General features: G+C 44.3%; 3 protein-coding genes across 3 annotated transcripts; 1 reads left to right on the top strand and 2 right to left on the bottom strand.

The window, feature by feature from the left end:
- Positions 1 to 194: 194 nt before the first annotated feature.
- On the top strand, positions 195 to 33,513 carry Nsrp1 (nuclear speckle splicing regulatory protein 1). The gene is made up of 7 exons (XM_032912966.1): positions 195 to 248; positions 1,433 to 1,523; positions 23,676 to 23,732; positions 27,896 to 28,024; positions 28,978 to 29,185; positions 30,160 to 30,268; positions 32,175 to 33,513. The coding sequence occupies exons 1-7, from the start codon at positions 229 to 231 to the stop codon at positions 33,205 to 33,207; spliced, it is 1,647 nt and encodes a 548-aa protein (XP_032768857.1). The 5' UTR covers positions 195 to 228; the 3' UTR covers positions 33,208 to 33,513.
- A 19,138-nt stretch (positions 33,514 to 52,651) lies between these two features.
- Slc6a4 (solute carrier family 6 member 4) lies at positions 52,652 to 73,992 on the bottom strand. The gene is made up of 13 exons (XM_032913497.1): positions 73,451 to 73,992; positions 71,136 to 71,270; positions 70,780 to 70,999; positions 69,516 to 69,654; positions 68,311 to 68,445; positions 67,983 to 68,086; positions 66,614 to 66,741; positions 65,454 to 65,566; positions 64,736 to 64,867; positions 63,348 to 63,447; positions 61,783 to 61,883; positions 58,056 to 58,223; positions 52,652 to 53,378 (listed from the first exon to the last, which is right to left on the bottom strand). Exons 1-13 carry the CDS (start codon positions 73,791 to 73,793, stop codon positions 53,304 to 53,306), a joined length of 1,893 nt encoding a protein of 630 aa, XP_032769388.1. The 5' UTR covers positions 73,794 to 73,992; the 3' UTR covers positions 52,652 to 53,303.
- A 22,461-nt stretch (positions 73,993 to 96,453) lies between these two features.
- Blmh (bleomycin hydrolase) lies at positions 96,454 to 139,382 on the bottom strand. Its single transcript, XM_032912068.1, has 12 exons — positions 139,128 to 139,382; positions 138,629 to 138,826; positions 135,012 to 135,121; positions 134,105 to 134,246; positions 132,738 to 132,826; positions 130,892 to 130,984; positions 118,607 to 118,762; positions 117,656 to 117,814; positions 117,488 to 117,555; positions 115,794 to 115,911; positions 112,553 to 112,622; positions 96,454 to 97,354 (listed from the first exon to the last, which is right to left on the bottom strand). The coding sequence occupies exons 1-12, from the start codon at positions 139,138 to 139,140 to the stop codon at positions 97,203 to 97,205; spliced, it is 1,368 nt and encodes a 455-aa protein (XP_032767959.1). The 5' UTR covers positions 139,141 to 139,382; the 3' UTR covers positions 96,454 to 97,202.
- Positions 139,383 to 144,179: the final 4,797 nt, after the last annotated feature.

Here is a 144,179-nt window from a genome sequence, read left to right as displayed (position 1 = left end):
TGGATGTGATTCTAATACTATCTCCAGTGATGAGCCTCTGGCTCGAATTTGCACGTCCGCTCTCCGCGTCGACTACAAGATTACGAATAGGATCCTAATCAAAACACAGCGGTAGGTTCCAGGGCGAGACCCCAACCGCTAAGCGAGTTCCGGACCGGAAGTGTGCGTGTGCACGTCGGCGTTAGCGTCACGTCCGCGTCGACCACGTCCAGCGGAGACGGGAACAAGATGGCGATTCCGGGCAGGCAGTGAGTGATGTGGGAGTTAGGGTCAGGCTGGGGAATAAGAAGCCAGGGAGACCGAGTGTTTAGGCTGAGGCGTCCGAGGTCGCCGGCAGTGCAGGGCCATCCCCGCCAGGGTTAGAGGCGGGAGAAGGCAAGGAGTCCCGAGCCACATTGATTCCCCACCCCCGTCCTGTACATTTTTCCAGGATGCAAGCCCGAAGTTTGAGAAACTTGTGAGGAAATAAAGGAAGTTAGGCTGAGGGGCAGAGAGCGAGACTTTTCTATTTTCCAAAAGCTCGGTCTGAGGCCCCTCAGTCTTGCTTCCTACCCCGCGCTTGAGTTTCTCCCGTTTGGATGCGCTCTGGGGCACCGAGAAGAGAAACTCCAGGTTTCCTTAAAGGGCCTTGTTCCCCCTGGCAGAAGCTCAAGCAAGGCCTGCTTCCCGCCCTCCCTCCTGGTGTTAGGAGTGTGGTGCTGAGAAGCCACAAAAAGGGGCAGGCATATAGGAAACTGCTGTACGCTGCCGTGAAAGACACAAATATTGTTTACCTGCCTGGAAGTTTATTCTTGGGCGTGTAAACCTTGCGATGCCACGCCCCGTGGCCTCTGCATTTTAAAGCCAAAAAACTCAAGAAATGAAACGAGTTAAATCTAGTGATGCTTCTCAGAGGCGCTAAGACAAAGCAAATTGAGTTCAGTGGACGGTTATGGGAACTTTCCCCATGGTGACTTGCTCGCAGACAAAAGCAGTTGAGCCAAATAACCGAATGGGAACTTGCCCGGATCTCTACTTGGGTTTCTTAGTTAATTCTTTCAAGATCTTAGGAACTGTGTGAGTACAGAGAAGTGGGAAAGATCAGAGCACAGTTGAGAACATTTTTGGTTTTTAGCACATTTGCAAAGAGCATGACACTAGCCTGCTTAGGATTACTGTCACTTTACTATTTAAAACATTGCTGCAGTCTTCATTTTCTTCTTTAAAAATGTCTTGAGATTGGCCCAGGTAGACAAATAATTATAATAACAACTCTAAAATCATGACATCAGAATTTTAAGATTGCTGCAAAGCAGTCAGGCCATTATGTGTTCATAGGTTGTATGATATGTTTTGATTTGGGAAATTTCATCAGGAAGTAGTGGATGTGTTATGTTTTTAACATTTAAAGGTAATGGTGTGATTTCTATTTCAAAAAAAAAAAAATATGCAGGTATGGGCTTATTTTGCCAAAGAAAACACAGCCGTTGAACCGAGTTTTGCAAAAACCATCAGTGTTTGGAAATGATTCTGATGATGATGAGGTAAGGGAGCCTACGTTTTAACTCCTGGATTAGCAGAATATTTTAAAAACTGCTTGTGAATTTGTCTTCACCTTTGTCAGTACAGTGGTTTCGGAGTATCTTTATAGACCTTCAAAAGAACCGTTTTTAAAAGCACTGCTATTTTCTAGAGATGACCCCCTATAAACTTAGTTATTTTTTAGATAGTTTGGTACACTCTTTATAGACACTTAAATACCAGTGCCCTCACTTTAGACTCAAACTGGCTTTAGACTCAAAGCACCGCCCACTGCATCTGCCTCCTGAGTGCTGGGATTAAAGGCCTGTATTTCAATACCTAGCAGTATTAAATGTGTTTTTTTTTTTTTACTTAGGATACCAACTAGGCTTTAAGATCTAATTCTATTATAAACTGAAGGCCATCTGCATAACGCTGCTTTCAACTAGTTTAGAGTTCATTGATAAAGATGAATGCAAACACTGAGGCAGGCTGAAATGAGGATTTTTATTTGCCTACTATACTTTGATCTTCACAATTACAATCAATATATGCATTATTTTCATTTTACTGGTAAAGCTGAAATTCAGATAGGTTAGGGAATTTTAACATTACTAGTCCATGCAGCTAATAAGTAAATGGCAAGATCCGATTTGAACACAGGAGACAATCTTGGTGGAGGGAGAGAGCTGACTCTCAGTTTGTCCTCTGACCTCCATTGTACATCATGGCCCCCGTGTGGGACACACACACACACACACACACACACACACACACACACACACACACAGATGTAATGATAAGATTTGAGCACAGGTCTATTAGATTTTTTTCAAACCTACATTTTTTTCCCATTCTTTCTTGCTTTATTTTGATAGTAGAGCTTTAAAATGTTAGTGAAATATAGAGGACGAAATCATTCATTTTGCTGTAGAAATACCAGATGGGAATAGGCATGTAGACAGTTTTCAGAACTGGTTTAGGTTTGAGTGAAGAAAGGTGAGCTCATTTCAGTTGCGAGAGAACAGAGAACATAAAGCACAAGGCATTTTCGTGGAATGGTAAGTTTAGATACGAGAATGTTTAGAGCAAAGAAATGCTGCAGTGAGGTGTTAACAGGTTGGGGCCAGATTGTGGAATATCTTGCACTGTTTGTATGAAATGTCAACTTTACATACAGAAGTAGTTTCTGAGCACTGTGTTTATAGTTTACTTAGTGGTGCCATCCCAGTTTTATCTTGGGTTTATCTTGAGAGGATAACTCATGAATTGTGAAACCCAAAAGGAGAAAAGAATCAATAGCTCTAGGCCAGCATGGGCTAAAGGTATAATAAGACCTTGTCTTAAAGAAATGAGTTTGGGGAGGAGGTAAGAGTCAAGGTCTTGCAAGAAGCCTTATATGGTAGTTCAGATAAGAGATGAAGATCTAAGCTTTGGTTCCCAAGCTACTGGGAAGCAAAGGGAACAAACAGACTCTCAGTAGAAACAGGCAGCCCAGAGATATACGGGAAAGGAGGGAGATCGTGTTAAGGATTTATTTATTTTATATGTAGGCAGGTGTGTGCATGACAGTGACACACACAGAGGACACCTCAGGAGGGTCAGTTTTTCCCCTCATCAGACCCTAGACTGTTGCAGGTTGTCGGATGTGGCAGTAGGCACTGTCACCTGCTGAGGCAGCCCCTCTAGGATTATCTGTCTTAGGTAGTACCTATAGTTATGGTTAGCATGGCGTGTAGGAGAAGAGAGTTGACATATAACATGTAAGTTTTTCAGTACATTGGAAATACAGATTCATTTTTAGAATTCTTTATAGAATTTATTTATTTAGGCTTTTCAAGACAGGATTTCTCTGTGTAGCTGACCATCTTGGAACTCATGCTGTAGACCTGGCTGGCCATGAACTCAGATACCAGCCTGTCTCTGTCTCCCAAGTGCTGACATTAAAGGCGTGTGCCACCACCACCCAGCTTTTCCATAGAATTTTTGAAGTTCCCTTGCACTATATATATATATATATATATATATATACACACACACACACACACACACACACACACACATATACATACATACATACATACATACATACATACATACTTACTTGTTCTAGCCATGGCACATGTGTGCCATTCATGGGACAACTTTTGGGACAGTTGATTCTCCTGCTGGTTAACCCTAGGGATCAAACTCAGGTAGTCAGGCATAGTGACAATTGCCTTAACCCTCTAGGCCATCTCCTCCTGTCTACCTCTCCTTTGAGATTGATGTGTGTGTGAGCATTTCTGTGCCAGCTGCACATGTGCAGGTCAGAGGACAATTGTGGAGAGCTGGCTCTCTCCTTCTAGTCTGTGGAGCTGACCTGGACCATTCTCCTGTGTTTGTGTCTTATCTACCCATAAGAGGCTGGATCACAGACGTGCAACCCCCACATCCTATTTTTTTCAGGCTGTGTGGCAAGCACTTTTATCTGACAAGCACCTCATTGACCCAGTTTTCCCTTTTAAGAAAATACTGCGACACAGTCTACATGCCATATATGTCTGTTTTATTTATTGTATGTGTGTGTACATATGCATGTCTGTATGATTGCACCATGGTGCTTGTGTGGCAGTCAGGGGGCAACTTGTAGGAGAGGGTTCTCACCTTCCACATGTGGGTTTTGGGTCATCAGGTTTGGTAGCCCCAGACTGTTTTACCTTTTTACATTATATGGTTCATTGGTTTGTGTTTGTTTGTTTGTTTTAAAGATCTGTTTATTTTGTGTATATGAGTACACTATCACTGTCTTTAGACACCAGAAGATCAGATCCCATTACAAATGGTTGTGAGCCACTGTGTGGTTGCTGGGAATTGAACTCAGGACCTCTGGAAGAGCGGTCAGTGCTCTTAACTGCTGAGGCATCTCTCCAGCCCAGTTCATTGGTTTTTAAAGAACTGTACAATCATTACTATCTAATTTTATGATAGTTTTGTCATCCAACAAGAAAACGGTACCCGTTGTAGTCGTTCTCCAAACCCTGGCCACCTTTCACTTCTGATATTTCACATAAATGGAGTTTTGCAATTGGGTAGAGGGTGGGGAGCATCGTTTTGTCTGGTTTCTTATAAATTAGCATAAATATTTTTAAAGGTCTAATGCATCAGTGTTTCATACTCCTTTTCACTCCTTCCTTTAATTTTGAATGTTTTGGGGTTTTTTTTGGGGGGGGTTCTTTTTTTCGGAGCTGGGGACCGAACCCAGGGCCTTGCGCTTCCTAGATAAGCGCTCTACCACTGAGCTAAATCCCCAACCCCATTTTGAATGTTTTTTATCCTTTGCTATGCTGTAGATGGAACTTGGGACCTCACATATGACTACTTTAATTTTTTTAAAAATAACTGTAATTTGAATTCGTGTATGTGTGTTAATGTTGTGACTTAGGCACTTGTGCCCGCACATGCAGAGGCCAAACAAGAACGTCAGATGTTTTCCTATCATTGTCCTTCTTTCACACAGTTCTCTCATTGAACTGGAAGCTTGCCATTAGGGCTAGGCTGGCCAGCTTTTGAATTCCCAAGATCAACTTGTCGACATTCCCCAATGTTGGGGTTACAGGCTTTCTTGGTTTTTTATGGGTCCTGGGGATTCAAACTTGGGTCCTGCTGGTATATCAGGGTCTGTTAACAACTGAGCCACCCTTCCCAGCCTTTATTATTGAGTGGTGATTCATTGTTCTACATTTTATTCATCATCACTTGGTGGGATATGAGTTTCTGGCTACTGTAAGTAGTAGTTAGGAACACCTCTATGCATATAGGTTTTTGTATAGACGTGGATTTTTACTTATACTGGCTATATTCCTAGAAATGGTATTGCTAGCAGATTTATTTGATAATTATCTATTATAAACATTGGCAGAATTATCAGAAAGGCAGCACTACTTTGCTTTCCTGTCAGTGTTAATATAAAGGTTCCAACACCCCACCCCATCCCCATTGTTTTGAGACAGGGTCTCAGTGTGCAGCCTTACCTGCCTGGGCCTTGCTATGTAGATCTGACTGGCTTGAGACTCAGAGAGATCCACCTGCCTTGGCCCCCCGAATGCTGAGATTACAGGTGTGTGACACCTCACCCAGCTGCCTTTCTAAAGAGCTATCTAGTGGCACCTCATTGTGACTTGATTGTCATCTTCCTGATGGCCAGTGATGTTGAAGAAATGCCTGTGCCTTTGATTTACCTACTTTTTAAATCCTGGGTCATCCTTTATATGAGCTGTAATAGTTCTTTATGTATTCTCCTGTAATTGTCTACTCAGATGGATGATTTGTAAATATATTGTTTTCATTTATGGGTTATCTCCATTTTCTTGATAATGTGCATTGAAGGATGAAATTTCAATTCTGAGGATGGCATTTTCTCTTGCAGTAGTGGTTCATACCTCAGAAGAACATTGCCTAATTGAATGCCACAGGGCTTTCCATTTGTGTTTTCTGTTTGTGGTCTGAAGTAGTTATGGAATCTTTTGTATATGGCTAGGCAGTTCTTGCAAAACATCAGTGTTTCCCATTAGATTGTCTGGTGTTTCTATGGCTTATTTTAATATACAGATCATTCTTTAAAATATTTACCATGGAGCCTATACAAAGCTTGGGTAACTTGTCTTTTCTTTTCCTGTGAAACAACCTTGGCTTGCATGCTTTGTAAACAAAGCAACATAAGACTCCCCTGGTGCTATTGCTTGTCTTTTCTGTTGTGAACTGGGGTGGTGGGAGATGAACAATAGGCACCCTAGAGGCAGAGGAGATGTTCATCGACCATTTTGGTTCACCTACCTTCTTCCTTCCTTCCTTCCTTCCTTCCTTCCTTCCTTCCTTCCTCTCACCCATCCATCCATCCAATCCATCCATCCATCCATCCATCCATAAGAGTACTGTGGTCATGTAAGTGGAGGAAGACTTGGGGTAACCAGAGAGTAGCAGTAGGAAGACCCAAGCAAGCAAGAAATGCAGACATATGATGTACTTGAGGAGGGAACTAGGATTATCCAGATTCTAGGAGATTAAGAAGCCAGTATGAAGATTGAGTTTTAGATAGGGAGGAAGAGGAAGAAATAGCCCTGCACTCCTCTTAATCTTGGTCTTACCCTGGTGGACCTTCCCCTCCAGCCAAGGCAAGGGAAATACAGGTTAATTCTTTTTTTTTTTTTTTTTTTTAAGATTTATTTATTTATTTAATATATATGAGGAGTACACTGTAGAGATCCCATTACAGATGGTTGTGAGCCACCATGTGGTTGCTGGGAATTGAACTCAGGACCTCTGGAAGAGCAGTCAGTGCTCTTACCCGCTGAGCCATCTCTCCAGCCCATACAGGTTAATTCTTAATGAACAGGACATAAAGCTGTTCCTCACATAGTCTACTTGCCTGGAAAAACAGCTTATCGTTGTGCTGAGAAGTACATTTCTTAAATATTTGTGAAGTCTAAGTAATGTCAAACCCTCTTTTTTACTACCAGTTTAAACAGCTGTAGAATCAGGAGTGCTTTAGAGAATATGTACAGACTGTGGATTCCCTCTCGGAAGAGCACTGCCTACAGCAGGAGAGAAGCTGCTGCAAAGCAGACCTCTTACTCTTTAGCTTCCTTTTGTTTACTTGACAGCTCATCAGAAACAATTGAAGATCCCAAACTTTAGATCATACTTTATTATCTCCAGTGGTCCAGCAGAGGGGGCACTAGCACATGAGTTCTGATGTGACGAAATGCTTATATTCACGATTAGTTTTGTGTGCTTATCCGTGTGCGTGCGTGTGTGCGTGTGCGTGCGTGCCCAAGCAGCTCTGTGGAGGTCAGAGGACAAGTGAGCTGTGGGTCCTTGTTTGCCCCTTTATTTGAGGCAAGTTCTTTGTTCACATACATGTACTGCACTAGCGAGTTCTCTAGCTCCAAGGATTCTGTTTCTGCCGCCCACATTGCCATGGGAGCGCTGGAGTTACAGCGCTGTTCCATCTTTGAAAAGATTACAGGATTCGAAATCTACTGAGTCATCCCCCAGTCCCATGATTAACTTTGCATAGAAAAATAGTAGTCTAGAACTTGTATTTACATAGCTTTTTTAAACTATCAGAACTAATTAGGATTATGTATTGATCAGAGGAGAGAAGATAGTAGAGGCGGTGAAAAGTTCTAGCCCTAAGTGAGCGCATATTCTGATGTTCTGTCAGGTTGTCTGAGTGCTTCTGATCATTGCACTGTGTTTGCCATCTCCCCAGTGTATCCTCTCTCCAGTCCTGCGGCCACCCTTCTGTGCTCATCTTTTAGATCATTTTAATAGCTTTTAAAATAGTTTCCTTATTGCTTTCTTCTTGGATTCATTTAAAATACCAGTGTCAGTCGGTCTGATCTTCTCAAAGCATGGTTCTAATCATAGTATTACTCCTTAGTTCTCTAGTCTAATTATGTTTAATGTTTTGGCCTTCAAGTGCCTGTTAGCGTTTTTACCTAACTCTTCTTCCCTGCCAAGCACACTTGGCATTAGTCATTAGTTCTTACAGCCTTGTTTTTCTTCGTAATGTAAGTTTCTGCACACGTCCCCACATGTCCATACTACAGCTACCTTTCAGAATTGAAAGCAAGTGCTACTTCATGAGATGGTCTTTGATTTTTCCCAGTGTACACACCTCCATGTAGATAGAGGCCAGGAGAGGGCGTCTGGTGCCCTTTCTGTCACTAGCCATCCATTTCTTTTGAGATGGTCTCTGCCTGAACCTGGGATTTGGTCTTTCTCAGCTGGGCTAGAAGTCAGCAAGACGCAGCCATCTGTATCCACATCCCTAAGAGCTAGGCCTATGGAGTTTGTAGAGATGCCCAGTTTGCTCTGCGAGTGTTGAGATTTGATTTTAACTTCCGAGGCACCTCTTCAGTCACTAATACAGTTTTATTTACATAAACAGGTGGGCTGGACCTGGCCAGCAGACTTAGTTGCTGACTCTTCCCTGGTCTTCTTATTTTTCTGTGTCTCTCTCCTTCCTCTTTTTTCTTTCCCCTCTTCCTGCCCATTCTCTTCTGTTTTTGAGATAGGGTCTCATTTCGTACCCAAGGTAGACTTTGAACTTGATCCTCCTGCATCAGTCTTCTGAGTTCTGTGCAGTACTACCATGCCCAGCCTGTGTGGTTATTTTCAGAAGTACCCATGGTAACAAATATGTCATGTGTCATTACATAATCTGCAACTAATACAATAAAGCTGTATGTTAGAAGACAGATTAAACATGATTAAACTTCATTTTAGATGTTTATCCATGATAAGTGCTTGCTTGTTTTACTAACTCAGTGAAGTTTTCTCTCATCCTTACCAATTTAAATGCTTATTTCTAAGAAAAAAGTACATGTGAGATTTAGTTTTATAGCATAATCTAGTGTATACAGCTGAAAATTGTTAAGACCAAAACAAAACTCTTAAGTAATGTTAAACTAGAAAGCTAAAATTTATCATCTTATAGATATATACACATATGTATATGTTTACATAAAATTACTCAGAAACTATAGTATACTACTTTACGTGTTCAGCATTTTCATCCAGGAGTGAGGCACTGAATAAATACGATAGAGAAACACTAAAGCCCAGTGTGAGCTAAGAGAGGCATAGATAACAAGAATCAATTCTAAAAAAATCTAAGGAAGATTAAAGATACTTAGTTGTACTAGCATTAAGAAATGTGGCCAAGTATGATGGCCTGGGCCTGTAATTGCAACACTAGAGAAAGTTGAGGTAGAAGGATTAGAAGTTCAAAGCCAACCCTGGCTACATAGCAAAGTTAGATCAGCCTGGCCCATGTGAGATGTTGTACCAAGAGTAAAGAGAAGTAGAACAGAGAGCTGATGGGAGGCTGCCTGTAGCTTGGCGGTAGAGTACTTGCAGTCAGTCAGGAGACAAAAGCTAAATTTCTTTCTTTCTGTCTGTCTGTCTGTCTGTCTGTCTGTCTGTCTATCTATCTATTATAAGTACACTGTGGCTCTTCAGACACACCAGAAGAGGGCATCAGATCCCATTACAGATGGTTGTGAGCCACCATGTGGTTGCTGGGAATTGAACTCAGGACCTCTGGAAGAACAGTCAGTGCTCTTAACCACTGAGCCATCTCTCCAGCCCAAAAGCTAAATTTCTAAAATTCTTAAATTATCAAAAACCTGCATTTCTGACTTCTGATGAAAAACTAATTTCATTTTGATTTAAAGCCTGTTTGGCTGGTTAATGATAAGACAATATAAAAATTTTAATCTAGCAGAGCATTATAATGAAGTTGAATCAATGTTGTAACTTTGTCTTTCATCAATTATAATCAGATATATCATTACTCTGCATGTAGTCCGGTGTAGATCAAATAAATGACAGGTTTTTTTTTTTAATGCCAGGAAGTTTAGATTATTTTAATGACAACTAATAATGTTAACTTTTCTCATATGCTACCAAACCAAATCCCATGATACTGAATGTTTAAGTGCAACATACTGAGACGTTTAAAACAGTTCTGCAGCTTTACTGAAAACCATCCCTGTTGTCCAGCAGTGAGAAGAAAGCAAAGCAAAAAGAGAGAAAAGGATGAGATTTAAAAACAAAACAAAACAAACACAAGGCCGGGCAAGATGACAAGAGAATCCTAGCTGCAGGAAGTAGCTGAGTGTGCAGACATTGAAGGGGAAGGGAGAGGAATTCCTTCACCTAGGAAGAAAGCGATAGTAATCTTAGGTTCTCTAGATAAATACAATTACTTTGTGAATCTTGTTTGCATTTATGTCCCTTTGGCCAAATTGATTCATGTTGGCATGTTGGGCAGATTTTTTTTTTTTCTTTTTTTTTTCGGAGCTGGGGACTGAACCCAGGGCCTTGCGCTTGCTAGGCAAGCGCTCTACCACTGAGCCAAATCCCCAACCCCAAGGGCAGATTTTTTAAAATTCCTTTTTTCTCTCTCTCTTTTTTTTTTTTTTTTCGGAGCTGGGGACCGAACCCAGGGCCTTGCGCTTGCTAGGCAAGTGCTCTACCACTGAGCTAAATCCCCAACCCCCTTTTTTCTCTTCAGAAATAAAGCGACAATAGTGTTTATGTATTTCAACTCTAGGATTTACTCTCTCCATCTTTCTCATTTTCTTCCTTCCTTCTCTCCTTCCTTATAGTAATTTCTCTCTTACTGTCTTTGTTAATGAGACACTTTGCTTATACTTTCTTTAGTTCTTTAGAAATTATTTCTTTCAGTTTTTTGGACATAATCTTGTTCATTACATGTGTCATATGTTTTTGTCTGAAACTGGACGTTAAAATCATATAATGTAGCAGCACAAAAATCTCAGAATTTGTTTGCTTTTTAAATTTTACTTATTTTTATTTCATATGCATTGATGTCTTGCCTGTATGTCTGTGTGAAGGTGTCGGATCCCTCTGGAAATGGCTGGAGATACTCACAGATAGTTGTGACAGTGCTCTTGACTGCTGAGGTATCTCTCTGGTCCTATGGTCTTTAAAGATGTTTAATTATTATTCCGTGTGTGTGTGTGTGTGTGTGTGTGTGTGTGTGTGTTTGTGTACGCGTGTGTGTACGCGTGTGTGCTTTGCTGGTAACTTGCCCCAGAGCTGTGCATCACTGAGCTGCACCTTTTAACTGTTTTGTATGGTAACTCTTCTGAACTAATTCAGCAATGTTGATGTTCTTTGTGTTGCTCCTGAAGTCTGTTATCTTAGGTGACAGCTACTGATTTATCCTACTTAAACATTTGGAACTAGTTAAGTGTTCCAGACTTTATGACAAAGTGGATTAGTTCATGTTATATCAGGCCTGCAGTTTACAGTTACTCTTGTAGAGCTTCGAGGACAGTTCTAAAGACCTCTCTGGGCTCTTTATGATGCTGTGCCTCAGTTGTAAACTTACATGGCCTTCAAGATCCCTTGGAGTGTATTGGAACTTTGTTTTTATTTTCTGACAGGGTCTTACCATGCATGTTGGCTAACATCGAACTTGTGACTTTCCTGCTTCTGCCTTCCAAATACTAGAATTACAAGTCTGACTCTACGTTTGGCTTACTTTGGGACTTTCAAAACTGTCCCTTTTAGCGTGCTTTCTTGCTTGCTTGTTTTGAGATAAATTCTCAGGTTTTCCATTTATTGTCCAAACTGGTCTCAAACTCCTGGACTTGAATGATCCTTCTACCTCTTCCTCTTGGGTAGCTAAGAGTAGGCATTTCCCGGGGTTGGGGATTTGGCTCAGTGGTAGAGCGCTTACCTAGGAAGCTCAAGGTCCTGGGTTCGGTCCCCAACCCCGGGAAAAAAAAAAAAAAAAAAAAAAAAGAGTAGGCATTTCCCAACATGCCAGGCTGTGGTTAGCATATTATTTATTCCAGCCGTTGTGATAAATTAGCATTAGCCTTCTGAAAGTAACTCATTCTTGCTTTCCCCCGCTGTTCGTCACTAGTTCTTTTGCTCTTGCTTTCCATTTCTGAGCTCTTTGGCTTTCTGAGTTTTTAACAAGTGTTCTTAGGAACATTATTTCCTAAGTTTTAATGGTAGAGTAGTGCTTGCCTTTTGGTTTTATCATTGTAAAACCTACCCTCCAAAAATTGTATTAGATGTTAAAGTTATTTGCTGTTTTCTTTTTTCTTTCTAGTATCTGTTACTGTTTTGGATCGTACTAATAGATTTTCCTAAAGTGAGGCCACTTTTAAATACTAACATTTAGCTCACTTGGTCTTGATATATATGTGCAACTTTTAAATTGCAAAATGTAACATAAAATACATCTTTATTAATTTAAAAATTATTGTATTTTATGTGCACGTATGTCTACGCACTGTTTGCATGCCTAATTCCTGATGAGGAAGCCAGAAGAAGGCAACTGATTCCCCTGGAATTAGATTTATTGAGAGTTTTAAGCTACTATGTGGATGCTGGGAATTGAACCTGTATCCTCTGGAAGAGTACCCAGTGCTCTTAACTGTTAAGCCATCTTTCCAGCCCCCACTGGTTTTGTTTTTTGTAGCAGAATTTCATGAATAGTCCGGGTTGGCCTTGCACTTGCTATGTGACCAATAATGATTCTCTTGTCCCCACCTCATGGGTTCTTTGTCATCACACCTGCCTTCTTTCTCTTAAATACAAGCCTTTCTAAGGGGTTGAACACGCTCTCCTCTGACAGCATCTTGAGGAATACACAATCCTCCTGCCTCTTTCTTCTGTGTGCAGGGATTATAATTACATATAATCATACTCATCTCTTGTTAGTTTTAACTTAAAGTACATTTTAAAATTTTTAAATTTTACTTAGTGCATGCGCTTCCTATGGTACTTATGAGGAGGTCAGAGGACAACTTTCAAGTATTTGTTGGTTCTCTCTACCTGGATGGATTCTGGGGATTGAACTCTCAGACTTGACAGTAAAGCATCTGTACCCACTAAGTCATCTTGTCACCTTGTAGGTTTTGATTTCTAATATGGTAAACCTGTCCATATAGACAAAAGGTCTATATATAGCCCCAATAATTTAGGAATATAAAAAGGTCTTGGGGGAGAAATTACATTCTGTTGGAGCAATGTTTCTTAACCTTCCTAATACATCCATAAAATTATTTTTGTTGCTACTTCCATTAACTGTAATTTTGCTACTGTTGTGAATCATAATGTGAATAATTTTGAAGACAGATGTTTGCCATAGAAGTTGCGACCCACAGGTTGAGAACCACTGCCCTAGGGTGTGTCTAAGGCCATCATTTGGTAAACTTTTTACTTTAGAGGGTTTTTTGTTTGTTTGTTTGTTTGTTTGTTTGTTTTTAGGGGTGTGTGTGTGTGTGTGTCGGTCCTTCTCAAATTCATATTAGACATATTTTAGGCAAACATTCTATTATTGAGTTAGCCACTTGTACTGGGGTGGAAATTCCAGTCCCTCCTGTGTCCCCAAGATATCAATTTGTTCCTGTATTATTTCCAACCAAGGGCAGAAATGAAATATTTGCCTTTCCCAAGAAAAGGGCTATGTAAAAGTTTCCATCTACCTTGCTGCTTTTAATGTGAAGCCCCAGTTAATCTGTCTTCTGCTATTCATATTTCTTGCTTCAATACCAGCCGAAGGTTAGAGAGCTCCCATCTTTTCTTGCACACAGCCCCTGTGGGTAGGTCGATTCCTTGCCTTCTGTCTCTGAGTTTTGGGAATGGAGGGTAACTTTTACTCTCCAGCATGATGTAGATTTCCTGTGTCATTTCAAGGGATTAGGAGGAATATGAGGCTGCCGTGTATATTACTTTGTGGTGTGTAGCAGAGTTTGAACTTTGCTTTCCTACCTTTGGTATCTTGGATGATTGTTTCATTTCTCTTTGTCTCAGTCCCACTGCTCTGCACAGCTATAATTCCAGCACCTACTGAGACCAAGACAGGGGGAGCCTGAGTTAGAGGCCAGCCTGGCATGTATCTCGAAACCTTGCCTCAAAACAAAACAAGAATGCCTCACCCTGTGATACTATCTATTTAAAGTTTATTTTAAAGATAAAAATGGTTTATCTTAAGTGCCTAGTTGTGGTAGAAGTGCAGTAAGTTGAATCTGTTACTACACAATAAGACCTCCTCTGTTACAGTCATTACCAGCATTAATCACTAGTGACTGCAAGTTTCCTGGGCTGGCTCCATCCCACTTGGTGTTTGATGGTAATATTTAGTATCCTGGCTTTTTAATGTAATCTTAATTCCCAGTTTGGACTGTAGCTGTTAGCCCAGAGCCATTAGATTAGAAAATTTTCACAAATAAGGCACCAATATTATAGTTATTTTTTGGAATTATTACTGTTCTATTGGGCTCATATACAAACTCATTGCGAGTTTCTTGCTTATCCTATTTAACCAACAATGTTTAATTAGAAGCCAATAAAAATTTTACCTCCAAATTGCAGTTAAATAACAAAATTAGTTCATTCTATTTGTCCAAAACTGTATACATCTTCATATACTATACTGACAAGCTTTGATATTGCTTATTTCAGCTTTACCATAAAAATCATTTTTAAAAGCTTTTCCTTTATTTTTATGACATGTCTCAGTGTTTATTGTCTGACAAAAAGTAATAATCCCACATCTCACTCTTCGACTTATCAAGAGCTCAAAATAAAATAGATCAGATCACTTTCTGAAACAAAATTACTTTATTAGTTTAGTAATAATTTGAGGTTACTTTAAAGATAAGAAGCAGCATTTGGGAGGAGATTCATTTCCTGCCTCCCAGCCTTATCTGCAAGAACTACATCTTTGGTGTCAAGAGACTGTGTGTTTATAACAGAACTCTAATAAAGTCTGTCCCGGGCACACTGCACACCTGACTTGGTCATTGCCATTATCTAGGGGGTTCAAACTATTGCTTGTCTTTAAAAAGAGAAATACACTACCAAGTATATTTCATTAAAATTGGCCTTGCATAGGAAGGATAATAAGACCTTTGGCTCTTCCCCTGAGTGTGCCGGCTGTTGCCAGCACGATTTACAGAGTTGCTTTTGAAATGGGTTTGTGTTTCTAACTGAAAAAACATATAGAAATTTGTTTATTGATAAGTTAAAGTTGGAATAGATACACACACACACACACACACACACACTAGTGTTTTTCTATCACTAATTTTTGTTACTGTAACATGAGATATAGATAATATGTTTGAGGTTTTTTCCTTTACTCGGGATCTTACAAAATTACAAAATTCTACCATTTTCATTATGAGAAATTCAGAATTGACCTTATATGTGCCCTTTATGCTGCTCACACTTTGCTGTGGCTTTTTTATCTCAGAGAAATTATCACACAAAGCAGATAAGGTGGAATTTCAGACCTGCATCCTTCATTACACATGCCTATGCAGAAATACAAGAGCTGCTACACACAGCAGACTTCTGTTCTGAGTTGTCACTAACAACTGTCATTTCCAGGCACACCAAAGTCTTTACTCTGCATACAACCCATTCTGAGTTATCTCTTCGTTCCATTCCTCTTATCCTTTCTTTCATTCCTCTAATGATACCATGCTGTGATTGATAGGCAATATATTATTTTTATATACATAGTTCTTAAATTGTATTTTATTTGTTATATTATTGAATCCAGGACCTCATGCAAGTTAGGCAAATCTTCCACTTAGCCATATCCCAAATATCCTTGGGGTGTGTGAAAGTGTTTAAATTATAGATCTCATTATTTTCAGTTAAGATTGTATCTAACTTGAGCATACACAGTGACTTTTTCACCCAGCTGAGAGTAAAAACTTAAATTACTTGGAGTTTCTGCTGCTGCAGTGATGCTTTAAAAAAAAAAAATCTTGTACATGTTCAAGTGTAACACGTGTAAGAGTTTCTTTGGGGGTATATATCCAGGTGTAGGAGCTTCTAACGTTTTCTCATTAAGTTTGACATTTATTTTGTCTTTTGGTATATAAACTTTATCAAATTAAAGATTTTTAAATTAGAGTTTACTATTTTTTATATGTGTATGAATGTTCTGCTTGCATGTATGTCTGTGCACCATGTGCATGCAGTTCCTGCAGAATCCAGAAAAGGTGTTGGATCCCCTAGGATTGCAGTTAGAGGCCTTACCTCACCCCCCCCCCCGCCCCCCTGCAAAGGACTGAACCCAGGGCCTTGCCCTTGCTAGGCAAGTGCTCTACCACTGAGCTAAATCCCCAACCCCTAGAAACCATTTTAAGTCACCATGTGGATGCTGGGGATTGAATCTAGGTTTTCTAGGAGAGCAGCCATTGCTGTTAACTGCTTAGCCACCTCTCCGGCAAAACTTTTTAAAAGATTTTGTTTTTATTTTTTTATGTATATGAATGTTTGCCTATATAAGTGTATTATGTGCCTGGTGTCTGTGGAGGCCAGAAGAGAGTATCAGATACTTTTAGAATTGGAGTTAAAGATGGTTGTGAGCCACTGTGTGGACACTAGGAACTAAACCTAGGTCTTATGGAAGAGCTGCCAAGTGCCCTTAATTGCTGAGCCATTTCTCCACCCCTCTTATTAATTTATTACTGATTTATTTTGTTCTGTGTTTCTGAGTACATGCAATGCCATCGGTAAGAAGGTCAGAGAAAAACTTTTAGGAGTCAGTTCTCTTTTGCCTGTAGGTCCCAGGGTTTAAACTCAGATTGCCAAGCTTGGTAGCAAGTGCCTTATCCCATTGATCCATCTCACTATCACCACACATCTTTATCAATCAAATAGATACCAAGTACATTTATGAAGCCTATCGAAATAAGAATGGTGCTATTTTTCTTCTGTTCTTGTAATCTTATTACATATCTAAATATCGCACCACTCATATTTCTGCTGGATGTCCTTTTTTTTTTTTGGTTCTTTTTTTCGGAGCTGGGGACCGAACCCAGGGCCTTGCGCTTCCTAGGCAAGCGCCTACCACTGAGCTAAATCCCAACCCCTTTTTTTTTTTTTTTTTTTTTTTTTTTTTTTTTTTTTAGATTTATTTATTTATTATATAGAGGGCATCAGATCCCATTACAGATGGTTGTGAGCCACCATGTGGTTGCTGGGAATTGAACTCAGGACCTTGGGAAGAGCAGTCAGTGCTCTTAACCACTGAGCCATCTCTCCAGCCCTGGATGTCCTTTTTGAGTAAGACATTTTCAAATTAATTTTTACTTTTAGTTATCTGTGGCTGTTTGGGGGTATATGCAATGACTGCAGGTGTGCTTTATCCTCTGAGCTGGAGTTGCAGGTAGTTTCGAGTTGCCTACTGTAGGTCCTAGTGACTGAACTGAGTCCTTTTAGCAGTGCTGAGCCATCTATGGAGCTCACTGGTGACATGAAGTTGGTACTATTGATTGGTTAGTATTGATTATATTACTGGGGTTGGGGACCACTCCAATTGAGCTGCGTGTAGAAATACCAGAGCTAGGTTGGTTTTTTGAGACCGGGTTTCCTTATGTCATTGGTTCTCAACCTTCCTGTGCTGTGACCCTTTAATACAGTTCCTCTTGTTGTAATGATCCCAATCATAAAATTATTTTCATCGCTACTTCATACTATAATAAATCATAATGTAAAATCTGATATGTGACCATTGAGATCTACTGCTTTAGGTGGTTCAGTCTGACACTGAAACCAGTGATTTCCCCCTCCTGCATCTGGTTGAAACACCGGTTTTGATCTAGAGATAGAAAAAGGGAGGAGAAAGTATGGTCCAGAATCTCTCTCTTTTTCTTTGTTTGAGTCGGGCTTTACTATGTAGTAGCCTTTGCTGTTTTGGAAGAACAGGTAGACCAGACTGGCCTTGAAGTCACAGAGTCACCTGTACTCTGCCCTCACCGCTGGCTGTGTGCCATCACTGCCAGACAGTGGTCTCGAGTCTATTGTGCTTTACATGAGAATTGCAAGGCTGGGTGGTGTAGTCTCCTAACTGCAAATTTGAACAGTGTGGGCTCTGCCCTATGGCCTATCAGGTGGGTCATAGGCAGTTATCGCATCTTAGCATATGTGAGCCTGCTGGAGGAGGTGGGTCAGAGCTTGGGTTCCGATTTCATAGTTGACATGAAGGATGTGCTCCTGAAACAGTCCTTAAGAATTAGCTCGTCCTGAGAGGAGTATTCTCCCTACAACATCAGATATATGGAAAAGTAAGAGAATATAACTGGTGCCGTGGGTCCTGGGATGAAACAATGGCAAATAGGTCAACATAGACCATAAGAAAATACAGAGTAGTTATCTGTATTTTTAGAAAAATAATTTAGTCTTGCAAAAAGCTAGGTGTTCCAGTGCCCCTTGCTTTCTGTTATTTATAACAGTTTATAAAAAAAAAAAATAGGGCTGGGCTGGAAAGAGGCTTGGTGGTTCAGAACACTCACTGGCTGTTCTTCACAGGATTGGGGTTCAAACCCCAGCATCCACATGGTGGCTCACTGCTGTCTATAATTTTATTTCCAGTAGATCAGGGCACCAGGTACACACTTGGTACCCAGACAAACCTTTATTCAGACAAATACCTATACACATAAAATAAAAAATAAACAGAAGAAAAGTAGCGAGATCTGGGGACATGTCTCAGTAAAGTGTGAGCTTCAAGCCTGAGGCCACAAGTTCAGATGCCCAGGACCCTCATGGAAACACACGCCTATAGCCGGAGCTAGGGCATGGATTCCAGCAGATTCTGGAACTTGCCAATCAGTGAATGCCAGCTCCAGGGGACCCATCTCAAAAACTGAGGTGGAGACTGCTAGAGACCAGACACTGACAGAGGAGAGCATCAGAAATCAGTGTCTGGCCGGCCTCCATACATTTCCATACAGGTGTGTATACACGTGTGCATTTGCACACACACAAAATGGGGATTGTTTGGTCTTTGAAAATTTTTTTTTTTTTTTTGGTTCTTTTTTTCGGAGCTGGGGACCGAACCCAGGGCCTTGCGCTTCCTAGGCAAGCGCTCTACCACTGAGCTAAATCCCCAACCCCTGGTCTTTGAAAATTTAATAGGAATCTATAAAATTGCAAGGGTTTAGGGCTATAGAAAAAGAATGTTTTTTTTTTTTATTTTTGGTTATTAGCCTATTTGAGTTTTTAATTTATACTTCTAGATTTTCAGATTTGTTAACAAAACTATTCCTGATAGTGTTTTTAACACTCCCATCTATTGTCATTTGTATCTTCGAAGTTTTTCTGATTGATATTACCAGAATCTTACCTAACTTAATCTTTTCAAAAAGACCAGCTTTTGATTTGTTCATCTTTGTATTAGTTCTTTATTAATTTCTTCTCCAGACTTGTTCCTTTTCTCATAAGAACACCCTTTTGAGCACTGTTTTAGCTGGTTCCTTGGCAAATGAGTTTCAGGAATACTTGCAGAGTACTTTGTTTTTGTTTTTGTTTTTTTTTTTTTTCCAGAGCTGGGGACCGAACCCAGGGCCTTGTGCTTGCTAGGCAAGCGCTCTACCACCGAGCTAAATCCCCAACCCTTGAGAACTTTGTTTTGTAATAGTCATCCCTATGTCAGAGCAGTCCAGCTGAACAAGGCAGCCTCATAAGAAAGATATGCAGTCCTGTACTCCTCCTCCCAGTTATGTGAGCCAACTGTATAGGTTTGTTTGTTTTTTCTTTATATGTATGGCATGTATATGCATGCTAATTTGCTTGGTTGTAGGCATACATAGGTGTGGTTGCGTATGTGTGAGTGTTCATATAGAGGCCAAAGGTTGCCTTACTCATTCAGCTACTGTCCTCTGGGGACCCCTGCGTCTGCCTTCTAAGGCTGGGATTATGGGTGGGCCATCACATCTGAACTCCAGTACTGACTTTCGAACAATTGAGTCATTTCCCTTGCCCCCTTTATTTATTTTTAATGTGTGAGACTATGCTAGGCATGGCAGGTAGTACATGCCTGTAATTTCAGCTCTTAGGAGATTGAGACGAGAATAATAGAATAATAAGAATTTGAGGCCAGTCTGGGCTCCACAGTGAGCATCGATCCAAAAATAAAAATTAAAAGATGGAGGAATACATTAAAGTAGATAAAAAGTTTCAAGATGACTGTTCTAGCCTAAAGCGAGTTGTAGTTATCATTACTCAAGTGCAGGAGAGGTTGAACCAGTGGTAAAGCTGATAAACCAGTGCTTAGAAAAGTGCAGGGAAGCCTCGATTCTTCAGGATAGAATTACAGACATCATTCAGAAACACAAGTCAGCTAGAACATGTAAAGTCAGGTTGATAGGTTGATAGATCTGTAATCTACAAACAAAGGCGAATTTCAGTACAGCAGAGAGCAGACCCAAGCTAAACACTGAGTCTAAACATTGTAAGTAAATTAAACTGTGTCTAGAATGAAGACGTACTTGCAGTGTAAGACTGACTTTAAGGACAGAAAGCAGGTAACCAAAAATAGAATCCAGAGTATGTAGCAGAAATAGGTCAAAGTCAAGTATATATACTACAGGGTGAACAAAAGAAGCAGCTGTGCACAAAATAGGAGCGCAGACAAAATTTCTCTCAGAGAAAGCGAGGTAACTAGTTATCTTCTATTCTTGGTTGCTCACCGAGAAATGGCCTTAGTCCTATCAAAGCACTCCTAATATAGACTGGAAAATATACTTTTTTTTTTTTTTTTTTTTTTTTTTTTTTTTTTTTTGAGACAGGGTTTCCTATGTCGTTCTGTCTGGCCTGAGACTCACTATGCAGACTAGACTGGTCTTGAACACAGATCTGCCTGCCTCTGCCTTTCTACTGCTGGGGCAAGAATTAAAGGTGTATATCCTGACACCCAGATAGTTTCTGAAATTTTACTTCATGGAATATTCTCTCTCCCCAACCCCCTTGCATACACACTACTTTCATGGTCTATTTGAGCAGAGATGTCTTACTAGGATTCTATTTACTGGCAGTAGTGTCTTTACATAGCAAGATCCTCAAGTGATGGTTTAAAAGGGTTAAAAACAATAAGGCCATTTTAAAAATTAAGTTAAATCTTAATTCTCCACTTCTAAAATATAGTAGTTAATAAAAATAAATTTGTGTGCTTGACTTTCTCATGCACTCAAAAGCCTAAACATGGATAATTTTAAGTCCTGACAAGATACTAAGCCAAACTTCTCTGTAGGCATTTCCCAGATGAGGACGATTGCCTTTGTCCACAGTCTGAGTTCATAGGAAAAGTCCCACACCCTCATCACAACTCCTAAAGAGGTTTTGCATTGATAATGAGTATAAATATGAGTAAATTAAGCCCATAACAGATTGCCGTGTTTTAGGATCATTAAATGGTAAATTGCTAAGTTAAAAAAAAGAAGGGGTTCTCATCCCTTGAGTTCCCAACACAATAGATTGTAGCTTTGAGCCATTTAGAAGGAAGCATTGGTTCTTGAACTGTTTTTTATTTAGATCAGAACTATTTTGGATGTGGGTAGGCAAACTCTTTTTTCAGGAAAAAGGCAATAAATCGTGCAACCCCCACCCTCATACTTTATTAGGCACAGGACGACAGATTAATTTCTGTAAAAATGCAAATACAAAACTTTGGTTCAGCTAAAGAATATGACTGGTGCCAAGCAACCAGAGCTTCCAGGGACTAAGCCACTACCTAAAGACTATACATGGACTGACCCTGGACTCTGACCTCATAGGTAGCAATGAATATCCTAGTAAGAGCACCAGTGGAAGGGAAGCCCTGGGTCCTGCTAAGACTGAACCCCCAGTGAACTAGACTGTCGGGGGAGGGCGGCAAAGGGGGAGGGAGGGGGAACACCCATAAGGAAGGGGGAGGGAAGGGATGTTTGCCCGAAACCGGAAAGGGAATAACACTCAAAATGTATATAAGAAATATTCAAGTTAATAAAATAAAATAAAATAAAATAAAATAAAATAAAAGAATATGACTGGAAAAATCAGTGTGGTGGCCCCATGTCCGTGTGCTTCTCAGTATTGCACGGCCCCTTGGTGGGAGCGTACCAGCAGCATTTGCAAAACTGCCCAGGAGGCAGTTCAGCTAAATAGTGGCTAAAAGTCTCCCCTTTAGGCCAGATCTCACCACAGTTCAGTGTAGCAAACATTGGATTGGTTGGATCCATTTTATTCTTGCAGAGTATCGAAGAGTGCATAGACTAAGAAAATCAAATTGGAGTTTCTTCTCAATTGTGTAGTTCTAAGTGCCCATACCTGATGACATCTTTTATCTTTAACCCTTAGAATTATGTGCTAAGTAGAATAAATGCTAATTTTTCCTTATCTAAAACTAAAATAGGCAGAAGTCTACTTACTTTGGGGCTATCTAAGGTTGGTAAACTAAAACATTTGCTAAGGTTCAGGTTTTGTAGGCTTTTTTTCTTCAGGATTTTTGGTAGAAAAATGTAGTTTTTAAGTATTTGTATGGGTTTTGTTTTATTGGTCACTTTTAGGGTGGTTCAAATGTTTATATTTAATCTTATAAAATATAATCTTTAAAGGCTCTTAGAGAAAATTATTTTCGTCCTAAGTTAAAAAGGAATGGTTCAACAAAAAGGTACCATTAATGAATATTCTCTTTAAATTTACTCTGAACTGGTCTTAGGCAGAACTAGACTTGTTTATTTGCTAATGTTTTAGTAGTAACTAATGAGTGTATTTTGTAGCTTGAGTGTCTTTATCTTTGTGCCCCCTACTTTGAACCAGTCATATGTATGTTGTGAAGTAGGAGCTATTAAATGGTAGAGATGGCAAAGGAGGGATTTGACACATGTGAAAACAGGACTTGGATCTCTGAATCTCTTTGTGAATGTTATTTTGAACTTCTTCCTTATATTCTGTAGTCTAGAAACTCTAAACGCTCATTCAGTGTTGGCTGTAGATACATATATCATAGTTTCGTTTTATACACGTATGGAGTCCATTTTTTTCCATTCTTAGTTCACTGTTGCTTTCTCTGATGCGTGGAAGGAAGATAAAATCTTTGATTTGTACTAAATAGAATGATAGACATAAAATACATTGGAAATACATAGTATTCCTATGAATGTTTTAAATCGATCATCTGCCTAGACATAGTGATCCCAGCACTGAGAAGGCAGAAGCAGGCAGATCACTCCTGTAAGTTCAAGAGCAGCTTGTCTACATGGCAAGATCCAGGATAGACCAGCCTGTCTACACGGCAGGATCCAGGATAACGAGGGCTGTAGGAGTGAGACTGTCTCAAGAGACAAACGAAAGTTTTACTGAAAGTGTCACTTAACAAGGAGATTTGGGTTGATGACTAATCCATTTGACAATAGTGAAATTTCTCCAAATGACTGCTTGTAAAGACTCTTCCCACATCCTTGCAGGCTTGTCCTTTTGATAGTAGCTGTTTTAACTGGATTGAAGTGATATCTCGTATCTTGTAGCTTTGGTTTTGCACTTTTTTGCTCTGTGTAATACTGAGCACTTTCATATGCCTGTTAACCATTTAAGACATGTCTGTTTCTCTTCAGCTCGTTGTTCTGTCTTATCCATTTCAGCCACATAGTGTACAAGTAACAACCAGCTTTCTCAGCGTCTGTTCTGATGCATTATAATAGCGGTTAATTTGTCTCCTAACATTTAGGGGAAAGACCCCAATGTTAATTTAATTATTATTACCTTTCCACTTTTAAGTCTTAAGTAAGGAACCATTTGCCAACCAGAATACTGGAGAGGAATTTAAATTACATAAACAATGGCATTTTTCTGTCTTACAGACGTCTGTGAGCGAAAGCCTTCAGAGGGAAGCTGCTAAGAAGCAGGCCATGAGACAGGTGAGAGGGAAAGAAAGAAGTGCATGCAGCCAGGTTTTTAGTACCTGGTACAGATAAAGCAGAGTAAATGTATATAATGAAATCACTATATTTCTTAAACTGTGTAAAATGTTTCTCGGTTTATGTAGATTGCAAACTTCCTTCATAAATTTCAAAGGAAAATGTGATTGTGTCTGTACTGTGGGATGTAGATTAAAGCCAGCTTTGCTTTCTGACTCAGTAGTCTGTCAGTTGATTGTTTGAATCGTTAGGGTTTGCTTCTTTATTAAATTGTTCTTGGAACTCACTTATCAGAAGAAAAATGTTTATCCACAGCCACAGTGATTTCACAGTTATTTTAGAATTCATTTGCCAAGAAATGGGTGAGTGGTCGGGAATTTTTTTTTTTTTTTTTTTTTTTTTTCGGAGCTGGGGACCGAACCCAGGGCCTTGTGCTTGCTAGGCAAGCGCTCTACCACTGAGCTAAATCCCCAACCCTTTTTTTTTTTTTTTTTAGATTTATGTATGTATTTATTTATATAAGTACACTGTAGCTGTCTTCAGACACACCAGAAGAGGGCATCAGATCCCATTACAGATGGTTGTGAGTCACCATGTGGTTGCTGGGAATTGAACTCAGGACCTTTGGAAGAGCAGTCAGTGCTCTTAACCCCTGAGCCATGTCTCCAACCTCTGTCAGGTCATTTTTAACAGTTGTTCTGTTAGGAGCACACCAGTGATTTTGAGCATTTCTTCCCATACATCCATTATCTGAAAACTCAACAGTGCTTCTCGTGCTTTTACAATAGCGAGTCTCAGCTTTCACTGTCCTGAGAATAGCGCAGGGAACATAGTTGAGAGCTCTGCTCTAGAGCACCCTTCTCCCTGCCCTCTGCCACTTTCCCACCCTGACTGCTTCCTCCTGTTCCCAAACCAGTTTCTACCATGAAGTATTTACCAAATTGTAAGGAAATATGAACCAGGAAATGGATGGTACTTTAATAGTCTTTTTTCCCTTTTTCCTTTTGAATGTGAATTACACAGAACTAATGTTGACATTTTCATCTCTTACTTATTTCACTGGAAAAATACTGTTTGTAATGATTAAATATACCATTTTAGTGTAATATTCTAGAAAAAAAGTAATAATGCCAAGATTGTTAGCACTTAAAGAATGAGCTAGTAATGTTTAGACTTTGTATGTTTATTTCTACTTTAAAGATGTCAGGGGATTAAGGGGTGGAACATTGCATGTGTGAGGTCAGGAGCTGGTTCTCCTCATCCACCATGTTGGGCGGTCTTCCCAGTCTTTATTTCTTGTTTCTGCTGCTGTGCTCCTTTCTCTGGCTTTGTCCTATCTTCCTGTCTCTGTCTCCCATCCTGGGCAACAGTGCAGGGTTACAGGTTTATGCTACCACATCTGCATTTTGTTTAGTTTTTTCCTTTATTGTTTTGGCATGAGTTCTAGGGATTAAACACAGGTAGAGAGCACGTTTGCGTGCTGAGGCATTTCTCCTACCCTGAGTGTGTGTGTGGGGGGGTGTCAGTGCGTCAGTGCGTCAGGAGTATGTCCTCTTCTGTCCTGTGAGTTCGGGGTGTCAGGCTCAGTGTTGTGTGCTGAGCCATCTTGCCAGCTCCTTTTCAGAGTTCTTATTGGTGTTCTATTTACTGTAATAGTTTACATGAAAGAGTTGCATCAATTCTTAAAAGTTTAAATTCTTAGAGTTAGATACAGTGAAGTTTTAAATAAAGTCCTACAAGAATGCTTCCCAATGTTATAATATTGTAGTCATTTTCAGGAACCATAATGACTGTTGTCCTCAGGTCTTGAAATACGGCACTACTATTGCCAGCTTTTTAAAATGTATACAGAAACATTGTAAGAAACATTGTTTTATTTTTATTATTTTTAATTATATGTGAGGTGGAAGTCCGTGTATACATATCCTTGGCTAGAGTAAAAACCCAGGAGGCCCCAGGCATTGGATCCCCTGGAGTTACAGCTGGTTATGAGATGCCAAATGTAGGAGTTGGGAACCAAACTGGGGTCCTCTGCAAGAATAGTCAGCCTTAACCACTGAGCCCCTCCAGCCTCTCCTCCTCTTAAAGGTTTTTAGAGGAATGCATGAATCTGTTCTATAGTTGATTGCCTTGTCTGATATAATTCTTTAAAGCTGTGTATTTACCTCAAGCACTTCTATGATTTGGCTCTGTGTTTTGAGACAGGGAGTCATTACATAGCCCTGGCTGGTCTGGAGCCCACTGCGTAGCTGACCCTGTTCTTGAACTCCTAATCCCCTTAACTCCACCTCCCACGTGCTGTGATTAGGAGCCACCACTCCCAGCTGCCTTGTTGATGGTGTTTGGTGATGACTATATAATATTTCTCCTTTTGGATTCTCTGAGCTAGTTGTGGAGGGAGTGGCAATTCGCTATCACTCATTTTCTAAATATTGAGAAATTCAGAATGTGGGATTCTTGGTCATTTTAACAATGTTCCAGATATAATATATTCATTTATATATACATTATTTGAGATTCTGAGGATTTAGTGTAGAAATCTAGGACAAACCGTCATTGTAGCTTAGTGATAGTGGCCCCAGGTTCAATTCTTAGTACTGTAAATCTGAGGATACCAGGTTGATTGTTTTGAATGATTTTATCACCCTTTCTCTTAGAACCACTCATGGTCTGGAGAGATGGCTCAGTGGTTAAGAGCACAGACTGCCCTTCCAGAGGTCCTGAGTTCAATTCCCAGCAACCACATAGTGGCTCACAGCCATCTGTAATGAGATCTGATGCCCTCTTCTGGTGTGTCTGAAGACAGCTAGTGTACTCATGTACATAAAATAAATAAATCTTTTTTTAAAAAAATACTACTCTTAGCATCAGTAAAGAAGGCCACATAGCAATTAAAAAGTAAATGTGCACAGCTGTGCATTTCAGAAACTCATTAGCTCTAACGGAAGAGTATGATTTGTGGAGAGTAAAAGGGAAGTAGCATTGAACATCCTATTAGGAGTTGAGGGCTGGAGAGATGGGTTGGCAATTCAAAGTACTGGCTTCTCTAACGGAAGACCAGGATTCAGTTTCAGCATCCACTCGAGGCTCACAACCAAAGGTAACCCCTGCCTCTATCAGGGATCCCCCTCCCTCTTCTGGCATCCTTGGGCACTATGTTGCACAAACATGCAGGCAAAACACATAACATGAAATAAAATAAATCTAAAAAAGAAAAGAGTTGAAAACTACAGTGTTTTATTAGACTCAAAAGAAACACAATATTAGAAGTTAAATTTCTCAGAAATGGCTTCATTTAAGATAGAGTTGAGCTAGCTCTGAAATGCAAGGAAACTTATTTATTTTTATAAATGTGTAAGTGTTTTGTCTACATGTTTGAATGTATGTATGAGTCATGTGCCTGATGTCCTCAGAAACCAGAAAAAAAGCATCAGATCTCCCGGAACTGGAATTATGTCTAGTTTGAGCCAACATTTGGCATATGCTGGCAATTGAACCCAGATCCCCCGCAAGACCCCTGGGCCATCTTTCTAGCCTCTAGCTAAGATTTTGATATGCTGTAAGAGGAAGAACAAAATAGAAACATAATAAAAGCAGAGGACTCTATATGATTAATAATATGGTTCCCATTTAATTCTGTATTTGGATCTTTTTCTTTTCATGTTAGTAACTTTTAACCTGTTTCCTATGATCATACATTTGAAAACTAAACAGTACATTAGGAAACCTCATTTATTAAATGTGACATAAAACTTAAGCCAGGGCTACGTGCAGCTCACTCGTGCCTTTGACTTTTAGACTCCTGGTGTGGATTGTAATTGTAAGTAAAGATGTCGTCATTAGTGTCCAGTGAACACTTACTCTGCCAAACTGACCGTAGATGCTTCAAGTTTATTAAGTTATCACAACTTAGGGGAGAGAGTTGATCGTCACTCTTTTAGGTGAGGAAAATTAAAGCACACAAAGATTGAAGCAGACCTGCTCAGAGTAAGTGGAGTCAGGGTTCGCACCCAGATGGTTCTCTGTAGAGTTTTCATTCGTATTTCCTGCCTTGAAATGTGATGGTACAGGTTTTTAAGATAAGTTTCTAGTTTCTCAGTCTTTCTCAAAAAGACTTTTAATGTTGACTGACTCATATTTTTTAAACATTTACCTTTTTAAAGACCAAACTGGAGATTCAGAAAGCTCTTGCAGAAGATTCTACTGTGTATGAGTATGACAGCATTTATGATGAAATGCAGAAAAAAAAGGAAGAAAATAACCCCAAACTGCTTATGGGGAAAGATCGAAAGGTTAGTAGCCATAATCTGATCTTGACCTGGTTTTTTGGTTTTTTTTGTTGTTTTTTTGTTTTGTTTTTGTTTGTTTTTTAATTTTAGTTATTGAAGTGAGAAACAAGAGTTCTAAATTATTGATTTGATTATTAGAATCTAGATCCTGGCAGTGGTCAAGTGAATTAATTATCTAGTATTTTTTTAACCTTGAAACTTTTGCAAATAATTTTTTGAAAATTTTTCTTTAGCATTCAGTATAGTAGATTTATACTGCTCCTGATTTGTTTTCTGACCCATTCATTTGTTGAATTAAGACTATCAAATAGGCTGGCATAGTAGCATACACTTTAATTCCAGTACTTGGAGATAGGCAGGTGGATATGAGTTGAAGGCCAGCCAGGGCTGTATAGTGAGTGTGAGAGACCCTGTTTCAAAAATACCTTTTTCTAGAACAGGCCTGATGGCATATGCCTTTGGGAGACTGAGGCAGGAGGGTCAGAGAATGAGAAGAGCCATCCTTGGGTATATAGCAAATTAAAGAGGAACTTGGACTATGTCACGCATTATCTTAATAAACTAAAAAGAAAAGTAAGAACTAGACATGGTGGCTCCCAGCTATAATCCCAGCACTGAGGAGGCTGAGGCAAGAACATCACCATGAATCTGAGGCCAAGTCTGGTCTATACAGTCGGGGAGGAGGGTGTCTGTGGCCCTTACCTGCCGTGACCTGGACGATAGCCTGAGCCGACCTTGATCCTGCCTTTGACTCCCAAGGGCTGGGTCTACAAGTGTGCGCCTACCATCATTCTCTCTGCTACACTTAATTCTTAGTAGCAGCCATTTCAGTAGTAATTTTGCTAGCAAATTTATCTTGAGTTTTGAAAAGACAGACCTATTTACGTTAAACATTTCTATACTAATGGGTGTCCTTTTTTTCCCCCTTTTTCCTAAATAATTTTATTTTTCCCTAGCCCAAATATATTCACAACTTACTAAAAGCAGTCGAGATCAGGAAAAAGGAACAGGAAAAGAGAATGGAAAAGAAAATACAGAGAGAACGAGAGATGGAAAAGGGAGAATTTGATGATAAAGAGGCATTTGTGACATCTGCTTATAAAAAAAAACTTGAAGAGAGAGCTGAAGAGGAGGAAAGAGAAAAGAGGGCAGCTGCCCTGGAAGGTAAGGGAGGGGAGCGCTGCAGATCGCCGTCTGAGGCCCCTGCACAGTCTCCTGCCGGTCACACTGTTGTGAGCATGGCGTATGTATCAGGATGAGACACAAAGGCACAGCTGAACCCTTAAGGAACTTATTTTTATTACACATTTCATTTAGTTCTTATTTTATTAAACTATGATCATGATAAGCCACTGTATTAGAAATTCCAAATATAAAGGCATAACAACATTACATTCGCCAGAAACATATATAAACCTTAAATTCTAATTATATATTCTGGGATGAGAAAATGTTTAACATTAACTGGGCAGTTAGAAAAATAATCTGGGGGGCTGGAGAGATGGCTCAGTGGTTAAGAGCCCCACTGCTCTTCCAGAGGTCCTGAGTTCAATTCCCAGCAACCACATGGTGGCTCACAACCATCTGTAAAGAGATCTGATGCCCTCTTCTGGTGTGTCTGAAGACAGCTACAGTGTACTTATATATAATAAATGAATAAATCTTTAAAAAAAAAAAAAGAAAAGAAAAATAATCTGATTAATAATCAGAGCCAAGAATATTTAGCTGTTGAACTTAGTGCTCTTGTGGTCAGTTTCTCAAGATCAAACTATGTTGTGTACTTATCAGTAATTTAATTGTTAAATGCTACTCAACTTGAAGTGAAAGAAAGCTGGAACTGTGAGGTTGTATCTGGTCAGAGAGATGGCTCAGCAGATAACGAAGCTTACCACCAAGCCTGACAACTTGAGTTCGACCCCTGGCACCTACATGATGGCAAGGGAGGGCCAACTCCCACAGAGTATCCAGTGGTCTCCACATGCATGTAGACATACAAGTCAATTAAAAAACATGGAAAGGTTCTCCCTAACTCCTGATCTAGGAGTGTTTGCACATCCTTGTGTGATATATGCTCCACGTATATTGTATTGTGCTTCGCTGAATCCGTATTCTCAATTCGCCTTTGCGTTCCTTCTCAGCACGTTTGGATGTGACCAAGCAGAAAGACCTCAGTGGATTTTATCGGCATCTGTTAAATCAAGCAGTTGGTGAGGAGGCAGTTCCTAAATCCAGCTTTCGTGAAGCCAGGTGAGAGGTGGAGTATTCAGAAGACAGATACCTTGACAGTCTGAGGTTACATGACTTGGGACTCATTTTAAACTCTTGAAACAGAAGGGTACAGTGTTGTGTATTATATTGTTAGCTGACGTGGCGTGATTGGATGAAATGTGTGTTTCTTAACTTAAAAACCTGAGATTTTGTTCAAAATGGTTTTTATTCTATAGTTCACAAAAAATAAAATATTAGTTTACATCAGAACATTTAAGTGCATAAAATTTCTGAATATTTGTTTTATGAGTCTTACGTATGGCCTAAAAGAAGAAACAAAACAGGGCTGGAGACATGGCTCAGAGGTTAAGAGCACTGACTGCTTTCCAGAGGTCCTGAGTTCAATCCCCAGCAACCACATGGTGGCTCACAACCATCTGTAATGGGATCTGATGCCCTCTCCTGGTGTGCGTGGACAGCTCAGTGTATTCATATAAATAAAATAAATAAATTTTTAAAAAAAGGAAGAAACAAAACTAAACTTTTTAAACTAAAAACATTTTAAGGCCCAGGTGCTTTAAAACAATTACCATAAGAAGTAAGGAGAAGTTTGTAAAGAATTAAGTCATACAGCATGTAATTTTACATGATCATTAAATAGCTTATTATATGAAAGTGGCCTATTTTCATGATTAGAACCCAGTTTCCATATATAGGTCAAATTCACCAATTAGAGACTAAAACTGCCCTAATATCAGCAGTAATAACATATTGATATTCAGGTAATTTAGAAGTTAAATCTAAAATTTTCTTTTTTTTTTTTTTTTTTTTTTTTTTTTTCGGAGCTGGGGACCGAACCCAGGGCCTTTCGCTTGCTAGGCAAGTGCTCTACCACTGAGCTAAATCCCCAACCCAAATCTAAAATTTTAATCTTAGTTCTACATTTCAAGTGTTATGCTACCAATTTGGGCTAATAACTGCTCAAATGTAGATATTAGTAAATACTACCATGTCTGTAGGTAGACACTTCTGTTACCCATCTCTGATATGGAAAAGCAAAGGATTAGACTTTAGATAAAAGTTTAAGGTCTTACAGGAACAGTAAGATAGCTATACCGTGTGTGTACAGTATAGCGGGATGTAAAAGGAGAATTCGCAGAGGGCACACTTAACTGCATTCAGTCCACCTGCGCTGAGAAAAAGCAGTTACGTGTGAGCGTTAGCAATGAGTTAATTACACAGCTGGAAAAGTATAGTTGATACACAGTAATTTCAGACTTACTGACGGCAGCAGCCAGGAAGATTCACAAATTTCTTTTTTGTTGTAACGGGTACCAAGATACTATATCAGGGTGATGGTGCCTTTCTAATCTTGGAAAAGTCTAATTAGTGATATTTAAAATTAAATTTAGTACTGTTTTCTGTGGGGAATTATTCTCATGTATTTCTAGGACTTTTTAAAGAATAAAATGAGAAGCCAAACAACTACAACTTGAACTTCACGTTGTGAAAATAGACCTTAGATCCAGGGCAATCATTTCCCAATTACTCTTTGTCTAGAACTAGAAGGAAAGACAAGGCCATGGACAGACCCTTTCCTAACTGCTCTGCTGGCCTAAGAGAAGGGCTGGGGCTGGGGCTGGGGATTTAGCTCAGTAGTAGAGCGCTTGCCTAGCAAGGGCAAGGCCCTGGGTTCGGTCCCCAGCTCCGAAAAAAAGGAAAAAAAAAAAAAAAAGAGAGAGAGAGAGAAGGGCTATGTTCTTTATTTACTTCTGTCAGTGTTAGAACATGTCCACAGCTGTTTGGAAGTACTGATTTAAAGGTGAGTAGGTGACAATCAGACAGTACATATAACCAAATTGTATTGAAAATTTACACAAGCATTCCTTTTCTTTCTACAACTAATAAAGTAGCATTCACTCTGACTTTCTTTTTTCTTTTTTAGAACTGTAATAAAAGAAGAGAAGCTCAGGGGTTACGCTGATGAAACAAATTCAGAGAACAGACCACCACAGCAGAACTGCGCCTTGCAGAGTGGTGTAGAGGAAGCGGAGGAAAACCCAGATGCTGACAGTGATTCTGAGGAGAGCTGTGACGATGGTGAAAGGGGAGACCATAAAGTAAAGTCCAGAGGGGAAGAAGACACTGGTGCCTCCACAAAATACCTCAAGCATCACAAGAATCACACCCACTCACGATCATCTAGTGAGGAAAGGGGGCTCAGTACCAAGTACCACTCACGAAGTTCCCAGTCAAGAGGACATGAGCATAAGGGAGGTCAGCACCAGGACAGGCAGTCCAGAGACCAAGAGAGCTGTCACAAGGACCGCAGCCACCGGGAAGAAAAGAGTTCTCATAGGCACAGAGAGGCCAGTCATAAAGATCACCACTGGAAGAGGCATGAGCACGAGGACAAACCGAAGGGACGAGGACAGGGAGAAAGACAGGACAGAGAATGGAAGAGGGAGAAATATTCCTCAAGAGAACAAGAAAAAGACAGACAACGGAATGATCACGACCGATATAGTGAGAAAGAAAAGAAAGGCAAAGAAAAAGAAGAGCACAGGAAAGCAAGGAGGGAAAGATGTGAAGATGGTGCTAAGTACAGAGAGAGGGAGAAGCCAGAAGGAAGTGGGCAGTCTTCAGAAAGACATCGAGACAGAAGGGAGAGCAGCCCGAGGCCTAGACCGAAGGACGACCTTCTTGACCAAGAAAGATCCAGCAAAGCAAGAAACACGGAAAAGGACAAAGGGGAACAAGGGAAGCCCCCTCGTTCTGAAACATCACTAGCAACAAAACACAGACTGACAGAGGAAAGACCAGAGAAGGGCAGTCAGCCAGAGAGGCCCCCTGAGGCCGTGAGCAAGTTTGCAAAGCGGAGCAACGAGGAAACGGTGATGTCAGCTAGGGACAGGTATTTGGCCAGGCAGATGGCGCGGATAAATGCAAAGACGTATATTGAGAAAGAAGATGACTAAGGACTGCCCAGATCTGGAGTTCCTTGGAAGCACAGAGCATTGGGACCCTTGAACTTGCTTTAAGAAAGCATATGACTGTATGAACAGCGACTGGGGAGTATTTTTTAAAGTGTGTTTTCAAAATTTGTTAAGTCAAAAGTCAGTTCTGTGAGCTTTGGTGCTTCTCTGGAGTTGAGATATTCCCTGATCTATAGCACTTTCTTGATTGTATGCAAGAATCATAAGGTGTTAAATCTTACAAAATTTCTGTGAGGAAACTTGGCTTCATGTTATGTTTATACATTAAAAATAACTTGTAAAAATGTTGCTTTTGAGGGTTTTGTTTTGTGTTAAGTATTTATTACCTGGGTGGGTACATGTAAGTCAGTATACCAAGTAGCTGCCCAGTACCCACGGAGAAGGCCAGAAGAAAGCATTGTATCCCCTGGAACTGAAGTCAGAGATGGTCATGAACCGCCATGTAGGTGTTAGGAATTAAACCTGGGTCCTCTGGATGAAAATCCACTGGTCTTAACCATCGAGCCATTTCTCTGGCTCTGAAGGGTTTTGTTGTTTGTTTGTTTTTTGTTTTAAATTATGTTCTGTTTTTGCCTTGGGGGCGATTTGTTTTTGTTGTTGTTGTTGTTGTTGTTGTTGTTGTTGTTGTACTCTTGATGCCCAAGCTGTTCTGGAAATCCTGTGCTCAAGTGATCCTGTCTCAGCCACTCGAATTCGAGAACTATAGGCAGTGACCGACCCTAGGCCCAGTTTGTCTTTTTTTTTTTTTTTTAAAATTTATTTATTATGTATACAATGTTCTGCCTGCTTGTAGGCCTGCACACCAGAGTGGGCAGCAGACCTCATTACAGATGGTTGTGAGCCACCATATGGTTGCTGAGAATTGAACTCAGGACCTCTGGAAAAGCAGTCAATGCTCTTAACCACTGGGCCATCTCTCCAGTCCTCCAGTTTATCTCTTGTTGCAGAAACTATAAAGATAGTAATATGCTACTGCATTTAATTCACCTATTACTTAGCTGTAAAAGTCCTTTCCAGGATAGGGACAGAGCTCAGTAGTAGAGCTCTTGCCTGACATGCACAAGGTCTTGGAGTTGATGTCCAAGATTGAGAAAAAGCAGTAATTTTATTCATGTTCAATTCTTGGTTGTTTAGCAGACACCACTTTTTTGTAAGTTGTATTTTGCAGATTACTATATTGATGTGTAACTAAATCTGTCAGCTGAGAATGAAAAAATGTGTTTTATATATTCCAGTAAGGAGTCTGTTAAAACTCCATCCCTATGTTCAAATAAAACTAGGTTCTGAACTAAGTCATTGGAACCTGACATCCTGTAAATTTATTCATGGGTAAAGAAAGGATAACTACCAGGGAGAAAGTTGTTCTCTGGCAAGTTTTTCCATCACAAGAAGATAATTTATCTCATGATACTTTACCACGGAAAGTTTTTCATTTTAGATAAGCTTAGTTTCGTATGTTGAAGTAGATAAAAGCTATTTTATAAACTTTTATATTAAAAGTCATGCTTAATATGTTATTATATCCTTAAAGGTCCTGACAAAAACCACATGGAAACCATCTGTAAAGATCTGATGCCCTCTTCTGGTGTGTCTGAAGACAGCTATGTATCTAGATTCCTTTAAAAAAAAAAAAAAAAAGCTTGACTTAAATACAAAAGGAAACGAAATCTTTATGTTCCTGCTTGACAGGTCTTATGTTCTTACAGGGGAACCCCAAGAAAGCACTGACTACACAGGGGAAGTAGCATGGGTGTGGGGCAATGAGACTGGGGAGTAGGAGTGAGCTCAAACGAGAGAGAGAGAGAGAGAGAGAGAGAGAGAGAGAGAGAGAGAGAGAGAGAGAGAGAGAGAGAGAGAGAGAGAGAGAGCGCACTCTTCCTTAGGATTATTCCGTATGCTTGGAAAAGTTAATTTGATTATGTTGTGCAAGATAGTATAAGGAGGGAGAGATTATATCAAAGAGATCAGATAAACTCATTTCCCCTCTCCTAGAGGTTCAACTGCTTCCACAAAACAAGATTGGATGCATTGGACAGAAAAAGATGCTGGTTGCTTAGGACACATAGGTCTTCCCCTCTTAAGCAGAAGGTTTTTTTCTCTCTGCCAAGGTTTCCCTTAGGTACAGTGATTGTACTAGAAGTTCTACTTATCAGTCCCCCTGTAAGTCTGTTGAAGGTCATGCAGCTGCACAGTGAAGACAGCCTTCTCTGTCATCCTGCCTCAGTTTCGTGTAGATAAACCAGACTACATTTAAAAACCAGTGCAGTTATCACAACAACAGTAGAACAGTGGCCAGGGTAAGAAATCTATTGAGTTTCTGTAATTATTTTTGCCCTGAGCAAAATAGGCCTAATATTGGAAGCCAGGAGAGGGCATCAGATCCCAGGTGGCTCCCAGCCTGATACATACATTTATGTTTTATATTCCACTTAGACCTTTATAAACCGTCCTTAGCATGGCGAAGCAATAGCATGCTGTCTCCTATCCCAAGTGTGCCCTTTATTCCCGTGGACAAAAGGCATTTGCATTCTGCAGTAACAGGAATAACATGCAGTGCAGTCACTAAACATAACAGTGTCAGGGCTGGAGAGATGGCTCAGTGGTTAAGAGCACTCAACTGGCTTCTCTTCCAGAAGTCCCAGGTTCAATTCCCAGCACCCACAAGGCAGCTCACAACTGTCTATCTGAAACCCTCACACAGACACAGGCAAGCAAAAAACACACATGAAATAAAATTTTAAATATTTTTTAAAAAAAAAAATGTAACATCTTTGGGTTAGCCCTTGTTTTCCCAAAGTCTTAGCTTGATGAGTTAAAGTCCTGGTGTCTCCCCAAGTTATCAGCTTGGTCTCCCTCTTGGGATGTCTTTTAATGAGTTTGTCTTAAGCCTTCCGGTGTCTCATTTCTCCAGCAGTCTAAGATGTCCTGGTGGAGGCATCAGATCAGGAGCCACCTGAAAAGGCACAAGCACAACCTTGTCTCCATGTTAGAGTGCCAGGCCACTCCTGAAGACCTGGGTTCAGTTCCCATCACCCATATGGCCATATGTGACTCCAGTCCCAGAGGATCTGATGTCCTCTTCTGGCTACCAATGGCACTGCATGCACATGGTGCACAGACACGCATCCAGGTAGAACACCCTACACTCCAAAACTAATTCTAAAAGATGAACTGCAACTTTGATGAACGGAGTTTGTAGTCTCCAAAATCCCCCTTATGAATAATAAGACAAAAAGAACCTTTAGAAGTCATAGCAAACTAGAAAGCCTTAAGATTGAAGTTAGCATCAGGGGCTGGAGAGGTGGCTCAGCGGTTAAGAGCACTGACGGCTCTTCCAGAGGTCCTGAGTTCAATTCCCAGCAACCACATGGTGGCTCACAACCATCTGTAATGAGATCTGATGCCCTCTTCTGGTGTGTCTGCAGAGAGCTACAGTGTACTCATATACATATAAATAAATAAGTAACTTAGAAAAAGAAAAAAAAAGTCAGCATCGAATGTTGAGACAAATGAGGGGAAAACTCCAGTTCTGATAGTGTGTGACAAGAAGAATACACAAGTCCTGAGACATGCTAACACAGCTAGAACTGACTAATCAGGTCAACTCAGAGATCTAGGTGGTTATCCAAAGTAACCTTCATAATCTTTCAAAGCACCAAGGTCATGAAAGACAGGAACTTCTAGACTGGAAACGAGAACTGAAACGAGGTGAAAAGTGTTCTGGATGGATCTGTTTACACAAAGGACAGAAAGGAGATGAGGAGGAGATGGCAAAAAGGAAGGGTCCTGCTTTCTTCATCTGATAGTTAGGATTAAGAGAATGCCCTTGTTTATAGGAAGCACTTCCCTTGTCATTTTTTATGGTTAGGATCTATGTTTTAAGATCACACACACACACACACACACACACACACACACACACAGAGAGAGAGAGAGAGAGAGAGAGAGAGAGAGATCCGTTCAGACCTCAGCATTATTCTCTCCATTTCACACGTTGAAATTTTAGTTTATAAAAATTCTATAATTAGAAACAATACAGGTAGTCATTTAAGATCCTGAGAGATATTATTAGCGCTTGCTTCATGATATGTCTCAAAACCGGAGCTGAGGCTTCTAAAGAAAATCCTGCGGTTGAAGCGTCACACACTCCATGTTGGTGAGGCTGTGGCACACCAGTTGTGGACCATGACATGAGCCTCACTTGGAGAGCATTTTTGTCCTCACATCTGCCGTCCACCTGTTGCTTTCATTCTCCTTTACTCTGAGAACCGACCTGGCTAGTTTTACGTTAACTTGGCACAGGCTAGCGTCATCAAAGAGACTTGAGAAAATGACTCCATAAGATCTGGCTGCAGGCAAGCCTGTGGGGTATTTCCTTAATTAGTGATTGATGGGGAAGGCACAGCCCATTGTGGGTGGGGCCATCCCTGGGCTGGAGGTCCTGGGTTCTGTAGGAAAGCAGACAGAGCAAGTCATGAGGAGTAAGCCAGTAGGCAGGACTCTTCTGTGGCTTCAGCACAGGCTCCTAGCTCCAACTTCCTGCACTGAGTTCCTGCCCTGACTTCCTTCGATGAACAGTGGTGTGGAAGTGTAAGTCAAACCCTCTCCTCCCCAAGTTGTTTTGGCCACGTTGTTTCTTGTGAAGGGATCCCCGGACATCAGGGTACTCCCTCCTGGACCCAGGATTAGGCAAAAACCACACCCAAACACCTGTTTTCACAGAGGTATTGTTAAGTAGAAAAGTTAAGATGGTTGATTTCTGATTTAGGCAGAAAACAGCAGCAAATGACCCTGTAGGTGTGATTTTTTTTTTTTAAAAAAGGTAAAAAGGGGAGGTCGGTGTTAGAATGGGCCAGGATTCAGTGATATGTTTCCATTAGTGTGTTAATTAGGATAGCCAGAGGGGGGCTTTTGATTGCTGGACTCCAACACTTTGATAGCTGAACCTTCGTGATTAGCTTTAGGAACCAGTCTGGCATGAGAAAGCATCCGTGTGAGGGAACAGACCTTGGTGGCCAACCTTAGGGATGTAATCTACAGTTTAGCGAGGGACAGGGAATAGGGAAGAGCAAGGTCTGCTAGTGCCATGTTTGCTGTTCTTGGGCCTGCTAAAGCCCTTCAAATAGTAACACTCAGACAGTCGCATTGATACCAGGAGAGTGGGGGATGGCTATGACCGACTGACCGTTGTTCTGGGGAGGATTGTAGAGAGACTTTGGAACTTTGAGCTAGAAAAGCCACTGAGTATGGAGGGTTCAGCAAGCTATTCTACAGGAGCAGGCCTGGCTAAGGAAGTTTCAGAAGCAACAAAGACTCTACTGGGCCATTTAAGTTATGAATCTGTGGTTCTGGTTAGCTGGGACTGAAGAATCAGCTGTGATTAAGCAGTGATGGAAAAGTGGTGGCATACACCTTTAGTCCCAGCACTGGAAAGGCAGAGGCAGGCAGATCACTGTGAGTGAGTTCAAGGCCAGCCTGGTCGACATAGTAAGTTCCAGGACAGCCAGGACTATACACAGAGATCCTGTCTGAGAAAGGAAGGAGGGAAGGAAAAGGGGAGGGGCTAAGAGAGAGAGAGGGAGAGAGAGAGAGAGAGAGAGAGAGAGAGAGAGAGAGAGAGAGAGAGAGAGAGATGACATCTGGCATCTGGGAAATGTTTAAATGTTTTTCTTGGGGTCAGCACAGAGAAGCTGTATTGTTCTGGAAGTGGCTAAGTTGTACCTCCTGTTGGCAGCTGAACTTGATAGTGTAAGAGTCACCCAGGTGGTGTTGGTTTTGAAGGCATTAAGGGGTCATGAGCAGCTGAGGCGTGGCGCGGCTTGGCAGGGTTGGAGTCTCTGAAGAGAGGCTGAGAGAGGTTGTTGAAAGAGCAGCCCAGTTGCAGGAGAAGACCCCCACCCTTTCAGAGATGCCAATGCCATGAGACGACCACCAAGGACAACCACAGGTGTGGAGTGGAGCTGGCCGGAGCCTAGAAGACAACCTGTGTGTGCTGTGTGGGGCAGAGCCAGAGAAGGCCAGAAGACGGTAGGCGGATCCCAGATAATTCGACATTGAGTTTGTCACACTGTGGGAGTTCGCTTTGGCTTTGTTCAGATTGTGACAGTGTCCTGGTTCTTCCCTTTCGAAGAGAGGAAGTTCTTACTTTATTTTTGGTTTTACAGGAGCCCACATTCAAAAGATTTTTGGGGAGGTGAGGAATTGTTGAGACAGGGTTTCTCTGTGTATATCCCTGGCTGTCCTGGAACTCACTCTGTACACTACAATGGCCCTGAACTCTGAGATCTGCCTGCCTCTGCCTCCCAAATGCTAGGATTAAAGATGGTGTCACCACTGCCCAGGTGAGACTACATTTTTTAAAAAGGAGACAGACTTTTACAGAGAATTTGAATTTTGAAAGAATCTGGATATTTTTTTTTTTTTTTTGGTTCTTTTTTTTCGGAGCTGGGGCCCGAACCCAGGGCCTTGTGCTTCCTAGGCAAGCGCTCTACCACTGAGCTAAATCCCCAACCCGAATCTGGATTTTTTTAAAGATTGAATTTGTAAGGCTATGGAACTAAGTTAATAAGATGTTTTCTATTGTGATGTCTTTACTAATGTGTGATTCTGGGAATATACAAGAAAGGAAAGCTTGTGGCTTAACAGTGGCACATTTGTGTCTTGAGTTGACAAGAGAAACGTTGGCCAGTTCTGAGGCTTCCCAGCTGTGTGAACTTGAGGGAATCAACTTCCCCAGCCTGAGGATCTTCCTGCACAGACCTAGGAGCCAGCCTCTGCTGTCTAGACCAACGGTGACCAAATGAAATGACACATTAGGAACAAAAGCTCATCCAAGACTACACAGAACTGTAAAAACCTTTTTAGCTTTTCTGAAATGGATTATTCATAGTTCAAGGAGGTTTTCTGCTCTCTTCTTTTTTGTTGTTTTGTTTTGTCTGTTTCTTTGTGTAGCCCTGGCTATCCTGGAACTCATTCTAGCCCAGGCTAGCTTCAAACTCAAGAGTGCTAGAATTAAGGGTGTGTGCCATCACCGCCTACCTCAAGGTGATTTTTATATTAAATATTTGTAAATGATATACTTGAGGGGCTATATAAATGTTTAATAATTTACGCTTAAGAATTTTTTAAAGATTTATTTATTTTATGTATATGAGTACACTGTCACTGTCTTCAGACACACCAGAAGAGGGCATTAGATCCCATTAGAGATGGTTGTGAGCCACCATGTGGTTGCTGGGAATTGAACTCAGGACCTCTGGAAGAGCAGTCAGTGCTCTTAACTGCTGAGCCATCTCTCCAGCCCTATAGTTAAGATGTTTATCTTTACCTTAAGAATTTAAAAATTTTGAATGGAAGTTTTTATATAAAAAATCATGTCGTGATTAATGATAAAGTAATAAAAGTCTTGAGTCCGTCAACCTCTGCAGTTTTTCCTGTTCTGATTCGTCGTGCCGTTCCTGTCCTCTTCCATGGTTTCGGCTACCTTGCTATCTAAGATTGCGTTGACGGTTGCACTCTGAAGTCTATATGGTTACAGTTTCGAAACAGGCACTTTTTATTACTGACTTTTCTTGTTGCTCTAACCAAATACCTTACTAAGCACTGTAAGGAAGGTGGGTGTTTTTGTTTTTCAAGACAGGGTTTGGTTTCTCTGTGTATCCCTGGCTGCCCTGGAACTCACTTTGTAGACCAGGCTGGCCTTGAACTCAGAGATGCACCTGCCTCTGCCTCCTGAGTGCTGGGATTAAAGGTGCGTGCCACCATTGCTCATCTCACCTTAAGGAAGGGAGGGTTTATTTAGTTAATAGTGTGAGAGTGCAGCCCATCATACTGGGAGGCATTGGTGGGGAGAGCTTTGGATGTTGGAAGGTGCGTGAAGAAGCTGGTTTCACTGTATCCACAGTCAGGAGCAGAGAGAGAGAGAGAGAGATTCTCTCTCTCTCTTTCTTTTCTTTTCTTTCTTTCTTTTTTTTTTTTTTGGAGCTGGGGATTGAACCCAGAGCCTTGCACTTGCTTGGCAAGCGCTCTACCACTGAGCTAAATCCCCACCCCCCTCTAGTTTTTTTCTTTGGCACTCATGGCAGGGCCTTCTTTTCCCAGAGGAGAAGGGAAGAAGGGATAGGAGGGGTGAGGGTGGAGGAGAAGGAGGAGGCTGCAATTGGGATGTAAAAAGCAAATAAAGGGAAAGAATTTTTCCTTTTTATTCTTCTCTCATATATTACATCCTGACTGCAGTTTCTCCCTCCTCCCATTCCCCCAATCTCTCCCTCTCGCCTTTCCCCCAGATCTACCTGCCCCCCTTCACTTGCCCTCAGAAAAGTGCAGGCCTCTTAGGGATATCGACCAAATAAGGCATAACCAACTACATCAGGGCAGGCACATGTGCTCACATCAAGGCTGGATGAAGCAGCCCCGTAGGAAGAAAGGGCTCCCCGAGGCAGAAAGGTAGGCAAGAGTCACAGACAGTCCCCAGTCCCACTGTTAGGTTTCCCACAAGAACACCGAGCTACACAGCCTAATATAATACATGCATATGCAGAGGACCTTAGATCAGACCCACACAGGCTCCCTGATGTCTGTGGAGCCACTTAAGTCACAGTCAGTTGATTCTGTGGGGCCACGTTACCAGTGGAGGCATTGGGACACCAACCCAGTCACAAAACCTGCAACCTCCAGTTTGTCATGCCTGCAGGATGTGCTGGTACCAGAGCCCAGCATAATCATCATTAGACCAGAGAGACTTCATCCAGCAACTGACGGGAACAGATGCAGAGTCCCACTGCCAAACGTTAGAGCTCAGGGAGTCCTGAGGAGGCGGGGAGGAGCCCGAGGGATCAAGGGCATCACATGAACATGGCCCACGGCTTTCTCCTCTCTATTCTGACTCTTGAGCAAAAGGAATGGTACCGCCCATGTCGAGAGTGGGTCTTCCCAGTCAGTGAAGCCTCATGCTACTGCCAGGAGTTTGTCTCCTAGACAACTCTAAATCCCATCAAGTTGATGAAACGAGTGATTGAGCCTTTAACTTGACCGATGTGTAGGTACCATTTCCTTCTACACAGCTGCAAATGACCTGCCAGCCATCTATCCCTCTTAGGAGATGTGAGGTTCAGTTTCCAACTTTATTTTTTGAAATGGGAGCGTAGGGCGTGGTGAAAGAAATAAATTTCTGGAATTCTTAATATAAAATTTACCTCTGTGTTATTCACAAAATGAAATGCCAATTGGCTGGATCTAGGACTCAGAGCTGAAAGCCTTGCTGAGTTTCTCTTCCTCTTGTTCCATAGAACACTTGGCTTTGTTCGTGAGTGAGCTTTCGGGTCACTGTTATGGATCACTGGTGATTTTGAGAGAGAAGCCAAGTCCCCCGGTTAGACTGGGTTCTCAGTAGCCATTTTTTTCTTCTTTCTGGGTGTCACTTTGTCAACTTTTTCTTCTTAGGCTTCGAAACCAAATAACTAGAGGCAATTTCCTTTAAGTTTATGTAAAGTTTTCTTTTTCTTAGCCTGAAGGTAGCTTTTACCTTTCTACCTTTTCCCTATCCTCCCTCTCTCCTTCTCCTTCTCTGCCTCCTCCTCTTCCTTACTCTCTTTTTCTTCCTTCTTCCCCTTCCACCTCCTTCCACTTAGTCACAATTCACTACCAAGTCAATTAAACTAATCTCCAAGGTTACTTCCTCAGCTCCACGCTTTGTAATTTCCACTCTGAGAGGTGTAACAGGACCCCAGGCCTTAGCACAACTGACTCCATGATGGAAGTACCATTCTGGCTACAAAACTCAGCATGGAGACAGCACATCTGCCAAAACTAAAACAAAGGCATAATCCGTCCAAGTCCTTAGCTGTGGGAAAGACCCTAAATGTCCCCACCTTGCTTTTTGGCTTCTGTAGTTCTGCTTCTGGCTGCCTGCTCTTTTTAACTGAAGCATGTCAACCCAGGACATGGTGTTTGTGCTTAAAAGCTCATCCTGAGAAAGGCTCAGGGCTACCCTGGGATCTCAAACATCCAATGTAGTCGCTTGCTGGCTGATAAAGACTGGCTTAAACCCATGCCCAAGCAGTCTTCTCTGGTGGATACCCTACAGCAGAGGCTGAGAGGCTGAGTCCTGTTTCACAGGATACCGAGATCTCACCGTCCTCCTCTTTCTCCTCCCCATAGATCCCTCCCTCCTCCCTCTTGTTTTCCACTCCATCTTGAACTATCTGAGATTTCTTCTTCCTCCAGTTCTGAGTTCTCTTTTCCCTCATCATCTAGCTCTGAGGCCGCTTGGTCCTCTAACTTGTATGTCTCTCTTTCCTTCCACCTCAAAGATTACTTAATTCTCAGTCTCTAAGCTCTTCTCTTCCAGCCTAGCATTTCTTAACCTCTTTGATGAATAGGAAGCTCAAATCATGTTGGTGTTCCCCCAGCTTTATGTTCAAGTCTGAGTTTTACCTTCTTTTTCTCAAATCCCACTTTTTCTTCTGGCTTTATTTGTTCTCTCATTTTCTGGGAGCATATCTGAGTCAGTCTTTTTTTTATTTTTATTTATGCTTTATGTTCATGAGTGCTCTATCTGAATATACACTGTGTACCAAAAGAGGGCATCAGATCCCATTACAGATGGTTGTGAGCCACCATGTGCTTGTTGGGAATTGAACTCAGGACCTCTGGAAGAGCAACCAATGCTCTTAACCTCTGAGCCATCTCACCAGCCCTATTTTTTTTTTTAAGTACGTGAGTGTGCACACAATGGGGGAGGCTACACATGTAGCATGGGTCCCAGGGATTGAACTAAAGTCACTAGGCTTCTACACCAAGCGCCTTTACTGAGGAACTGTCCCACTGGCCTCTTCATAAGAAAGTTTTGGATGGAAAATTTACTGAGACTTTGAAAGTTTGAATTGTCTTAACTCCATCATCACACCTAAACTTAACATAGGACAAAAAGATTGCGTCTCAGATCATTTTCTCTCAGAACACGGAGAGTGTTAGCTGACCGTTGCTCCCTGATACCCAGTGCTGCTGAATGGTGTCTGAGTGTGGCTCCCTCATTGCGAGCTTGTTTCTCTGGAGGCTTAGAAAATTCTCTTAACTCCCTAAACTCTGACGGTTCACTTCCTTTTTGGTTTCATTAGCTAGTTTATCCTTTGCTTCCCTTTGTTCTTTTTCCAGAATTTCTATCTGGCTACTGCAGCTCCTGTGGCTGCCACCCTGGGACTCTGGGTCTTCCCATACTTCCGGGATTTGTTATTTTGTGATTTGTTCTGTGACAGTTTCTCTGCCCTGATTACTTTTACAAATTCTGCCAAACAAGTTCCTACTCAGATTATTCCTTTCAAGACTAACTCTGGGGTGGGGGAGGGGATGCTGGTTGACACACGGTCCTCTATGTAGCCCTGTCCTGGCACTCACTCTGTAGACCAGGCTGACCTAGAACTCAGAGATTCACCTGCTTCTGCCTTCCAAGTGCTAGGATCAAAGGCATGAGCCACTATGTCCAGCTATAATTAAGTTTTCAATATTGCCACCTGTTTTAGATTTTTTTTCCATCTTTATTAACTTGAGTATTTATTTACATTTCGATTGTTATTCCCTTTCCTGGATACCGGGCCAACATCCCCTTAACCCCTCCCTCTCCCCTTCTATATGGGTGTTCCCCTCCCCATCCTCCCCCCATTACCGCCCTCCCCCAACAATCGCGTTCACTGGGGTTTCAGTCTTGGCAGGACCAAGGGCTTCCCCTTCCACTGGTGCTCTTACTAGGCTATTCATTGCTACGTATGTAGTTGGAGTCCAGGGTCAGTCCATGTATAGTCTTTGGGTAGTGGCTTAGTCCCTGGAAGCTCTGGTTGGTTGGCATTGTTGTTCATATGGGGTCTCAAGCCCCTTCAAGCTCTTTCAGTCTTTTCTCTGATTCCTTCAACAGGGGTTCCATTCTCAGTTCAGTGGTTTGCTGCTGGCATTCGCCTATGTATTTGCTGTATTCTGGCCATGTCTCTCAGGAGAGATCTAGATCCGGTTCCTGTCAGCCTGCACTTTGCTTCATCCATCTTATCTAGTTTGGTGGCTGTATATGTATGGGCCACATGTGGGGCAGGCTCTGAATGGGCATTTCTTCAGCCTCTGTTCTAAACTTTACTTCCCTATTCCCTCCTAAGGGTATTCTTGTTCCCCTTTTAAAGAAGGAGTGAAGCATCCGCATTTTGATCATCCTTCTTGAATTTCATGTGTTCTGTGCGTCTAGGGTAATTCGAGCATTTGGGCTAATATCCACTTATCAATGAGTGCATACCATGTGTGTTTTTCTGTGATTGGGTTACCTCACTCAGGATGATATTTTCCAGTTCCTCCATTTGCCTATGAATTTCCATATAAAGTCATTGTTTTGATAGCTGAGTAGTATTCCATTGTGTAGATGTATCACATTTTCTGTATCCATTCCTCTGTTGAAGGACATCTGGGTTCTTTCCAGCTTCTGGCTACTATAAATAAGGCTGCTATGAACATAGTGGAGCACGTGTCTTTGTTATATGTTGGGGCATCTTTTGGATATATGCCCAAGAGAGGTATAGCTGGGTCCTCAGGTAGTTCAATGTCCAATTTTCTGAGGAACCTCCAGACTGATTTCCAGAATGGTTGTACCAGTCTGAAATCCCACCAACAATGGAGGAGTGTTCCTCTTTCTCCACATCCTCACCAGCATCTGCTGTCACCTGAGTTTTTTGATCTTAGCCATTCTCACTGGTGTGAGGTGGAATCTCAGGGTTGTTTTGATTTGCATTTCCCTTATGACTAAAGATGTTGAACATTTCTTTAGGTGTTTGTCAAACATTCAGCATTCCTCTGCTGTGAATTCTTTGTTTAGCTCTGAACCCCATTTTTTAAATAGGGTTATTTGTCTCTCTGCAGTCTAACTTCTTGACTTTGTATATTTTGGATATAAGCCCTCTATCAGTTGTAGGATTGGTAAAGATCTTTTCCCAATCTGTTGGTTGCTGTTTTGTCCTAACAACAGTGTCCTTTGCCTTACAGAAGCTTTGCAGTTTTATGAGATCCCATTTGTTGATTCTTGATCTTAGAGCATAAGTCATTGGTGTTTTGTTCAGGAAATTTTCTCCAGTGCCCATGTGTTTGAGATGCTTCCCCACTTTTTCTTCTATTAGTTTGAGTGTGTCTGGTTTGATGTGGAGGTCCTTGATCCACTTGGACTTAAGCTTTGTACAGGGTGATAAGCATGGATCGATCTGCATTCTTCTACATGCTGACCTCCAGTTGAACCAGCACCATTTGCTGAAAATGTTATCTTTTTTCCATTGGATGGTTTTGGCTCCTTTGTCAAAAATCAAGTGCCCATAGGTGTGTGGGTTCATTTCTGGGTCTTCAGTTCTATTCCACTGGTCTATCTGTCTGTATCTGTACCAATACCATGCAGTTTTTATCACTATTGCTCTGTAATACTGCTTGAGTTCAGGGATAGTGATTCCCCCTGAGGTCCTTTTATTGTTGAGGATAGTTTTAGCTATCCTGGGTTTTTTGTTATTCCAGATGAATTTGCAAATTGTTCTGTCTAATTGTTCTTCTTTGAAGAATTGGATTGGTATTTTGATGGGGATTGCATTGAATCTGTAGATCACTTTTGGTAAAATGGCCATTTTTACTATATTAATCCTGCCAATCCATGAGCATGGGAGATCTTTCCATCTTCTGAGATCTTCAATTTCTTTCTTCAGAGGCTTGAAATTCATACAGATCTTTCACTTGCTTGGTTAGAGTCACACCGAGGTATTTTATATTATTTGGGACTATTATGAAGGGAGTTGTTTCCCTAATTTCTTTCTCGGCTTGTTTCTCTTTTGTGTAGAGGAAGGCTACTGATTTATTTGAGTTAATTTTATACCCAGCCACTTTGCTGAAAGTGTTTATCAGGTTTAGTAGTTCTCTGGTGGAACTTTTGGGTAGTAAATATACTATCATATCATCTGCAAATAGTGATATTTTGACTTCTTCCTTTCCAATCTGTATCCCTTTGATCTCCTTTTGTTATCTGATTGCTCTGGCTAGAACTTCGAGAACTATATTGAATAAGTAGGAAGAGAGTGGGCAGCCTTGTCTAGTCCCTGATTTTAGTGGGATTGCTTCAAGTTTCTCTCCATTTAGTTTAATATTAGCTACTGGTTTGCTGTATATGGCTTTTACTATGTTTAGGTATGGGCCTTGAATTCCTATTCTTTCCAAGACTTTTATCATGAAGGGGTGTTGAATTTTGTTAAATGCTTTCTTAGCATCTAATGAAATGATCATGTGGTTTTTATCTTTCAGTTTGTTTATATAGTGGATTATGTTGATGGTTATCTGTATATTAAACCATCCCTGCATGCCTGGGATGAAGCCTACTTGATCATGATGGATGACTGTTTTGATGTGCTCTTGGATTCAGTTTGCAAAAATTTTATTGAGTATTTTTGTGTCGATATTCATAAGGGAAATTGGTCTGAAGTTCTCTTTATTGGGTCTTTGTGTGGTTTAGGTATAAGAGTAATTGTGGCTTCATAGAAGGAATTCGGTAGCACTCCATCTGTTTCAATTTGTGGAATAGTTTGGATAGTATTGGTATGAGGTCTTCTATGAAGGTTTGATAGAATTCTGCACTGAACCCATCTGGACCTGGGCTCTTTTTGGTTGGGAGACTTTTAATGACTGCTTCTATTTCTTTAGGAGTTATGAGGTTGTTTAAATGGTTTATCTGTTCCTGATTTAACTTTGGTACCTGTTATCTGTCTAGGAAATTGTCCATTTCCTCCAGATTTTCAAGTTTTGTTGAATATAGGCTTTTGTAGTAGGATCTGATGATTTTTTTTTAATTTCCTCTGATTCTGTAGTTATGTCTCCCTTTTCATTGCTGATTTTGTTAATTTGGACACACACTCTATGTCCTCTGGTTAGTCTGGCTAAGGGTTCATCTATTTCGTTGATTTTTCTCAAAGAACCAACTTTTGGTTCTGTTGATTCTTTGTATAATCCTTTTTGTTTCTACTTGGTTGATTTCAGCTCTGAGTTTGATTATTTCCTGCCTTCTACTCCTCCTGGGTGTATTTGCTTCTTTTTGTTCTAGAGCTTTTAGGTGTGCTGTCAAGCTGCCGATATATGCTCTCTCCTGTTTCTTTCTGCAGGCACTCAGAGCTATGAATTTTTCTCTTAGCACAGCTTTCATTGTGTCCCATAAGTTTGGGTATGTTGTACCTTCATTTTCATTAAATTCTAAGAAGTTTTTAATTTCTTTCTTTATTTCTTCCTTGACCAGGTTATCATTGAATAGAGCATTGTTCAACTCCATGTATATGTGGGCGTTCTTTCCTTATTGTTATTGAAGACCAGTTTTAGCCTGTGGTGGTCTGATAGGACGCATGGGATTATTTCTATCTTTCTGTATCTGTTGAGGCCTGTTTTATGACCAATTATATAGTCAATTTTGGAGAAAGTACCATGAGGTGATGAGAAGAAGGTATGTCCTTGGGGTTGGGGATTTAGCTCAGTGGTAGAGCGCTTGCCTAGCAAGTACAAGGCCCTGGGTTCGGTCCCCAGCTCCAGAAAAAAAAAAAAAAGGTATGTCCTTTTGTTTTAGGGTAGAATGTTCTATAAATATCTGTTAAGTCCATTTGGTTCATGATTTCTCTTAGTCTGTCTATGTCTCTGTTTAATTTCTGTTTCCATGATCTGTCCATTGATGAGAGTGGGGTTTTGAAATCTCCTATTATTGTGTGAGGTGCAATGTGTGCTTTGAACTTTAGTAAGGTTTCTTTTATGTATGTAAGTGCCCTTGTATTTGGAGCATAGATATTTAGGATTGAGAGTTCATCTTGGTGGATTTTTCCTTTGATGAATATGAAGTGTCCTTCCTTATCTTTTTTGATGACTTTTTTGTTGAAAATCAATTTTATTCGATATTAGAATGGCTACTCCAGCTTGCTTCTTCAGACCATTTGCTTGGGAAGTTGTTTTCTAGCCTTTGACTCTGAGGTAGTGTCTGTCTTTATTCTGAGGTGTGTTTCCTGTAGGCAACAGAATGCAGGGTCCTCATTGCGTATCCAGTTTGTTATTCTGTGTCTTTTTTTTTTTTTTTCCAGAGCTGGACACCGAACCCAGGGCCTTGTGCTTGCTAGGCAAGCGCTCTACCACTGAGCTAAATCCCCAACCCCTATTCTGTGTCTTTTTATTAGGGAATTGAGTCTATTGATGTTGAGAGATATTAAGGAATAGTGATTGTTGATTCCTGTTATATTCGTATTTGGATGTGAGATTATGTTTGTGTGCTTTTCTTCTCTTTGTTTTGTTGCAAGACGATTAGTTTCTTGCTTTTTCTAGGGTGTAGCTTGCCTCCTTATATTGGGCTTTACCATTTATTATCCTTTGTTGGGCTAGATTTGTAGAAAGATATTGTGTAAATTTGGTTTTGTCATGGAATATCTTGGTTTCTCCATCTATGTTAATTGAGAGTTTTGCAGGATACAGTAACCTGGGCTGGCATTTGTGTTCTCTTAGGGTCTGTATGACATCTGTCCAGGATCTTCTGGCTTTCATAGTCTCTGGTGAGAAGTCTGGTGTAATTCTGATAGGTCTGCCTTTATATGTTACTTGACCTTTTTCCCTTACTGCTTTTAATATTCTTTCTTTGTTTTGTGCATTTGGTGTTTTCACTATTATGTGACGGAAGGAGTTTCTTTTCTGGTCCAATCTATTTGGAGTTCTGTAGGCTTCTTGTATGCTTATGGGTATCTCTTTCTTTAGGTTAGGAAAGTTTTCTATGATTTTGTTGAAGATATTTACTGGTCCTTTGAGCTGGGAGTCTTCACTCTCTTCTATACCTATTATCCTTAGGTTTGATCTTCTCATTGTGTCCTGGATTTCCTGTATGTTTTGGACCAGTAGCTTTTTCCGTTTTACATTATCTTTAACAGTTGTGTTGATAATTTCTATGGAGTCTTCTGCTCTTGAGATTCTCTCTTCTATCTCTTGAATTCTGTTGGTGATGTAGTCTCTTCTGGCTTAGCTCTCCCTCCCACAGGATTTGGGTGCAGGGAGCTGTTGACCGGGTCCCTTCAGATCCGGGCAGTGTCTGGACCGCAGGGGACCTGCCGCTTGAGTGCCCCATCTTCCTGTTCCCAGAGGCCCTATACAGTTTCCTCTTGGGCCAGGGATGTGGGCAAGGGTGGGCAGTGTTGGCCGTCTCCTTCACCCTGCAGTCTCAGGAGTGCCCACCTGTCTGGGTGATGAGCTCTCTCTCCCACGGGGTTTGGGAGCAGGGAGCTGTCTTTTTTAGAATTTTTATCCTTCATTTTTCTCTACCAACTTTGGCTTTCGCGAGGCTCAAAGTGTGTGTGTGTGTGTGTGTGTGTGTGTGTGTGTGTGTGTGTGTGTGTGTGTGTTGCCACAGGTGCACATGTATCCGAATGTGTTTGGACACCAGGGGTCAACCTTGGCTGTCATTCCTCAGGTGCCATTGCCTTGTTTTTCTTCTTTAAAAAAAATTTTGTTTATGTGTCTGGGTATTTTGCTGGTATGTATGTATGTATGTATGTCTGTGTACCATGTTTGGTCCTGGTGGCTGAGAAGGTCCAAAGAGGGCATCAGACTCCCTGGAACTAGAGTTATGGATACTTGTGAGCCACCATATTGGCCTGGGAACCAAACCTGGGTCATCTGCAAGGGCAACAAGCACTTTTAACCCTGTGATTAGGGTGTGTGTGTGTGTGTGTGTGTGTGTGTGTGTGTGTGTGTGTGTGTGTGTGTGTGTGGTATATGTGTGGTTTAATGTGTATGTACATGGAAGCATGCATGGCGGCCAGACTAGGATTTCCCGTCTCCCACATTATTACTCTCCACTGTGTTCCATTGAGACAGGATCTGTCACTAAATGCCAGCAAGCCCCAGTGACCTTCCTGTGTCCATCCTGCTCTGGTGTTATAGCCATCTCTTCACACCAGATCCTTCTTGCTTTTTGAGGCAGTGCACTCCCTGTAGGCTAGGCAAACTGGCCAGTGGGCCTCCAGGATCTGCCTCTTCCCCCTCCCCATGCATCTTGACATCCGGAATGTCTTTACCTTTGATCCCTTGTCCTTCTGCAGGAAGCCCAACACTGAGTTGTCTCCCTAGGCCATGGGGTAGAATTCGTTTGTGGGTCCTTTGGATTTTTTACTTCAGGTATTGCACCTTTTACTACCATTTCCTTTAGACAACTTGTACTCTCCGATTTTCTCAAACAACAGGTCTTGCAGGTCCATGAAGATGTTGAACTTTTTCATCATACCCCTGATGCCTTTGTATTTTAAACAAATATTATTGATTCTCCTGTTAGTGTCTATTAACTGCTTTCCTTCAGTATGGATAGTGTTTTTCCTGTCCCTTCCCAAGCCTGGCCATTTTTAAAAATTATAATGGGACATTGTGGTTATTCTGTCAACAACAGATTTTAACTCTTCCTTCTGAAGAGTAATTTTCTTCTTAACACTGGCTAGACTTAGTTATGTTATTCAAATCTGTCCCTTTGCCAGGAAGAGTGCTAGCTTTCTACAGAGCATGATTTGGTCTGTCCACTGTGCGGCACCTTGGCACGTAGGCAAGATGAGACCCATTTTGAAAGACAACGATAGAGTAGCAGACAGAAGGAGGAAATGTTTCAGAGATGCGAAAGGCCTGGATGCAGGTAACAGAACCACTTATGAAAGAGGATAGAAAGTTAATTGTTGCTCTCGTTCTAACTTTGTCACGGGGTTTTCAGCTTTGGTGGTGATGAAGTACACAAAGATGTCATCAATGATTGCTGTGTGTGGTGGCGAATGCCTGTAATCCCAGCACTCAGGAGGCAGAGGCAGGTGGATCTCTGAGTACAAGGCCAGCCTGGTCAACAGAGTGAGTTCCAGAAAGTCAGGACTACACAGAGAAACTGTCTTGAAAAACAAAGGAAAAATATTTGGTTTCTTGTTTTTTTGTTTTTTTTAAACCTATTTTTTCTTTAAAGATTTATTTCATGTATGTGGGTACACTGTCCCTGACTTCATATACACCAGAAGAGGGCATCAGATCCCATTACAGATGGTCGTGAGCCACCATGTGGTTGCTGGGATTTGAACTCAGGACCTCTGGAAGAGCAGTCAGTGCTCTTAACCACTGAGCCATCTCTCCAGCCTGGAAAAAATGGTTAAAGAGTAAAGTCCAGTGTGGAGTCCCAGAACTTTAGAAATAGAGCTTACACTGGGGGTATCCAGCTGACTGGGGAAGTGGCATTGGGCCACAACCATCTGGAAAGCAGCGGCCACGGTGACTGATAGAATAGGCCAGGTTTACCCACGGACCTTTCTCCTGAATGCTTAACAGGGAGGTGGGTGGTGGAGGAGACTGTGGAAAAGGAGAGGGTAACACTGCCTGGCTTCTAATAACACGAACACAATTGAGTAGGTAGAATCTGTTTAATGTAAGAAAAATTAGAGGCCATTTATACAGTTTGAAATGGACCTGGAGTATTGGGATCGAGGGCTCACAGACAATAATGGACAGACACAATAGCTCACACGTATACACCATTTTTTCAGTGTAGCATCCTTATACCTTCCCTCCTTAACCTCACAGCAGCACGTGGGTTACAGGGTTCTAGGAGATTCCAGCTATAGAATTCTATGCTACCGAGAAAATATATATATGGCTAGCAAGACATCTCTGTTTTCTCTTAGGTGGTTTATGTATTCATGAACATTGAAGGCTTTAGAAGCTAACAGATGCGGGGTAATATGATCTTACCAAAAACATGATACAGACTCTCACAGACCTAATTCTAAACCTGAAGCTAGCTGATGACTGGGTGGCGTTCATCCCCTCCTTCCACTCCCTCACGTGTCCAAGAGGCCAGCTCAGCGGTGTCACCATCTAATGTGGTAGCATGTCTGAGAGTCCACGGAAAGAAGTGGTTGGAATCCACAAGAGTCTGGGCACCATAGTGGTTAGGACCGTGTCTTCATCAGGCTTGGCTTAGAGGGGAGGAATCCAGTGGGGCTTTTCAGAGCTGAGAGAGGTGGCTGGGAAGCCGTGTCCTCTCCCTGGGTGTGTTACACAGCATTCATGCGGATGTCCCCACATGGGATTTCTGTGGGTGTTTCAGGAGTGATACTTTTAATAATGCGCTGTTGGGAAGAAAACGCAGTGTTACAAAGTCTCGTTTGAAAAGATATTTCAACATTGATATTAAAGCGTTGAAGAATATTTCAATGATACTTCACAGTAAGTTGAAATAGCCTCACTGGCCTTTAAAAAAAGAAATTCCCAACTTCTAATATGGATAAAAATGGCAGAGAGGATAAGGACAAGCATCTGGTACAGGAAGAACATGATTATGACACGGACTGAGGGAATGATCCTTTGGCGGACCTTGCTGGCCACAGCATGACTGACTAAACAGACAGGCGTCCCAGAGCCACAGTGAGTTTGGGGAGCAGACAGACAGGATTTCAATCCTGCCTCTCGGCCATGGTACCTGCCAGGTCCAAGCGCCACCGAAAGCCATCCCTCGCCACAGTGTAAACTATCAGTAATTAGAAATATGACTTGAGGGCTGGAGAGATGGCTCAGCGGTTAAGAGCACCCGACTGCTCTTCAAGAGGTCATGAGTTCAATTCCCAGCAACCACATGGTGGCTCACAACCATCTGTAAAGGGATCCGATGCCCTCTTCTGGTGTATCTGAAGACAGCTACAGTGTACTCAATATATAATAAATAAATAAAAAAAAAAAAAAAAAAGCTCCGGAAAAAAAGAACCAGAAAAAAAAAAAAGAAATATGACTTGCAATTGGAACTAATCTTAAGTGGAGTTAGGATACACAGTAAGGCGCTCATCACAGTGTGTGGGAGGGGCAAGCGCAGTAAATGACATTGTACAGAAGAGTGTTTGGCTTTGAAGCCCCAACCTCCTCCTATGTGTCCTGCTGCCCATGTGGATGTGGATTCCCAGGTTACCAGGATTAGACCTTATTTAATTTTGGGTGTACATATGTGTGGGTACGTGTGAGCCAGTGCTTATGTGGACTTTTAGGGGTCTGTTTTCTACTGTGTAAGTTCCAACGATTTAACTCCTATAGCTTAGTGGTTTAGAGCCTTTTGCCTGCTGAAACATTTTTGCCAGCCCCCTAGGCTATTGAGCTAAGACTTTGCCATGGCCTTCGACAAGGCTATTTCTAATCTAAGCCACAGCTAATCTAAGATCGGAGCATCGCGGATGCCTTCGTAAGCCTGTGTTCATTAGAGACCATCTTCCATGACCTTTGTGTGGGTCACTAAGGCTTTCTGCAATGGTGACTTCAGCCAGCAACTGACCCCAACCTTGAGACTTCTAGGCTGTTAGCACACGGTATCTTCCCAAACTGAAGCAGTAAATAGAGCGTATTCTATATGCTGCAGACTTATACACGCAGTCCCCAGCGTACAGCGGGCTATTATGACCTCTTTTCCTTTATGGCAAACCAGAAGTGATAATCCACTCAGTGGGTCAGTGTCATTTCCCTTGCTAGGGCCATTGCTCTCTCCTGATGCTGGGTAGTAGTGGTACAAGCCAAGGCTCCCTGCCGGCCGAGCGGCCATGAGAATGACAGCACTGTCCTGTGTTGCTGTGCGGGCTATGATGTTCAGGAAGCTACGCGTATCCACTAGATTTTTTTTACTTAATGACATTTTCAGCTCATAATGGGTTTATCAGGATCTAATCGCATTATAAATCCAGGAGCATCTGGATATGGCCAATTCCCAGCAGAGTTTAGACATTTACTTTGATATTTACCTCTTCTTTTAGTCTTTGTTTTTGATTTTATATATAGAGCCTCCCCTCCCCCCAGTATGCCTCTGAATGTCACATCGGGTGATTAACAAGTATAACAAGTAACTACTGTAAAACTCCGAGTGAGGTAGGCACGGTGGCACATATCTTATACTGCCAGCATCGGGGTGGGGGACAAGAGGATCGCTGAAAGTCTAAGGCTGGTCTGGGCTACATAGGGAGACTTTGTTTTAGAATACCCCCGCCAACCAAACCAAATGTCTGTTCTCTCAGGGAGCTGGGCGGGAAAGCATGACAGGCTTCACTGGTTGCATTGACAGGTACACACAAACAGTAAAGGCCTCTCTCAGAAGTCTTACGTAAAGAACGGTGTTGGATTTTCCTTAACCCAGCATTCTCTAGGACCTCTACCCAGCAGTGTGTGCCACTGTCCCTGCTCATGGGACCATCGATCCTGGGAACACGCTACTGCCCAAGGAGCACGTTCTACTGATGGGGAAGCCAAGGTCCGAGACGAGTCTCCCACAGCGGACTGGGGCCTCTCCTTAACATTCCTTGAGCTTTATCAACGGCTTCCTGGAAACCTACTGTCTCCCAGCCGGTAGCCTACGGTAAAGACGCCTTTTGATTCTCCTCTACTGCAGAGGGTCTGAGCTCAGTTACTTTACATCCTTCTGGGTGTCCTTTTCCTGAAAATCTGCAAGAAAGACAACTAGGTTTTGAGGTACAGCCTGTGACATAATACCCATGTCCGTTAATCTAGAGTTCCCACCCTGACCCAAGCCTCTGGGTTTGAAGCAACAGAGAGGTGGTTGGATTTTTTTCAGCCACCATTGAAGGATAGTCCGGAGGAATGAATTTAGTGACTCTGGGCCTAAGAACGCGTTACAGTAAAGCAATCGTCCGGTCCTCTTTGGGAGGAAAGGTTGTGATAGGGTTGGCTTGGTTACGGTAGTTTGCAAGAGCTGAGTTTTCTTTACCATGAGTTTAGTTTTCCCACTTAAAAACAGAAGTGAATCCAGCTGTTCTCAGAAAAGGGCGTCTAACCGTCTCGTGTCCTCTTGTGAAATGTCTGAGTGTGAAGCTGTGTTTACTAGCGTCACAGTCTTGTCCACCTGGGTTCTCAAAGGCCTCCTGGCTCTCTCCTGATCCCACCCTTTGAGCTCTTCCCCACCACACGGCAGTGGGAGAGCTGAGGCTCCTCGTGTGCGGTAAATACTCACTACGGTGGCAGACACACCACTGAGCAGGTAACATTTAAAATGTTTCCATGCTACAGATCTGAAGAGACACTGCCGTGAATCCTAGCTGCAGAACCGCTAACCAACCACTACCGCAGCATGGCATAAAAATTGCGCCTCTTGGGGTTGGGGATTTAGCTCAGTGGTAGAGCACTTGCCTAGAGCGCTTGCCTAGCAAGCTCAAGGCCCTGGGTTTGGACCCCAGATCCGGGAAAAAAAAAAAAAAAAAAGAAAGAAAGAAAGAAAAAAAGAGAAAAAATTGTGCCTCTTCTGTCCCTAACCTTTGACACTGATTTCCACACTAGCCAACGGTCAGCTCAGAAGAGGGAGCCTGCACCTAAAAACAGTAAGAATACTTTAGCACCAAAAGATCCAAAGAGTCCCTGTACTTGTCACCGAACTAATGACCTTGTGAGGAGCCCCATTCCCCATCCACCTAGGGTTCTTCTCTGTGAGAACTATCTTCCATCTACATCTCTCTGTATACAGCACTGCCCACCTGAGGCTCTGGGTAGCAAGCTGAGATGATCTATAGGCAGATGCTTAGCAAGATGTTTGGCAATTTTTTCAAATTGTAATTGTCTTAGGGTTTCTATTTCTGCACAAACATCAGGACCAAGAAACAAGCTGGGGAGGAAAGGGTTTATTCAGCTTACACTTTCACATTGCTGTTCATCACCAAAGGAAGCCAGGACTGGAACTCAAGCAGGTCAGGAAGCAGGAGCTGATGCAGAGGCCATGGAGGGATGTTACTTATTGGCTTGCTTCCCCTGGCTTGCTCAGCTTGCTCTTTTATACCTGTCCAGGGACAGCACCACCCACAGTGGGCTGGGTCCTCCCACCTTGATCACTAGTTGAGAAAATGCCCTACAGCTGGGTCTCACAGAGGCATTTCCTCAAGGAAGGCTTCTTTTCTGTGATAACTCCAGCTTGTGTCAAGTTGACACACAAAACCAGCCAGTACAGTAAGGTAGGTACTTAAAAACCTATAATATTCAGGCAGGAATAATCATTTATTCAGGCAGGAATAATCATTTCTTCTACTATGGGAGGAAATGGCTCTGATGGCATGAGCTACAACTTTGATATTCCAACTTTTGGGTGAATGACAGTTTTTGAATTTTTAGCTCAAAATATATTATGACATCCTGATCGTGTGATGCTGTTTAAAACGCACTTGACACATTGATGTTAGAAGAATGACCATGACACTAGACATGGGGGCCACACCTCTAATCCTAGCGCTCAAGGCAGAGGCAGATGAATCTTGGAGGTGAAGGCCAGAATGGCCTTCAAAGCGAGTTCTGGTCCCACAGGATGGCATAATGGGTCCCTTTCTCAAAAAACAACTGGCCATAAATCTTCTGAATGCTAGCCTTCATTTATCCATGCCCGAGATGTGCAGAATGTGGCCTGTGCCCAGGCGAGCAGCAGGTAAAGCTTAGGAAACTGCAGACAGCCCAGGCGGAGCACTGCAGCGCACCCAATCACTGAGACAGGGTCTCAGATAACCCAGGCTGGCCCCAGTCACAGTTCAGCAGAAATCCTGTATTTCCCATGTGCTGTGACACCAGGCTCAGCTCACCCTTGTCACTGTGCTTGTGAGTTAACCTTGTGATAAAGGGAGCCATTCACTGTCTCCACCTTCAGTAAGATAGAACCATTATGAATATATAAGAAGGGCCTTGTGGTGGATTTTATAAATACTTAAATCTTTTTAATAACACACGATAAGAATTATTTTCTTCCCAATTATCCTACTAAAGACACACACTTATTAGCTGGCACGTACCTCCTTAAGTGTCCCCGGAGTGCTGATCAGCCGATAAATGATATAGGTAGGGATGCAGATGACGGACGATGTCCCTATGCAGTAGCCCAAGACGATACTCCAGTGGGGATAGTTGTATTGGAAAAGCCGTAGCTGGGGTGGGCTCATCAGAAAACTGCAAATGATGAACTAAGACAAATTCCAAGAAACATTGAAAATCTTCAGAAGATCCATGTAGATTGAGAACAAACCCCAAAGACCAAATCTAAGAATCCACTGGGGTCTCACCCCACATCATGGAGCCCACTGTGGGAATTACAACATCTCTACAAATACCCCCAAAGTCAGGGAGGTGCAGCATCCGGCTCTGCCAAGAAGAGACTGGTACCCACTGGGACGAGTAGCAGAGAGACAGCATGGGCGGTCTCTCTGTTTATCTCTTTGTTACCGTCCCTGAATTCAGTGGCTGCTTAAGATGAGATGGAAGGTGCCCTCGTTCTGGCAGAGACAAACTGGGGAGATCTCTGCTCTTAGGAATGTTCCTCCCCAACTTTGCTCTGTCCTGGGCTCTGCAGCCAGGGGTTTCAATAAAAAAGGCTGTGTGGATGGCTCTCCACAGCGACAGTCTGCTGGCTACAGACCCGCTCTCAGGAAGAGCGGGAGAAAAGCAGCTTAACACACTTCACTTGAAAACCAATGAAATTTTTTTTTCCAGAGCTGGGGACCGAACCCAGGGCCTTGCGCTTCCTAGGCAAGCGCTCTACCACTGAGCTAAATCCCCAACCCCCAATGAAATTTTTGATAAAAAAAATTCCCAATCTCTTAACACCCCACTCAGCATTTTCTTATTTTCAGTTTAGTTTCCAGAGTGAACGTAATGTGGAGTTTTGCCTAGGAACCACTGTGGAAATCAGTAATTGCCCTTAATTTTTGGTTAGTGCTTCATGGTCATAAAGAAGATACTAATGTAAATTATTCATGTAGTTAAACATCTATTTATATATCTGTTTTTCCTTTGTCCACAGGTAATTAAATGGGGAATTGTTAACCACACATTCCTCTTCGGTAGCCCATGTCCAGGAGGAGGACTTCAAAACAGGAGTCCCATCAATCACAGGCCTTTCTCCTAATGCAGGCGCCTCGTGAGGCTCCAGACCTGGCTGCTGAGGGAGGGGACTTGGAACAGAAGCAGAGAAGAACTGGTCGGGAGCTGTCCTTGCCAGAACTGGGCTATCATTGCTGTCAGGTAAGCGAACTCGAGCTTGTCAGGGCCCAAGCTCTCTTATTCAACGGCTCCCTCCTGAACCAAGCCTCACTCTCTCTTCTGGAGTATATTCTTTCCTTTCCTCCCGTGTGTGTGTGTGTGTGTGTGTGTGTGTGTGTGTGTGTGTAGTTCAGTTGGAGGAGGGCAGTAAACTGAGCACAGCTGGATCGTGAGTGATGTAGCAGGCTCTACAAGAGTGTTGCTAGGTAAGAAAAGGAACTCATTGACCATGAGCCTCCAGAAATAAAAAACCCCAGGGCCTCAGGGTCCTGACAAGAATGAGGCAAACACCTTGTAAAAGGAAGTCAAAATATTTTAGTGTGGTCTGTCAGAGAAAGGAGCTGACAGAGCCAGATGAGGGTAAGGGAGTCACAGGTTCAGGGATCAAGTCCATTGTCTGATAAAACGTTATGTATATAGATGTTTTGAATTAATTTAAGCATTGCATTAAAATAGTTCTTATCTTAAGAACTGTCGTGCTTGGCCATCCTTAGGTTTATGTCCCTAGTGACTGGGTCACTTGCCTCACCCCTGTCTGGGCCTGGACACCTAGCTTCCTTGCTGGGTGGGGACTATTTAAGCACATAAGGCAGTAATCTAACATGCCTTCTTCCTCTGGAAAACAAATGAAAGGGTTTAAGTGGATTATCAAGAAGCATAGGTATTAATACAAGTTAATAACCTATTTATGTCAGGACCTTGACTTCTGGTCATGGTGAAACGAGAGACTCAGTCCAAACCTCTTAAAGTGAAACTTCGCGAGGTGTATGAGCGCTTGCCTTCAATCCCAGCACCCCAGAGGCAGGGGATCAAAGTGAGCTTGGGCTAGCTCAGGTCTACATACTGAGTTCCGGGCCAGCCAGGGCTACAGAGTGAGACCCCGCATAAACAAGGGGGGAAAAAAACGAAAGGAAAGAAGCCTTTGGATTTAAAGGAAACCAACAGACAGCATGTGGCACATACCTGTGGTCCCCACTACTTGAGAAGCTGGGGAGAGAGGAGCTCTTGGGCTAAGTTCAAAAAAAATAGTTTAGATTTGGGCTGAAAGCATCAAGCGAGGGATGAGTCACAAAGCAATACGAAACTATGGACCGGAACCTAAGAAAGTAAACAAGCCAGGGCCTACACCAGTCACCATGGCTAGAGTTCGTGCCCTCACAGGAGCCACCAGGCCCACTAGAGTCACTGGGCTGGGGTGTTAGCTGCTCAGGGCAAATGTTGGTGAAAATTTCTGGAGTCTAAAGCAGTCTGGAAGGGCTCCTGGGAACAGAGACACATGTAATATCACAGAAGCAAACGTAAGCAATTAGGCCATCATATAAAACTTAGTCCTGGGGAATTGGGGAGCTGGGCGGGGTGGCTGGAGGGAAGGTTCTGCCTCAAGGAAGTCAGAACACACACAAGGTTTGGAAAAGAAGGGTCACCGTGTGCTAACGGCCTGAGACATCTGGGATGGCCCAGATACCCAATACGCTGAGAGAAGGATTGATGGAATGGTCTAACCTGCGTTTTTGGCTTTAAGGGGGGAAAAAAAACACTTCCTGATACTCAGCTTTCTTTTTCTTTTGGTTTTTTGAAGCTGGGTTTTTCTGTGTAACCCTGGTTTCCTGGAACTTGATCTATAAACCAGGCTGACCCCAAACTCAGAGCGCCTGCCTCTGCTTCCCGAGTGAGTGCTGAGATTAAAGGCATGGGCCACCACTGCCTACTTGGCACTCAACTTTGCTATCCAGGTTCTTTGACAATAAATGAATTCTACTTGGACCTAAACTTGGGGACCTTTGTGTGTGCCCCCTTCAGGGTGAACATAAAATATAATTGTAGGACCCCTCTCAGGGCCTTCCTGGGCAATACATACAGTATGTTCTTCCTTGGTCTTGAATAGTTGTGTTACTTGATTTTAATGATCCTAAGCCTTAATGACAATAATGCCTGTGATACCAGCACTTGAGAGGCCAGCCTGGGCTACATATAGAGTTCCAGGCCAACTCAATCAACTTATGAAGACTATCTTAAAAAAAAAAAATCCCTCCCCACCACCTTGCAGAATTATAAAGATTAAGAGATTGATAGGTGGGGTTGGGGATTTAGCTCAGTGGTAGAGCGCTTGCCTAGGAAGCGCAAGGCCCTGGGTTCAGTCCCCAGCTCCGAAAAAAAGAACCAAAAAAAAAAAAAAAAAGAGATTGATAGGTGTAAGTTTGGCATAAAGTCAGCTGTGGCATTTGCCGCTCTGTAAATGATCATTAGCATTGAGATTAGTAGGGAATACTACACAGTCAGAGACAGGTGAGCAGAGGTGGGCACAGTGCTGGGAGGCCCCCCACACAGGGGCTTCTTGGAGTACTGGTTTATTGTTGTCTCTTGGCATGATTTTGTCCGAATAGTCGTGCTGGGTTTGTGGAGCTCTCTGAGACGCACACCTCCTGACAGCACTCTTTTCTTATAAACAGCTCGAGCAACAAGGCAGGCATGACAGCTACTCACCAGGAGAAACAGAGGGCTGATGGCCACCCAGCAGATCCTCCAAAACCATCCCGGGCTGAAGCCCAGCATCTCCTTCACGTCGCTGCAGAACTGAGTGATTCCTGGAATCACCCAAAGGACAAATTGACAGGGCAGGGTCAACACTGGCGATGGCATGACCAGAGTGGGGGCTCCTTCCTGAGCTGGTGAGGGTCACTTAGGTACTTCTCTACTTGAGGGGCTCAAGCAGTGGGGCATCCCAAAACTGAATTTTTATAGCAAGCAAAGCTCTTTCTACACAGCAGGAAAGTTGGTAAGTGGCTAGGGACCAAGTCCTCGATTGGTTTAAGATTTTTATGTTTGAGTGTTTTACCTACAGAAGAAGGTGTTGGGTCCCCTGGAACTGGCATCATAGCCATTTGTTACCCACTGTGTGGGTGCTGGGAATCAAACCCAGGCCCTCGGGGATAGCAGACGGGGCTCTTAACCGCTGAGCTGTCTTTCTCAGCCCTTGAGGGAAAATGTTTAACCACAGCATTGCTCGTCAGTGGGCCAGGGCAAGATCTCGGTCCTTCTGTAAAAGGTTACTGGCACTAACGTGAGGACGCCCACTGACAGGTGAGAACTGAGAGTACGCCCAGCTGCTTCTTCAGAGCTCTGTGGTTCCTGGGGCTGGGTTACAGGGACTTTGAACTCTGTCCTCTGAATTGCTGGGGAAGTAAAGATAATGTCTTTTTCTTTTTTTAATTGGCTTCTGAATTCAGTTCCCAGAACCCACAAGAGGCGACTCACAATCTCCTATATGTGCAGCTTCAGGGAATCAGTGCTTTCTCCTCTGGCCTCTGCAGGTGGCTACACACACACACACACACACACACACACACACACACGGTTAAACTCTTTAGTTCATGTACTCTCCCCTCTTCCTTCCCAGCATACATAATGGTTGCCATGGCAAAGCAATCGATCGTAGAAATTGGGAAGCAATTGCATTTCCAAGTGAGATCTTTGCTTCTTCAGTGTACAGATGCATCTCTCAGGGGCCTGCCTGTGGCCTCTGCTCTGCTACCCCAAGTCAGGGCCCATGGAACTCCTGCCAAGAGCTCTCCACTCACTTCCTGTACCTCCTCTCCCCCTTGTCAGAGTCCATCCCAGGACAGGAGGGGAGGGTCTGGGGACTCACCACTGCAGAGACAGAACCGTCTTGCTTGTAGAAGAGAGGAGCCTAAGCTCTGTCTTGGTGCTCTGGAAAGGGGTCTCTCTTGAGAAATGTGAATCTGGGGTGCCCTCACACTAATGCAACCAACAGCAGGTGAACTGGCTGACTTCAGCCTGTCTCCTCTGGGGAAATATTACAAACATAAAATAATTGGACTAGAAATGATGCTTTCCCTGGTGGGCGTGGCATCTGTGGTACAGTGCAGAGGAAAGGGTGGTGCATGGCTACAGAAGGCCCTCAGCTGAGATTATCTTCCAGACCTGGCAGGAGATCACACTTGGTCAACTGCCCCTTCCTGTCCGCTGATGAAATTAGTGCCCGTCTCCCACGTAGACAGAGGGCAAGGTAGAAAGAAGGGACTTCTTACCGTAGAACCAAGACACGGCGATGGCCTCGATGAGGGCCACGGTGAGCACTGCTGGCCCCGTGGCATACTCCTCCAGCAGGGTCACCACGTATGCCCCTCCCTGGGAACAAGGGCACAGTTGTGGTAACGGTCTTCTGAGGTGAAGCCTCATTACAGAGACCTGCAGAAGCCCCTGACTATGGGGTCAGACTGGGTAGTCCTCACTCTGGACTCTGAGCACTCCAGGGCCTGTCTTGTGGAGCGGCCTTTGAATGTGTACCCGTCTGACCACCCCACCCTGTGGAGCACATTTTCTTGTAGATGGTGCTGAGAACAGAACCTGCAGCCTGGGGCATATCCCGGCCCCGTCACTTGCCCTTGTTTTCTCCACTACACTGTAAGAGACAAACTCTAAGCAGCCTCTATACCCACTATGAGTTTACTGAATACTTCCTGTCTATTCAATCTTGGAGAACACAGAACTGTAAAGACTGAATCTGGAAGCTGGGCATAGTGGCACCTTTAATCCCAGCACTCAGGAGGCAGAGGCAGCCTGATCTCCGTAAATTCCAAGCTAGCCTAACCTAGTCCACATAGTGAAAGCCTGTCTCAAAAAGGGGGTGGGGCACCGGACACCCCAGCACTTTAGTCACTGTTCTGTTCCTGCCACTCTAACCCTGACCTCTGGCACCTACACAGCCCCAACCCACTGTGGTAAAGCACTGGAATCATTGAGGCCATAGCTTGAAGAGGTGTCCCTATCGGTAAAATCTGTCTTGAGCCAGGAGGACACAAGCCCGCCATGTGACCCTATCTGTCACCCTATCTGATATACACTTTACTGTATTTGCCTTGGCTACTAACTGAAGAGACAGGGAGGGGAGGAGGGAGTTCGCAGGAGAGGGTCTGGCTTCTTTACACCTCAAGCTCTGAAGGAGACAACGTGGCATAGAAGTTACACATAAGACACCAGCCCATGTAGATCAGGACATGAAGGCAAAGTACCCATAAAAGCACCTCTCAAAGGTGCAAATGGCTGGAAATGCAAATCCCAACTTCTCTCCAGGTACTTTTGCCAAGCCTGAAATACAGTTGGATCTGTTGTAAAATGCTAAGCCTCCTGATGTCATGCACAGATTCCCCAGCAGACACTGCCAGAAATATCTCTTCTCCTTGGTGGCAAACTTTTTAATGCTGAAAATTAAACCCAGGGCCTCACCTAAGAGAGGCAAACAACCTCACATACTGGCCCCCACTACACCACGTCCTCAGCCCATAAGCTTTTTATCAGTGCCTGCAACACTTGTAGGCCCCTAAGTGAGGGAGGACACTGTGGAAGGAAAGGACCCACTCTGTGGAGCACTAGTGACTAGCGGAGGCCACTTGGAGCCAAAGGCCCTGGTACTCACTGACGTCAGTGTGAGCAGGGATCCCAAGACGCACGTGATGACCACGATGAGCACGAACCATTCCCTGCGCTTGGCCCAGATGTGAGGGAACTCATCCAGCACAGCTGTGATCACACCTTCCAGGCCTGCAAACTGAAAGATGCATGCAGACAGTCACAGTGTTGTCTTGGGACAGGCCCGTGCCTTAAGGACTGGGAACAGGAAGAGAGATAAGGTTACCCAGTGAGCCCTCAAGCTGATTAAGACCAGCTCGCCCACTCCCTGGCCCAGGGACAGGGCTAGAAGCAAATTTCCATCTGATAGCATTATCAGAACCCATCACTTACAACGTGCAGGCAAGAAAACACAGCTTCGGCTCTTGGATATTGGTTGCCCCAAGGCCAGTTAAATGCCAATACCCTCCCTACACCAATAAGGTAAGTCTCCGAGCTGGCAATCGTGGCGTTGGAAGGAGAACATAAGGACTTTAAATATACTGAGCCTTTGTGCCAGGCACTTTCCCTACCTTGTGCACTGGTAACTCTGTAGTGTGCCCAGTGCAAAGGTGCCATTGCTGAGGACTCAACAGGGGGACAGAATGGGGAGGAAGAATAGGAGAGGAGAGGGAATTACCTGGGGGTAGCAACCAGTTCCATGGGAGGGTTTGGTGGGGAAGTGAATCTCCTCACACCTTCCCCTTTCCTCTCTCCCTCCCAGACCCTCTTCCACCTCCACTCACCGTGCTGTCCAATCCCAGCGTGATTAACATGAGGAAGAAGATGATGGCAAAGAACGTGGATGCTGGCATGTTGGCTATTGCCTCTGCATACGTGATGAAGAGGAGGCTGGGGCCTGAAACACGGGGAGAGAGGAGGCCGCTGAGACCCATCCCACAGCAGACTGGATCTCAGTCAGTTCACAGTTCGCATCGCCTCAGGTCAGGCTCTGTCAGCGCCAAATGCTGCTTCATCCACCATATCGCACATTCCGCAAAGCCAGAGGGGAGATTATCCACCTTGAAAATGGCGTCTTCAGCTTGGGGGCACAGGGTAGACGTAAGACAGCAACTACACAGGCCCAGGGGCTCCACTTGAAGCGATGCTGTGTGGCCGTCAGGGTCAGGCCTGCTGTTTCTAAGGTGCCCAGTGACATCCTCAGCTCAGATTAGCAGCAAGTGTAGTAAGAACAGCCTGCTATTTTTTATGTCACATTTGGGGTCCTATGGACAGATCTCCAGCACCTGAACACCAAGTGCTCTACCACTGACCTACATCCCCGGCCCTGAAGGTCCTTTTGACAGTGTGACAAGTCCTCAGTCCCTCGCTGGCTGACATAGGGATGCTGTCATTTGGACAAAGCGCTACATCAGGCCAAAATAAAAATACTTCTCTAGACAGCGGGACTCTATGTACTTGGTCTCATTGTCTAATATCTGTTACATGATTTCCCATGAAAACCCCAAGCAACATGACATCAGTAGTTATCTGCCTACTAGACGGAATCCCACCACAAGTGCCTAACCCTACCACACCCTTCATATTTTTAAGCCATGTATTGAGGGCCCCAGCACTGGGCACCAAGACAACCAAATGCATGGGTGGATTGAACTTACCAAAGCCTTCAAATCTTTGAAAACTTAAAAGAACAGTTGAAAAGTTTAGCTATTCAAGAGCTGGAGAGATGGCTCAGTGGTTAAGGGCACTGACTGCTCTTCCAGAGGTCCTGAGTTCAAATCCCAGCAACCACATGGTGGCTCACGACCATCTGTAATGGGATCTGATGCCCTCTTCTGGTGTGTCTGAAAACAGCTACAGTGTACCTCTCATATACATAAAGTAAATAAATCTTTTTAAAAAAGAGTCAAAGCCCCAGTCCTGTGAGCAGATCTCCTGGTCCTACCTGCGTCTTTGGCCACCTCAGACACATCTTCATTCCTCATCTCCGCCATGTAGCCAAGCACCGTGAAGATGACGAAGCCAGAGATGAAGCTTGTCATGCAGTTCACCACACTGGTCACCAGGGCATCTCTGCAGCGGGAACCCAGACACGGCATAAGCCAGTTACAGGAGCACATTCCTATAATCCCATCCCGTGGAAGGCTGAGTGAGGCAGGAGGATTGTGAGTTCAAGGCTCAGGATGAACTGTAGAGCTAGGTGGGAGAGGGGACCTGAACACACACACACACACACACACACACACACACACCCCACTCTGAAGCAGAGAGGCACTGCCCTGGAGCCTGGTCTTAACTGGAAGGCTCCAGGAAGGGGCTTTGACCTCACATCTGTAAAACTGAAAGTTTAATATTATCTTTAAATAAAACCATAAGTCTGCCAAGGAGAAACATTGATGGTTTTAAACCTTCCTTAGATAGCTTTAGCTGGTATCCCAGCACAAGGCCACATTCCTTGGGGTGGGGGTGGACTCACCCCCATCTTTAGAAATAATTTCAGTTATCTTTTTTTTTTTTTTCCTTTTCTTTTTTTCGGAGCTGGGGACCGAACCCAGGGCCTTGTGCTTGCTAGGCAAGCGCTCTACCACTGAGCTAAATCCCCAACCCCCATAGTTATCTTTCTAATAGTACAAACAGACCACTGGGCCTTGCCACCGGTACAGGAAGATTTACCGTCTAAAGCTGCAAGTGACACCCAAGCCATCATGGGAGCGATGCTACTGTTTGGTTGAAATATCGAAGCATGACTCTGCCACAATCGTGGCATTTTTTTGTAAGTTAAAATAGTTCAGTCCATAGACTTTTTGTGCATACATAAATAATCTGTTTAGTTTTTCACTGTGAAGTAACTAGTGTATGCTGCATTTTTTGTAACCTTGCTATAACATGCCCTTGTCTTGTTTGCCTGTTTGTTTTGTTGTCTTGTTTGAAGCAGGATCTCATATGACCTGTTCAAGGCAACGGTGAACTCAGTATGTAGTTGAGAGTGGCCTTGAATGCCTCACTCTTCAGTCTCCACCTCCCAAGTGCTGGGACTATGGGGATGTCCCCCCCAACCCCAAGTAAGAATATACATAATATATATCACAAAACGGAAGTGTCTTGGAGACTTCCTTAACCTCTGAGTAGCCCAGGTAAAGTTAGTTCCTGAATGGGCACTATGTCATGGATGAATGGCCGGGAGTTTGTGACACCCCTTTCGGGGCAGTACTCTGGTGGTGTGGGGACAGACAGGTTTGAGATCATCGTCTTCCTTGAATGGTCTTGTCTGTCCATCCATTCCTGATCTTTGCTCGGCAACCTCACATACTCACTGGTAACAGTTGTTGTTGAACTTGTTGTAGCTAGCAAAAGCCAGGAGAACCCCAAAGCCCGGGCCAAGAGAGAAGAAGATCTGAGCGGCGGCATCTACCCACACCTGGAACAGAGCAGGGGAGGGCACCGGGTGAGGATGGGACGCGGCTGCTGCCAGCACAGCATCGGCGGCGTTCAGTGGCTTCAAGATGCTGCATTCTTCATACTTTTATTTCTGATCAGAAGGATCGTTACGCACTCGTACATTAAATTTGAGTTGGCCCTAGTGTACCATTTGAAAGAATTGGCTTTAACTAGTAAAAGTCAAACAAGTCTCTCATATCTCACCCCTGTCTCCAAGAGTTTCTGCCAGTTGGGTTTCAAGTAGAAGACGACCCCTCTCCAGGCTCCAGGAAGGGTGGCCCCCCTCACCAGCAGGACAGAGAGGACAATGTATGGGAAGGTGGCTGTCACCCACACCACCTGGAATGAAGGAGAACAGAAGCACACGTTACTGCCATACTGTCCCAGGAACAGCAAAGAAAGGAGACAGGCGGTGGCGGTGGTGCAGTGTCTTTTACTACTGAAGACCTCTGAGAACAGGGGTCCACTTCTTGTCACTTTAGGAGGCAACAGAGCCTGGTTTTCAAGCTCGAGGCTGAGTGTGACATAATTCTGCCACTTGAAAAGCTGAGGCAGGAGGATTCCTATGAGTTCATGGCCAGCATGGGCTGCATAGGGAGTTGCTGTTTGATTAGCCAGTGTAGAAAAGTTTTGGCTATGGCTCATGACTAGTTTTCAGTAAATAGTAAATTATGGCCAATATTAGCAACCGTAAGTATACTACTAGGTAAAAGAATTTTGAAAAAGATATATAATGTATGTAAATGCATATATCACATAGTATATAATATAGAGAGAACATATATAATATAGAGAACATATATATAATATACAGAGGGAACATATTTTATATACATGTGTGTATGCATATATATATATATATATCACTTGTATGTCTGCATGCATTTATGTGCAGAATGTGCAAACCAGAGGTTGACACTGGAGATCTTCCTCAGTTGGTCTCCGCCTGGCTTTCTGAGCTCTCCCTGACTTAGAGGGACAGACCAGCAAGCCTAGGCATCCTCCTATCTCTGCCTCCCGCCCCTGGTGCTGAGACTGCAGCCATACACTCATGCTAAGCTGCCCTCAGCCTTTTACATGAGTAGAGGTGATCCGCACCCGTCTGTGGCAAGAACCTCACCTACTGAACCACCTCTCCAACCCCTCTACATTTTTAAATAGAATTATAAAAGGCTGCACACTGTTCCTTCATTTACTTAGATCCACTTACATGGAAATGATACTGGTTAATTTCTAGAACCTTCTAACAGATGTGATGAAGAAAAGTGTCACAGGATGAACATGCTTGGTGTTAGGGAAGCTGATGTTTTTCTGCTCAGAAGCCGTCCAGGGTAATGGTCTTGAGTTTTTCGACACTGTGGGGCTCTGGGACTGTAGGGTACAGGACAAGCTGCCGAGTCCTCGCTCACCTTGCCAGATGTTTTGACGCCTTTCCAGATGCTAAAGTAGATTACGGTGAAGATGAGCACGATGCAGAGAGTCAGCTGCCAGCTGATGGTGCCCAGGTCCTGGAGTCCCTTAGACTGGTGGATCTGCAGGACATGGCGCCTGGAGTGACAGAGAAGGGCCTCTGAGAGAGTCACCTGAGCACGAAATTGGGATACCTCTAGAGAATAATGGACACCACCAGGAGGGGCTGGAATGGGCCTCGCTCATCCTGAAAGAAGGAGGGGCGCATTGACCGGACAGCCTCGGAGGAGCATCCAGTCCAAAGCCAGACCTGTTGCCTCTCCCCTTCCACCGTCTAGAACAGGAACCTCTCATCCAACATGACCAGCTTCCCGGTACATGGAAATTTTTGTATAGGCAATGAGTCCTTCTACACTCTAAATTAACTCTGTATTTGGGCTACTATTGTCTACCATTCACACACTAGAAGAACAACTGCCTAGCACGTGAGGACCCCAGAATGAATCCTTAACGCCCTAAGAAAAAAAGGACCCCACATTCCTCATGCAACTTCCGAAGGACAGACCCCGCTTATAAAACCAATACACCAAATCGGAAATAAGTTTTGAACAACTGAAGCAATCGGGTGTTTTGCCTCCATGGCAACTGTCTGGAGGAGGAGACACCAGCAGGAAGGCTATTCCCTCCGATGCAGGGATGTTTTGACTCCGTTTGGGTCAGTGTGGACATGGTAGAGCAGTTTGGCCTGTCGAGTTGGGAGAACAGAGACAAAGGCCAGATAATGGAGCACTTGGGATAGAGTTCCAACTCCAAATCCTGCGGGGAGTGAGGCCGCCATCCCCATATTCACATTTGCTCCCCAATCTTTGACAGTTTCACCTCTCAGAAATCTGCCAGGAGGCAGGGAAGGGCTCACAAGATCCCTCCCATCCCTGAAGATCCATCAGCAGTCAATGTTTTCTCATCGGTGTAGCACTGGGTGCTACCTGTGATCCTGAAAGCCCTCTTTAAATGCGTGTGTCTCGAAAAAGAATAAAGGAAAACATGGCCATAGAGGGGGAGCTGGTCAGGAAGAGTAAGGGAGGATGGGTGAGAGACTCCAAGCTGAAAACATGACCTATATCAATGAGTGTTATTATGGAGCCTGGTGTGTACAATTCATGTATGCTAATGAAACACGTTTTTAAAACCTGCCAAGAGAGAGCTGAAGAGGTTTTGGCCTCTAAGGTGCCAGGCTGCCCCGCCTCCTTCGCATGTACTTACAAGTAGAACTCCTCAGCGGGCGACGTGGAATGCAGCGTCCAGGTGATGTTGTCCTGGGCGAAGTAGTTGGTGCAGTTGCCAGTGTTCCAGGAGTTCGTGCAGCTGGTCCAGGGCAGCCGGTCCGTGAGGGAGGAGATGAGGTAGTAGAGCGCCCAGGCTATGATGGTGTTGTAGTAGGAGGCGATGTAAAAGGCGATGATGCAGATGGCGTAACCAATGCCTGGACAGAGATGAGAAAGGCCGAGTTCGCACCCGAAGGCTGCTCAGACCCGTAAAGCCCAAGAGGTTAAAGTCCCAGGTCCCAGCCATTTATGGAAGTGTCTTGTCCAGCAAACTCCCTCCCACCCTCCAGTTACCTTTGAAAATCGGGCAGATCTTCCTCCATATGGAAATGCACCCGTTTCGGTGGTACTGGCCCAGTGCGAGCTCCATGTAAAAGAGCGGGATCCCCCCGAAAATGGCCATGATGGTATAAGGGAGGAGGAAGGCCCCTGCGGCAGAAGGGAGACAGTTTTACCTCCTGCCCACATCTGTCCGCAAACGGCCCATGGATGTGGAGCTCACAGTAGGCTGCCCTGGTCTCAGTGCTTTGTGAGAGTGGACCGTAGACAAAAATTCCATGGTACTACCAAGTGTTGACCCACTGTCTAAGCTGGTCAGCAGGATCATTGAGAACGTGGAATCCCCCTGGAAGGGCGTCTCCATGAGGAACTCTCGATAGGATTGGCCTGTGAGAGGCTACGAAGCCCTGCCCTGAATGTGGGCAGCACTACTTCATGGGTTGAGCCCTGGACTGAATGAAAAGGAGGTGCTTAGCTGAGTCACCATGCACGCATGCGCGCGATTAGCTGCTTCAAGTTCTTGCCTTCTAGAACTTTCCGCAGTGAAGGACTGAAACCTGGCACCGTGAGCCAAATAAACTCTCTCTCTTTAAGCAGTTTTTCACTGAAGCAAAAAGAAACCAGACTAAGATACCATCTTGGGAGCAGAGCAAAGCAAAAAAGACAAGCTAAGCTTGCGATACAGAAAAGAGCAGCCTGAGACAGTAACAGAAACAGGCCAGGCTGAGAGTCAACAGACAGTCATAGCCCACAGTCACTGGTTTCCCTAAGAACTGACCTCCAGATCCAAGGGTCCACCCCCGGCCTCATGAAGATGTTCCAGTGTGGAACAATGTTGACCCGTCTGAGGATGCACACAGATGGAATCTCTAACTCAAGGAATCGGATCCTCCCTCATCAGTTTTACCTATGACTCCAGACCCTTGACCACTGATATTTTTGACCTGCCTGTCTGTAATTCCACTGGGCCAGAGTAGTTCCTCACAAACCATTGTTCTTTGAGAGTAAGACTGAAGACGATAATTTCCACAGGACATGACTGCTTGCTTACCTGCTGCTTAAGTTTTAGCCCAAAGGATGAGTCAGCTGTGAGATCCCCCTGGTAACTTTCCTGCCTTTAGAATGTTGCATCCCTAAAAACCCGAGACCAGTGCGACTCAGAAACGTCGGTGTAATTAGTCACGTTGAACAAATCTGGCTAGAGAATCAAACCAGTGCTGGGTTTTAATGATGGACCTCAACTCATGAAAAGGATTTACCTGACTGGCCATATGGTAGGAAATGACACCAATGACCCTCACAGGGTTAAAGGTCCTGACAAGCAGGAAATAAGGAGAATGTGACTTCCAGTCCTAGGCAAGGGATCTTCCATGGCCCGAGGAACTTCCCTTTCCCTTTGTAGCTACAGAGCAGCCATTAGGAGAAGAAACTTTGTGTTAGGTCAGGAAAGTCTGGCTGACATAAATGAATTACCACCCAGACCTCACTGTAGTTACCGCTCAAACAGCTTGTGGAAATAAACTTCCACTGATTTGATACCCATCTCTTCTTGCCCAGTGTCCACACAGTACCAGCTTCACCTGTGTCCCCTCATCTGCTGTCTGTTCTTTCCCAGGCTCTCCAGCTCCCACCTACGATCAACAAGGTAACTACTGTAAAACAGCCAGGGTGCTGTCATGCACGAGCATGCAGCTTGGATGCACGAGACAAGGCAGCTACAACACCAGAGAGAGATTTGAATGTATCTGTACACACTTTGGGGTTGGCAATAATGTTACACTGGGCCTGGGCTCAGCTCTGATCTCATCAAGTCTGATAACCTAAGACTTTGGACCCAGACTAGTGCCATTCTCTGCCCTTACATAGGTTCAAAGGCCTAGCAGGGTCTGGAGCCTTACAGCCACCTCCCAATGTTTCCTCCCACAGGCAGGCCCGATAACTCCAGACTCTTCTGCCCAGCAAGAGGGGAAGACTTCAGCACAGTGTGGCAAGTGTCCTCTTGCTTCTAACTCACAAACAGAAGCTTGAGTACACACAGCAAGAAGGAAAGCCCTCCAACAAAGGAAGCACAAACAATGCTAACCCGAGGGCACGCGTGGGAGAGCTCAGGTCCAGCTTCACAACCTTTACAGCCTGAAAGCCTCACTACAGGCTACCTTAGGCGTTTTGCTGACTGGAGATTTCTGGAGATTTGGCTAGCATGAAAGCTTAGTTTCCCTGGTTAGACTCCCGTCAGTTACACAGGACAGTGAAGATATGACTTGTAGCCTCCCACAAGGGTCTAGCCCACCCCTGGGTCCCAGGCTTTGCTGGTGGCCAGTGGCACTAACCTCCGCCATTCTGGTAGCATATGTAAGGAAACCGCCAGATGTTGCCCAGGTCCACGGCATAGCCAATGACGGACAGGAGGAAATCCATCTTCTTGCCCCAGGTCTCCCGCTCCCCTTGGCGAATCTCAGCCACCAGGGTGGTGGTGGCAGCTGGGATCGAGTGTGAAGCTTCGTCCCCTGCACTTGTGCTGGGGACTGCAGAGTACCCATTGGATATTTGGCTAGGCTCTGCCCTGTCCGCTGTGGTGGGGACACCCTTCTGTAGAACACCATTTTCTTGACAGTCCTCTCTGTCCTTACACTCTGACAGCACTTTCTGAGAATTCAAGGGTGTGTTCTCCATGCTGCTGGTCAGTAAGTGATGCGGATGCCCATCTGCCGAGGACCCAGGCTAGCTCTTGGTTCTTGGTTTGAATCTCCTCTCGGTGTTATGGGGACAAGACGGAGAGCTCTGTTGAGAAAAGCGTACAGAGAAGGGGGAGGGGAAAGGAGATGAGAGACATTTGTGGCATTCATCATTCAGGTTTTTATTTTGTGTTTGTTTTAAGACGAGGTCTTGATCTGTAGCCCAGGTTGGCCTTGAATTTTTCAGCAGGCCTCCTCTCTGGGCTTCCTGGGTGCTGGGATTCCAGGCACAAAAGCATCCCAACAGCTCCATCATATAGTTTAAACGACCCTAGATGACAGGATTACAAATGCTCTAATCTATAAACCAGCCCATTTGCTCAGAGTCAATAAAATTAACTAAACTTTTCAACAAATGGAGGGGGCCAAATCACCACCAAGTAATCTGAAAAGGAAACAAAACAAAAATAGCAAATCACCAAGACTGCGCACAGCCTTTACTTAAGGACCAGCACTTGCGTCATTTAGAGGACGCAAATGCCCCCTGTAGTTTATCAGTAACCCAGAGGAATGTCAGGAGAGCTTCCCTGCAGAGCCAGCGAGTCCTAGATATCATGCCTGCAAATAGCAACACGGCCATGCCTTCTGCCTCCCAGCCAGAAGAGACAGTCCCTTCCATCACTTAAAAGGAGCACTGAGGTGGCCTAAAGAGGAACAGAGAGGCAAACGCCACCTTTGGGAGGCACCTGAGGCCCCTTATCTGGGTCCTTTCTCATCCTTCCAGGCTGGCTCCAAGAAGATCCCAGCTGCCTGAAGCTGTGTCCCCCTGCCCCACCCCCCACCCCACCCTGGATCCACCTGTCAGCCTTCTTCCCATGGGGCCTCTGCAGGTCCCAGGGGGCCATATCTGTCACCGATTCTCACCATTCAACGTACTTCTGGGGCCAAGGCAATTATCACCCCAGCCGTGAACACACCCTTGTGTGAACACGCCCATGTGCTCTTCCAAGGGGTCAATATGGAGAGTGTGCAGGCCACTGGCCCCAGGCATATGCCTGGTGGCCCTGTTCTCTTATGCCCCCCACCCCACCCCCGTGGAAGGCTGTACCTTCATTTTACTGCCATGACAGGGTGCGGGGAAGGAGCTGGGCTCTCTTCTGGACTGAGATTTCTGAACGTGGAGTAGAAATCTGAGCCCTTTTGGACTTTAAACCTCCTGCCTGCTATAAACTTAGTATGAGCCAAGACCTTCCAAGTTTCTTTCTTTCAAGCTCTTGACAGTTTAGCAGCTATGCTACGCCTCTGCTTTAAGATGTGAGGCCTTTCTAGAAATGGACTTCTCAGCATTGCTCACAATGGCAGAGATCCCATGCCAGCCTCAAAGGCCCACTGCGGGATGAGTGCTCAATGCTCAGCTCTTACCTGCTAGCGTTTTCAGGATTTTACTCTTTCCTTTTGGACAAGGGATCAAGAAACTCAGGCCGGCCTCAAACTTACCATGAAGGTAAGGAAGACCCTGAACTTGTCTGACCTCTCTGCTTCTACCTCTGATTGCTAGAATCGTGTGTGTGAGCCTGTTTTATGCCACAATGGGGATTGAATACTGGACTCTGCACACTGGGCAAGTTCTCTCGCCCAACTGAGCTACACTGTAACTTTCTGTACAGCCGTAACTCACTATACAGATAGATGTGAAGACAAAACTGTGGGGGGAGGGGGACTAGGTACGTATCTAAATCATAAAGCATTTGCTTAGCATGCACGGAGGTTTACACAGATACACACACACTGAAAAAAAACCTACAAACATACTGTGGATATAAATGTTGCCAAAGATTAGATACAAATACCAGGAGGTGAGAGTAATTAGTTTTGTGTTCAATATTTTTTTTCTTCTTTTTTTTAACAGCAAAGTAGAAAAATCTAGGGTTTTTTCTTTCTTTTTTTCTTTTCTCTCTTTCTCTTTTTTTCTTTTTTCTTTTTTCTTTTTTTTTTTTTTTAAGGCAGGGTTTCACTGTGTAGTCCTGACTATCCTGGAACTCTATAGACCAGGCTGTCCTCCAACTCAGAGATCGCCTGCTTCTGCCTCCCCAGTAAGGGGATTAAAGGCGTACGCTACCATCACCCAGCTAAAAATTTAGGTTTTAAAAGGATTGATTGTTGCCAAAAATATGGAACAAGGGATAATTTAGTTCCATGTAGATAGGGTATACATGCACAATATGTATGTATATGTAAGCACACGCACACATGTATGTACATGTAAGAACATGGTTTTGGGTCTACCTTGCTTGGTTCTTTGGCTTTCACCCTACCCCAAACCCCAAGGGTGCAAACGCCACTAGGGAAAGCAGGGTTTCTAACCCATCGGTGCAGACAGAACTCAACCTGCTCACATGTGCCAGCGTCTGGCCTCCACCAGCTCTGCTTGTCACCTTAACCAGACTTAGTAAAGACTTTTCTCTTTGTGGGGCTGGAGGTCAAACCATAACCTTACACACACACACACACACACACACTTTACCACTGTGCTCAAGTCCCAGCCTGGACAACTTCAAACATAAGCACGCATTCCCTCATCTGCCATATGCATCTACTCATCAGGCCTTTAATGCAGGGGTGTGGGGGTGGGGGAGAATGCTGAGATACCAATATAAAAACAAAACTATGCTGAACTTAAACTTGGTTTTCCACAGAAAAACCTCGAAGACCAAACCGTGGGTGTAGAAACCAGGCGTGATGATGACAGGAGCTGACAGCACCTGCTCACCCTTGGCCCCTTACTCCTGTGTCTTGCCTGGAACAACGGCTCTGGATCACCAACACCAGAACTATCCCCTCACATTTAACCTCAGGATGGAGGACAGACCCTGGGAAAGCAGCCATAGCTTCAAGAGCCAAACAGTATGTGCTAGGTTCCCTTTTTGGGTTTTCCTGTGGACTTCTTGGAGCAAGGATGGTAACGTGTGGGTCCGTGCTCTCAGGGGCAATGTGTATTTCCCAGGATGCCATGGGCTCAGCCCCTAAGACACGGTCTTCCTTTTTTGGCAGCTATGATGAACAACAACTGGAAGGACAATATCCGAGTCTCTATTTTTATCTCAGCCATCAGAAAGTTCTAGTTTCCTGAAATATCTGCCCAGTGCTTTCTAACTTGATAAAAATAAAATAAACCTGATCTGAGCATCCCTCGGGTTCAACAGGAGCAGGCAGGTTGCTTCTCCCCAGGGGTTCGTCTCTCGGCTTTACTTTCTAGGGTTTACACCCCCACTTTTGATCACAGCACCTGAGATACAAAGTAACAGCCCCTTGAAGCCACAAAACAAGCTCTCTTCAATTCATTCCTGCTGTCTTTCCCAGCCAGAGGAAAACTCCTTCCCGTTACCAGCCCGGGAGGAGAAGGTACCCAGCCCTGGCTCCTTTGGGCTGGGACGCATGCTGCTGCTGTTGGCACCCTGACTCTCCTCCTGCCTTACTGATTGTCCAGAGCCCCACTCTGGCTCTCCCAGCACCTGCCCTGCCTCCCATTACAATGGTCGAGAGCATGCTGGTTCAGGGTGGAGAAAGTAGAAGTCGTTAGGAAGGTTGGTTTCTAAGAATGCTCTCCTGAAAGCTTTTCTAAAGATATTTTTATCCTGCGGGGTAGGGAGATGGCAAAGGAGGTCAGTGTTACAGCGCAGACCTCCTTCTGGCAGGTTTTAAATTCATCCCTGGACAGAAAATGCCCTAGAAGCTGCTCTCAGCACATAAGTACTGTTATCCCGGCTGAGCAGGTAGCAGGCTGTGTGTGGTACCCCAGCACCCAACTGTGCTAGGAGGCGCCACCCGACACCCTCCCCACACCTCCCACCCCAGGCGAGGCTGACTGACTGGCTGATACTTCACTGTTCAAACTCTCCTTTCCAGATAATTCTCTCAATGTTTCCCTAGTTAGTTAAAAAGTGTTTCTGGGCTGGGGTGATGTTCAGAACCTTGAGGTCTGGTTCTCTCTCCAGAACTGAAAGAAGCTGGGGGGGGGGGTTGGGTAGGGGGTGGTGAGGGCGGGAGGGAGAGAGAAAACCTGTTTCTATTTAAACTACTGGTCAAATCTCCATTTTTTCTTTTTCACAAACTGTCTCTGTAGCCAGGGGAACCAGTGTCTGAATAAGCAAGTAATTATAACATTAGTCATAAAGTACCCGACCCTCTGGAAATGGCTGTGGCTCCTACGTTTACTAGCCATCAGCACATTCTAAGCAAAAAAGTATTCTGGGAATTTTATACTTCGACTTTACCTGTCAAGATTAAAGCGAATTCACGTCTCAGGATGCTCCACTTCCATTTTCAAAACCAAAACAAACCTCCAGCATGAATTATGGGCTGAACACTGAGATAACATTAATCACAGGTCATCAAGCCAAGTGGCAATTTGCTCTCTTCGTGCAGGAGGAGGGAGTTTCCAAGGCACCTATCAGGGTTGGCAGAACTCTGTGGCCCTGGCGGCACTGAACATAGGACCTGCTCCGGAGAGGCACGGACTCTGCCCAGCAGTACCATCCTTTTGCATGGCCAAATGCAGGACCAGGCTGGGAGGCGAGCCTGGCACTTCTGGGAGAAGCCAAGGAGTACGGGATTCCTGCCCAGAGCCACACACGCATGCGGAGAGCCCTCTTACTAACTCCAGAGTCACACAGGAGTTTGTGCTGTAGGACTCTGGAGTTGCTTTGATTTCTCCTCTACTACACGGTGTAAAGAGCCAGCTTGCATTTGTGTCCACGGGGGTGGGGGGCTGTGGAATGTGCAGAGGGGGGTAGCATCATAGGTGGAGGCTGTGAGGACCCCAGCTTCCCCCACAAGTGAAAGAGAGATGTTCAGTATAAACAAGCTCTAGTGTAGATGTGGTCGGCCACAGCCGTGCCCTTATGCAAAGGAGTGCTGGCCTGAGACGTGGGTTTGTTTGCTGGAACGGAAGGAGCAGGCTACATTGCTCAGGGTGGCTTGGGCCAGTTACTTTGCACAAGAAAAAGTCTCTGTCCTGGCAACAGAAAGGGGCATTCCGACTTCTCCACACAGTGTATATTCTAGAGGGGATGAGACATCAGGACCGATCCAGACGTGCCCAAGGACAGCCAAAATATAATGGGTTTATTATTTTTATATATAAAAAAGGAGATGGGTCTGGCACAAAGAGGTGGGAATGGTTTCCTTCAGCGGACGGAAGCAGCCACACCCAGACAGCCTCCATCTCTAGTCCCTGAACAGTTCTGTGGCCCAGGCTGTTCCTTTATGGGTCACAGCTACACTGACTACCCACATCCACCATTTACTGGCTGAGTGACTTTGACCAGGGTGCTTAACATCTCTGAACCTCTTATTTTCTCCAGTGTAGAAACCGATTAAATTTAAAGTTGCATGTGGGGATTACAGAATGACCAATGCTGGACTTAGCACTAACAGCATTCTGGCAACCGTGGATGACAGTGGACATTTCCAAGCCCCCCACACATGTGAGACCAGTTCTGCTTCCTACTTCACGTTCTAGGTAGAAGAATGAAAGGCTGGTGGACGGGAGGCTTACAGCTGGAGCCTCACTTGCTCTGGCCTTCTTAGTCCAGACTCATGGTCATCCGGGAACTTGTAAACAGAGATGTGTGTTGGAAGGCACACTAATGAGCCCCCCAGATTATTCCAGGGTGAGCCCTGGAACATGCCTGTATATCTTCATACCATAACATTGGGGACGTGGCAAGAGACGCCCTGCCTCCTCCATGAAGCTTCCTCTCTGCATCCTAGCCCAAGATGAGCCCTGAATAATCACTCACTTGTCACACACATCCTTAATGACTCATGTTTGCTTCAGGTCCCTCTGGAAGCAGGGCCTGAGGCCTGAGGCCTCTGCTCCGGCACTTGCTTACTGGAGCGAGACTTCTCCAGCTCTCCACATGGAGGGCCTGCCTCAGGTTCCTGGTTGTCCTGCAGCCCACTGGGGCCCAGAGGAGGCAAGTGACCTTCCCCTGAGGTAACTCACACAGGCCCAGGGTCCCATCCTAAGTGCCAAGTCCTTCTCACCCACCCCCACCTCCTATAGGGTAGACCCACTGTGCATCCCTAGGTGGAAGAAGGGGTATCACAGGGACAGCTCCAAGTTTCTAACAGATCAGGGCTGAAAAGCAAGGACTAAAGTTGAGCCTGGAGGCTGACTTTGGGACAAGCACAGGCAGGTGTGTCCTCCACTGCCTACCCTCGGAATGTTCTCCTGCCAGTTGGCTGGCTGCTTGGGACTGGGAGTGTATTTCCTACACACAGAAGTAAACGTTCTCAAAACAACCCTGTAAAACACAGCAGGCAGCTGCTAGAAACCACCAGAAATCATCTGCTTATTCAACCCTCTTTCTGGTTCTCAAAGGAAACTTAAGCAAACCCGTGAAGGCAGCTGACTCCCATGCAGCCTGGGGAGGTATCTTCTAGTGCCTTCCTGGCCCTTGAAGGGCTTTCTCAATTGCCAGTTGGAACTCTTCATTTCATCTAAGTCCCAGCACCTCAGGGCTAGCCTGGGCTAAGGTGAGACTTAGCTTATAACTTGTTGCTGTCACCTATTTAAGTGTGGACAAGGAAAAAGAAAGGCCAGTAGGGTATGAGGGGCAGGAACCAGGTTTGTTTTACAGTGCTGGGGATGGACTGAGGCCTCACATGCCAGCCGACCGCTCTATCACCGAGCTGCATCCTGCCCAGAAACCTAGATAAGACAGGGATCTCCCTTCCATCATATTAAACACACTGTGGTGTGACACAGATGATTAAACTCGTGACAAGCAAGGGGAGGGAGACAGGAGGCATGCTCAGTGGGTGACATGCTTGCTACAGAGGCCTGGGGTCCCCAGCATATACGCAGAAGTGGGGTGAGGTAGCGGAGTTGGAAACTCCAGCACTGAATTGGTGGTAGGTTTGGGGTGGGCGGACAGTGGATAGAGGAAAATCTCAGAGACCCCCTGGCCAGTCAATCTGAGAGCTTTAGGTTCAGTGAGAGACGATCTGAGAACATATAGTGATTGTGGAGGACACTGGCAGTCAACCTCTGGCCACGTGTGCCCACACAAGCAAGTACATACACCCCCACGCACTCGTGCACACACACCCGTGCACAGGGCAGAGAAAGAGGAGAGACAAGACAAAACAAGATGCGTCCGACAGGCCTCTCCCCAAGTAGCTTACAAGTCAAAAGCTAACCCCGCCCACTAAAGGAGGAATCACTGAGACAGGCAAGTCAATACCAGCCAGACACTGGATGGCGGACAGACGGCACTGTGCGGAGACTGCGCCTACCGCAGGAGAGCCAAGTGTGCTCGTGGGGATTGTCCTCATTCTTCGGAAAAGCACCCTGAAATATTTAGGGGTGAGGCATTTGGGCTTCTGCAGACTCTCAGAGGTTCAGCCAAACTCCTTTCCTATTATTACATAACTTGTTTTTATTGTGATTTATTAAAATTTATTATTTACTATCATTATTGTATTACCATTTTATTATCTCCAACATTCTATCTGTTATGTGTGATTAAAGCAAGCGAATCCTTCAGCAAGTGCGGAAGGCACATACTTGGCAAAGTGGATGATTTTTTGACCGTTTTGGTTTTGGTTTAAGATTGGGCCTTCTTATGAAACCCAGGCTTGCCTTAAATTCCCAATCCTCCTGCCTCTGCTTCCCTAGTCCTGGAATTGCAGCTGTGAGTCACCAAACCCTACTTTATTTGAAATCTGGGAGGAGAAAACTTAATTCCAGCTCCTTACCCAGGGTTGGGGACAGCTTAGCACAGCTCCCTCCCTCCCCTCAGGTCTCCCCCCTCCTCCTCCTCTTCTTCTTCTTCCTCCTCCTCCCCCTCTTCTTCCTCTTCCTTCTCCTCTTTCTCTTCTTCCTCCTCCTCTTCCTCCCCCTCCTCTTCCTCCTCCTCTTCCTCCTCAGTCCAGCTCTGCTCCTCAGAAACAAGGAATATGATCACTGTGACATTCAGCTAAGGGACAAGTTCTAGGCTTGGCTGGATCTTGGGAGCCATGGCACAGGTGGCTTTTCCTCTGTGGTCATTCTGGCCCCTCCACTCCCTCATTTTAGGACCCTTGTTTAAGGGGATGTGGTGGAATGCATTCAACTGAATAACTTGGCTAACTCTTTTTAGTCCATGAGTCAGAAACAAAGGAAACAAATTGTTTGGGCTTATCCCCCTAGAACATGTCCCAGAAGGCCACACAAAATGGTAAGATGACAGTCCCAGACTCCATCCTTCTAGTGACTGACCTGGGCTCCAGAGTCTGTCAGAGCACTCAGCTGTTTCCTGAGCTAGCCCAAAAGCACCTTCAGGCCATGCCCTGACCCAGGCAGCCTCTCTCACCTCTGTCCTCGGTTCTGCAAATGCTGTCATGGAAAACCAGGCCTTGGGACCCAAGGAGACCTTCCTCAGTGCCTGGGAAACTGAGATATATCCTTCACAAATCACGGGCCCGGGGTGTTTCTCTGGCTTTTCAAAGTCACAGAATTAGTCCAGTTGTGGAGTTCAGCAGCGTATGACTTCATACGTACCTAGTATGACCCTTAAGTCCAGCAGGGTTGGGTGGGAACTGCTGCCAGCTTCTATGGGAAGCCAAGCAAAGGAGGCAATGAGAAGGAGGCATTCAGAACCCTCCCAGCAGGGGTGGGGATTTAGCTCAGTGGTAGAGCGCTTGCCTAGAAAGCGCAAGGCCCTGGGTTCTGTCCCCAGCTCTGAAAAAAAAAAAAAAAAAAAAAAAAAAAAAAAAAGAACCCTCCCAGCAGCCTCTTCTCTACTGGTTTTGTGGCCCTGTTAGACTGGGAAAAGACACTTGCTAGTTTGTGTTGTTAACGTTCAGTAAACACATATATCTAACTTCTCAGTCAGGAGAGGAAACACTCACTCACACACCAGGCTTGAAGAGCCATCCAGGCAAAGCTGTTACTCACAGATTGGCACTTTCTGAATGTGGACCAAAGTCACTGCCCAGGGGTCAGCCTGGAAATAAGGTGACTGTGTTGGCCACGGTGAGTCTCATGCCTGCCCCAACGACGTGCTGCCCCTTCTGTGCTCTGGGACCCTCAGGGATGCCAGGTTTCTTTTTAAAAATTAATCTGATCTATTTTCTACCTGCGTCTCTCCTTGGAAAGATTTTTTTTTTCTCTTTTAAATGAGGCTGTTTTGTCTAAGGAAGCATTTTCCTTGGAAGTGACTCCTGGAAGACAAACTTCAGATGTACCTTTTCCTCAGGTAGGAATAAGCAGGTGTTTTGTCCAATGTGAGTTTCCTTCACACACACACACACACACCTCAGAAGGAGGGGCCAGCCTGAAGAGTAGCAGAGAAATCAGTAAGTGTGTGCACTTGGAGCTCAGCCCGCAGGATCACTCAGCAAGTCCAGAACTCCACCCACTGGCTGGGCACAGAATTTAAAGGAATCTGAGTTTGAAGAGCCTCCGCCCTCGGCTGAAACACACAGAGATCCCCAGGAGGACTCCATCTTGTAACAGTGGTCCTGGCCTGTAGGTTTTTTTGACACAATTACAGTTTGTGTTTGGGTCCGGTTTTTATTTTTCAAAGAGGGTTAGGACCTCAGCCACGAGAGCTTGAACATTGTGTTTCCCTGGGTCCTTCTATTTCCTCTTACTGAAAGCCTTGGTTCACGAGCCCCAAAGGGCCTCCAGTGTTACTGAAAACAGCTGAAGCCCATTTGCCTCCCAACATGAAATGACTGTACAGTGTCTCATCTGGCCATTGGCACTTTAAGCGTTAAGTCATAACCATATCCGGTTAAAGCAGTAATCTAAAGTAAAACTCAGCTTCTTCAGACTGCCCCGAGGGTCCAAACGATACCACTCAACAGATACAACCAAGAGATGGCTATGAACTGGCTTTATTTCCAGAATTACCTGTGTTACTCTTGGGCGCGGGCACAGAGCCCAACCCATATCCCTAAGCCCCACTGCTCACTCAGAACCCTCACTCGAAGTCGCCACCCGTGGGGAAATTCTTTCACATGCACCCCCCCACTGCGTCCCCACCAAGTTTCATCAAAATGCTCATATGATTCCAAAATTCCCTGAAGAGGAATTTCTAAAATCTTGGGTTCCATTAAGGAGTTAACAGTCTGTCTCCCCTTCTTCACCCTGGGGCTATGTGTTTGATATATATATAAATGTATCCTGTCCCGCCCAGCCCTGCGCCCTGGCTGGTGTGTACACAGGAATGTGTGCCCCCACCAAGTTTCATCAAAATGCTGGGGCTGGGAATTCCCACTCTGACATGTGGCCAACAGTGTAGTGGCCCAGGTGTATTGGGGAGGACTTCAGTTTGCTTTTGTTCAGACTTAGTAAGAAAATCTCCATACTCAATGGAACAAGCTGCTCCAAGTGGGTGGTTTTGTTTTGCTTTTGAAGTGGGTCTTGTGTAAGCAAAGCTAGTCTCGAGTTAGCTAAGAGGCGGAAGATGACCTTGAACTCCCGAATGCTACTACAAATATGCCTCACCACACTGGACAGACTCAGTCTTTCTTTTTCTTTTTACCATGTAAAGTCCCTACAGCGCTCCAACCTAGGACATTTCAGAGCTTAATTGCCAGGCTAGGTATGCAAATCCCCTTCTTTTCATGTAGCTTAGTGCTAGAATGCCTGCTCAGGGTGCAAAAGACCCTGGGTTCAAGCCTCACAGCTGCCCAAAATAAGTGAGGCCGCCCGCACTGCAGAGGAACCTGCCTGCCCATCAGCCCTCTCTGGAGCAGTTGCTCCTGCTGGGGGCCAGGGTGGGAGAAGGAAGGTGTCCTCAGCTCCACAAAGTGAAGGGCCATAGAGCTGTTTCTCCTTCCACATCCACCCACCAGCCCCTAATGCTGTCTCCGCTCTCTATTACTTTTAAACAAACCCCACGGTTGCTTTCTTAGACATGTTTCCCATGTAACTGAAAACACATTAAATATTTGATCTCTCCCCTTACTACGAGAGCTAGCAGGTCCATAAATAATCCATTGACCTGGTTCATTTTTCTGGACAAAAATTGATCATAAAAATACAAACACACAGGCGCTTGTGTTGTCTGCCCCTTACTTAGAAAGTCTACCTTTCAAATTCTTGAGCACGCTCAACTAAAAAGAATAATTCAATACACACACACACACACACACACACACACACACACACACACACACACACACGCAAAAGGAAATCTTCAGGGCCACCAGCTTTTAGAAACAATTTGAATTTACACACACACACACACACACACACACACCCTCTGCCTCCAGCAACTGTTGGTTACACACTTCGCTAGTGTAGCACAGTCCACTGGCATTTCCATAAATTCTGAATGGCCTGTGAGCTGTCTAAGTCGGCCCGCGCTCCCCAGCGAGACCATCCGAGCGCACAGAGAGACTTGACCCTCTTTAGTGTCTCTCAAAAGGTTTCTTTGGTTATTTGGGCATTTGTGTCTGCCAGCGTCTTTGCATAAAGCCGCCAACCAGCCCTTGTCCCAAAAGTAAAGCCCAAGCACGAACCACGGCTGGAAACTACAGCAACTTTTGCCAAAAAGCGAGGCTGCGCTAGGCCAGCGCTGGGTCTCCAGGGTTTCCATCGGGTCCCTCGAAAGGACCCTGCGCGGTGCAGACAAAGGCACCCTAAATCCAGGCAGTCAAGCGCGGGGACTCAGGGCTTCTAAAAAGAAGCGTGGGTTAGAGACCAAAAAAGAAAAGAAAAAGAAAAAAAGGATAAGAAGAAAGGGAAAACGACCCACCTGCGGGCGGCGCGGCGGCGGGTCCCGGGCTGCGGAGGCGGCGCGACCCTCGCGCCCTCGAGGCACCGGCGCGGCCGCTGGAGTGGCGCCGCCCGCCGCGCTATTTGTACTCGCGGCCCCTCACATGGTCTGATCTCTAGATAGCCGCCGCCAAAGAGCTCCGCAAGAATTTTTGCGTCACTTTGAGACCAAAGAACTTTGTTTCCCCGCGGCCGCAGCTCAGCTCTAGCCGGAGGGGAGGGGCAGGGGTCCACACTCCTGACCGGTGGGAGGGGACAGAGCCCCCACTCACCCCCCCACACATTGCTGCCTACACACCAGCCAGGGCGCAGGGCCGGGCGGGACAGGACGAAGGATCTGACTCTTCTGCTTTTGGACTAAGTGTGGCTGGAGGATGCTGCACAAAACGAGCTTCACTTCTTCCCTTACCAAATCTGCACCCAAATTATGTTAAGGTGTTGCTCTGTGTCACTCTTTTTTTAATCACAGCCAGGCACCACCCGATGGCGGTTGCAGACTGTCTTTCCAAGGACCCCTGACATTGTTCTGGGTTCTCTAGATGGGATGTTGAGCTCAGTCCGGGAACCTCCCCATCCCGGGAGCCGCCCGCAGCTGCCTACAATAAGTACCCCCGTGAGGCTCCGGGAGTGCTGCGGCGTTGCTACCAAGCCACAGATGGAAACATTTTGCAGAGAGCACGGGTTGGTCCGCGGACCCGCCTGTGCCCGTGGGGTTGGGCACTAGACAACTACCGCTCGGTATTTCAACGGGAGCACACTGTTTTCAAGTCTATATAGATTATAGATTGTTTTGTTCACACACACAAACACGCGCGCGCACCCGCCTTAAAAATGGATTTAATGTTATCACATTTTTTTCCCACCAAAATTACGAGGACTTTTTTTTTTTTAAAGAGCAGATGTGTTACTTATTTTGGACTGAGTCTGAGGCAGAGAAGTCAGGACTTGCCTGTCTCTCCTCATCCGGCGGGGGGAGCGAGGGAAAGCTAGGAAAGAGGTAGTAATGGCGAATCTGGCTGCGAGAAAGCCCTGGCCCCTTTGTTCCAGAGGGGCTTGAGCCCAGACACCAGAAGCCGCAGCTGGGCTGAGCTGGCACCAGGAAGGGCTGGATGGTTCACTGTCCGCAGGTGTGGGCGGCTCCCGGCCGCAGGGATCACCAGTACGAGGCTTTGGTGCCACCTAGGCGCCAGGGTCGGGGACTGCAAGGAGAGGCCCTAGCGCTGTGGGGAGCGGACTGGCTTGGGAGAGCAGACCTTAGGCAGGCCTGGTCATTCCATGACCTGAACAACCCCAGGGTCCCAGGGTCCCAGGGCCCTCACAGGGCTCCTCCCTTTCAATGAACACACGCGTCTGTCTGCTGTCCGCCTTCAGTGCCTGTAACTCCTGTGCAGACACAAGGCTACCCAAGAATGAGGTGGTTCCGAGCAGGGGTCCTGGCAGACAGATGAGCAGGAGCGACTTGAACATCAGCTAAGACTCCTGTTTCCACTCTGACCGTCCCCATGTGGATTCAGTCTTACCAGCTCACTGCTGACCAGCCCGGGCCTTGTTCCTCCTGCCTGGTTGTCTCCTCCTTTCTTAGTACTGCCACATTGTCAGTGTTGGGTGTTGGTGACATTTCTCTGAACAGGATGAGATAGATACAGGCTCAAACCCTCTGTCTGTGGGTTGGACGAGACTCTTAACCACAGAGTCCTCGGCCTCGTCTTGGAGAATGATAGCGGTGGTCCAGTCAGGCTGTGGGGGCATGGAGAGGCTCTCTACGCTTCACTTCAGCTGGGACTAACTCCAGGTGGCCTCATCTCTTACTCCTGCTGAGGGCCTTAAAGAGGTAGCAGCTGCCCAGACGGTGCCCACACCTCATTCCCACAACCCCCTGGCCAGAGTGCGCATTTAGCATCTCTCCAAGTGTTTCCTTTCCTCTTACCCCGGAGGCAACTCTGCAGGAGCAACTTAGCCCAGTCTGTCCTACAGTCCCTTAGCAGACCTGGTCCTGCAGAGCTCTGTTTGGCTAGGCTGCCCTGCCTTCCCACACATCCTGCCTTCCCCCCTCCCAACCCCCACCCCCGTTCCTGACACAGGGAGGAAATGCAAGTCAGACACCACTAAGGCATTGCACTGGGTTAGGGAGCACTACAGACATGGCAGAAGGGCTGAGGAGACTGATGGCGGGGAGGAATGCCAGGCATTACTCTTTGCTCACCAGCTCCATCCCGGAGACACGGAAGCTAGCTGCTGCAGGCAGCCAGCCTCCGCAGCAACAGATTAAATGCACACACACATGCCACCACCGCCACCACCGCCATCACCGAGAAGACTAGCTGGATTCCCAAAGCCCAGTGTCGGCCAGGACAAAGCCTTGTGAATGCCAGCTGCTCCCTGCGGAAGCTCTCAATGCCATCTGTCTGTCTGCCTGCGTTCTGTTTACGCGGTGACAGAAGAGGAAGCCCTCCCTTCCTTGTGGGCTTCTTCTCAGGCTCAGGAAATGGCTACCACACCCCTCAGGGAATCTTTTGCTTCGGAGGTCCTCCACCATAGGCCTGGGAGGGAGAGGTCTCCACAGCAGCCACTTGAGGCTGACGTAGCTAATCAAGATGGAGCCAAAAGAAGGTGTCCAGGGAAGGCTCAGTTAATGTTAGTGGGCTGACCATGCTTGCAGGAGAGAGCTGGGGGAGGGCTAGGCACAGCTCTGAAAATGGCAGGAAACACGTAGGTGGACTTTGTCTTGGTCATTCTTTTCTGGTCTCTTCTCAGCCTTTGAGAAGCAGCCTCGTGCAAATGCCACACCTCCCTGACTCCCCCCCTCTTGCAGGTCCTCACCAGGCTGCCTTCTCACTGGAGTGGTCATCATTTTAATTCCTCCCAGAGCCCCTTACGGTCCTTCCCCTGCAGCCCAGGGGGCTGCACCCCGCCCTCCCAGGAGCATTCGAGGGGCCAACCGTGGTAAAGATTGGTCTCCACAGAGCATCTGCCGGGCACCTGAACAATGCACTCCTACCACCCGGCCTCATGAGCAAGTTGGAAAGGATGAAATAAAATACTTGTTGCTTTAGTGATGTGAGTGGCACTTGCTGTTCATGCTTAATGGCTACTTGGGCTTTTCTAAAAGGTGGAGGGCTGGGAGCAGCTGAAGTGGAGACTAGCGAGGGGTTTATACACAAGGATATGACCTTCAGTGAGAAGGCGGCCTGGTGAGGCACCTGCAAGAGGGGGAAGCCAGGGGGATGTGACTTCCGGGGCTTTCTAGAACATCTCCCTGTGTAGTCCAGGCTGACCTTGACTTTGAAAACTTACTGGCGGGCTGAGGCAGCCTCCCTCCCTAGTGCTGGGGTTAGGCATGCATCAGGCTTTGGATCAGTTTTGCTTTTTTTTTTTTTTTTTTTATGTGGGGGGTCAGTCAGTAGGAGGCCAGAGGTTGATCTTGGTGCCTTTCTCAATTGCTGTGCAGAGGCTTTTGAGACAGAATCTCTCGCCTATTTGGCTAACTGGTACTCTGGGAAATCCTGTCTTTCTAGAACTGGAACTGGAAGCATGTGTGTCTTTGGCTTCTTTCTTTCTTTCTCTTCATTCATTTAAGTAGACGCTGGGGATTGAACAGGAAGCATTCTGCTGACTGAGCCATCTCTCCATGTCCTGGGCCAAGGCTTTGGTCTTTGTACCCATCCTACTAGATCCCCGCCCCTACCTGTAAGCACCCTTAGGGTCACATCTGGCGGCAGCTGATTCCCTACTCCACCTTGATGGAGAAGCCAGAGGCAGGACTCCAGGAAGGCCCAACACTCTGTGCATAGATGTGCACCCATGTCTGACTCTACGTCTCTGACCCCCACAAAGCTCGGAGTTCTCTCTCTCACTGCATCTTAGCACCTCCATGACCGCAGGCCGAGGAGACCCAGTGTACAGGATTGCCGCAGTTATGAGGCAGCTGCTTGGAAGTCTGATGTGGTAATCAAAACAAGCCTTTAGGGATGGAAGGGAGACCGTGACATATCAACAGGCAGCCTGGGGTGAGGTGCAAGCCTTTAAACCCAAGGAGTCTGAGGCAAGGGGGTGCAAACTTTGTGTTCTATAAGGAATGGGAAGAAGAAAAGTGGGGAGAAAGTCCCATACGGTGGTTAATTTAAAGCAGTCTGACATGGGAGTACCCCAAGATTTACTGATAAGTGGGGGGGATGGGTACACACTCACTCAGAGCTAGACTTCTGTAGAGATACAGAAGAATCGGGGCCGATGAAGCCTTGGTAAGAAAAAGCACTGGATGCGGAAAGAGCTCACTGCTCATGGTACGTCTTTTTTGTTTTGGTTTTCGAGACCGAGTTTCTCTGCACAGCCCTGTTTGTCCTAGAACTCACTCTGTAGACTAGGCTGGCCTCGAACTCAGAGATCCACCTACCTCTGCCTCCTGAGTGCCGGGATTAAAGGTATGCGCCACCACCACATGGTTTCATCTTTTTTTTTTTTTTTTTTTGGTTCTTTTTTTTTCGAGCTGGGGACCCGGTGGGCCTGCTTCCTAGGTAAGCCACCACTGACAGCCCTGGTTTCATCTTTTTTTAAAAAGATTTATATATGTGTATATATATAGAAACATATTTTGTATACACACACACACACAGATTTATATGTGTCCAAGTGAACAAGTGTGTGGCCCCTACCCACCACAGAGGCCAGAGCAGCACATCAGATTCCCTAGAGTTGGAATTGTAGGTGGTTGAGAGTTACCTGATGTGGACACTGGGAACCCACACTTGTAGACGAGCTCTTAACTACAGAGCCATCTCTCTAGCCCACTGTGCACATTTCTTACTATTAAGAACCTGCGGTCAGGGCTGGAGAGATGGCTCGGTGGTTAACCACCTCTGCTGCTTCAGAGGACCCAGGGGGTCCCCAGCATCCACATGGCAGCTCACTGTAACTGCAGTTCTTAGTTCTAGGGGATCCAGTGTCCTCCTGGCCTCTGTAGGCACCAGGCACATGTGTAGTGCATACACATACATGCAGGCAATACACTCATACACATAAAATGAAAATAAATATTTTTTTAAAAAGAATTTGCAGCAACGCTTTTATGATTTTTTTCCCAGAAAAGCAGGTTTTACACCTAAGCAAGCCTTCTACCAGCATACCATGGCCCCGCCCCTCAAACCAGCATTATTTTAAATAATAATAATAATACATAAAATAATACATAAATCAATATGAAAAATGAGGAGAGAAAGACATTCTCAGAGCCCAAGCTTCTTGCAAAGCTGGCAAACCCTGGGGAACTACTGGATCCCCTTGGCACCACAGACAATGGCCTTCACGTGGGCAGTGATGCCCCACCAGCAATGTCGTTGTGTGTGTGGCTGAGAAGATGCTGTGAGCCTAGAGGCGAAGACCAATGCTCCGAGCTGGGTTCAGGACTGCAGAAGTGAGCAGAAGCCATTTCCTTGTGTCTGTCTCCCTTCCCCTTCCCTCTCCTGCGTGATCGCTCTTGGGCTCGTCTCTCCCTGCCCCCACGTCAGTGATAACAAGGGCTTTTGCATCTGGGGAGTTTCCCATAGGCTCTTCTTGCTAAGCTGGTTACCCTCCCCCCTGAGGTCTGCGGTCTCTGTGGTCCAAAGTGGATAGACTGTTCCTCTGCAGCTTCTGGCTGTCACAGCCCCCATGGTGCTGCGTGGAAGCCTCCCATACTGTCTCCTTCCTATTTAACAGCCTATTTCCTACCTCAGTGACAGACTGGGCATCAGGGAATTGTCTTAACTCCCCAGGGAGCCTTACTGCCACTGCTGGAGAAACTTGGGGAAAGGTTTAATAAAAAAGTTTGTTGAGTATCTTAAATACATGCACACTGTTCTATATTCTTCCTATCGGACAGGTTAAATGCTGAATTATTAAAAATAAATGTGTTCCTCATGTTCAAGCAGAGCTTCCATACTTAATGAATTTTAAGGTAACCTTTTAATATGAGTAATATGGAAACCAAGGCTCGGAGAATGTCAGTGGCTTCTCCAGGCTTGTGCCACCTCCAAGCCAAATTGCCAGGCCAGATTCTCTGTCTTCTTTCTGCTATTCCTTCGGGCTTGGGCTAACTAGAAACAGGAAAGGTTCAAGCCAGAAGAAAGCTGAGCAGGCCTTTGCTCATTTCTCTGCCTCTTCTCCCACATATGCGGTCCTAGTCACCTAAGAAGGAATCCAGAGTCACAGGGGCTTTGCTCCTATTCAACATGTCCCCACCAGGGAAGCAGGCTTCGGATCTCTGCATAAACTTTTAACTGATCACTGCCATCAGATTGTGGGGCACGTTCAATCAGTCAGCCTCTGAGAGTAACTTGGAGCCAGGCACCAAGAATACACAGGGGCTGGCAGGGAGACAGTTCCTGCCCTTGGGAAGCTGGCAGGGGTGGGGAAGCCAGACAATAAAACATATAAATACATTCAGAAGGCCTAAAGTGCTGCGGTGAAAATAGACTCTAGGAACGGGACAGACTGACAGGTGCCCAAGGGAAGAGGAACAGGAGGGAAACTGGCCCCTCGGATGAAGTGAACTGATGGCCGTTGGCATTGTCTATGACCTAAGAAGCCAGCCATACAAAGACCCAAAAGAAGAGCAATAGGAAGAAGGACAGCGGGCAGACAGAACTGGAGATGAGTGTTTGAGAGATAAACTGGAGCCAGGTATAAGAACATTGGGTTTGGAGAGGTGAGCTGGGTGTGACTGTGTCCCGGTCATCAAACATGTCCTAGTAGGAGTTAAGGACTCCTGTGGATTCTGGAGATGTTTAGGTCAGGTGAGCTATAGGGATCCCTCTAGGTGAGACTCAGAGATGACACAGGTTTCTGCACATGACAGCACAGCAGATGAAACTCAGAGCCCTGCATGCTAGGGAGTCACACCCAGCCCAGGGAAGTCACCACAGTCCTTCTGTCCTAACATTTGACAGACAGGTTGACTCAGAAAACCAACTGTCATGAGGCAGCTGGAAGGAGACCAGAGTTCACACTGCTCACTTCCAGCTGTGCACAAGAGGTCCCTCCAGGGTAGGCAAAGGAGGGCATCTACATCCCCCCTCAGGCTGGTATGAGCCGAATGCCCGCTCCCTCCCCTCTTCCTTTCCCCCTGTAGGAGTGTGGAAAGGACTGAAAGAGAACACAGAAAACTCTGGCCAGTTCATTCCTCGTTTCAACACCTGTGTCCCACAAACCCGAGACTAAGAGGCGTCTCCATGAAAAGCATGTGGGTTCTGAACATGTCCTAAATATGAGAGCTCATCTGGAGCCACTTTAAAAACAAAATCCACAAATGACTAACTGTAGCCATGGCGAACCAGGCACTCCCCTCCCACAGGAGGCACTTGAGGAGAGTGCCTAGTACCCACAGATGTCACAACCACATGGGAAGTCATGTCCCATTATCAGGCCTTGGTTTCTGACAGTCAGCATGACTCACAGGCAAATTCAGCACTGAGGGCCTTCCAGAGTCACCAACTTTGCCATCCGATGATACAGTAGGGCAAACCCTCACCTTCCGTTCCGGACGCCCAAAGACACGGCTGACATTCTTTGCTTCTTTCTAGATCTTGTCGGTTTGTTTTGTTTTGTTTTTGAAGTTCCTGGCTAGCCTGGAACTCACTATGTAAACCAGGCTGGCCTTGAACTCAGAGATCTGCTGGCCTCCTCTTCAAGTGTGCTGGCATGGGATTACACGGTCTCACTGTAGCCCAGGCTAACCTTGAACTCTCAACAATCCTCTTGCCAACTCCCAACTGCTGGGAATATAGGTGTGCACTTACCTCCACAAGGCTCATCTGGATCCTGTTTTTGTTAGGGTGGGGAGGCCTTTATTGTTTAAGGACTTGTTACATCCATGTGTGTGGGTGAAATTTACATGGCCTTTGTTCTTTTATTATCAGTTATACCAGACTAAAAGAATTATTTAGGTCATAAGACATGTGCCTAAATTTACGGTATCATGTGCACGTGTGTGCATGTGCTTGTGGAGGTCAACGGCAGATGTCTGCCTGTCACTTCCGTGGTAGTTTTTGGGAGTGTCGCTGAGCTGCTCTTGCTGGACTGGCTGGGCAGTAGCCCTCAGGACTGGCCTGTCTCCTGTAGCACACTATCTGGCCTCAAACTTGCTACATAGCCACAGAGGACCTCAACCATGAATTCCTGATCCTGCTACCTCTACCTCCTCCCAAGATTTCGGGGGATTAGGCATCAGCTACCACAACCATCCAGGTATCCTTTTAATCTTTTCTTTTTTTTTTTTAACCTGATGAGTCTTACAAACATTTGTTAATGTCCTTTCTTTTAAAATGAACTCTTGGCTTTGTGGATCCGCTTAGCCTCTGCAGGTATTTCTTCCTTTAGGTATAATCCATCTGATCCCTTTTGATATGTACTTGTATAACTATGCAATTATGATTCAGGTTAAATTTTCTGTGTGACCTCTTCGTGGGCTCATGAGTTAGTTTAACCCAGGATCAGTTAGACTGCTCTAACTGTGGTTTCTCACCTAAGTGCTCCATGGTTGGAGTGTGGGCCACGAAAGCAACCCTGTGACGTTTGAGATCGACTACACTAGAAAATGGTTACATTTTAAGAAAGTCCTCCGTGTGCTCAAACGCATGTGCAGCTCTGAGCTGCTGGAGCCACAGATGGCCCTGGGGAGGCAAACCAAATACTCCGTCTTCACACTCACCAGCTTTCTGCTGTTTGATCTCTTGGTTAAACTCCTGTTATGATGTGGACCGCTTGTCTGTTTCACAATTTTCAGTTTTTTGAGATGTTAATTCGGAGCCCAGTAACTTACGGCCTTCTGGAAATTAGAGTAAAGCCACGCAGAAAGCCCATCTCTATTGACATTCCAGCACCTTTCCAGAGCTGCTATGTTGCCCGGCTCCAGGGATACAGTCAAACTGCAGCTTGTCTGAGTTATACCCTCTGGAGTTGGACGGCCTCATTTCACAGCTTGTAGCTTCCCTGACTTGCTCTGGGTAGTAAACCACCTGATGAAGAGCGTTGGGGAAAGGGCCTCCTAGAGCCCCCGCTTCTCTTACACTTAACATACGGCTCACTTTCCTTCAAAAATGCAATTAGACACTCCTTAAAGGACCGCTTCATCCACTTATGCAAACTATAACTTACGGACACGGTCAGATGAACTTCTCTTTCTGTTGTTTTTTAAAATAGGTCTCACAAGTAGCCCTGGCTGCTCTGGAAATTGATTTATAGACCAGTCCTTGAACTCACAGAGATCCTCCTGCCTCCACCTCCCAGGTGCTGAGGTTAAAGTCATAAGCCACCAGCATACCGGGTCATGTACTTTATCTTATTTTGATATTTGATTTGCCTGGTCCTTTTCTCCCTATTCTGCCCTTTTTAATATTTAACCAGGTAAAAACAGTTTTTACTGTGCGGTGTGTGTAGGACTGCTGTGTGGTACGCACAGGTAAACAGGCATGCCCCTGTCATCCTGACCTTCCGTTGGTCCTCTCCTTCCACCTTGAGTCCTGGGGACTGAACTCAGGTGTCAGACTTGCCCGGTAAGCACCATTCTCAGCTGTGCCATTTCGCATCTCACCGGCCTTCTCCTATCTTCTGGGGACTGTTTTGTGATTTCTTACGCTGTATATCCTTGTCTGGGAACTGCCTTACGTTTACTTCCTAGGAGTCTGGGCCGTTTTAGCATAGGTGCCAGTACATCAGTGTCTGAAGTTAACACATTTATCTTCTGCCCCAATGGTAAGACTTCCAATAGCTCAATTCCAATGCCCCGCCCCCACCCCATCCAGCTACTTTCTTCTATGGTTTTCTGTTTGGTTGGGGGGGGTGTTTGTTGTTTAGAGACAGGGTTTTCTATGTAGCTGTGTAAAAAAAGCTGGTCTCAAACCCATAGTGATACACCCACCTCTGGGTTTTCTTCTGAACTGAGCTGGCAGTCATGCTTTGTGTAGATGGCCAGTGTATTTACCACAGGCTTTGTTCTGTGTTTGCTTATTCATTTTCAACCTCTCCCACGCTGGATCACTTCCTTCTTTCAGGGAAAACACAAGTTTTCTTTTTTCTAAAAATGCCCTTTATGTTATCTCCTTGAAAGGCAGTTTTATTGAGTACAGAATTCTAGCTATTTTTTTTTCTTACCATCTCTCTCTCTCTCTTTTTTTTGTTTTGTTTGAAACAGGCTCTTGTTCTCAGTCTGGGCTGGAACTTACTATGTATCCTAGGCTGACCTTGAACTCTTGGCAGTCCTGGCTTAGCCCTGTAGTGCTAGAGCCACTGTACCTCTCACAGTACCCGAACTCTTTCTGCTAAATGCAGTTACAAATGAGAAGTTAGTATTGGTTCCCTTGGCTTCAGTTTGGAGGTGACCCATATTTTCAGGTCTGTGCCCCACGTGTGTAGAGGAATGGGATGGCCTGCACACTGTGAACATGCTGGCTAAGTTGAGTCTTTATCTAATTTAACCTTGGGAAGTGCCATGACAAACAACACCTCCTGTGAGGGCTGAGAATTTTGGGGAGCCAGAAAAATCGGGTGTAGACACTGGTAGAAATGCTAAATGGGAGCTCTGCTCTGTTCAACAAAACACCCATGCTCCTTAGCCCCCTTCTACGGCAAGACCACCAGAGACAATGGGTCTGGGTGAGGCCATGAAGCAATGTTGAATGGCAGGGACATGGCCCTCAGAGTTGGAGCATGAGGGGCCTCTGCAGAAGCTACGAGGATGGGGAGGGTGGGGAGGCTCAGGCTGGGATCATGCCCTGCAGAGCAGCTGAAGGAGGAAACCCCTGAGCTCTGCTCCTTTTTCTTCACGTTGAAGAGCCTCAACTACTTGGCTGCTCCCATTTGTAGCTAAATAAACACTTCTTAGAGTTTACAGACCAAATACGAGGGCTTATTCTCATTTAGCAAAGTCTTTTATTCAAAAGCTTCTCAGCACCATCAAGTTATCAGAAAGAATGAGCATCACTTTTTCTCCCCACCCAACCCCCAACGCAGAGACAGATGTTAAAGCATTCAATGGGGTGCCCTAGTGATGACAGCTGAGCCCCTGACGAGGTTTAACCTGGCCCAGGTGAGCCCCACAGTTCAGAACAGGAAGGAATCATGTCAGAGCCGATCAGCCTTCCCTTCTCGAGCTATTAGTCACATGAGACAACCTTGTGGAAGTTGAATTCAGCGACTGCCAGGTAGGAAGGACAGTGACCTGTGCGGCAGCATGCAGCGTTGAGAGTTCAAATCCTAGCTAACCCTCCCCTAATCTACTCTAGGAACAAGGAGCCCAGGACTGTTTGTTCTCCGTGCACCTCAGCCGCTCATCTTATTGTCTTACCACAAACACAAAGACCATGACAGTGGACAACTACATCCAATTAAAATGCTACGAGGTCCTGAGCCGTCAGAGATGAGGAGAGCAGACAGGATGCCCCAATCCTTCCCCTTTATTTTTTTCCTTTATGAATATTTTGTTTCAGCATAAAGCATTTTTCTCAAAGAGGTTCCTGGAAGAGACTGGAAACCCAAGAGTCTGACTGTATCCTGTGGGAACAGCCACCCATGTAACTTTGGTTTCAGTCCCTGGATCTGTCCTTGGCAGCTACATCCGATCCCATGGGAGGAGGAAGGAGCTGGAGGCGGTCCACTCACTCATTCAGCCAAAGCCCCCATGGGGTCCCATGCCGGCAGGACAATGGGCTCCTGCTCTAACACAGCCAGCACCTCTTCTGGGACATGCTTCTTGTCCACCACCACCTCGTAGACGTACTCAGAGAACCACTCGTCGGTCATGCACAGGTAACCTGGAAAGGAGAGAAGAAACACTCCTGAGTTCAGAGGGTATGCAGAAAGCAGAGGGCCTCCTCCTCCTCCTACTACTACTACAAAAGAAGGTCTTCTACAAAAACAAGTTTTCCAGCATTGGCCTCTAATCTCCTCTGAGTTCCAGTTTCACTAGCAATCTGTGCAGCAGACAGGATAGACACTGCTGTGTGCTCCCCAACTAAGAAAAGGGGGCTCAGAGTAACTGATGTGCCTTCAGAGAGGACCTAGAGCTATGCAGCCCCATGCTGGTCCCCACTCGCGGCCTCAGTGATGATGGGTGCTGACTTGTACACCAGTGGGTCAGTGGGAAGTGCCTGGTTCATACTCCCCCTGGGGGATTCATCTCTAGGGCAGTACAGCCCCATCCTCATCTCACCCCTGCTCCTAGCTTCACTGACTGCTCTCCCTCTCACATACTCTGATAGCAACCAGCTAAGCTGCGAGGGGCATGTCACCATGGCCAGCAGCCAGCCACTCATTTGCAGGTGACACTGGGTGACCACACAGCCCTCGATTTTCTGAAAGGGAGTGACACTGAGAACACTGAGACAGCAAGTGGCACACATTCCCCAGCACGGTACCCAGATTATCAACCTGGCTCTTCTTATTGGAGAGATTAACCCAACCTCAGACTCCGCAAGGTCCTCACAGGAATGTTCAGGAACCTACCTTCAACAAACTCATGTGAGCAAATACTCAGCTTAAACCACTTACAGTCTGAAGAAAAACAGTGCGAACAGGAGACTAACAGTGTGTTAAAAACAGAGCAGAGCACGGCATTTCTAAGCACACACCTAACCAGGAGCACTGCATGCACATCAGGGGATTTGCAGCAAAGAGCACCCACTACCCACAAGATGCAGCTGGCACTTGCTAGAGCAGACACTTTCGCTGCCTTCCTCTGTTTATTTATGTAAACCTAGTGGTATTAATCCCTACACAGGACCAAGAGTAAGGGAGAAGACATAGATGTTTCTCCCAAGAAGATGCTCTAAAGCCAGGTGTGGTGACGCACACTCTTACAACAGCAGCATTTGGGAGCTGAGGATCAAGATTTCAAAGACATCTTTGCTACATGGGGAGTTCAAGGCCATCCTGGGCTACATGAGACCCTGACTCAAAAGTAACAAAGCAAAGCAGACAATACACAGAGACACAAAGACAAATGCACAAATGAACGTACATGTGCCCCTTCTAATAGACTAAACCAAGAAACAACCCCCACCCCCAACAGAGTTCTCTAGGTAAGCAGTTTCCAAACTTCTTTGGCTTTAAAACCTGTTTACATACTCTTAAAAATAATTAAAGAAAGCTGGAAGGATGGCCCAGTGGCTTAGCGCTCTTGTTGCTCTTGCAGAGGACCTAGGTTCAATTCCCAGCACAACACGGGGACACAACCATCGTAACTCTGGTCCTAAGGGATCCAATGCCTTCTTCTGACCCCCAAGAGCACCAGGTACACACTCAGTATACATTCATTTCTGCAGGGAAAACCCTCATACACACATAATTAATAATTAAATATAAAAATAATTAAAGGCCCTAAATTTGTGGGTTATATCTATATATCGATTACTATTTGTTATATTAAAAATTAACTTTAAAACATTTCTATGGGCGGGAGTGAAGGCTCAGTAGATAAAGTGCTTCTGTGCCTAAGAATTTAAGTTCAGATCCCCAGCACCCACATAAAAAACTGAGCACGATTTGTGACCTGGGGGTATGGAGAAAGATGGATCCCAGGGTCTTGGTGGCCAGCCACAGTGAGTTCCCAGTTCAGTGAGAAAAATTAAGGATGGAGATGATGCCAGAGAGCACAGCTCGGCCACATGTGCACACCAGCAGTACTACACGCACGAGAAAACGCTCTGAAGAAGTCAGTGCTGAGCGCTTTAGGTCCTCCGGAGAAGACGTATGTGCTGTTAACTGCTAAGTGATCTCTCCAACCTTGATTTTACCACTCATGAGTTAGAAATACTTTCTAGTTTTCTAGTTCCAGTCCCCAGCATCACACGGGCATGTGTATACACACACAGTGCTCTCAGGGGTGCTGAACCAAGGCTCGTCAAGGGAGTCGCCTGGTGAGACCCTCTTGACTCAAGGCTGCTTCTTCCAGTGGCAGGTAAGGAGAGAGAACAGAGCACTGCCTGCTGCTTCTGATCTGACCGACTCTACCCCCTGGCTCTCCAGCTCTGCTATGTCAATCACTCAGGCCCTCATTACCTGTATTAGTGCTAGTCAATCCCACTCCCGCTATATCTGAAGTATGCACTCCTGAGAAACTCAGCATTTGCCTTGTCAAAGAGAGATATACTGCTTAATGTCTGGATTCCTAGCATGTGGGAGGCTGAGGCAGGAGAACTACTGCAAGTTCGAGGCCAGCCTAGGCTACAAAGTTAGACCATCTCAAAAGCTCCCCCACACCATCTGAGACATCAGACCTCCTCCCCTCAGCACAGAGCAGGCTGAGCATGACCTAGACAGCTCTGGGCAGCGAGGCAGGTAGAGGATGGAGGCAGACTCTGTAATAAAGTTCTGTGTCCTACTAACAATGCTATCACCGCACAATCAAATGAGTCTTCAAAGACAGCACAGAGGAAATGCACAGAGTACATCTGTGCTATCTTGTTCCAAAGGAGATCACATTAAGTCCTCACAAATTAAATCTCCTATCGACTGTAGCCCACCCTTTCCATGTCCCTGCCAACAGGACCTGCCTTGATTAGCCTCTTTCTGCAGGATATGAGTTCTTCAGGGCCCACAACACCCTCAGTGTGAGAGCTGCCAAGTAATTGCACCCTGGGCAGATAACAGACGTGACAGCTTCAACTGTTGACACTGCATGTCTCAGAGTTTTACGGAGATTAGGATCAGTAAGGCTGAAGCCAGAAGCTGAGAAGAGTCTGAAGCCCAAGGGTGCTGTGGGCTATAGCAGGCTGTGGGTGTGGCTCTGAACTAAAGGCTCATCTCCCAGCCAAGAAAGAAACCTGGAACCTCAGTTAACATTTAGAAAAGACAGACAATGTATAAAGAAGTCAACTTTGGGAATACAATCTCTTTAAGCATTAGTTCTTATTTAAATTCTTTAAGCAATCCTAAAGCAACTGGCCATGCTTCTGGGTTTTCTATGGGAAAGGGAAGGAGCCACTGTGAAGGGCAGGCAGAGCCGGGGACATGGCTACAGGCCCCTGAGCCTCGCTCCGACAGAAGAGCCCCGGGTGGCTGGTTTATGGATGCAAGTGTTATCTGAGCTTACTGACACTGCCAACGGCCCGAGGCTTAAGCTTGGCAGACTATATTAAAACAACAAAATACCACCATTTATTTTAACACGCATATTTTTAATTATATGCACATGTGGGGATATGTAGATCCATGGAGCTGGAAGAGAAAGTTGTGTCTCCTCTTTTGGGATTACAGGTGGTTATGAGCCATATGAGCGGTCTGCAAGCTGCTGAGAACTGGACTTAGGTCCTCTGGAAAAGACGTATGTGCTGTTAACTGCTAAGCTATCTCTCCAACCTTTATTTCACCATTTATGAGTTAGAAATAGTTTCTAATTTTTATCACTTTTGTTCTAAGGCATAACTGACAATTTGCAATTATTTTTTTCTATAAAAATAAAACCCAGGTATGGCAAAGCACAATTAAGTTCGGTGTGGTGGTTGGTGCACAGAGAGGGTCAGAGGGGAGGCTGAGACTGGCCTCCGCTATGTAATGAAACTCTCCTTATGTAAACAAATAAACAAGCTAATGTTCTGCTCTGGGGAGTGTCCAGATGGACTGACCTAAGGAAGCCAACTTGTCACCCAAGGCCCTAACTCAGGGGTGCAGCAAGGCTCCCAGGAAAAAACCCAACCTGTCCGTCTATGTTCCAAATTGCCTAGGACAGTGACACCTTACAGGACATGTCAGCCACTAAGGTGACAGTGCAAAGGACACCACAGCCTGCTAAAGATCGTAAGAACAGAGCAGACACACATGGTTACATCCCCTTTAACTTGTAGATTACACGTGGTTCCACACAGTACACGCACTCTACACACACACTCTGACACACAAGAGTAACTAAATGGCGCGTCACACCGTGTGTGAGGTAGTTCCATGTTCTCTCCCAGATATCTCAAATGCTCTAGTATCTTTCAGCTGCTTTAAAAAGTTACCCAAACAATTCAAGTTTACTATAAGAAAATACTTCTAGGAACATGGTAAGGAGAGGAAGAGAAGGAAGAGATAACTTAAAAACTACCTACGTCCACTAGAGGAACAACCCATTCGTTTTACCTTACCTTGCTGCTTCAGTAAAGTCTCCACCTGCAGACTGTGTCACAGGGATAAGTCAAAATAGGCTTAATTATGGAGCTCCATACACTGCCTTTCCACTTCCTCTCCTTCTGAGATGCTCTACCTCACTCCCAAGTTCAAGTCTGTATGAATCCACTCCCTACACTAGCTCTCAGCCGTTTTCTCCTCAGGAGTAATACTAGTAATACTAAAAATACTTCAGGAATAATACTAGTAATACTAAAAATACTTTACACCTCTATCTGCAGTCTCGTTCCTCACGAGATTTTCTGGAGCTTGACTATATAACTGCCAACTTTCTTTTGGATCTGACTGAACCATTTTTAAGTTTTCTTGTACCTGAGGGCTTAGTGGTAAAGGCACTTGCTCTCCACCTTAATGGCCTCAGTGTGATACCTGGAACTCGGATGGTGGGAGAGAATCAACTCCTTCAAGTTGCCCTCTGACTTCCGTATTCATTCTGTGGCACGCGAGCAAGACACACAAACACACAAACACACACACACACACACACACACACGCACGCACACGCGCGCACGCATGAATACACACAGCTATGCATATACAGAGATACATGTGTGGAGAAGTTATAAAGAAAAGTAATAGAGGCTGGAGAGAGGGCTCGGCAAGAGCCCTTGCTGCTCTTTCAGGACCTGAGTTTAGTTCTCAGAATCCACGTTGTGTAGCTTATAACCATCTGTAACTCTCAGGAAATCTGATACCCTCTTCTGGCCTCCAAAGGCACCTGTTCCATGTGTACATACAAAGAGACACATATATAAAAAAGGGGTTTAAAGCTCACAATAAACTCTCTGAGATCTGTCTTCCCTTATCCTCTGTGTACACCTGTGTGCAGAATGTGTGCAGGGTTGTGAATGCACATGGAAGCCAGAAGCTGACATCAAATGTCTTCCTCGATTCCTCTTCAATTTTTATGTTGGATGGCTCTGTCACTTGAATTCAGTGCTCACCAATTTGGTTGGTCTATGGCTAGCTTGCTCTGGGGAACCCCTTTCTCTGCCTGCTAGGTGTTAGCTACGATTCAAACGTCAGTCAAACTTACCTGCGTGCAGGTAAGCGCTTTGCTCACTTTACCCGGCCACCTCCACAGCATCCTCTGCTCGTCTTAGTTGGAGCCGGAGTGAGTGCCGTTTCCACAGTGACCACTAACAGCAAGGTATATGTTTATTTTGGCTGCAAACTTTCTTCCTATCACGCATTTTGTCTTCTAATTTAGTTTACATTTTTATAGACTATTAAAATTCCCTAATTTTTAGAAAGTTGTATTTATCAATCTTTCTGGCTTTAACTCTATGCTTAAAGTTTCTTTTATAAAAAAAATAAATACAAGGGAGAAAATTAGGGTAAGGGCCTAAGAAAATACAAGGAATACTTAAAAAATAAAAAAAAAAAACAAACAACAAAAACCAAAAAAGCCTCATCAGTTCACGAAGACTTTGGCACAGTCTAATTCCCAACCATGGACAGAGACAGTTTAAATATGTACAGTGGACAGCAGACCATCTGTCAGTCACTTTTGTTAGATACTCAGTGTGTGAGGCCAAATGTCTTAAATACAGTGTGCTACAAATGTGCAAAATAACAACCCCATGGAACAGAATCTGGCGACCTGCAGAAAAGTTAAATATACCTTTGTCCTCTTCACTAAGCCAGTCATTTCTAGGACTTTACCCTAGGGGTAAATACACAATAGGTATTTATGTGTAGTTTGACCAGAAACCTATTCAGTCCTTACAATAGGCCAGGAACTGTTTTACACACTGTACATGGAATAACCCATCGCTGTATCTGAAATAGGAAAATATGTTAATCCATCAGTTGGTTAATTAGTTAGTCAGTTAGTCCACTAAAGTTCCAATAGTTAGGGAACTGGTTAAATAAACCAGACATCCAGATGATAGAAGATGGAGAACTGGAAATGCTTCCAAGGCGGGCTGCTTGAGATGGGCACAAAGCACAGTGTACAGTGTGCTGCCATTGGCTGCAGTAAGAAGGCAACAGATGTCCGTGCATTTTGACATTGACCTTTGAACACTGTACTGTTATTATTTATTAGAAGAATTATACTTTAAGACATACATGCAGCTGGGAGTAATGGTGCGTTACTACTCTCAGCTCTCAGGAGGCAGATGCAGGAGGATCTATGTGAGTTCAAGGCCAGCCTGATCTATATAGTGAGTTACAGGAGTGAGACCTAGATAGTGAGACCCCACCTCAACAATTACAATAACAATAACAGAAATGCCATGTGTTCAGAGCATCTTTAGGAGATAGGATGATTCAAATGGGTTAATGTTTTAAAAAGAAAAAGGCAGAGGGAGGTAACCAAATAACCACTTGTACTTATGACTGTCACTTGGACAGTGCCCTAAGAAGCTGCTTCTCTCTCCAGACCAGACACAGATGTCTGGCTGGGCTGAGGACACATTCATGGTCATGAACCTTTTGCAGATAACAGACGAGATATTCACTGAGCCGGATATTACTGGTGGCCTCTCTTAGACACAAAGGCTAGAGACGGTACGGTGCCCCTGCTAAGCACAGGAAAGTGGGGCACGGTGAAAGAGCCAATGCAGTAGGAGGAAGAGCTGTCTGGGTTTCTCTAGGAGCATTTACATTACACTGGCTTGGGTGTGCAAACACGCCATGATGTAGGAGTCAGAGGACAACTGTGGGAGACGTTTTCTCTTTCCACCATCTGGGTCCCGGGAACCAATCTCGCAGAGTAAGGTTTGGTGGCAAGGTCCTTTGTCCAATGAGCCTTTCGCTGGCCCCACTTTTTAACAATGACAACAAAATTTGATAAGCAAATTATGCCCATCCCAAGGATACTGTTCCCCAAGAGGCCAGATGGCAGCTGCTCACCTCAGGGCTCCAGTCTGCTTTCCATGGACCACAAGTGAAAGCCACACAAACTGAGACATAGAACTGGGCCAGGCCAGGATCTTGTCTACCCAAGGGTCTGATTTCACAGGTAACTTTTCTCTGTCCCCAAACCATCACTCTTGCTACTTGTTCTAGGGCAAGCCCCCTGGATGTAGGCCACATTATTGCTTAGCAACACACCTCTGACCTGTCCAAAGCATGCTCCAAATGTAAAGAGGTGCCGTCCAAGCGAGCAACTATCTCCCTAGCCAGCCTGGCAGAAGCCCTAACCTTCATCAGGCTGTCTCCTCCAGGAGACTCCTCAGGAGGACCCACAGTTCTCTCTCCTTATTCACCATCCTGTAATCCTGCACTTACTCCTATGTTTGTTACACACACACACACACACACACACACACACACACACACACACACACACACACACACACACACACAAAACACTGAGTATTGAAAGGCTGGTTTGGCACACAAGAGACTCTCCTGCAGTTCCTGAAACCGCCTATGAATCTGAGCCCAACACTTTCTTCCCACTTATATCACTGTGGTCCTCACAATCTCCCAGACACCAACACCCCTGGCTGTTGAGGGAATCTTTCCACGCCACCTTCTCAGTAACCTCAGCTCCTGCCTCCTCATCTCTCCACTGAGGGGCCATCCAGCCCTTGCTCTCTCCATCACCTGCCTTCTTGGAGAAGTCACCTTCTTAGTTTTTGCGGTCTATTTCCCCTGTATCTTACAGTCTGCAGAGCACACCATGAATGCCACTTCTGTCTCATCACAGCCCTCTTCAATTCCTGTTCCCACCTCCCAGGAGACTAAGTATAAATTCCTCAGAGGGTTGGGGACATTCACTCCATCATGGCTGTGCACGGGTCTCTGCATTCCACTGATAAATGTGAGTTGAAGCCACTGCTAATGGCTTCTCCTCGGCTCCGGGTCTATCCATCTTTGCCAGCTTTTCTCACGAAACCAAGCGTGCGCTGTGGGGCACCTATCCAGTGACTGTGACGTAGCAGCAGCCATGCTGAGCTGTGTTCTCGAAGCTCTGAAGCTAGAAGCATGGGCGAGTCAGTCTTTTCTGAATGAGAAAGTGAGCGAGCCTCCTGCCCCCATCAGTCTAAAGCACGAACAACAGCAGCCGAGCGTGTGGTGTGCTTCCTCTGTCCTTCACACAATTACAGGCCACCTTTATAGATGAGAAAGTTACACTCAGACAGGCTGGATGCCATGACAACCCCTACACAACCTGGAGGTGCCCACACAGCCTGGTCCCAGATTAACCTCCATCCTTAAAAATGACAGAAACATTCCTTAGGGCAAAGTAGATTCTTTTACAAGAAAAAGTACAAATACACACATTCTGTTTTGTTAACTACAAGAATTCTCTCAGAAGCTGATGCCTGGTTTGAAGCCTTAAATCTGTAGCGTGTCTCCGTGCCCACATTGGCAGCTGTCTCAAGTCCTGTATGTTAATAAGGAAGCACCATTGAACCAGATAGCCTGTGCATCCTCGACTCACATGGACTAGTTTTATAGCCCAAGGCTTGCAGGCATTTCATTAATAAGGACGAGCAATGGAAAGTCCTTGTCCAGAACTCAACTTCCCAGATGTGACCAGTGGCAGTTCAATCACAGTCACAACCTTGTATCTTCACCAATCCAGGAAGTCAGGGACTGCTTTCAGCTGGTAACATCACTCTTACTACAGCAACTTTATTGAGTTTCTAACTCTCCATAAGTGAACCTTAACACATTCATAAATACTGCTTGCCTTCTGTAAGTTGTACATGTCTAGGAAATCTATGAGACCTGCACCCCAGCTCTGCTCTAATCCCATGCAACCCGTACACACCAAAACTTCTCAGTAACCATCAGCACATGTGCACCCCCACACTCACATCCTACCAGGATGCCATGTGGTGAAACAAACCCGCTCTGCATTTGAGTCATATGCAGTCTGAATGAAGCTTTACACAGCACCTCACTGGAGGGCCACAGAGGAACTCTACACCGGTGCCTCATGGGACAGCAAGCATCTGTGCTGCTGAGAGAGCAGAGAGAGCACAGCCTCCAGGCCCTTCGGGGATCTGTGACTGAGAACTGACAGTCTGTTTCAAGTCAGCACACCTGGTTACACAATGTAAAACCAAGGAATGGAGTGAGATTTGTGCTGAACTTTAAATATACTGTTTTAAAAATTATGTGCTGTCTGGTTAGTGAGACACTTATTGGTCATCATGTTGGACATTATAAAGCACATAATATAAACTGGCAAAATATACAGACCTCTATCTGCAGTCTCGTTCCTCACGAGTTTCTTTCCGATTAATACTCAATATGCTCAAGTTTCTCTAACCAAGAACACCATAAGGTTCCTTTTTAGGAGCAAGTCTGAACATTTTACTAAAATGAAATCAGGAACAGGCAGATTTATTTGAAAGATTAAAAAATGTAGGTTAAAATGATTTCAAAAGCTCATGTTGGGGTTGGGGATTTAGCTCAGTGGTAGAGCGTTTGCCTAGCAAGGGCAAGGCCCTGGGTTCGGTCCCCAGCTCCGGGGGAAAAAAAAAAAAAACAAAAAAACAAAAAAAACCTCATGTGTCTGAAAGATGCAAAGCACTAGGGATGTGAAAAACTCATCTTGGCTCAAAATGAAAAAACGAGACACCTTTTAAAAGATGAAGATTCCATCCAGTGAGGAGAACGTGTAGACCTGGAAGCGCCATCGCCTCTGAAGAGCTGCATTACTCTGCTTGTTCCTGTAATCTTAGTCTCAGGAGGCTGAGACAGGAGGATCACAGATCACCGAGCACCCTGGGGAGGGTGCTAGAAAGCAGACTGGATACACACTAAGAACTATGTCACAACAGCTCCCCACCCCAGCTCTCTGCTCGGTGGCCGGCCTCTTATACCACTGCAACCTCACGACTGATAGACCAATTAGGAATAAAACTTTAAGGTAATCATGGGAGAGACCATCCAACACCTGACAACACATACACACACTAAAATCCTTATGCTTACCTTTAATATGTTAGAAATTGCCTGTGCCAACAAGTTAAAATTTTAAAAAGGAAGATGGACAACTTGGGAACATGGGCTGGCTGTGTCTGGTCTGTCACTTGCCAGACTCACAGGTTTCATGTTTCATGTTTAATGCTGCTCACAGGCTTCCTAAGGTACCTCACCCTGTTCCGACTCCAGGAGCCTCTTCTAACAGCACTGTGTTTCCAGATCCTCTATAAAGTGGTAGAGTTTTATGTCCCCTCAGCCACTGTTTCTAGTCACCAAAAAGCATTGTCTCTGTTACTTTTCTATTGCTGTGGTTAAGATACCATGACTAACGAAACTCATAGAAGAGTTTATTTGGGGCTTACAGTTTCAGGTGAGAGTTCATGACCATCATTGAGAGAGCATGGCAGCAGGCAGGCAGGCAGGCAGGCAGGCAGGCAGGCAGGCAGGCAGGCAGGCAGGCAGGCAGGCAGGCAGGCAGGCAGGCAGGCAGGCATGGGGCTAAAGCCATAGCTAAGAGTTCCATTTTGAGAACAACCACAAGGCAGAGAAAAGGAGAGGGAAAATGGGAGAGGGCCGAGGAGAGGAAAAAAGAGGGAAGGGGAGGGGAAGAGGGAGGAAGAGGGAGAAGAACACACTAACTGGGAATGGTGTGGACTTTTGAAAACCCGAAACCTATCCTCACTGACATACCTACACCAATAAGGCCATGCCTCCTAATCCTTCCCAAAGGGTTCCATCAACCGGAAACCAGGCATTCAGACATATGGGTCTACGAGGACATTCTCACTCAAACTGCCACAATCATGAATGGTCTTGTGATTTCTATGAATGGGCCAAATGCATCCAAAAGAGAAATTCAGAAAAAGCACAATTTGGCAGTCAAAAAGACCAGCTCTGTTGTCAGGCTGGGTTGTGATTTTAGCTCCATCACAGATCACTGAGGGTCTCTCAGTCACTCTGGTGCAAAGACTATGCTCTCTCAGATGAATTTGTTTCCTCTAATTTTTTTTTTTTTTTGGGAGGAGAGGCTGACACCAGGTCTTATGACGTCTAGAATAACTTTGAATTTCTAATCCTCCTGTCTCCTCCTAAGGCTACAAGAATAAGCTACACCACCAGTGTTTCCTTGAACTTAAATTTCTTTTTTCTTTCTTTCTTTCTTTCATATATATATATACACACCTATATACACACACACACTGTAGCTTTCATATATATATACACACACAAACACACTGTAGCTGTCTTCAGAAACATAAGAAGAGGGCATCCGATCTCATTACAGATGGTTGTGAGCCACCATGTGGTTACTGAGATTTGAACTCAGGACCTTTGGAAGAGCAATCAGCGCTCTTAACCACTGAGCCATCTCTCCAGCCCCTTAAATTTCTAAATAGCATACAGAATGTTTTACCAGATCACCTTTTTAAACTAAAAGATAAGGTGGCAAATCTCACAGTCTCTTTCCTCATCTCACCATGAAATCCATATCTGATAGATTCCATAAATAAGGATCAAATGAGGCCAATATTTCCAGCAGGGGAGGAACCAGCTGTTCGGGATGCCACTTGACATGCATCACTGTTCTAGTGCAGCAGATTAAACACTCAGTCACCAGCAAGAGGTGGCATCAAGGTAAGAACCAAATCTTCCTCCTGTCTCTTTTGGTCAGAAGGAAACTCTGCCCATTTTGTGGAAAAGGTCAGCTAATCTACCCGGTAGTCTCTGGGAAGAAAATTCTACAAACACGGCCCGTGGAGACCGAAGCCAAAAGCTGCCCCTAGGTAGAGCAAGGGCAGCTTGCCTAGGTATCTTTGCTCTGTTTACCTCCAGCTTGTATTATCAAAGCTGCTTTCAGAAACATGGATCTTAACAGACAGAAATCCCAAAGAGAATAGTTAGCGCACTATTAACAATGTTATCTTCAGAAATAAGACTTCAGGGTTCTGCTTCCGGCAAACACAAGCCCTGCCAGCCAATGTCCACCCAGGTGACAGACTGAGGGACCTTGCTGGAATAAACACACACTGCCAGCAAAATACACTAGAGAACAAAATAACTAATCTCTAAAGGACAAGTGTGTCAATAAAATTAGGTCATGTTTTCCTTCCTTCCTGTTAAGTCAGAAAGGACATTACCAAGAAACACATGATAGGAATTTATTTTGGCTTTGAATGAACTATTCCTTGCCCATTCCCAGTTAAATCTCTATCTTCTTGGCTCTACAATCTCAGGCATTTTAATTAATTGAAAACAACAACCAAAACAAGTATTCAGCCTTCACTGCTCAAGGCAGATTCCAGAGACCGTGAGTATGAAGACTCTGGTACTATGAGTGCAGCAGAGGCTACAAGACTGAGAAGTAAGACGTGCACTTCGTAGGGCAAAGGGGTTCATACAACAGGAAACTAGCAAAGAGGCCACAATACTCTGGAACACGTGCTGAGCCTCAGAGCAGTAATGTACACAACACACTTCATCCTTTCTCATATCTAAAACCCAGTGACGTCACCTAATGAAATGCCAAAAAAAAACCAAGCTGTAACTTTAGTCTTTTCCCTGGACATAGTTCCACTTGCAGGGATGAGACAGGAGCCAGAGGCTCACCTGAAGGAAGAGAAAAATCACTTGAACCCAGTATTTTGGGTTAGCCAAGGAATCCAGTCCTTTTTACACAAGCATCCTCTTTAAAAACAAAAAAGTCAAGATGGGAGAAACATGGACACAGTGCCCACTGCTGCAGATTACACAGGTGAGTTTCCTGCATTTGGGAATTGTGGGGATCAGCACACCGGGTGCAACGGATGGCCCTCACTCTGGGAAACCGCCTTGTGACTCCCCTGCCAGGCTGTTAATAAACATTCATTTCCTAACCATCACTGATTTACAGACTTAACTGGATCACCTTCACTTTTTGCTCGCTTTGTTAAGGCTTCTAACTCCCAGATGCCGATTGTATTTGTATTAAAATGAAATTTACCTAATAAGAAACTAATTTTTAAAGTACTGCATTATAATTTATAATAGTGAATTTAAAAATTACAGAATCATGAGGCTGGAGAGATGGTTCAGCAGTTTGGACCACTAACTACTCTTCCAAAGGTCTTAAATTCAATTCCCAGCACCCACATGGTGGCTCACAGCCATCTGTAATGGGATCTGATGCCCTCTTCTGGTGTGTCTGAGGACAGCCACAGTGTACTCACATACACAAAATAAATAAATTGTTAAAAAAATAAGAATCACAGAGGAGGGGCATGTGGTCACCCAATACTGACAGAGGAGCACTAATAGAGCTTGTATTTGTTCATATAAACATGGAGCTGCTCCACTTAACTGCAGTTCCCAGGATGGTCAGTCATAATTTATAGGGATCACTTTCAAGAGGAGGAAGAGTCTTGGAAGGCAGTTTAACAGTTTCTGGTGCTGGCCCTCACATATAGGGCTGTGCTGCTCAGTTACATACTCAAGTCCTGTGAAGCTCATGGATTAGACTCAGTCTGAGTACGGAGATGAGCGATGGAAGCACCATCACTTCCAACTTCATTAGCTTCTGCCTTGGACATCAGAACTCTGAAGAACAGGGGAAATCACCCGTCTAACAGATGGGCCCCAGCCAGCAGGGCCGAGGCCTCATCCTCTCTCCTCCTAAGCCGTCTGATCCCTGTTGGATGAATGTGTGCTTATTTGGGTCTAAGTGCATCTGTGTTTCCACACCCACTCCTTTCATTCTTATAACTAGTCTACTACACTCTTCCACTAATGTCTCCCTAGCTAGAATCCACTGACCAAAAGAAAGGAAGACAGAAACTGAGAACGCTAGCCACAAAATACCACCAGCACCCGATATGCTGGTGCTGTCACACAAGTGATGATGGCTACTGCTTTTGCTTTACACTGAGATATCAGCTGGGCCACCAGGCCTGGCTTCTTCTCTTTCTCCTTCCTTCACCCTCCCTGCTGCTGTCGTACTGAGGACTGACTAGGTAGGGCTATACCACTGAGCTAGAACCCCATACCCCATTTTCAGCTTGAAGCTCTAAAATTTAAAAAGTAAACATCTCCTTAAAAAGGCTTTTAAGGGGCTGGGGATTTAGCTCAGGGGTAGGGCGCTTACCAAGGAAGCGAAAGGCCCTGGGTTCGGCCCCAAGCTCCAAAAAAAAAAAACCAAAAAAAAAAAAAAAAAAAAGGCTTTTATATATCAACAAAACAATCTCAGTTTTCCAAGAACATGCAAAACTATTAAGCAGCAATCAGTTAGAGATCTTAATTTTCTTTTATTTATACATGTTTAAATTTTTTCTACAACTTATATATAGCTATGTTATTTAGTTTTGTGTCACTGTATCTTATTCTGATTACTACCGGGGTTTGGATTTGCAGTATAAAAAAAGTTGGTTTTTTTTTTTTTTTTTTTTTTTTTTTTTTTTGAGCTGGGGACTGAACCCAGGGCCTTGTGGTTGCTAAGCAAGCCACCCACTCAGCTAATTCCCAACCCCTTTAAAAAAGTTTTAAATGGTAACTTTTAGGCTTATAACTTATAAGAGAATCCTGAGAGATCCTTATAGAAAATTTCTTTTTGCCAATTCCATTCTCCCTTTGGAAGGCTTCTTTCCAATGTGCTGGTGCTGTGACAAAATATATGAAGTGCCACATATCGAGTACACCGCAATGGTCTCACCACCTTCCACTCAGCCAAGAGGGTCCGCTACAGTCCTGGACGGTCAGTGTGGTTTGGAACAAATAACATACACTGGTCTCAGTTAACCTGGGAGTTTAGGCTCATGTAGACTATAGGAACGTGGGGCCTACAAGCTGCTATTTTCCTGTAGGACAGGAGAACCAGAGGGACTAAGTACCAACAAATCCCCTACACTGGAACAGCTTTCTACCCCAAGAGGCAGAGGGGAGCAGACTCCAGATACACTGAGTTGGTAGTTGAAGCTTACCTTTGTGGCCGTGGTCTTCACCCCATGAATTCTCTACTCTCCATTTCACAAATACACCTTCCTGGTCATCCTGCCAGAAAGCAGACAACAGTGAACATCTGAAACAAGGTTCTCCCAGCTGAGCTGTCGTGTCAGTTAAGTCACCTCAGGCTGCTCGGAACGCTGAGCACAGCCATATATTTCCTATCACCAGAAGACATCCAATATTAGTGCAATTTCAATCTGTTGGCGTTAAAATGCAATGAAACAAAAACCAGTACCTCCTTTCTAAAAAGACCTATCTGTTATGTATATGTGTGTCTATGTGCATATGTGGGTGTGAGACCCTCTGGAGCTGGAGTTACAAGCAGGTAGAGAGTTTCTGTGTCCCTTGACCATGATGCTGGGACACAAATCTGGTCCTCTGAAGCTCGCTTAACCACGGAGCCATCCCCAGCCCTGCTAGCTACCTTGCTTTCCTACCCTAAGCAGAGAAGAATAAGCACATAGGGTTGGTTGGAGGCTCAGTGGTAAAGTGCTTGACACTCAAGCCAGACAGACTCAGTTGGATCCCTGAAACCAGGTAAAAGTGGATGGTGAGAACCAACTCCTCAAGTCACAAAGCTGTCCCCAGGACTCGAATTCTTTGAAAAAGCATCCCAATGCATTAATTTAAGGAATGATCCTAAGATCTGGTCAAAGTTTTTAAAAAGCAAAACAAAAATATTTTCATCATGATATCTAGTTTTCTAATTAGGGAAACTAAGTAATGATATCCTCAAGTGTGTTCTTTTACAGATTCAGTTACATAAATAATAAATATAAGGTAAGAGACTGAGTGGCAAAGAAAAGCAAAAGGAGGGGCTGGAGAGATGGCTCAGTGGTTAAGAGCACTGACTGCGCTTCCAGAGGTCCTGAGTTCAATTCCCAGCAACCACAAGGTGGCTCACAACCATCTGTCAGGGATCTGATGCCCTCTTCTGGTGGGTCTGAAGACAGGGACAGTGTACTTAATAAATAAAACAAATAAATAAATTTAAAAAAAAAAAAGAAAAGAAAAGCAAAAGGAGCAATTCCTAAACAAAGCCCAGTCCTCGCAACTGTCCGTCCTCTTCTGCCTTCATTATTAAGCTCAGCTTTCACTCTCGAAGGGACATGACATTCACATAACCCTCATTCAGTCTTTATTAGACACACAGACAGAGAGGGACAAAAGGCAGGCTCTATTTGGGAAAAATGCTTTTCTGTAGCATGAGAAAGGCACCGACCCTTGCTCCATCTGCCAATGATTTCATCTGTCAGCCCCGCTGCCGCGTCACTGCCTGATGAGTGATGTCCACGTGGGACTCGGTTTCCTCTGGCTTTGCTCACCCCAGCACTACTCTTAGTAAGTTTCTTAGATCTTGGATTTAGGCAACAGATAAACCCGTAGGAATCAAACGCCTGAACTATCCATGCTGAGCGCAGCTTACTAAACGTCTCCTTCTGCTCTTTACCCCACTCACAGCAACCCCTCTTTACTTCCTCTGAGACGTCACTGTGAGAGCCGGGTCTGTTCCCTTGTCAGTAAAGGTCTGAATGTTTGCTGTCCTCTTCATCTTACCAATGGATTTCTGAGGGACATAGATCAAGTTGTCCTCTAGATCACATGCCATCTCAGAGTGATAGACAATCCTGCTTCATAGAGACTCCATGAAATCAGCAACATGGAAGGGCATTAGAGAAATAGAAAATTCTTTTTTTTTTTTTCTGAGATAAGGTCTGGCTTTGAATTCCTGGCAATCTTCCTGCCTCTGTCTCTTGAATGTTAGAATTATAGGTGTGAGTGACAGTGTTTGGCAAATGTTTTCTTTCTTTTTTATGTGTAGGAATGTATTGCTGTATGCATGTCTCTTCTGAATGCTTTCTCAATCTACAAAGGCCACAGCAATTGTATTACACATACTTGTCTGTATCTTGGTGTGGGGATCTCTCTAGCTATACAGCTGAGAAGATGGAATGGTGAAGGAAACAGCTCCCTGGCTGTAAGAGCTCACCTCTGCATCTATTTAGGAAAAGTACATGAGGGTCAGGAATGAGCACAGACTACCAAGTTGGTACAGGGTGCTTCATACATGACACTGCATTTGAACTCACATAAAACTCAGAGCATCTCAGAGGCTGGCTACTTAAAGACCAAACTGTGTAATTTGTATAAATGTAAATAACCCTGTAAGATAAGGTTTTGGTTTTGGACTCTTCTGCTTTGAAGCAGAATCCTGAATGACTGTCATTCAGTCGTGCTGTCTTAGGCTCCCATAGCTGGGGCTGCAGGAGTGTACTCTATAACCAGCTCACATCTAGATGTGACTGAGAGAGCACAAGGTTCTGGAGCACTGTGAGGAGAGAGAAGCGTCTTCACATGAAGTGATCAGAAAGGACAGGAGGAAAGTATACAATGAAACTCCATTCCACTCTCAGTTTTGCCTAGAAAGCACACAAAATAATTCAAAAAAATACTTCAGAAATACCAGGACTTCTAGGAGGACAATTAAGAAAGTCTGGCATAGCAATATACCAGATATTTATAAATGCTTTAATTATCAAAAATCTAGTGGGCCGCATAAAAACAACGAAATATTTCCTAAAATAATTTAGGTAAGGTAGTTAGCCGTGGGTTGCCTTTCTGATGATGGTGCTGTCGAGAGAACATGTCTGGCTCACGAGGGTGAAGAACTAATGCAGTTCTAGTCTTCTCTCCTGTGCTTCCTGACAGTTTTACAGCCTAGAATGGGTGCCTAACTGTAAAAGGGTCAAGAAAGAACAGAGCCATCATTCACACAGGACTTAAAGAATCGGCATCCCAGTGTGTAAAATCCAGTGGCGGGCATGGAGGTCATAGATTAGTGAGTATGACAGTAACTCATGACTCTAAGTGACCGCGCAAAGGTGAGTGTGAACAAGGCATCGAGATGCAGACACTTCTATTTCTTAGAAGACATCTTTTCCTAGGATCCTTCACTAATCTATCAAATTACAAAAAAGAAGCTACCTCTTTGTTCCTTGCCCACCGAAACCTCGTCCTCACAGTGTATATTGTCTTTACTACCACTAAGCAAGTAGCTGAACACCAAGTGATACAGGAACTACATCTTCCTTGGAGGCTAATGTTCGACAGGAATCAAATATAGTAACTGTGGCTCTGCTGGACGGACAGTCTGCAGGAGAGTGTGGATCCACCTGCCCATCAATGGACCCATTAGCGACACGCTGGGGAGCCTACCTTCTCTGAGACAGCAGTGAAGGTCATGGCGTGGGTCATGAGTGACTCACCAAAAGCCAACCTCTCAGCTTTGTTCATGTTCTTCAAAGAGACACCGAACACTAACTCGTGATCATAGCTGTAAAAGAGGGAGAGGGTGAATGAAGAGAGTTCATCCTGACTATGTGCGGACACTGAGCTCTGCACAGACCATCTCAGTGAGCTCCACGCCTTACACCTCACTACACTGTGCAGGACAATACAAAAGCATTAAATATAAAACCTCAAAAGTAAATACTGGCTGATTTGTACTGTTTTTTTCTTTTGTTTTTGATTTTGGTTTGTTTGAGACAGGCTCTCTCTACATAGCTCTAACTGTCCTGGAATGCACTATGTGGACCAGGCTGCCCTCTTTTAAGCAATCCGCTTGCCTCTGCCTCCTGAGTGCTGGGATTAAAGATGTGCATTACCACAATGGGCAAGAAAATTACCTTTTAAAAATGAAAATGCTGGGCTGGAGAGTTGGCTCAGTGGTTAAGAGCACTGACTGCTCTTCCAGAGGTCCTGAGTTCAAATCCCAGCAACCACATGGTGGCTCACAACCATCTATAATGGGATGCCCTATTCTGGTGTGTCTGAACACAGTGACAGTGTACTTATAGTTAATAAATAAATAAATAAGTAAATAAGTAAAAATCATTTTAAAAATGAAAATGCTTTTGCAGTAACTTCTTATAATGGTCTCTTTCAAGTTTGTAGACCCTCACAGTTTCTGAATCAAATTACTGACTGTATATGTCTGTATTCATTCACTCATTCATAGGCAATGTGGTGTATAGCCCAGGCTGGCACTGAACTCGCTGTATAGCCACTGACTTGCAACCTTGATCATCCTGTCTCCACTCTCCTTTTCAAATATAAAACCAAAAAGTTTCACCATTAATGTTTTTTCTTTTTGTTAAATATCAAGACAGTATTGAACTTTTCTACTTGTCAGAATTATTTAAATCAAAAAATGACGTATTTACTTTATGATTTTTGTAAAGTCTGCATATGTGTCTATGTGAGTATACGCCCCATGTCTGCAAGTGCCCAAGGAGGTCAGAAGAGAACATCACAGCCCATGGAACTGGAGTTACAGGCAGCTGTGAGCTATCTGAAGTTAGCTGGGAACTGAATTCAGGTCCTTCCTCTGCGAGAGCAGTCAGTGCTCTTAACCATGCTGTATTTTAAATGATGTAAAATCAAGGAATCTTGTCTGATTCAGCTTAGGAATGAAGACGAAAGAGAAAGAGTTCAGGCAAATATATAACTTAGCCCAACCTGTCCTAAAGAGAATATCCATAAAGCATCAAAGGAAGAGAAGCATTTAAAGACGGATCAATAAATGGAGCGCTGGGAAGTCTCTCATTACACCCAATGTGTGCCGGGCAGCTTTCCAGGTCATCCCGTGTGTGTTCACGGCATCTTTCCCACACAAGACAGCATCTTAGGAACACCAGTGATTTCTGCTCTAGTATGATCTTGGTTTCCAGGGTTAAAGAGGTTACATGTGTGCAGTCTCTGACAGGAGTGAAAAACTCACGGATGCAGAGAAAGACCCACCCTCAGGCCCACCTCAATGTCTGGGTGGACCTGAGCAGAGGCACTTTGCCCATGAGCCCTCCCACAGCAACAACCCACAAAGAGCATCCTACTTTGAACTCTGCACTCACACATTCATGTCACTGAGGCCCAGCTTGCCATTGAAGTGCTTCCCAACATCACAGCCAAACCACACAGCCTAGAAATAGAAGAGAGTCAACATAAACCAGGGCAGTGAGAAGAAAGCAGCAGCTGTTTTAACCCCATGAGGGAGACACCGAGATATAAGCAGTACTAACCTCTCCATCTCTGATGGAGGCAGCAACCATCTTTTTCAAGAAGTCAATGGGCTGGTTGTTATACAGCGTTTTTCTCCCTCCAACCATATTGCTCAAGTAGTCTACTGTGTACAATTTATTGTACTTGTGCTGGGGCCGTGGGTCATTCACAAAACAAATCTTTTGAGATCAAGAACATGTATATTAGAGCACAAGACCAAAGATGTCAAGTAACACAACCTCTCTGCTGAATGCTTTGGCTACAACAAGCTCATCTCCTCTAACTACAAGAATAAACTCTAAAGCCACAAGGTAAATGTAATGAGTAATCCAAAGCTGGAGAAACACCGTGAAGAAGGGACTACATGTTCTAATTAGCACAAAGAACACACCTTAGAGCTTTCTGTCTTCCCTACTGGTAAAAACTGCCCCAAATTAAATCTGTCACACTGCATATAATGCCTAAGGCACCACTCTTGGAACACTGCCATAGGCCCTTCATCAAAGAGTAAGAGAGGCTCAGTTTGTAGCAATGCAGTATTCTTGAAGAGGATCAAAAAGCCCCCCCAAGGAAGCAGGGAGGTCCTGCTCGTACCCTAGGCAGATGCAGAAGAAGGAAGAACAGTGAGCAATGATGCCCTCCTTTAACAGGAGTTTCCAGAAAGGCCAGGAGATGAGGGTGCTCTAAGCCTATACAAAAATTCCAGTATACCGCCATTTTTTGTATCTGACATTGATCTGAACCTTAAATTTCCAGGAAGGAGGTTGGGGATTTGGGAATAAGCTGACTCTTGGCTTAACGTCAGAAATTCGGACGAGAAACACTGGGGAGGGACCCTAGAGTGCATACTTCTGTCAGGTGCATACCCACTTCAGGAAGCATGCACATTAACCTGGGACTCTTACACCCTTCGTGTAAACAACAGATAATTGGAAGTAGATAGCCTGCAGCTGCTGGCACCACCCACTAACCTTATCTTCCATGTTGAAGAGTGGCTTCACGTGTTCCTTGTAAAACTGCAAGGGTGTTATGGGGCCGACCTTGTGGTAGTTTTTATCTTTGTCTCGATACTCCCAGGTGAAGGTCTCTGGTGGGTTACCCAAACATATGCACACTACTCTGAATATCTGAAAGAGAGTGGGAGGGTGAGGTGAGTAAGGCTTCATTTTCCACAAGCCTGAAAAACAGGAAGACAGCATGTTTCAAACCCAGAAATTGCAAAAGAAGTCTACAACTGTACCAAGATGTGTAAGTTGCCACAGTCAACATCTAAGTTCTCAGGGACTCTGAACAACACAATCCTGAAATGTGAATATTACTGCTTAGCGATGTGCAGCAAACTACATTTCGCTAGCGAAGGAACCTGCCCACATCAAGCATGGTGGCACAGGCCTTTAATTTCAATACTTGGGAGGCAGAGGCAGGTGAATCTCTGAGTTCAAGCCTAGCCTGGTCTACAGAGTGAGTTCCAGGACAGCCAGAGGAAACAGTGAGGAGACTCTGTCTTAAGGAAAGAAAGAAATTTGTCCACGACTGATACCCAACAAAATGGAAGTTGTTACTCTGCTAATGATCTTGTATTTATTTTTTAAGATTGTATTTTTTTGTATGTGTATGTTTGCAAACTTATATACATTTGTACCACATATGTGCCTGGGGCCCAGAGAGCCCAGAAACCATCAGACCCCATGGAACTGGAGTTCAGACAGTTGTGAGCGGCCACGTGGGTGCTAGGGACTGCACCTGGGTCCTCAACAAGAGTGGCTGCGCCATCTCTCTAGCACTGCTGGTGATCGTTAAATAACAAATAGTACATTGCTTCATGGGTCTCTTCCACTCTCATTCCTTTCCCTCTACTCTTCTCTCTTTTGGGGGTTTGGGGGGTGGGATGGGGTGGCAGTACTGGGAACTGAACCAGGGTCCTATTCATATAGGTAAGTGCTCTATCTCTGAACAATATCGCCAGTCCCCAAACAACACATGTTTAAAATAGTTTACTCTAAATTATGTACATAAGTGTGTCTGCACAGGGAGGTGCGGGGACATGAGCACAGGTGCTGGAGGAGACCAGAGGCACTGGCTGGATCCCTCTGCAATTAGAGATACAGGAACTTGTTATCAGTCCCTTATGGATACTGGGAATTGGACTCAGATCTTCTGCAAAAGCAGTCCATACTCTTACGAGCCCCAAATAATGTATTCTATTAAAAATATAAGAAGACCTTTGAGTTAGCATTAATACAATTCAAAGACATGCTTGCATTATTTTCATTTTCTATAAAAAAAAGAATAAATACTATGTATAAGACTAGAGTATATAAACTATTTCCTTCTCTATCTCAAATTTCCCTGTCTTTTTTTTTTTTATCCTTTAAGAACACTGTTGTGGTGTTTTGAATAAGAATGGCCCCTACAGGATATTATATTTGAATACTTAGTCACCAGGAGAAGCACTATTTGAAAGGATTAGAAGAATTAAAAGGCGTGGCCTTGTTGGAGAAGTATGTCACTAGGAGTGGGCTTTGAGGTTTCCAAAGACCATTCCAAGTCCAAAGTCTCTCTCTGCCTATAGATCAAGATACAGATCTCAGCTACTTCTCCAGTACCCGTCTGCATACTGTCCACCATGAAGATAATGGACTTAAATCTCTGAACAGCAACCAAGCTCCCAGTTAAATACTTTCTCTTACAATAGTTGCCTTGATCATAGTGTCTCTTCACAGAAACAGAACTGTGGCCAAGACAACTATGCTAGGTCTGTCCATGTCTTTAATCCCACCATTCGAAGGCAAAAGGATCTCTGTGAGTTCAAAGCCAGCCTTGACTACATAGCAGGTTCCAGGCCAGCTAGGGCTACATACTGACACACACACACACACACACACACACACACACACACACACACACACACACACACACACACACACACACACTTTCTCTCTCTCTCACACACACACACACACCACATACACACACACACACATACTCTCTCTCACACTCACACTCACATACACACACATACTCTCTCACACTCACACACACACACATCTCTCTCACACTCACATACACACACACATACTCTCTCTCACACTCACATACACACACACACACAAATATGCCTTTTCTCTACCTATCATCACTACCCTGTTCCAGTCTCATGTCTTACTCAGCTTCACGCCTTGACCCATACACATATGCACTACTGCATTCAAGAGAAGTATTTACTATGCACGTCTATTTGTGCTAGATACTATATATACCTACTAGGTTTACTCAATTACTTTAACATTCACAGAGCTGGTGACTGGAGATCAGGATCTGAACTGAGGTCACATGCTATTAAAGTACTGCTTCTTAGCTACAAGCTAGAAAAGAGACCATTTACAGAAGGTCTACTGTGTTGTCCTATAATCTACATACTTTAGCTCTCCATCCTTTCAACAAAGATGGCAGCTGTTATTGTCATTTTAAAGTTTAAAAACCAAAGCTCTGGCAGTAAGTGGCATGCTTTAAGTTCCAGGGTTTGTACATGGCAAATCAGAACTGAATTCAGACTTGAGTTTCTGGAATGGTTTGTATGTGCTCAGCCCAGGGGGTGGCACTATTAGAAAGTGCGGCCCTATTGGAGTAGGTATGTCACTGTGGGTGTGGGCTATAAGACCCTCGTCCTAGCTGCCTGGGAGCCAGTATTCTACTAGCAGCCTTCAGATGAAGATGTAGAATTCTCTGCTCCTCCTGTACCATGCCTGCTTGAATGTCGCCATGTTCCCACCTTGGTGATAATGAACTGAACCTCTGAACCCATAAGACAGCTCCAATTAAATGTTGTCCTTGTAAGAGTGGCCTTGGTCATGGTGTCTGTTCACAGCAGTAAAACCCTAACTAAGACAGTTTCCAAAATACTAATAAATTTACCTGGTGGCTTTCTTAGTTTCATAAAACTTTTCTCCTACAGTGCAATACAAACTTTTTAAGAATGAGGACCAGAGGGGTTGGGGATTTAGCTCAGTGGTAGAGCGCTTGCCTAGGAAGCACAAGGCCCTGGGTTCGGTCCCCAGCTCGAAAAAAAGAACCGAAAAAAAAAAAAAAAAAAAAAAAAGAATGAGGACCAGAAAACTGTCCTCTGACCTTCACACCAACATCAGAGAATGCTTGCTGTACCTACGTGTATATGTGTGTGGGCAAAAGTACGTACACACACACACACACACACACACACACACACACACACACACACACACACACACACACAGGGTTAAGAAAAAGACAGAGAGCAAGGGCGTGGAGAACCATTGTTTCATGGCTGTTTTGTGTGTCCTAAGGATCTTAGCTACACTGAGCATATGACCTGGATATACCACCTCAGGGTAAATAATTTTAGAAGCACTGCTTTCTTTGAGTCACTTCCCTGCTGAAAATTCAATAAAGCTTATCTATTATTTTCCACAATAAATCCAAACTCCATGCCTTAATTTCTTTTTCTTACCTCTCTATTTCTTATGTTCAGGAAGTATGGCATGTACTACTGTTAACTATACAGCTCAAGTCACTGTTTTTAACATACACAGAAGAAGCCACCACCTAGAACAGAATGCATTAAAAAGGGTTTCCTGGATCTTTTTTAGCAAATAATTCACATAATTTCCCAAGGCAATTATCATTTGCCTCCCATTGCTGTGGTTCAATCTTGCCTACTCTTAAACTTCATACAAATGGAATCAAAAACACACTCTCTTTTGTGTCTGGTTTCCTTTTGTCAACACGCCTGTGGGCTTCGCTAACTTCCCTAAGTATAAGCAATTTGTTCTTTACTGCTGTGATCCTATTATCTTTATAGAAGAAAGTGAACTCTCAAAAGAGGGTCTGCTTGCCTTTCATCTTGCTGTTTTCCAGGACAGAAGCATGTGTTATTACTGCTGGCTGTGTGCTTTAGAAGCTGCATAGCTGAAACATCAACCACTGTCTTCTAACACTCGGCTCTCAAGCTGGTTTCTACACAGCAGAAAGGCAAGCAGCTTATAAGCAACTGTCATGAGTTACTCTAACCACAGACTATAACCTTTGCTCAGGATTCATATGGACCACATGTCATCTTGGATTAGCTAAGGCTACAGAAGGCAACTCTAGCATTCGGTCACCATGGGGACACCACCACTGAGAACTACAGTAGAGACCATGACGTGCATGTTCAACTATTAACTGCTAAAATACACGTATGTGTATGCATCAGTGAAACTGGTCTGGTCGACTCTAAGGCACGCAAAGGTGGGAAACCCACTAAGCTCTGCCCAGCAAAACAGAGCAGAAGTTTAAGACGAGGGAGTGAATTTCTGACTACTTGTAAACATAGAGGTATATGTGAACACTTTCCTCTCTAGGTCGCAGTGTACCTTAGTATATTCCGTCCCCTGAATACCTGAAGTAAAGAGTATTAAGCTACTACCTCCTCAAAGCTGCACCTGAGGCGACGCACGCACTCATCAGCAGAAATCTAGCATTGGCAAGACGGCTTGTAAGGCCTGAGGATCCCAGTTCTGTTTTTAGAACCAATATAAAGGTGGAAAGAATTAATTCCACGAAGATGTCCTCTAGCCTCCATATACACACTAGGACATGTACAAACACATCATACACACACACACACACACACACACACACACACTAAAACTGATAATAAAGTTTTAAAAACTTTTAAAGAAATCTACATTTCTGTCATCTAACTGAATTCTCTAGTGAGCCCTTTATAAGAGAGTACTCGTCACTCACCCCTTACAAATCCGAAGCTTTTTAATCAAATATGCATAATAAGGCCAAGTGCTACTCCTCTTAGATTCTAAAAAGATTCTTCAACTTAAGACATCTTACAAGACAGGTGTAGCACATGCCTTTAATCCCAGAACCAGAAGACAGAAGCAGGCCAATCTCTGAGAGTTTGAGTCCTACCTGGTCTACATCCTGAAACCCTGTCTCAGAAAAACAAACAAAAAGACGTGTGGTTTTGCTATTAAGTTGTTTGTAATGGCTATAAATTATCCAAAGTCATTTACCTTTGAACCCATCACAGTGATGTGGAAGGAACGTCTGGCTCCAGTCACTAATAGCAAATGAACTTTAATTAAGAAACATTCCAAGGTACAATCTCTGAGGCTCACGAGACTATATTTTCTTGACATACAAGAGTCTCTTCTGAAATAACACTAGTTTCAAAGATACGAAAGTAACGCTATTGAATATTCAAGTCTGCTCTCTGGTGGACAGAGCAGGAGTGTCATCTGAGTCTCACAAAACTTAACTGGCACTCATAACACAGGCGATGCACAAGAGTGAGCCAAGAGTGAGTCATGTCCCCCAGAGTATGGTCACACATTAGAATCTCCCACTGAGCCACTGGTGAGAAAGAAGCACTTGTGACTTTGGGATCCTCATTGTCCTCCTGGTCCCTGCTCTTCCCTACATTTTCTCAATGGGACACCTATGCTTTTTACATATTTTATTTGTCTATCTACTAGAAAGTAAACTCACAGAACTAGGAAGCCCTATCTCATTTGTCCAGTGTTAAATTTCCAATGCCTAGAACATGCTAAGTGCATGTACCTTGTCTGTGTCTTGTAACTGTGATTTTGGAGCCAAAGATCTAAGTCAACCTTGTTTTAAGAAAAAGTACTAATACCATCAAGAGGATGGGCTTAGGCAATGTGGGCTTTCCAAAACAATGGAAAACTAAAAGCACAAAGATAAACAGCACAGAGACCCCTGCATCTGATTCTATTTTTCCAAACCCCAACCCAATAATTATGTGGTCTTGTTGATTTTGATTTAAAAAAAAAAAAATCAATGCTTTTTAGTTATTCTTTTCAGTATTAAGTTACTGAGAAAAAACTCTCATGTCTTTGACCACTGAGATCCTTTCCCCTCGCACCTTTGGAAGAAGGCAGTCAAGAGAAGCCAGGCTGAGCATGGTGGCACATGCCTCTTGAGGCCACCTGGCTTTCAATCCCTGATTACCTTAATTGGTAATTAAGTCAGAAATTTAAACTACTCTTACTCTGGAATGTGTGATCTTCTCTACTAACCTATAACCCTCGAGGAAAGCTGAAGTTTGTATAAGAAAGATCTAATTCCTATCTCTAGTTAAATGCATCTTCTGAGGGGGCTGGAGAGTTGGCTTAACAGGTAAGAGCACTGGTTGCTCTTTGAAAAGACCGGGGTCCAATTCCCAGCAGCTCAAAACCATCTGTAACTCCAGTTCCGGGGGTCTGATGCCCTCACACACACATACATGCAGGAAGAACACCAATAAATACATCTTCTAAGGAGGCAGAGTATACATTTTGAGTCTAGTTTTGCAAAGAAATTCTATTTTAATTGGCATCTAACATGGCAAATGAATATCAGCATAAGGAAAGGGAAAAGAAAAAAAAAAAAAAACACAAAAAGCACAGGCTTCCGAACACTGGCCCTCTATTTAAAGACACACAGTGGAGAGGAGTTAATTCTCTTGCATGTGGTCATATCTGGAAGATGGAGAAGTCAGACAGGGGAGGGAAGAAGGATGTACCAGGGGAGGACAGTCAAATATTCCCAAGGTGAGAATTAGAGAACTTAAAGCCAGCCATCAGTAGACAGTGAATGGACGGAAGGCTAGACAGAGACAATAGGTCAGAGAAAACCGCTTCAGAAAGTTGGAACTGTGTAGAGGTGTCACAATCTTAGAAGCAATGGTTATTCAGGAAATCAAAAAGTCTAAGACGCAGTAAAACTCAGTTACTCTCATTGTTCTAAAGTCCAAAGCTACAATGATAATTTTGTTTTGAGATATTGTCTTACTATTTAATTTAGAGTAGCTCAAGTTTGCAATCCTCCTGCCTCAGCTTCCCAAGGAGAGAGATTACAGGTATGTACCTCAGAGCCCAGTTTGCTACAATGTTCTTAAGAAATCAATCACCGGAACTTCCTACTTTTACTGATAGAGAAACTCGGTTTAAAGGTAAAATGAACCACGGACAGTCTGACCACAGCACCTTCATAAGGATGTGAACTCTGAAGGCAGTTCAGGAGGTCAGAGTATTACCTAATGAACCTCTGTGACTAAGTAACACAGAGAGGGGACAGGAGGAAAACATTCTCTACTGTTTCCTGATGGAGAAGACAAGGGCAGGGGCTGCTTAAAAACAAAAATCAACTTCCTAGATAAGAAGACTTAAAGGCATGAAGTCTATCTTCGGACAGAGCAAAGATGTGTAAGGCACACCAGGTGCTGCTCTGGGATGTTAAGAGTTAATGAGCTTGGGCTGGAGAGGTGGCTCAGTGGTTAAGAGCACTGACTGCTCTTCCAGAGGTCCTGAGTTCAAATCCCAGCAACCACATGGTGGCTCACAACCATCTTAATGAGATCTGGTGCCCTTCTCTGGTGTGTCTGAAGACAGAGACAGTGTACTTATATATAATAAATAAATCAATCTTTAAAAAAAAAAGAGTTAATGAGCTCATGGGGTAACCAGAGAGTTTGGGGGATTGATCCAGAGAGGTGCAAGACATACATCCCATGGTGAACCCACTCAAGCAATCTATATTTTCTGTGATATGCTACATAGACTTTAAAGTTTGCAAGTCCTTCATTAGATCATATCTCTTCCCTTCCTCTCAAATCTTGGCAATTATGATGTCTCTCCTTCACATTATTTTCCCACATCCTATTCCCTATTCCTGCCCAAAGCCTTCCCTCAGATCTACAATCTTCCCTCAAGATACCATGACATCACCCTGCCTTGCCTTGCAGAGAGCTCACTGGCAAGCCCTAACAGCATCCCTTCCAGATAGAGCTGAGATGTCACTGTTCGCCATTCTCACTCGCACTAACCTTGCCCAAGCTGCTGTAAGCTCTCGCCTGTGGTTACAATTAACTTTCCATCTGGTTTCTGTATCTCCAATCTGCTCTCAAAGTACTCAGAATGAAGGTATCTCTCTATCCTTGCATGCACACATGCATGTATGCATACACACATGCGTTCCTTGTCTTATAGAACTAGAATTACAGGGTCTTATATAGCTATACTGGTCTCCACCTTGTGATTCTCCTGCTTCAGCTTCCCTAATGCTAAAATTACAGGTGTGTGCTACAGTGCCCAGCTTGAAAGTACAAATATTTTAAACAAAATACTGGGCTAAAGTCCCTAAAAGCTTCCTTACTAAGAATAAGATGCAGTGTCTTCCCCACAGCTCTGGGTCCTATACTGAACCAGTTCCCATTTTCTCTGTGATCCTTTCCACTCCATTCCACCCTCACTTTCCAGACTCAAGTCACACTGCCTTTCTGTTACTCAGAAACACCAGCTTCTTCCACCCTGGGGCGTGGGGTGTTTGTCCTTGCTCTCCCCTACCTTGCTCGCTCTTGTCATTCTTAGCCCAGCTTTGACCTTAGGAAGACCAATCTAGACAAGTAAAATACGAATCCTGGGGTTGCAGAGATTGTTAAGAGTGGCTAGAGTGCTAGCTGCACTTGCAGAGGATCTGAGCTAGGTTCCAATCACCTCCATCAAGTGGCTTACACCACCAGCATGCCTCTTATCTCATACCCTCTTCTGGTGTCCTGGGACACTGCACTCTCACACATATCTACATACATGTACACTGTTCTTTTTTTTTTTTAAAGATTTATTTATTTATTTTATGTATGTAAGTACACTGTTGCTGTCTTCAGACACACCAGAAGAGGGCATCAGATCCCATTACAGATGGTTGTGAGCCACCATGTGGTTGCTGGGGATTGAACTCAGGACCTCTGGAAGAGCAGTCAGTGCTCTTTTTTTTCTTTTTCTTTTTTTTTTTTTTTTTTTTCGGAGCTGGGGACCTTGTGCTTCTGGGCAAGCGCTCTACCGCTGACTAAATCCCCAACCCCAGTCAGTGCTCTTAACATGAGCCATCTCTCCAGCCCTACACTGTTCTTTTAATAAGCTTTAGAGGCTGGAGAGGTGGCAATGGTTAAAAGCATTTGCGCTCCTGTGGAGGACTCAACCACTATGACTCCAGTTGTAGGGATTCAATGGCCTCTTCTGACCCTGCAGGCTCCTGCAATACATGACGCACATACACACAGAGCCTCCCACTTCCTAATCTCTGGACATTCAAGACCTTAACATGCTAAGCAAATGCTATACCACTGAGCTGAATCCTCAGCTCAAAGTTTTGTTTTAAGGTTTGTTTATTTATTGCTTTTTTTAAGACAGGGTTTCTGTGTACCCCTGGCCATCCTAGAACTTACTCTGTAGACTAGGCTGGCCTCAAACTCAAAGATCTAGCTGCCTCTGTATCTGCCTCTGAGTGCTTCAATTAAAGCCATGTGCCACCACCAACTAGTAGGTTCATTTACTTTTTATTTTATGTGAATGAGTGTCTACCTACATGGACGCCTGGTGCCCAGATGTATAGGACCCCTAGAACTGGAATTACAGATGGTTATGAGCCATTATGTGGGTACTAGAAACTGACCCTGGGTCCTCTGGAAAAGCATCCAGTGCTCTTAACCATTGAGTCAACTGTCCAGTCCCACTGTTTTTAAGAACCACTGCTATAAAGTTTCCTAAGCCATCAAAATTACTTCCTGTCCCTTTTTATAGCACTGACAAGTACTAGTTTTGGTCTTTATTTAGGATTTATTTTTAACATACCACATTTTGAAAGAGAACATATTAATAATCCTGAAGGGATCTGAGGGTTAAAGAGTAAGCCCACGGAGAACACCTGTAATTGATGTGGCTACATGATTCCACAACAGATCTGCTGAATCTATCATGTCCACAAACCACCTACGCTCCTCTCTGAAAGAATGCCTTTGGCATAAACAAATTCCAAGCTATCCTGGCTTCATAATTATTACTGAAGTCATCACTGAGACTTGCCCATAAGGCTAGGTAAAACATAGGTACTAATTTGTGCCTTTAAATGAAGCTAGACTCTTCATTAACAAAGAGTAAGGTTCAATGATGAAGAGTTATAAGGGATTATAAAAAATTAAAAATCTACCACATAGATTTTCTAGTGAATGGATGGAATAAATCTTTAAGTAAACAATCTTACAAAACACCCATACCCAGAACTTGGTAAAGCAGTATCTCTGAATTTCAAGGTAGGAGTAAGAGAAGAAAACAAAACAAAACGTAAAATTATATGGCTCTAATTCTGTGTCATTCATTGTCCTCTACTAATCCTATGGTTAGGACATAAATCTTAAGACATATTATTAATTCAAGGATCATTAAAACAAATACCACAGGCCAATATGATATTTATGATCTACAAGAAGTAGTATTTGGAGGCTGGAGAGATAGCTTGGGCAGTTAAGAGCATTTGTTCTTGAGGATGACCCAGCCACCCAAATGGCAGCTCAAAACTGCCTATAACTCCAATTTGAGGAACTGATGCCTTCTTCTGACGTTGGTGGGCACTGCACTGTACTTTCTGTACTTAACATACATGCAGGCAAAAGACTCATAAAGTAAAAATAAATCTTTAAGAAAATACTATCTGAATCTTTTCCATAACCATTAGCACAATCCTTTTAAAAATGACTACATTCACTTATATATTTGTGCATACATGTGCGGAAACCAGAGGATAACTGACAGGATTCCATCTTCCCTTCCACCTGTAGATCCCAAAGACGGGTCCTCAGGCTTGGAGGCACTGATTAGTATCTGCTGAGTCACTTGCTGAACCCTGATTGTACAGTCTTCATCCCTGCTAAGTTCCCATTACCTTAATCAAATTGCAAGTTAATACAGGTTAGGATAAATGGCCTCAACAGAAAGCATCATTGGAAACAGGAAGGGAAGACATGGAACTGAATATTTGCTATGTTCGGGGCACTAGTACCTTGCATTCTGACATTTAATTCCTTATTTGACCTCCCTGTCACCTCATGCCTTCCCACCATTCCAAGGAGGGAAGTACTTTAAATCCCAAACTGAGTCTCAGGTTAGTGAGCTACCCAAGACAACAGGACATAGGTAACCAGGTCAAAATTTAAGTCTATCTAACTCTAAGTCCCGTTCCTCCTGTCCTGATCCTGTCCTTCAATAGGACATTTAGGAACACTGAATATAATTTAAATGTACTTAGCAAACAAATGTTGCGCACTCATCTGTTCTAATACGTAAGTAACAGCAGCCATGTCAGACACTGCATTTGTAACCCATGAGCAAAGCAAGACTTGACGTTAGATTAAGGAAGCTGTCCCTGGGAAGGCAGCTGAGCGGGGAAGACATCAGTACCCTGTAGACATGCTCCTCTGTGCCTACACTGCCTCCCCTGAACACTGAGCAGGGGAGACATCAGCACCCTGTAGACATGCTCCTCTGTGCCTACACTGCCTCCCCTGAACATCAATGTTGTCCATGAAGTACCAAAAATGTATGCCCCTCCATCCCCCATCTTAAACAGTGGTCCCCAGTGTGCCCACAGGCTGGAGAAGGTGACCTCTGCTCTTTTCAGAGGATTTCAGCTTCACATCTATTAGTACTGAATATGGATATTATTAGTAAAGACTCTCATCTCCTTTGATGACAAAAGCTGTTAACACCAAATATCTACTTGGCAAATTTTAACCATCAACAGCCCCTCATCTTTATTCTTGCAGAATAAACCTAAACGTTCTGCTGTTTACCCCAGATCCCTTTACATCCCACCCTCCTATATACACCATCTCCTCTGTCTGGGTTGGTAGTCCTTGCTAGTCACATGGTAACTTCCTACTGCTGGTTCAAATATCCTTTTTACATAACCTGAATCATGGAGAAGCACACGTGACTGCGAGAGGGGAAGAGGCGACAATGCCACACGAAGCCTGAGTTTCTGAGAACAGAAACTTGCCTTCTCATCTTTATTCCCTTAGTGCCAAACTCACAGAAGGCTTTATTTACAAAATGCATAAAACATTTTTTATATAGAACCTAAACTAAACTAGGAATTAGGAAACCTCAGTACAAGTCCTTAAAATGCAGACAACTATAAATTTCACCTATTTTTTTTCAGCTTTAGAATGAGTAGCTGTTCTGTTTTGTTGGGACAGGGTATCTTGTGGCCAAGATTATACAGCAGAAGCTGACCTTGAATTCTTGATCCTTTTATCTCTACCTTGAAATGAAAACAGTAGCTTTCATTCAATTAAACATTCGCTCCAGTGACTACACCCCATGATGGCCTTACCAGGAGACTCTGGGAGATTTTTAGGCAAGCCACAATGTCCAAATAATTATTACCTCCTCCATCATGGCATCTTGTGTGGATGAGATCTCTCCTTTGGTTGCTCCACTGTGTACCAGGTTCCGAAGCCGTATACAGAATTCTCTCATCTATGATAGAAACTTATTCAGCATTCCAGTAGTTACACAAGCTGTTAAAAACTAACATATTCCCACAACACAGCTAATGCCCTGGGCAAAGTTTATAAAAACAAATGCTTTTCACCAAATGGTCCCCTTACACAGATAGTGAAAAATACTTTCAATAAGGAGAAGAAATGCGGATTATTCCCAAAGAATACTGGATCCAATTGATCTTGCTCTGTGACTCACAGTCCTCTGTGTGAGGAGGGAGGGACATCTGGGTCAGTGCCCAGCACCCTTAGAAAAGCAGGAGGCAGACCATCACCAGTCAGAACTCTTACACATTCTTAGTGAGAATTCTGTTTGCCGTTAGCATTACCTTCTCTGCCAGTCACTATGACCATGACTGCATCAACCCCCAACATGGCTTTTGTTTCTTTCATTTTGGAAAGAATCCCAACACTAAGGAGATTCCAAAATCTGAACTACAGTGCGAAAGCGACTTGTTCTTGCTCAAAATAAAATCCAAAGTTAAGGTTTATGATCCTTTGGATAAAAGTCCCCAGAGTTTTGTGGGTAGAAAACAGTCTACATTTAATACTGGGGAAACATATCTATATTTATTTTTAAATGCACTCTTTTCCCTGGGGATAACAGATCTAATTTCAGCCTTGTAGATAAGAGTGGCAGATTTTGGCAACTCCCAGTTCTTAAAAAAGAGATCTGGCAAGCAGAGCACCACCACACTAGGGCTTTAACCAGCCCTGGGAAAATGTGGAGGAGAAATGATTCATTAAGGTTACTTAAGCCATAAAAAACAGTTTAGTGACTACATCAAATCCTCAGTGGGTGGCTGAACCACACTGATGTGGTCTGGGTAAGCCTAAGAACAAAGTACACTGTTAAAAGAAGTCTTACAAATTGTTTGCTTGGTTTTGCTAGTGCATGAAGAGGCTCATTCCGTCTCTACTAGAAGCCAAGTGAGTAGCACAGAAGCGTGTGTGTGGAGACCCATGTTAACTGAACCCAGGATCCTTTTCCTTGAATATGTATGAGAAAACACTAAAATTAACAGAAACAAAACACAGTAATCTTAATGATTTCTTTTTGTTTGTTTGGTTGGGGGAGACTTTTTTTTTGAGGGAGGTTTATGCCCTCTCCTTTTAAAATATTTATTTTTTTATTTTATCCATGAGTACACTGTAGCTGTCTTCAGACACACCAGAAGAGGGCATCAGATCCCATTATGGATGATTGTGAGCCACCATGTGGTTGCTGGGAACTGAACTCAGGACCTCTGGAAGAGTAGCCAGTGCTATTAACCACTGAGCCATCTCTCCAGCCCCCTTAATGATTTCTTGAAGTTAACGTGTAGTCACACTGCTTTTGAAAGACTTTTATTTCAATAGTTATCATGTCTCTCTTTTTTTTATTTAATATTTTTTATTTACATTTCAAATGCTATTCCTTTCCTGGTTTCCCATCCATAAGCCCCTTATCCCATCCCTCTCCCCTTCTTCTATAAGGATGTTCCCCCTCCTCAACCATCATGTCTCTTTAAAAAACAGTTACAGGCCAGGTTATGGTGGTGCATGCCTTTAATCCCTCTGGAGGCAGAGGAAGATGGATCTTGTGAGTTGGAGGCCAGTCTGGTCTACAGAGCTAGTTCCAGGGCAGCCAGAGCTACACAAAGAAACCCTGTAACAAAAGACCAAAAAACCAAGGAAAAAAAATCATTTATAGTTTAGATACTAGCCCAATCTCTCCTCCTATTATGTACCTTGTGATTCAGAATATCATTCATTCTTCTGGTAGCCTCTGTCGTATGCGATTCAGGGAAGCATTTCTTAGGGACAACACCGTATTTTTCTAAAAGACAATAAATTTTAGTGTCCAATAAAGTGAAAATAAATTCTTATTAGAAATCCTCGTGAGGTTATTGGCTTCTTTAAAATAGGCTGTACTAATAAACAGAAGTGGGGTTTGTTTACATGTTTGAGAAGGTTCATATAGCCCAGGCTGTCTTCAAACTCCATCTGTGGCTTAGAATAACCTTGAACTTCTGGCCTTTCTGCCTCTACCCCAAGAGGTAGAGCACTACAGTAGACCTGGTTTATTCAGTGCTGAGGACTGAACCCAGAGCCTTGTGCATGCCAGGCAACACTCTTCCTACTGAACTTCACCCCAGACACGTCCATGTTCACTGGTTTGTTTGATTCTGCACACTGAACCTAGGGCCTTGAGCACACTGTGAAAAGTACCTTACTACTGAACCATACCTCCTGTCCCTTAAAAACAGGCTTTTAAAATGCAGTTATCTACCTTGAAATTAATTCTGATATTTTTACCTATCATGTTTTATAAAGTACTCTGCACTTCTCCCAGAGGAAAACGTTCAGATAAGGTCATTTTCAAACAAGTCAGGGTTCTGGTTGCTTGCTCTGTTGTTTGGTTGCTGCTGTTTGCACTACTGGGGATCAAACCTGGGGCCATGTGTACGCCAGGCAAGCTCTCTGCCATTGACCAAGACCTCCAAAACAATTTTTTCTTTTCCTATTTGTTTTATGACGGTTTTGCCTGCATTTATTTACATGCACCATGTGTGTGCCTGAAGAGGCCAGAAGAGTGTCTGGAATTACAGGTGCTGGGACCTTACCTTGGGTCTCCTGTAACAGGAGTAGGTACTCTTAACTGCTTACCCATCTCTTTAACCCTACCACTGTGCTTCCTGACTCCTCCGTGCTTTCCTTAAAGCTATTTTGATGTGTACGGATGTTTGCCTGCAAGTATATCTGTGAGAATGTTTAATACCCTGATGGTTATGGGCCACATGTGGGTGCTGGAAATAGAACCTGGAACCTCTGGAAGAGCAACCAGTGCTCTTTAGTCACTGAGCCCTCTCTCCAGCCTCTCAGTGGTTTTGTTGTTGTTGTTGTTTTTATGGGAAGTTACTCCTAATTAATTCTTCTCCAACCAAACCATAGTATCTATTTCTTTAGAAGAGATGGGCTTCACAAGTGAGAATAAGTAGTAAAAGTTCATAACTATGTAACCTTCTTGGAAGACAGTCACTGTCTATATAACCACTGAAGAAATGCCCTATTCCCAGTGGCAGGGCTTGGAATCCCATTAGAGAAAGGCTCTCACCAACAATATTGACAAGCATATCCCACTGTCCACCATCATTTGTAGGGTTCATAAGCAAATACTGCACCAGTCTTCCATCTTCAGGCTCTTTTTTCTGGGCTGTGTCCACAAAAGCATTCAAGAAGAAGTAACAGCGTTCGACCTAAAGTAAGAGAGCATACATAAACTTAGAGGCAAGGGGAGCCCATCATGTCACGGGCATGCATGATCAGTAGAATGGGCTCCTGGGCCAACCAAGGACGCCACTAAGACATTTCTAAAACTGACATGGGTAATTAAATACCAGCATTTGGCTTCGAAATTATATCTGAAGTTCTTTCTTATACTTGCATATATATTTCAACATACTACATCCGTGTGCTGCACATACATTCCAATGTTGAAATAAATCCTGCTATTTTAGTGTTTTTAATCAGTAAACATCTAATGGACAGTTATATTTTAAGTATTTTCAAAAGAAATAAAAATATTTGTTATTCTGTCTTCAGAAAAGTGCTACCAAATGAAAAAACTGGGTGCTTAAAAGACCAGATGATCTGAGTAAAGATACTGGAAAGGGAAATGGTAAAAACAAAGTTTTACATTTTAAATAAAGACAGTACAAGCAATGAGTTCGTAGATTTGCTATTTCTTCAGAGAACACAGCCACCTACCACACAGAAAGCAGCTGTGTGGCTGGCGCTCGAATCAACAGCACACCAGAGACCCTGGCACTGACCCTAACACCACAAAGGGAAAATAAGGAAAGGCCTTCGAGAAGGTAGAGTTCTGAGACTAGGGAAATCAGAATGGTATCACGTGTATAATAAAGACATACAGTAACGAGAAAAGCGAAATAATATAAAGGCTGTCCCTAACTAGGGCTGCTACGAAAACAGAAAGAAACCATGCAAGGTCAATTCCCTACCTTGTCCCAAAAAAACAGGTAAGACTGACTAAACTCAAATTCTTCAATGTTAAATTTTTTCATGAATGGAAGTCTCATAACATTCAAACAAGAAAAGATCCAGCATCGTCCTACAACGAGAAAGGAAACCAAGACGTTATGACTGTTTATAGACCACAATGCTCCAACTGCACTTCTAAAATCAAAGCCATGGGAAGAGCTGGACATTGAGACTAAATAGGAAATCACAGAAATATCACATTTGTTTGCTTGTTTTAAAGACAAAATACCATGTAGCCCACCTTGTCCTGGAGCCTACTATGAACTCCTGATTCTCCTCCTTCAGAATTTTATGTATATGTCACCATGCTTGGCTTGATGTGATACAGGAATTCGTGCATGCTAGGCATTCCACCAACTTAGCTACATCCTCAACCCAGAACAGAAATATTAAATCCGAAGCAAAACAAAAGATATGTAGTCACACAGAGAGGTTTAGCATTTTTAACACACACACAGGAGAGAGAGAGAGAGAGAGAGAGAGAGAGAGAGAGAGAGAGAGAGATCTTCTAGGTTAGGCATGGTGGCACATACCTGTGACCCCAGTACTTGGGAGGCTGAGGCAAGAAGATTGCTATGAGTTCAAGGTTAGCCTGGATAATGTAGTGAGTTCTAGGATAACCTAGAAACACTGAAAGAAAATGAACAGAGATCATGAATAGATTACATGATGTCCAAAAAAGACGCAGAAGGTAAAGATGCTTTGGTTTTTTTAAGTTCTTCATAAGACATTAGTAAAGTGGGAAAACGTCCATCTTTTTGACAATGCCCAAATTGTTGAGAACTTGGAAAAAATAAGCATTGTGCTTCTGGACAGAGAGAGCTAAGGAGATGCAAATCACCTGAGATTGATTTGGGAACAAAACTCTTAATTTGGAATGAACAAAAACCTTAAATTGGAATAGCACTCATCCTACAGTGAGTGCTAAGCTTAACAGAAGCTATTTTCTCACTAATGAGTTGTTGCATTTTAAAGGTGGTATTTAACTAACTGGGTTATATAAACATTTAAATACACATGGTAAGTAAGTGTAGGAGGAAGGTAGCAGGAGGATCACTTCAGTCTAAGAGTTAAAATATAATTTAAAACTTGAGACATAAATGAAAAAAAGTATTTGTTTCTTAAAGTCATGTTAACAACAACAAAATCATGCTAAGAGGCACCACTGCTCCAGGACAGAGATGTGGCTCAGTTGGCAGAAAGCCTAACTAGCATGCAGTAAAACCCTGGCTTCATCCTCAGCACTGCATAAACTAGACATGTAGTTAGTGCATGCCTGTAATCCCAACACTGGGAAGTGGAGGTAGGAGGAGGCTACCCAGAGGGCTCTTTCTCTACTTTCCCGCTCAGTTTCCCCAGCTCCATACCCTCTGTATGTACCTGGCCATCAGAATCTCTGCCACCATTAGATCTGAATTTTCAACCACAGCACACTACCATTCCTCCATTTAGTATGTTTCTGACACAGCAAAGTTCTAAACCCACACATGATAGCGTCCCTGAAGATTTTATGACAAGCATTAAGAGCATAATCATGTTTTCATTTGCCCCTATAAATGCATAATCAAAGCTTCTGCAATTTACCGCTTTCTGTATCAATTTGAGTTTTTAAAGGTTTATTTCCAATGACACCCATCATTTCTAAGTGAGGTCATGTCTTTAGAACATTCAAATACTTTGCCTTTCAAAACTGAGGGAATCTAATCTCTGGGAGCATTCCACACTAGTGTAGACTAGGGTAACTTCAGAGTGATGCCTTTACCAAAGCACAGCTCTGCTGTGAGGTGAGCTAAAAAACACTGAGAGCCTCTATGAGGCCTTGAATTAAGGGTAGCACTCTCCTGGAGGAAAATTTAAAGGGTAATTCTTTTTTTTTTTTTTTTTTTTTTTTTTTTTCGGAGCTGGGGACCGAACCCAGGGCCTTTTGCTTTCTTGGCAAGCGCTCTCCCACTGAGCTAAATCCCCAATTAAAGGGTAATTCTTGACATACGTGGATATAATATTTTCACAGGTACGAAACCATGCCTACAACACATGGGCAAATGAGAAGGTTTCTAAAAGGCACATATAAAAATTCCTAAAGTCTGCTCTCATATTAAAAGCACTCACACGGAGAATAAAGACTTGGTGGATAAACAGAATAAACCACTCCCCCACTGGTACTCTGCAGATTTTTTTTACACTGAACAAAAATGATTCTGTAACAAAGAAAAAAATAAATTGTGCTTCTGAAGAGAGACATTTTTGTTTTAGGCTTATCTGTGCACTGCCTCTCTCCCGCACACTATCCCTATTTCTGCTACTCCTGGGTGAGCTATTAAGACAAATACTTCATGAAATCAAATTACATTGTTCACTGCTATGCTCATGCACTATTAGTATGTGGAGTCAAGTGATACACCACGTAAGACCTGACCTGCTCCAGATTAACAATGTCCAAGCTTACCCTAAGAGACTGCAATCAGACCATGGAAGATTATTGTGACACATTAACTAGCCTGACAGACCACACACCCCAAGTCCTTCTGAACCAAGGCCTGTAAATGCTAAGTACTTTCTACTAGTTAAGAAGATTATTGGAAGGGCATATATTTTTCCTTTAAAATTTAAAAAATCAAATTTACTATGGTATAATTCACATACAGCAAAACATTACCCACGATAAATGTATCCTTTGAGCTTTGAGTTGCTTTAAGTAACAATACTGTATTTTCTGTCCAGACACATGGACCTGGGGTAGTGTCCAAATAAAGAAAAAAGATGCAAGGTCCCTTGAGTTCAATTTTTTTGAGACTATTTCTCCTGTTCGGATTCCTAGATAAAGCAATCTCTCAGTGTAGATGTATTTCTAACAGTTGTAACTGGACAGCAGACAGCAAAACAAGTCTTCTCAGCCAGCAAGGAATGAGAACGCAGGAACACTACAAAGTAACTACCGACAGGGACTGACCTATGAGCATGGCAACTCCAACTGCCACCACAGAGCATATTTAAAAATAGTGACCCTTTGTTGTAGTCACCTTACTGGGTTTTTTTTTTTTTTTCTATTTTATGCATTTTTATTTCAGGGCAATTCTGGGACATCTCCTATGGTTTGGATATTTTTCCATTGATTATTTGTGATCAAGGGCACAGGCCAAATCTGTCAGTACACAGCTCATCTTTGCTTTAGGTTTGTCTGTATGCAACCTCTCCCCTGTAAGCTGTTTCGATCTTCTGCTACTTCTAGATGAACTGTTACGATTAAAAATTGCAAGAAGACAAATTGCACATATCCAACATCACGTAATATCAAAACAGCATGGTGATACGCATTCAAAGACCATCATCTGTCACAAACAAACTAAACTAAAAGGAAACAAACTAAAAGCTAACAGGCCATACAACACCAAAGCTGCCACACAGGTAATGTTCTTGGGCCTGCCTTTTTTTTTTTTTTTTTTTTTTTTTTTTTTTTGTACCTATTCTCTTACTACAAGTTCTTTCAATGCAACAAAGCTCTATTATCCCAAGGCCGTTTTCAGGACGACAAAATAGGCTGTTGTCAGTAAAGTAGGCAAGAAGTCGAAGACCTCACCAGAGCTCTTCTGGTTGGTGACTGGCTTGCCTTCCTGAGGCACAACGTGCTGGAACACATGCTGAGCACCCTGGACTGTGGCCCTCTTCAGACAAATGTCCAGCAGATCGTGGGTGGTCCCGACATTCTGGGCAAGTACGAACTGAGGGTCAGAATTTAGTTTCTGGATCAAAGCAGCTACCTTCTCCGAATTTAGTCCTGTGGGGAAATCAAATGCCATTATAATTATACCCCCTCCCAAAGAGGCTGACGGGGACAGCTTTAAGATAGGGTCACTGTAGATCCTAGATTTAACTTCGCAAGAGCATCCTGCAGAGTGCTGAACCCAGAAAACCCTTTCCCGGGGCATCCTCTCCACGAGATGTCTCCCTCCTGGTGCTCTCCCGCCCTCACCTAGTCTAACCCCCACCCCACGGCCTTTCGCGCCACCGGGCCTCACGGATCTACGGAGCCCGGGAGAGGATCCCGGAAAGCACTCGTGGTACAAGCAGTGTCTCACCTGCGTTGTTCATGGTGCCCAAACTGCCTCGTGGGAAAACGTTAGTTTTCAGGGTCCTCAGGTGAGCTCTGGGGTTATACTACAACCCGCTGCCTAGCTGGCCGGACCTGGTTCTCGCACCCAAAGCGCCGGAAGAAGGAAACCCGCTCAATGGTGGCCGAGAGAAACGGGGTCCGCGGAGGGACAAAACTCCCCCCTCGCGTTGCTGAGTCAGCGCCGTCGGGTCTGGCCCCGCCCGGGAGGAGGGCCGACAGGGGCGGCCTTTCTGACGCTAGGGCCAGCACTGTAGCCCGGGAGCCAGAGCTGCTGGGTGAAGCCACCCACGATTGCAGCCCCCACTACCAGCATTGCTCACTCTTCGACTCGGCTACACCCTCCGCCATCTGTGATTCCTCTTCCTGGCTATAAGGGCGCCCTCCTGGAATCTCGAGCTCCTAGAGGAAGGAGACTGAGGGTTCTGTGCTGATAAGCCCAGATCCCTCACTGTCTAGCATTGGGGAAACTGATGCCCAGAACTCTTTTGAGAAGCCAGAAAGAGGTTTCATGAGGTGAAAAGGAACTGAGGGACCCAAAATTAGCCACGGGACCTCAGTATGGGTTGGCAGATCTCAAGAAATCCACCCAAAGGCTTTTTCTGTAGGCCCTTAGCTGACCCATCTGTTCATTTTTTTCCAATTGCAACTTGTTGCTTGGAGTCTAGTGAGAACGAAGTTCTTGTATTTGAAAGGATTTTGGAACAAATCTCTTTCCCACCCACCCATAAGCTACTACCACGGTTCTACAAATACACATCTGCTCATTTCATCTACACATTCTGGGTTTCACAAGGCTCATGAGTGGTTCCTACTGAGCCCAGCTTGGGCTAAGAAGAATGATTACGTCAGTTTCATGCATTTTTTTTTTTTGGCAATATCTACAAAATCACATATTCTCTCATTCATTCTTCTCTCTCTCTCTCTCTCTCTCTCTCTCTCTCTCTCTCTCTCTCTCTCTCCCTCTCCCCCCCCTCTCTCTCTCCAAGATAACGAATCAGTTTTTCAAGACACGGGGAATTCACTGCATATAAAATAAGTACAAACTGCACACTATAACCTTACTATTCAGATTTTTCCAGGGAGTCTAAAACCTAAGTCTTGAATCGATAATCATCCGTAGTTAAGAGGAATTCTGATATCTGGAAAGAGCCACATGCAGACACCCATCTGACATTGAGAATTCAGTCTCTATGTCCCTGAGAGACTTAGCTAAAAACCTGACATTCGACATAGCAACCATCTCCAAGGGAGCCCATCAACTACCCTATTCTGTGATTTTTTTTTCCATTTTCTGAAGAAAAAAAGAAACAAGGTAAAACTCATGCTGAAAGAAATCATAGTTCCTTACACACACACACACACACACACACACACACACACACACACACACACACACACACACACACACGATGTTCAAACTTCCTGCCCAATTCAAAGAATAAAACTGTATGCAGTGTAACAGGTCCTCAGCAAGTTTCTGATGATAAATGAAAATTAAAAACTTTAATCTTGTCAGCAAGAGATTCATGATGTGGAACTAGGAGATGGCTCAGCCGATAAAAGCACTTGCTGCCCTTCCTAGGGACCCAAGTTTGGTTCCCAACACCCAAGTCAGAAAACTGTAAGTCCAGTTCTAATGGATTCAACCAAATCTTCCTTCTGGCTACCATGGGCACTCATCCATGTGCATGTGTATATGCAGAGACATAAACATTCAAAAAAAAGTACAGCAGTGCAGTACAAGTAGCGAGAGCCAGATGCTAGAAAGACAGAGATGATAAGGCTCGGCTCAAGGGTAGAACACTTGTTCAGCATGCATGAGAACCCTGGATTTAGTCCTCAGTCCCACAAGAAAGGAAAGGGGGGCAGGTGGTGATAGTTTTGAAGAGTAGATGGAATTTTACAAGACAAAGAGTGTGAGAGAGAGAGAGAGAGCATTCAAGGTAACAGTAAAGGCACAAGGTGTGAGAGCACACGACAAGATCAGATCCAAGCCTCCCTGCATCACAATTTGATGTGGTTAAAAGCAAGAACTGTAATGAGATCAGAGGCAAAGAACAGGACCAGGAAAGTAGGTTTGGGCTGGGATGTGAAGGCTTTTATATGCCACACCTGAGCATCTGGACTTTACGATTAATTAGAAGTCAAAAATAGGTTTAAACATAGGAGCAATGCTCTCAGATCTGTGTAAAGGAAGATCTGGTGGCTACGGGGAGGGGAGAGATTCTGGAGACGGGAATTAGTCAGAATGCTACTACACTTGTAGAACACTTGGGAGATAACAACACCCTTAATTGTAGAGAGCGAGGAAGCATGGAAAACCTCAAAGCTCTCAGTTGAACTAGAAAAGAAAAGATGACATCATTAACCAAGACCCAGCTTTTAAAACTGTTGGCTTTAACCCCATATGGGATCATGTAACTGGTGGTAGGATGTGGGTTATGAAAATTTTTGCAACAGGGGCTGAAGAGATGGCTCAACTGTTAAGAGCACTGGTGGCTCTCCCAGGGAACCTAGGTTCAATTCCCAGCACCCACAGTGTGGCTCACAACCATCTCTTCTAGTTCCAGGGAGCTGACGCCCTCTGGCCTCCATGGACTCTCTGATGTAGTATGAAAACATACATACAAGTAAAACAGCAGTACACATAATTCAAACAAAAACAAACAAACAAACAGCTAAATTGACAATCATAAAAGGTTTCTGAACATGTGATCACCAAACTTTATTCAAAATCCAGCATTCGGTGAATTTGAAATGTGTCTGGCAACACTGAGCCTGTGTTGCCTCATAAGGCATCACTGCAGCCTGGTATTTGAATACAGGATATGAGCACAGGCCCGTGTCTGTTGTCACACCAAGCAACACCAATGAGTAATGTCTGAGACGCCTCGGCAGTACACCAGCTACACTGTCTACTGTGAACTGCAGAGTTTTGTTGTATACAAGACGTTCTTCTCTCATTAAAATACAGTAGCTTGATTATAAAACATTTTAACTATCTCCCGTCATTGTCTTCAAGGAAGTGTCAAATTAGTATATCCTCAGATTTTTATTGTGTTAAAATGTCTGATTTTGAAGATTGCTGTTTGTGTTGCTGACTTGTGTTTCATATAAAAAAAAATCATTAAATGACCTTTGGCTTGGGATTAAGAGAGAATTCCCAACACTTTCTGACTGTTTTCATGAGATCTTCCCGCCACTGCTCAGGAGTAAAGCATGTGTACCATGCCTGGCTCTACAATTTCTCTCTTCCTGCCTTCCTGCCTTCCTGCCTTCCTGCCTTCTTCCTGCCTTCTTCCTGCCTTCTTCCTGCCTTCTTCCTGCCTTCCTTCCTGCCTTCCTTCCTCCCTTCCTGCCTTCCTTTCCTTTCCTTTCTTTCTTTCTTAAACATTTTGAATTTTTATTTAGTGTGCATTGGTGTTTTGTCTTTATGTAAGTCTGTGCTGTGTGAAGGTGTCAGATCTTGGCGTTACAGACAGCTGTGAGCTACCATGTAGGTGCTGAGAGTTGAACGCCGGGTCCTCGGAAGAACAGTCACTGAGCCATCTGTCCAGCCATAAATGTCTAAAATGGCCCTAAATGCACTTCTCCCATTTGTTATATGTGTGCTTGTGTGCACATGCAGACCCTCAGCACAAGTGCCCTTATCAGCTAAAAAGTACTTAGGTGACAAGGGGTTGTGTGGGGGAAAAGTTTAAGAAACACTGAATCGGGGTTGGGGATTTAGCTCAGTGGTAGAGCGCTTGACTAGGAAGTGCAAGGCCCTGGGTTCAGTCCCCAGCTCCGAAAAAAAAAAAAAAAAGAAAGAAAGAAAGAAAAAAAGAAAGAAAGAAAAAAAGAAAGAAAGAAAGAAACACTGAATCAAGAGAGGGACCACAGAAAACCTAGCATATTTGGGGAACTCTATTTGAACCATGACAACTCTGGGGTTCGTACAAGAAAGGAAAGACAAGAACTCCAGTAGACATATGACAGTCTAGAAATGGGTAGGACACACCAGATTGTGACCACGGAAGGTCACAGCAGGCTAGAACCAAAAAGATGAGGACGAAGGCCAGCTAGTACCCGGAGCATCAGCACATACCTGCAGAGGGTGTTGGGGTCGCAGAGCAGTAGGGTTAATTGTGCTTAGGGCGTTGCAAATCAGTCTAAACTCTGTTTGCTGAGGCACATACCTGGCTCAGGGCTGTGCCAATCAGGTTATTATAGGTCTTTTACTATTCCTTAGAGGGGTGCTGTGGGCAAAAGGAGCATTGGTGAAAGCCGAGGAACTGAGAGAAAAGGAGCAGCCAGAGAGGTAGCCTGGGGTGCTATTTATTCAAACTCCAGAAAGGCCAGGTATGATGACCATTCTTGGTTGTCAGCTTGACTAGTATACCAGGCCAATAAGACCACTGGCCCTGGTTCTCAACCTGTGGATTGAGACTCCTTCGGGGGTTGCATATCAGATACCCTGCATATCAGATATTTACATTATGATTCATAACAATAGAAAAATTACAGTTATGAAGTAGCAACAAAAATAACTTTATGGTTGGGGTCACCGCAGCATGAGGAATTAAAGGGTCTCGGCATTAGGAAGGTTGAGAACCACTGCTCTAGAAAGATGGGACCTGGTGGCCTTAGAGGCAGCAGCTGCAGTGGAAGGAGAGGCTGGGTAGAAGCCTCACTGTAGTAAGCTGAGACGGGATTATGCCTTCTGCCATGCCTTAGGGTTTTATTGCTGCAACAAAACACCAGGACCAAAAGGCAAGTTTGGGAAGGAAAGGGTTTGTTTGGCTTATACTTCCACATCACTGTCCACCATTGGAGGAAGCCAGGACAGGAACTCAAGCAGGGCTGGAACCTGGAGGCAGAAGCTGATGCAGAGGCCATGAAGGGCACTGCTTACTGGCTTGCTTCCCCTGGCCTGCTCAGCCTGCTTCCTCATAGAAACCAGGACCACCAGCCCAGCGATGGTACCACCAATCACGAGTTGGGTCCTCCCCCATTGATCATGAATTGAGGAAAAAGC

Source organism: Rattus rattus, chromosome 9 (assembly GCF_011064425.1).
Source record: "Rattus rattus isolate New Zealand chromosome 9, Rrattus_CSIRO_v1, whole genome shotgun sequence".
NCBI classification, from domain to species: Eukaryota; Metazoa; Chordata; class Mammalia; order Rodentia; family Muridae; genus Rattus; species Rattus rattus.
The sequence above is the reverse complement of the archived record's forward strand: the minus strand, read 5'-3'. Positions and strand labels throughout refer to the sequence as shown.

Bases quoted from the DNA above. Each gene is read 5' to 3' on its own strand.
- Blmh (XM_032912068.1), bottom strand. The intron at 134,247-135,011 runs GTAGGGAATTGA...CTCTTACTTTAG, and splicing joins ACCTGTTTTTTTGGGACAAG to GTCGAACGCTGTTACTTCTT. The intron at 118,763-130,891 runs GTAATAATTATT...ACTCTCTTTCAG, and splicing joins AAGATGCCATGATGGAGGAG to ATATTCAGAGTAGTGTGCAT.
- Slc6a4 (XM_032913497.1), bottom strand. From the start codon at position 73,793: ATGGAGAACACACCCTTGAATTCTCAGAAAGTGCTGTCAGAGTGTAAG. The intron at 61,884-63,347 runs GTAAGAAGTCCC...GGGTGATTCCAG, and splicing joins CGCCGTGTCTTGGTTCTACG to GAATCACTCAGTTCTGCAGC. The intron at 53,379-58,055 runs GTACGTGCCAGC...TCTTCCCAACAG, and splicing joins CTCCGGGGACACTTAAGGAG to CGCATTATTAAAAGTATCAC.
- Nsrp1 (XM_032912966.1), top strand. From the start codon at position 229: ATGGCGATTCCGGGCAGGCA. The intron at 249-1,432 runs GTGAGTGATGTG...AAAAATATGCAG, and splicing joins ATGGCGATTCCGGGCAGGCA to GTATGGGCTTATTTTGCCAA. The intron at 1,524-23,675 runs GTAAGGGAGCCT...TCTGTCTTACAG, and splicing joins ATGATTCTGATGATGATGAG to ACGTCTGTGAGCGAAAGCCT.